This window comes from Petromyzon marinus, chromosome 3 (genome assembly GCF_048934315.1).
Source record: "Petromyzon marinus isolate PM22_M1 ecotype Great Lakes invasive population chromosome 3, UKy_Petmar_22M1.pri1.0, whole genome shotgun sequence".
Classification (NCBI taxonomy): domain Eukaryota; kingdom Metazoa; phylum Chordata; class Hyperoartia; order Petromyzontiformes; family Petromyzontidae; genus Petromyzon; species Petromyzon marinus.
Window position 1 is genome coordinate 11576963 of NC_133669.1, and position 118038 is coordinate 11695000.

General features: G+C 42.8%; 3 protein-coding genes and 4 long non-coding RNA genes across 15 annotated transcripts in view; 2 read left to right on the forward strand and 5 right to left on the reverse strand.

Moving 5' to 3' along the window:
• Positions 1-1984: 1984 nt before the first annotated feature.
• LOC116953813 (serine/threonine-protein kinase MAK-like) lies at positions 1985-38630 on the reverse strand. Of its 4 annotated transcripts, none has more exons than XM_032974078.2 (14): positions 38474-38630; positions 21967-22313; positions 20418-20472; positions 15614-15735; positions 13205-13284; positions 11223-11355; positions 9115-9286; positions 7931-8098; positions 6995-7246; positions 6240-6430; positions 5854-5972; positions 4943-5074; positions 3904-4020; positions 1985-2820 (listed from the first exon to the last, which is right to left on the reverse strand). In XM_032974078.2, the coding sequence occupies exons 2-14, from the start codon at positions 22065-22067 to the stop codon at positions 2663-2665; spliced, it is 1800 nt and encodes a 599-aa protein (XP_032829969.1). In that variant the 5' UTR covers positions 22068-22313; positions 38474-38630; the 3' UTR covers positions 1985-2662. The 4 variants fall into 4 exon arrangements, with proteins under 4 accessions (XP_032829969.1, XP_032829976.1, XP_032829968.1 ...); XM_032974085.2 differs by lacking the exon at positions 38474-38630 and adding an exon at positions 33117-33218 and having other exon boundaries at positions 3904-4011; XM_032974077.2 differs by lacking the exon at positions 38474-38630 and adding an exon at positions 33117-33218.
• Positions 10527-11012, forward strand: LOC142930925 (uncharacterized). The gene is made up of 2 exons (XR_012946928.1): positions 10527-10817; positions 10848-11012. It is a non-coding gene; the product is annotated as an uncharacterized LOC142930925 (long non-coding RNA).
• On the forward strand, positions 33249-35690 carry LOC116953844 (uncharacterized). Its single transcript, XR_004404623.2, has 2 exons — positions 33249-33329; positions 35211-35690. It is a non-coding gene; the product is annotated as an uncharacterized LOC116953844 (long non-coding RNA).
• Positions 38631-50698: 12068 nt separating the features above from the next.
• LOC116958178 (chorion-specific transcription factor GCMb-like) lies at positions 50699-65529 on the reverse strand. Its single transcript, XM_076071949.1, has 5 exons — positions 65425-65529; positions 64669-64921; positions 57280-57392; positions 55922-56053; positions 50699-54954 (listed from the first exon to the last, which is right to left on the reverse strand). Exons 1-5 carry the CDS (start codon positions 65527-65529, stop codon positions 53977-53979), a joined length of 1581 nt encoding a protein of 526 aa, XP_075928064.1. The 3' UTR covers positions 50699-53976.
• A 1227-nt stretch (positions 65530-66756) lies between these two features.
• On the reverse strand, positions 66757-74321 carry LOC142930926 (uncharacterized). 2 transcript variants are annotated; one of them, XR_012946932.1, is made up of 4 exons: positions 74163-74321; positions 72502-72669; positions 71263-71339; positions 66757-70624 (listed from the first exon to the last, which is right to left on the reverse strand). It is a non-coding gene; the product is annotated as an uncharacterized LOC142930926 (long non-coding RNA). The 2 variants fall into 2 exon arrangements; XR_012946931.1 differs by having other exon boundaries at positions 71263-71412.
• Positions 74322-79014: 4693 nt separating this feature from the next.
• Positions 79015-85761, reverse strand: LOC142930927 (uncharacterized). Of its 2 annotated transcripts, XR_012946934.1 has the most exons (3): positions 85014-85761; positions 84522-84634; positions 79015-81215 (listed from the first exon to the last, which is right to left on the reverse strand). It is a non-coding gene; the product is annotated as an uncharacterized LOC142930927 (long non-coding RNA). The 2 variants fall into 2 exon arrangements; XR_012946933.1 differs by having other exon boundaries at positions 84522-85761.
• A 15373-nt stretch (positions 85762-101134) lies between these two features.
• The window catches only part of LOC116953856 (modulator of macroautophagy TMEM150B-like), a 17826-nt gene continuing 922 nt past the window's right edge, over positions 101135-118038 (reverse strand). For 2 of the 4 annotated variants that reach the window (XM_032974144.2, XM_032974127.2), the window contains exons 2-7: positions 109700-109799; positions 108981-109040; positions 108213-108280; positions 107935-108062; positions 106341-106518; positions 101135-103185 (exon numbers count right to left, since the gene is read on the reverse strand). In XM_032974144.2, coding sequence (XP_032830035.1) covers positions 102947-103185; positions 106341-106518; positions 107935-108062; positions 108213-108280; positions 108981-109040; positions 109700-109764 — 738 coding nt within the window. In that variant the 5' untranslated portion in view covers positions 109765-109799 and the 3' untranslated portion in view covers positions 101135-102946. Of the gene's footprint in view, positions 103186-106340; positions 106519-107934; positions 108063-108212; positions 108281-108980; positions 109041-109699; positions 109805-118038 lie in introns of all 4 variants that reach the window. The other 2 variants (XM_076074121.1, XM_032974135.2) reach the window with 1 other exon arrangement.

Below are 118038 nucleotides of genomic sequence, written 5' to 3' on the forward strand. Positions count from 1 at the left end.
TGCCTCACTTCTCCCAACCAGCTTAAAAGTCGCTACGATTCTTAACATCGTTCATTGAAGCTCTGTCGTCCTGACAGGTCTGTTCCTTTCACCTGAAGACGGCCGCTTGCGTTGTGGCCGAAACGTAGTGAGAATTTTATTGATATTTTATTATTTTATTCTCATTCTACGTGACTTTACCGAAAGAACCAAAGAAGATGAATCCTTGCAGTCACGAAAGCTTTAAATCGAAATGTACATACCTATGAAACGAAGTACATATTACGTACCTTGTTTTATTGTTATGTAATGTTTATATTTGTGTGTAAACATACCGTGCTTTCCTTTATATTTAGTATTATTCTTCCTCATTGATATGGATAATTTGTGATTTATTATTCAGACTTTACACATTGAGTATTGGAGTGCTGGAACATGTGTAATTTAGTTATGGAAAAGGAACGTCACCCCGACTTAAACTGGTCATTCCCAGATTAATGAGTCCCCAAATAACCATGCTTAAAGTTTGTGCATAAATTGTCATGAAACTAACATCCCTGGATACACAAGTACAGTATTAGCAAATGCATTTGATAAAAATATGTTCATAATTGTATAGTATTTAGAACATGTCAACCTTACCAAAATCATTCATTATTTTAGCAGTAGTTTATATACCACCATGTTAAACTTAAAAACCTGATGGAAGTAAAAATAATTTGTTCGCCCAGTATTTTAAAACGCTAAAAATGCTGTACTTAATTTTACAAAAAAAACTAGTAATTTTTAAGATTTACTTATAACACCTCAATAGCAATATCACATTATTAATAAACTTTCGGCAAAGTACATTCATAATCAGATTAATGTCTCAATATTTATTTAAGCTGACAAGTATTCACTTGCACATGTCATTATTCCCAAGTTATTCGTACAAAAAGCAGCCTGCAAACAATGAGCTGACATGTGTATTTTATCACAACTCAGGTGAGCCTTTAATATCAGCGCTCACACACACCTCGCTATAAACGTGTAGCCTTTTGCTTTTGTAATGTCGGTAAAACAGTTTGCAAATCAGCATCGACCGTTTAGGGCAGTGCTCTGTCAAGTTTATTTTGGGTGTCTTGGTGAGACTGACGAGATGGGTGGCTGGGGTGGGCACTCTCGCTATTGTGAATAATCCATCAACTGGCTTTTTTAAGAACCTTACAGTGAGGGAAAATAGTATTTGATCCCCTGCTGATTTTGTACGTTTGCCTACTGACAAAGAAATGATCAGTCTATAATTTTAATGGTAGGTTTATTTGAGCAGTGAGAGACAGAATAACAACAAAAATCAAGAAAAACGCATATAAAAATGTTATAAATTGATTTGTCTCAGACTGATCATTTCTTTGTCAGTGGGCAAACGTACAAAATCAGCAGGGGATCAAATACTTTTCCCTCACTGTATAGTGGCACATCTAAGCAATGGTAAGCACAACAGATGCCTGTATGGGGGGGGGGGGATGAGATTGGGGATGCTTGGGAGTGTTACATGGATAATATATCGATATGGCTAGTTCTCGACTTACGAACGAGTTCCGTTCCTGAGACCCATTCGTAAGTTGAACGGTTCATAAGTTGGAACACAATGTATTTAAATGCACATGCAGTGTTATTTAAATGATGTTACGGTTCACTGCCATTGCGCATTATGGGGGAGGCTGTGACTTCTTACTGTTCAAGTCGCGGACTGCGCCGAACCAAGTAAAGTTCCTCGGTTCAGTTCGCAAGTGCGAGTTCACAAGCCGGATGGTTAAAAAATAATTATCTTATGGAAGCTCGTTCGTAAGTGCGGATGTTTGGAAGTCGGTGTTCGTAAGTTGTGGACTACCTCTACTTAAGAATGCAGACACCGTGCAGCGAATTGTTTTTCTGGTTATGAGTAAATGGAGATGAAAGTGTTGGTGACCACGTAACCATTCTCATGCATATTGAAGATAATGAAATTAAGACGCGAACATTGTGTTCAATTTTTTTTAATGAACTAAATATGTTAATTCCTGCTCCAGATTAAGGAGTATTGTCAAATGTTTTTTTCAGAATTTGAAATTAAGTTATAAACATACAAACATTGTCCAGTAGATTTATATAATTGTATGGTATACACTTTATATATTTTTACATTTTGAATGTATAACCTGTCTGTATCTATTGCACAAAAAACAGCAATTTAGAAAAATCTGTATCCATTTATTATGGTAAACAAATGTTAAGTAGTTAAACATAAAAAATAGTTTCATTATTAAAAACTACCACGTAGGAAAATCTATTTTTTCTTTAAAAACTAAATTAAAATAACAAAGTTGTCATTGAATCAAAAGTTTAGTTACAGGATTATAGGCACATTCATAACATAAGCCCATTGTTGGAGTATGCACATCAGGGTTAAAGAATGGTAGATAAAAAAAAAGTAGCTTTACATTTCAATTACAGCACCACAAACATGTGGCAAAGTTGCAATGAATAAAAACAAGCGTATCATACAAAAATAAAACTCGTAATAAAAATTAACCAACAGACTGAAACGGCCCAGTCACAAGTCCACTTCTGTTGGCCACGTGTGCGGTGAGACCGAAGGGAAGCCATCATTCCAGCCCAGCCGCGGTGGCCTTCCGCTCCTATCTGTGGTCTCCCGCTCCTATCTGTGGTTTCCGTATTTGGAAGCCCAGTCCGTGCGTCCGTGGACAGGTTGCATTGGCTGCGTGCGCTGTATCAGCCCGGCGGAGGTTTTGGCTGCGGGGTTGTAACTCGGCCCCACCACTTGTTGCCGGCCCGTAGGCTTCCACGCTCCGTAGTCTGTGGGTGCGGAAAGACATAGGGAGACATTTATTTTAACTCTTGAATAAAACAACATTCAGGTGACGTACTTTTAGTCATGCTGCTTGAAGGTGGAATTACAAAATACAATTGAAGAGAGTATTGTAAAAGAACAAGGCTATGATTTAGCACATCGTTAAGAATAAATGCTCACTACTGAGTGAAATTACTACCACTTTCCATGTTGGGTTGTACATGTACAGCCGTTTTTGTCAATCTATGGCTGGATGAGGGCCTTTCCATGCCATGCAGGTCGTAGGGGTTATTTGACCATACATCACTGTACTGGCAAGTAAGTGTGGGCTGATGAAGGCATGTAGCATATTAATTAGGACAAAAGAACATACAATGGATTTTGCTACACTGTCTCACACAGTCTATGACCTGTTTTGTACACAGTGGTCATCCATCCAAGAACAATGCAGGTGTAGTGGGTTCCACGGAGACGCACACTGAATCTGGAGGCACCATGTTTATTACATAGCCCAACGGGGCTACTGCTTAACACTACTCTCGGTAAACTAGACCCCAACTGGGTCACTACGTAACTGGTTCAGGACTGTAAATCTCCTGACCCACGGAACCTAAATATAACTTAACCGAAGACCAACAACCGAAGCGCTGACACACGTCGAGTTCCCGCACAAAGACAACCACGATCGTTCCGCCCCCATCCCCAATGTCCTCTTGAGCGTGGCCTCACTCCGCCTCCGGCTACGCCCCCTGCTCGGTCTCTCCCGACGGAACCGGGGCCAGTGTCACGTGTCCCTCAAGCCCCCCCCCCCTTTTCAGGCCCCCTTCACGACCCCGTGTCAGTAACGTCCCCTCTCTCTGCGACGAGACCCTGCCCTCTAGGGCCCGCTTCCCTGCATGTCTCCGCCGGTGCCAGAGAGAGGTACGTAACATACACATACACGGCTCAACCGGCTTAGCCTCTGAGATATAAGATCGGGTGCATTTCGGGTGGTTTAGTCATAGGCTGGGTGCTATCCAGTTATATCCTGCTCTGAACAGCATTTTACTGTTATGCACTTTGACAAATGGCTTGGCAGGGATACGTACTGGAGGTTGGTCCTGTGATTGGTGCCAGCTGAACTCTTTGGCCTGCAGATCCCACTTCCTTTTTTTGGAATGATGGGATGTAACCGCTTACTGCATTGTAAGAAGGACCTGCAAATGCTTAAAAACAACAGGCAGTCATGTGAGTTGTGGACATTATTTTTTTCCATTTTTATAAGCTTAAAAAAAGGTCAAATGTATAATAACGGCAGTTTTTTTTACCAGAAAATCCTCAGTAGTCATGTTTACTTATCCGGAGGGTGCAGAATCGATGCTTACAACAATGAGCAGTGCCAGCCGATTAAAACACAGCAAGCTACCACAGTGGGGAGCAAGAATAGTAAATGCATCTGCCAGTCATCTCAGCCATTTAAACCAGTACACTTCGGTCTGTGCACATGACAGCATGCCTTTGAGATCATAATTCCATAGCCTAACATAACTGCAATGGTGACATCAATGTTACATAAGTGTCAATAACACCAGTTGTATATGCTCACCTGTCTATATATGTGTAATTATGCTGCTTCCGATAATGATTTTAAAGATAATGATGCTGCCACTGATGACGGCAGGCTATATGTGCATTTAAGAGTATTATTCCTTATACGATTGGGTTGTCTACAGGTATTCTGGTTTCTTCCCACTCACAAAATATTCAATAAGGAATTGGCCAAACATACCAAAAAAATATCTTCAAACCAAGTGAGGCTTCCTGATTAAAAAACAATATGATTTAGCAATACATTGATTAAAACTGGTTAAGCTCACATTCCATGTATCAAATTGTGTGGGAATTGATAATATAACCATCCATATTGTATTCTAATATATCACATTTCAATTAATAAATTAATAAACCAACTATGTAAAGACTGTGAATATTCAAACAAGTTGCAGCCTTACTCAAGAGTTAAATTGTCTCCATACTCGAATGGGTACTGTTTTGGGCAATTCTCATTTCCATGGGTGGGTGTGAGCCACTTTTTAAAGTTACACATTTCTACGGCAAGGGCGAGTCTAAACAGTCCATACGCATCACCTGCATTTGTCCTGTTTAAGTTCATTCCAGCGACAACTCCCATAGGCTTGCTCGAGTAACCCCTGTCTTTACTCCACGGGCTTTCCACATCTCTATTCAGATTTCCATTTGCTCCAGTTTTTGTGTTTATACCTGCAGGAATAGTAAATGTAAATTAGAAAACCAACCTCTGTCATATGTATTGACAATCAATTAAACAGTTCTCTTAGTTAATGTGTAAATATGGGAAAAGTATCACATCAATCATAAGCACACAAAGAAAAAAATCACTTCCCGTTTGATTACTTTACTGAATTATTTGGAAAAAGTTCACAGTAGAATGTATCTTTCTGATATGTAACATGAATTTTTTTTTTTAGAAAAATAAAGCTACGATACAACGGGTAATAAAGCTGAAATTTGGCACAAATGGGAGTTAAATATGTTTATATTGAGAAACTTCCAAAAAACGAATTATTTCAATTGGGTCTTCCAAATTTCATTTTTTGTAAAGTTGACCTAAAAAAGTGAGTTATGAGAAGGTTATCAAGGGTGCTGAATATAAAGATGAAAATATTATATATTGTAGAGAATTGACATTTGATGGTACTCTTTGAAAGTGTGCAAGTAGTAGCCCATTAGATATATGTCTAATTGTTTTATTCAGGCATCTTATATTAGCACAAATATATCTAAATATAAGCTGAAAACGATAAAAGTCAGAAAACTAATAGTTTTTATATCAGGCCCCTTGCTAAATTAGTTTTTTTACCTTTTCCACGTTTGATCCCAGGCTTACGACAGTTTGTATGCAATTGTAATCAAAGGCAGTGATTCAAATGTGTCATATTTAAAAAAAAAAGATAAACTAAATTCTGTAAATTTGTATTTTAAACAATAAAGTAATCAGCATGTATACGTGTGTTTGGCACCTGGAAGGTAGCGTGACTGGCGCAGGTAATGCTGTCTGGCGGAAGATGCAGAGTCCAGTTGCTTCGCGGTGTTCTTGCTGCCAACTGGGAAAGCGTTTGGGGGCTTCTGTTCTACAGATCTGTAAAAGGCATTTTCACATGCTTTATGGAATTGAAAACATTAAATTTGATAGTCAATGTAAAGTCAGTATTTCCATGCTCAAATTAGCAACTATCACTTTTCAGGAAAGTGCCGCACCAAGTAGTATATAGACAGGCCATCACCTTCGAAATCTGTAATTTATACTACCCCGTGCTCAGAAAACGGTGCTGCTTAACTTTCCACCCCAGATAATAAACAATAAATAGCAAAAATCCTATTTTGATGACAAAGTATATCACATTACCCAAACAGCGTGTCCTCGCCAAGGCTCTTCTTGTTGCATGGGAGAGACGGCTTCCTGCCGAAGTTGGTGGAGAAGTCCAGGTCCTCCAAGTCATCCCACTGCTCAGCATTCTTGAGGTTGGCCTGGCCCCAGCGCCTCCGGCCACCCTTTAGCCCCACTGCTCCCATGTTCTCGTTCCCCGGAACTGGGTTCTGGTAGGAGCAAGTATTCAACACTTATAAACTTCCAAGCTAACCTTAGAGTTCACTTTAAACAAGTTCTGTGGCATCAATCGACTGGTACGGTACAGCCCTTTGTTAATCCACACAGGATGAAAGCCTCCCTACACAGTGCGAGTTACGTGGGTTGTTTGACTATACTTCACCACACCTGTCAGTGATTTGGTGAAAGTAAAAGGGAGCCAGGATCACTCATTACTGACATTATTTGTGGCTAGGAATCAAACTCAGATCGCTGGGTTCTTAGTGCTGTGTGCTAACCAATCAGTCACGACTCCACCCGTAATATAACAAATGGTAAAAATGTAATTGCTGATTAACTAATAATTCGATTAATTACCTTGTAGGGTGTATGTTGTCGAACTTTTTTGGCACCGTACATTTGCAACAGTGCTAATCGGAGGTGTCGGCTTGACCGAAACCTCAAGAGTCTTCAGACAAAACCCTTTGCTGTGTGCAACTGCCTTATGACCTCTCTCGGGCAACTAAGAGGCAGGGACTGTGTGACAAGCAAACAGCCAATCGAATTCCACTAACCGGATTAGGATTATTGTTGACGGTGGGTATGAGGCCCAGGCCAAGGTTCGGAGGGTCCGCCGTGTAGGTGGGCAGTGGTGGGTATGCGGGAGCGTGTGGAGCGACAGCTGGGAGCTGGGATGGCTGGATGGGCTGGAGTGGCTGGGTTGGAGCAGGCGGCTTTAACGGCTGCTCTGAGGGTTGCGCCTGGTGCTGTAGGGGCTGTGGAGGTCCCAGAGCTTGTCCCACTTGGAAGTACGGGTACCGTAATGACTAGGGGAAAAAAAAACAAAAGCACAAAGCCTGAGTTTGAGTGCACAGCAAACGGTGGCAGGTTTTTTTGGAATTAATCAAATTGTAGGTGAATTATGCAAGCAACATATAATTAACTTTGCAAATTATTAGATAAAACATGCATGACTATCAATTGCAATTGATATTTACACTCATGATGCATGTATCAAATTGTTTATGGAGGAATACATTATTTTAGATTCTTATACTTTTTACACAAATCGGTTCATGTGATCCCAGTTGTTAGTGAAGGCCGCTATATCCAGTGTCGTAGAATATAAAATATTTCTAAATCGAAACACTATCTCAAAGAGCAACTATTCATTGCATGTTGAGGAGGATACGTAGATACTGGCCAAACAGGCAGTCCTACCTTTGCCTACTACAAAGTGCAAATTCCAAAAACATTTGATAATATTATGTATAAGAAATGTTAACGATGCTTTTATACCAATATTTAATTAAGAGAGTACACAGTGCAAAAGGACAAAATGCTGAGTTGACAAATATGCTAAAATTTGAAACGTAATATACGAATTTTACAGTAGAGGGCATGAAAGCGTTGTTATGAGCCACATTACTTAACCACAACATTAGGGACAATTTTTATGCAGTCAAAAACACTATACATCATCGCAATCTAGGTTAACATGAATAACAAACCTGCACAGCATTTGGCCTCTTCTTAGGTTCCCAATGGAGCATGTCACGCATGAGATGAATGGCCTCGTTGCTGGCATTGGGTATAAGTGTTTTCAAGTTGGTTGGGACACACTGAGGCCAGCGGAAGTTCATGGCTGCCGCCAACTGATGTCCTTCCGGCCAGTCATTCTGTGAAGCGAACAAAACAGAAAGACTTTGTGATATACATGTATAATAAAAACAAATATTATTGTACAAACAAACAAAAGTTTGTGCAATAAGCTTTGAACTCGACTCCATTCGAGTCATGGCTAACATCGGTGGCAGGAGAAATCTGTTACTGGTCATGGGCCCCCAATTGTTCACAAACCCCACACTGTGAAGTATGAGAAAACAATCCGCATAGCAGTCATGGCACGGGGAGGGATTCATCCAGTCACTGATTTACAATAGGGCTGCATACTATTATTTTATTATATCAATGTATAACTCTCCAGTGAACCTGTGGCAGTGCTCATCTCTGTTGGCGTTCCTGAGCTGTTGGTGTAAATTCCATATTCCTTTCTTGGGAGCAGTCTACATTTGATAATCGGACAACCATAATAATTTAGCTATTTGTAATATACAAATATGAATTCACAAGAACTCTCGCACTGTATAAAAAGATAGCGGTATAACCATGATATCTCCTCGATAAGTCACTGGTGGTGCATGGGCCTCCATTAGAGCGAGTTCTAGAAAGCCCCTCTAGAAGGTATTTGGCTTTGCCTTCCATGCTGCCCAGACTTACTGGAGTTTTTGGAAGACGTGGGCAAACCCACACTTTACCCACCATACCCAGCCTGCTGTGGTGTACCCTTATATGCTTGTTGGGTGAACAGAGGTGGTACGGAGGGCTGAATAAACTTGCCCCAGTTTTCACCGCTGCGCCGGGAGATCCAATCAATCAATCTGGTGACCTCTGGAATGCAAGTCTAGTGCACTACATTTTACATCACGGCAACATCCTCTCAGGCTGTAAGCAAATGTAAAAGAGTTACATCTAAAAAAGTATCACATCCCAAAATTAAGTATTTACAGAAACATTTCCTAAAATAGATTTCAGTTTAAAGTATCAAAATAAGTAATGGTGCAAAGAAATATGAAAAGCTTATACAGCAAACTCAACAGCCCCAAGCACTGCATGACATTAACACACATCTCACCTTTTTAGGAGTGCCAAGCACCTGGCATATCTTGAAGATCTGGTCAACCTCGCTTGATCCGGGAAAAAGTGGGCGTAACGTGTAGAGTTCAGCCATGATGCAGCCCAGGGCCCAAATGTCGATAGGCGAGCTGTAGCTGGTCGAACGGAGCAGGACCTCTGGGCCCCGATACCTGCAGATAGAACGCAGCGTTATGACATAAGACACATCACATCTTAGGCCGGTGGAACAACAAGCAGACAGAGTAAGGGCAGACCTCTCACACATACCCCACAAACAAGACCACATCCAACGAATACTCAAACAAATACTTGATTGCTGCACTGGCTCCAATCCCAGACTAATTTAAAGATCACACTTATGTCTTCAAGATTCTCCGTGGACTAACCCTTGCCTGCATCTCCCTTATAATTTCACTCGCACTCCTCCACACACTCTCCTACCTCTCCCCTCTCATCTTACGACTTCTACCCATGCTGTCTCCTTTGTCTCCCCTCAGATTTCACTATTATCCTCCGCACACTTTCCTACCTCTCCCTTTCTATCTCACTCTTCTCCCTTCCACGCATTACTCTGCTCCAGAAGGCCAAGACTTTAACAGGTCACTACCGTAATTATCTTATTCTTCCCCAAAGTCAGGAACTATTATTTCCCCTGCCTATCACTTTCTCTCAATAGAAAATAAATACACCAAATATTTCCGTAAAAAAAATTGAAAATGCGGTTGCATGTAGATGCTGTATAATCGTAGCTGTATTTTAGTATTGCAATGTATGAAATGTATCACAGGCACAAGGAATTTTTAAACACATGACTATGTGCTGTGACCTGCACATATAATGTGCATCTCAGAGAAAATAAGGTCTTGAATTATATTGAATACATGTGGGGGAGGACTTAAAAATTCTCATTCACCTTTATGCTCCGAGTGGTGATGCATGGGCGTAATGTAGCACTTTGTATGTGATTTTGGTGAATTACACATTTTAATTGCAAGTCTATGAAGTGGTCAATAGAAACAGTGCATCAAGTGAGATGCTGACCGACTTGTATGGATTTATGAGTGTTTCATATTCATGTTTTTTCATTCAATGTACTCGATTTCCTCCTGCTTACATCATATTCAACAGGAATTGGCTAAAAATATATTTTTTTATAAAATAATATTGAGTGTATGTAGCTAATGTATGTTATTATTACAATATCATGAAGTTAATGTGGGCCTTCACAAATTAATACGTAATTAAAGCAACACAAATGGGAAAAAAGTGCCAGATTTCAAGGCTGCTATGACATTTCGTAATTTATTCTTAACGTTGGACACTTTGTACCCTCCCAATCGTTCCCACGATCGGGCACGCATTTCACACTGCATTAACTTAATGAATTTTTATACTATGTATCCAAGATCCAATAGACGGTACATTACACACTTAGTAAGCCTTACACTCTGATTACACAGAGGAATAATTGGCTACAGTTGAACCGAAAATAAACCATCTGTCAAGGGAAAATGTATACTTTAAGGCAGCAAGACTATCAGGAAAAATGGGATCGGGAGGGGCAGGACGCATTGCCAAAAGTCATGATATAGCAAGCAGACCATAATAACAAGTGGCAGCCAAGAGAGAAAAGGCGCCCGCGAGAGAATGGCCACCACAGAGATTGAGCAGCAATGACATCAGCTCCTGCAGAAGTATTAGGTGGATTGTTACATCGCAGAACCAGGATAGATGGTGACAGCTTAAGGAGGCCTTTATCCAGCAGTGGAATGATATTTAACATAATGTAAAAGAAACAGAAACAGCAAAATGAAAACCCATGAAGAATGACGTCTTGAGTTTATGACGTCGTCTTTACAAAGTTACCCAGTATCATATGACAAGAAAAAATGTAAAGGTATATTTTTTTAAAAACAATTAACAATTAAACAATGACAATGCTTTCCTGGATGTAATTATTGGACAATTTTTTTCTTACATAAAAAAATGCCAAAATTAAACACACTACGTGCACTACAACAACCTTTAAGAGTACCAAAAAGCAAACAATTAGTATTCAGGCTTGGCACAGCGGGCTCACTTAGCATGGAAATGGTTAGAGCTCACCATCTAGTGGAGACGTAGTCCGTGTAGGGAGGTCGGGAACGTATTTCTCTTGCCAGTCCAAAATCAGCAATCTTCACAAGCTCCGGCCCCATGCACAACAGATTCTCAGGTTTCATGTCACGGTGAAAGAAGCCTTAAAAAAATAATTACATTATTGATAATGTACATAAATCCTTCACGAGATTAGTTTTTCGCATCCACGGTATGTATCCACGGTTTTCCTTTGGCATTACAATTTCCACACCGCGGTATGGAGTTTTGTGTATCTGCAGTTTAGCACGGCTACCGGCACTTGTAATTTCACATCACCCGCATCTGTGTTCCCTCCGTGCATCATCCCTCCTCCCAGCTTCCACCACTGCTCTCTTCCCACCACCAGGTGGAGGTAGAGGGTGGGTAAAGCCCCTCTTCCTTCTTACATTACCTCATCACCAATGTAATCGTCATCACCATGGACTTCAACCCTCAGTATTAAAGGAAAATTACATTATTGTATTGTTTACAATTCTGTTAATTTAACATTTATTGTTTTTTTATGTCATCGTCTATTTTGTGTTTAGTGAAGGAACAGGCAACTTAGGCGGCTTTGACGCGTGTGACTGCAGACACGGTTGCCATAACCTCAAATTTTCCCATAAGGCCTTAGTATTGCCAACCACGGTTTTGCCAACTGCGGCGGTTTTCAGGAACATAACCCGCGCAGTTGGCAAGGGATTGTTGTATACATAATGCAGTGTTTAAGCTCTATCTGTGCACTTACGCACACCTGTACATTTATTCTACATACAGTATTTCATAATCTGCATTGCTGTTCCTGGTCATGTGCAGCTGAAATCCATTTGCACATGCCAATCAAATAATCAGTTTATCTATGGATTAGGAACGTGGAATTTTCACCATTGGCTCAGGGCTGTAAACAGGAGATGAGCATAGAAGTGAATACATCACTTTGCATTGGCTCGAATGTAAAAATACTAACGTTTAGGTCATTACTTTCGTCATGCAGGTCTCCCGAGGATGTTTTGACATCTCCAGTTTTGTCTGTTAATTTAAAGCATTACTCTTAAACGGTCAGGCCATATATGAGCAAGCTTTCATCATTTGTAGCAATACGATCCTGATGGATTGGATAAAATGTTATGTCTACTCTATAAGTTATAACATTCTTTTTTTTTGTTATAAATTCCAAGTCTTCACACAAAAAAACACGAAACAAAAATCCCCCTTTTCAACTCTTGGCCGATTACAATTGGTACTTGGTGATATAATGCAATACGTGCAAGTGCAGGTGCAAATTAAATGTGGATTTTAAAACAATCCATCCCCTTTAAAGCTCTGGGGACCTTTTGCTAATTGTTGTTGTGGAGGGTCTATTATTGGCTTTATTCCTAAAAGAGAAGCTGGAGATTCATCATGACACCGTTGCCTCCTGGTTACTTTTGTTGACAACAAATTGACCAACATTTCTTTTTTTTTGTGTAAGCATAGTTAATTGAGTGGGGGCCACACCAGGGCAAGGTATTAATTGCCACTGATGTCTAAAGCTATAAATCGAGTCAATTGAAGCTCACTAAAACACAACTTCTTCTTCCATTGACATTTCTGCTGCACTCCACCCAATGCGTGGCTTTCGTTTTCGATGTTAATGTAGTTGCGCAAGATGGGCAGTTTATGTGAATCACCGTGTTATGTAGCTGTGACAGCACAAGCATAAAACACATTACAGTCGACATTTTATGATTCACCATCCTTGTCAAAGGATGCTATTTGCGCACATCGCCTCCAATGCACACATCCCCAGTGATTATTGGTGGTGGAGCAGTGGAAATGTTGACAGAACATTAATACAGGGGCATAGGAGTCATCGAGGCTGTAAAAATACATCAGGCACCTGTCTGTTCAGGTTTTACTAATGTACGAGTTTATACTTGTTTTTATTGTGCAACTACACACTTTACTATGTTGTATTGGTAATTGCATACCATGCTTGTGGATGAAAGCCAGTCCTTGTAAAATCTGGTACATGATATTTCTGATCATGGACTCGGGAAACAACTTGTTTCTGCAAAACATACATAAAAACACCGCATCACCCAACATCAGCCAGCCTGCAATGATCTCAATAACCCAATAAGTAGGTCTATGCACCACTCCAAAAGCCTGCATGGAGTGATGTTAACATATATATTATACAATATCGATGAATGTTTCAAATTCAAACTTGCAATCTAATACAAAATGGCACAAACTCTACACAATGGTTGTGTTCAACATTAATCGTCACAATATATTTTTTTAAACATCCTTTTGCTCTGCGAATACAGTGTATAATAAAGTTAAACCTATTGGGTAAACTCTTAATTTTTGTTTCATTGGCATGGCTTGTGCCGCTGCCCCACCCTTGGTCAGGGTTGTCACATCCCTCCCCTACTCCAAGTCCCACAAAGTTACGTACTGCACATTCACACTGAAGAGTCATTCACTCCCAGGAATGTTGCACGCCACTCATGTTCGGAACGCCACAGGCAACAGCCTCAGTCGTCAAACACAAGCCACAACGGGCACAGTTTTGACAGCTCCCCTCTAAATATGATGATGCGGTTTCACTAAAAGGACAGCTAAATAAAACATGAAATTCAGACAACAGCGATGTCTTTTTTTTACGACGGAATGAGCGTTAAAGTAAGTTTAGACTTGAAAAATAGCAAGAAGCTGTGTGCATATTTTATTAATGTACACACAAGCTTCATCAAACAAAATTGATAATTATATTGATTTCAAACAAGGTGAGTGTGTGCCGAGACAAAAACATTTTACAGCACAAATTTCACTGTGTACACAATAGAATGTAAACCAAAATGGGCAGTGTAAAAGTTACCAGAGCATGTTTGACACCACGGTATATAATGAGCCTTTTTTACCTATTCAATAAAGTTGGGCAACTTATTACTATCTATAGTACAGTACTAATTAGATCACACTGTGCTCAAGAAAAAAGTCACGTGAAAATGTTACAAATGACCCATCATCTTCAATGTCTCTATATCTGAAATGTAGAACTACCTCACTACAGAACATACATTTGTACCGTGTTTAAAATATAATTGTAATGAGTGTGCTCATTATGTTTTTAAATAAAAAAAATTTGCTCTCCCTCACTCTCCACCTCTCCCTATTTATCACACCTCTTTGGACTTCCCACCCCCCTCCTCTGCATGCAACTGCCACCACTGCCTGGAGACTTCTTGACTCATTCCACTCTGGTCATCTGCCTAAATTGTGTGATTGTGCAATTAGCTGTTGCAATTACTCCTATCCCACTGTCGTCAAAATACAGCTCTTTAATCATACACCAGTGTTTCCCTGCACAACTGTTATATATAGGAACAATGTATATGTATGCAGTATTATTATAATTGCAAACTCCAACAATAATACTATTGCATATAAAGCCACACACTGTATAGGAATAGGTTTTACCCTTTTAACTGGCACAAAAACTGACACCTTTATTCAAGGCATCATGTTTGCAATAACCACAACACAAGCAGTCAAAATGCAAACAAAAAAGACAACTCTGATAATAATATGCACTGTCCTTGAATTTGATTGGTCCACACACACTGTTCAAGAGGTTTATCCATTGACCCCCTTATGGTTAAACTGTTCAGATTCAAGGTCACTATTCAATAATTGTCATTAACATGGTGGTGAATATAGATAGTTCGAGTGGCTACAGGGGTTTGCAAGAACCCACGAAATACACCACACAAATAAAAATAACGAATTATTAAACACACAAAATTTGATGCATGTAAAGGGTATTCAAAAAGCTAATGTACCAAGATACGGTGTAACTTTTTTTTACAATTATCTTGATAACAGTTTAAACAAGAAAAATGGGCCCTGATATTTGATCTTCTTGGTTCTTTTGGTAAAGTCACATAGAATGAGAATAAAACAATAAAACAAAATAAGACAATAAAATTCTCACGACGTTTCGGCCACAACACAAGTAGCCTTCTTGTGTTGTAGCCTTCTTGTGTTGTGGCCGAAACGTCGTGAGAATTGTATTGTCTTATTTTGTTTTATTGTTTTATTCTCATTCTACGTGACTTTACCGAAAGAACCAAGAAGATGAATCCTTGCAGTCACAAAAGCTTTAAATAAAAAAAAAATGATATTTGATGCCGATTCTAATAATTTTGACATAAATACCTGTGATACATATAAAGGTCAAACTAAAATAATATTGTTTAACTATTTTGGAACACAAAATGTAGGCAACCCCCATATTATCAACTTTAAAAATTACATGAAAATATGCATCGCTGCTCCGCCTTGTGGCATTGCAGTGGTCAGTGGTCAGGTGAGAGTGTTTAATCACAAACCTGTCTTTCATCAGCTGGTAGAGGTTTTCCTTCATGTATTCAAACACAAAGTAGAGGCAGTCGTTTTCACGAATCACTTCCTTGAGCTTGATGACGTTGGCATGATTGAGCTTCTTTAGTGACTGCCCATTGTGAAAGAGCAACATGAGCCATTAGACATTAAACACTATACGCTTAACGTGCTAATTAAAGTAGAGATTCGGTCGCTCATTCACCGCCCAACTGCTGCTATTCAATCCCACTGGCTGTCCGCCAAGGGCACAGATGGACACACTTTTGTGTCCAGCAAAACGTGGATTATATTTTGAAGCTTACGTAAGGAGGCAACCACAGCGATTACTGTGCACAGAACCCAACGACGTGTGCATTGGTTTACAGTTTAAACATTTGATTGATGGTTACTATTAGACATGCATAACAATATATATTTTTTTTATTTTCCAACAAGAATTCACTCCAGGCATTCTCGAAGGCCCCAAGCTTATAGGGAATGCTACAAAAAATTGGCCTCAAAGAATGTGTCACACGCATCAGTGAAAAAAAAAATGCAAAAACAAATGTGTGCGTACCATTCTCTGCTTTTCAAATAAATCATTGTCATCCTTAGTATGTGTTGTAGCACATCACACTGGTTTTAGCCCCAAGGGATTGGTGGCGGCTCATTAATTCTGTATAATTATCTCGGAGTCGAACACATGCATTGCATAACAACAGAACATACATTATCACATAATAAAAAAAAAAAGCATATACTTAACAGAGCACATATATTGTATGTCACATACTGATAACCATAATTTTAAAATTTCAGAAAATCCTATTCATAATCAAATGACTTAAAAAAATATTCTTTGGGTATTTTGGTAAAGTCACGTAGATGGTTCAAATAAAATTACAAAAAACTACGTTTCAATCACAACACAAGTGATCGTCATCAGGACGAAAGACCCAAAGAATATAAATTCCTGCAGTCACGAAAGCTTTAAGTAAAGATTTTACTTGAAAAAATGACACAAAAACATTTAATTTACATTGCAATTAAATATTTTTCGTTTGTAAAAACAAACATTGCTTCTCCTGGTTATAAACAACAGGTACAAAAACCTATATATCCAAGTTAGTATCCTTTCAGCAGACATGTTAATATTGACTGTACAAGTATTCCTAAAATTGTATCTGCCAGCTTCTTAAATTCAACAAACAAAAAAACCCATAACCACAAATGTATTTGCAGGTTATTTTGACATTTGCTCTGGGCCCTCTATCTAAAGCTTTACCCAATTATATAGTCTGGATGCACTTGGTGTCTTGGCTCAGAAAGGAGACATTCTGTTATCATGCCCAGACAGCTTTATTCCACATCCATCAACTTTAGGATAAACTCTCAATTCAAAGGATGATAATGCTGGCTTCATAATGGAACAATGGAATTGGAGCATAGCTTCAAAGTCACTATATTATATGCCTTTGAGTACTTTATACATGCAAAAATTTGCATAAATTATATAAGCCTCTACTTTCCATGTATGTTGTAGGTGGCCTGACACTGTCCTCATAATGAAAGCTCTGTAAATTCAGTTGATGGAAAGTAGAAGGCATGACCAATTGATGTTCCACTCCATGTAGTAAGGAGCGACTGGATTAAAGCCAACAGAGTAAGCGTTGCTTGAACCATCTGCTCTTTGCTAGTACCCTTGAAAATGAATGAAGCGAGCACTGCTGCCATTTGCTTTTAGGTACTAAACAAATATCTACAGCAAAAACAAGATAAATGTGAAATGTTCAAACACAGCTTGGCTAGTTCGTACGTCATTAACTGTAGGTCAGCCATGCCACTTATCATTCCCCCAGTTTTAGCTGCGTTGGATGCACAAATGATTCCCTCCATTGCACTACGATAGTTTTATTCGCAAACCAGCCAGAAACCCATTCCAGAATAGGGAAATCCAACGATTGTAGAAACAAAGTAGTGAATGGAAAATTAGAGGCTGCAGGGAAGAATTAAAACTGCTATTTTAAGGGTGGCACAAAGGGTTTCCTTGTAATCTCTGGAATTGAATAAATGTATTCTCATCACTTTATTCCACAAAACAAAAAAAATCAAGATATTTTAAGGCACGCATTTATCAATAAATTAATTAATAACGTCTTCCTTACATGTGCAACGTTTTGAACATTATATGAAACTGTATTAGTGTGCTTGTTTACTCAAAAAAGCCTCACTGAGACTTATGACTCTTATTCAGGAGGGTCCTGCCAAGTTTTTGCAGTCGGGGGCGATGACTGCTATGTATATTCCAAATGAGTAATTACATATACTATACAGGCAGTCTTTCACTAAACGAAGACCCGACTTATGAACACCCATACTTACGAACCAGCTTCCAGGATATATATTTTTTTAAGATCGACTTGCAAACTCGCACTTGCGAACTAAACCGCGCAACTATTTTGTTCAGCGGAGAAATCCTTCGCGAGATGTAATGAGTGTTTGTGTGTGCCCGCACGCACATGTATGTGTGTGGAAGTGAGTGTGCATGTGAGTGTGTGTGTGCCCCCGTGTGTGGTTATAGCATGCTGCGCTACCAACCCGGCGACCCAAGTTCGATTCCCACTCATGATCAACACCAGTGACGATTATCTGAATGGGTCCTGGGCCTCCCCTTGGTTGACTCAGCCTCAAATGAATACCTGGTGCAGTGTGTAAACATCGCCACTGGGGAGTCAAAGGTCGTGGTACTGGCCACTCACCCCCTTCATAGGTGCTGCTCGCTAACAGCACTTGCCCCAACAGTCTGTTGAGGCTATCGGGGCGGGTCATTGGCGTTGTGTGCGTGTGTGCACGTGCACACATGTGTGTTTGAAATTGTGGGGACTCATGGCATCCCTTCCAACAAGCAAGCTGGCATCAGGGCTCAAGGTAAGTGAAAATAAAACATGATTTTTTTTCTATTTATGCTTACTTTATTTGTTTTATTTATGATACGGTATGTATTACAGTATTACATGCAAATGTACTATATTTATTTATGAGTTTAACAATGCTTCTCTTTTTTGTTGAACCGTAACACTTTTTTTTTAACACTGATCATATGTGCATTTATATACGGTATATTATTGTTCCGACTTACAAACCGTTCGACTTACGAACAGGTCTCGGGAACGGAACCCGTTTGTAAGTCGAGGACTACCCATATAGGTTCTCATATAGCACAAACAGGTAAATACATTCAAACAACAAATCGCCTTGTCAAACAACAAATCGCCTAAGATGTCTATGGGTTTCAAAATGTGTACCATTCCTCCCAGTGACTCTTCTTGATACAATACGTGTATACCGGGGTTTCAAAACAAACCCTACAATGTTTTATTGTCTGTTTGAATGAAGGCTTCCCTGAGCTAATGTGACCCACACTGGTATTGACTACAACACGTAAAATGGCCTTTTACGCAGTACAGTAGAGACAGGCTGCACCAGTGAAATTGGGGAGGAATGCACTACCCCCCCTGGCTGCAATAAAACATATATCGCCAGCAGCTATATCAGACATTTACAAGCCTGGGCTTGCATGGCTGGAAAAGAAATATTGCAAGCTTCACTTCCTCGATTTGCCGAATGCAGAAGGGCTTGCTTGGAAAACAAAATGGCCACCTTTTAGACATTGTTACAAAACTTTAGAAACATTCACATGGCTGACATAAGTTATTTGGAACAAATCACATTAATTTATAATAACGTTACCTTCACTACCTATTGCAGCCAAATATTAAAAGTTCCACTTAATTAATTGCACTAATGAACTGTTTAACAACGCAATATTGCGAATGTTCAGCTTATGCATGCTGTAGAAAGGTTTGCTGTAAAAGATACACTTTAATTAGTTTATAAATGTCTGTCTTCTTTAAATATATTAATTAAAATATGTATACATACTTTTGGAGTCTTTTGGTAAAGTCACACAGATAGAAAAATAATAGATCACGACGTTTCGATCATAACACAGCATACCCAAAGAGTATGAATTCCTGCAGTCACGAAAGCTTTAAATCAAGATATGTATGCATATGACATATCGTGTAACGTACGGTTTTAACGTTGTTATAACATTATTGTTTAAAATCAGTGGTAAATTGCTTTAAAAGTGCAACTGCTCAAAATAAATTTTACCATAATCACAGTAGAATGGTTATCTATGCCAGTTACAAGAAGTCATAAGGCAGAATGATTGTTGTTTTGTACATTTGTGAACAATACAAAATACTATGCAAATATTGTATCAAGAATTCAAGTAATTTAGTTCATGATATTGCAGCAACTCAAACACCCTGATCCACAGAAGGCGTACAATGCCTTGCTTGACTTATTAGCTTTCAGAGCGGATTAATTGGTGCTCACATGACTTTGCTTCAAAAGGATGTTTTGAGTAACAATCACCTCAAAAGACTTAGTTTCAACAATGCACCAGAGCTCACTTTTAAAACGTCAAGAGGAATGCATAATTGTGTATCTTTGTTGGACGGCACAGCTCCACAGATAAGCCATAATCAATTGCAAACTATACCATTTGGTTGACATTTGTTCAGTAGGCTGCGCGAAATGCTACATAATCAGTAATCTGATTGAGTATAAAAGATAAGTACAGCCCTATATAATCCAAGGGCATGGGAAAGTTAATGACGATTAAGGTCATCTGGCAAAGAGTGCACAGTTGAATACACAAAACAAAGGTAACATACGGTAATGTCATTTAAATTGATACAAATTAGTACAACATTCAAAGGTTTCATAAAAATGCCATCATACCTTGACTTCCCGCAGATTCATGCACTCATCCCAGGAATAAAACTTCCTCTTCATTCTGGAAGGTAAATATGCCCAGTGCAGACACAACAATTACCTTATTATGTGAAACATTAATATGCCAAAGGGATATTGCATTTCCTCCCCATCTCAACCACCCTAATATGAAGATGAATAGTAAAAAACATCGAGTAGTTATTTAAACGCTGTTCCTTTGCAACAATACATTCTTGACGATATAAAATTATTGCAATGAGCATTACATTAATATAACATTACCTGAAACAAAACAGGGATTGCAATTTGTAAAGATGTTTAATGGAATAATGTAAAGAGAAATAATGTATTAAACATATATATAAATTAAATTAAAATTACATGTAAGATAAACATTAGGGAGTTCCGAGATCCAGTGACACTCATTTAAATGAGTAACACACTATTTACTTTGAGGGTGGTGGGGGCGGAGCTGTAGCGCAGTGGTTAGTTCACTGCTATATGAGCAAGCGACTTGAATTTGATTCCCAGCCATAGTTAAATAAAACAATGAAATCTGAATTGGCCTTTTTCTATCGCACACCTTGGCCAACCGACAGTGTGATGAAGTCAACCCCCATTACCAATCGGGTGTGGGGGAGGCCTTCATTCAGCAGCCGATTTACAAAGGGCCGTCATTGATTGCTATTATGGTTTCAAAACAAATGCCTCGTATTTTCTTTACTCGAAGAATTAAAGGTATTGAGGGAACACTTAAAATTCCATGCAAAATGCTCGATCTCCAAGACTCCAACTTAGCAGTCAAAACGAACGGTGTGCTTTAGACACGTGCCTTACAGGCTGCATACTGTGAACTGGGATTAATGCAATAATGGGCGCACCCTTCAGCACTACTGCCAATGTCACAGCCAAAGTCAACATGGCCATTTTCCCCTTATATTTTCCAACGCTCAATACATCCAGCCTCAAACCGTGTTTTATTCACAATGTCGTGAGTATATGGACATACGTTACATCCGATGTTATAATGTCAAATGTGATATTTTACCATTACTGAAAATATCCTATTAGCTACATTCTTCTTAGCATCTGTTCCTCGTTTAAAATAGAAAATTGTCAACCAAATATGTATTATGTTGTAAGTCTCCACAGTGTATCAAAACTGTCAAAATCTAAATTCAATGGAAATGTAAATGAACAATGAAAAGGTGTAACAAACACTTGTATTGTATTTTTATTTTTAAACCACATTAACAAACATCAAAAGCAGTGTGGTGAACACAAAAATAATAACTTGTCCTCATAACAAAAGAGTCGCATGTACAGTGCTAAACTGCCTGTGGCAACTGCCTTTTTGAAATTCAAGCTGACGCTTTATCCGAATGTCATTTTTCACACGAAGCTTGAACAGCTGCTTTGAAAGATAAATAAAAAAATATATATTTTAAACCAACAATCGTTTGTTTTCAGTTTTTTATTGCAATTCCATTAAGTTTTAATGTACAAACGTGCAAGATGTATTCATAAGCATTACGATTTCCAACAACACACTCACTTTTTGATGGCGACCAACTCCCCAGTCTCATTGCTTCTTCCCATGAGGACAGAGCCGTAAGTTCCATCTCCGAGCTGCTTTATTGTCGTGTACCGATTCATTGCAGCGCTTTTGAACGCAATCCAATATGGCAATATTTATTCAACTGAAGTTTTTCTTCTACTCCGTGCAAGGGTAAAATATAACTAAACACCAACTGCTGAAGGTGAAGTACAACCTTTAAGTCTTCTATTTGTGAGAATAAAACGATCTATGCCAAGCAGATCCGCTTCCATTTCAGCAAACGCAATCCCACTGTCGTCATAAGCGCCTTATCCCTCTACATCATCCGTGGATCAGCCAAGAACCTAAAAAAAACACGAAAATTATTATTGTTAAGAACACTCTATTTAATTGTTTTTTTTTAAATTACTTTGCACAGTATTATTGAAATTCTACATTTCTATGTTTCTACATCTACAACATTTAAATATGTGTAACCACTCTATACAATTAAAAATACAGCATATGCCATTGCATGTTATTGACTATGGGTCTTGTGTAATTATGAGATAGTGAGGGAAAAAAGTATCTGATCCCCTGATGATTTTGTACGTTTGCCCACTGACAAATAAATGATCAGTCTATAATTTTTATGGTAGGTTTATTTGAACAGTGAGAGACAGAATGACACCAAAAAAAATCCAGAAAAACACATGTCAAAAATGTTATAAATTGATTTGCATTTTAATGAGGGAAATAAGTACTTGACCCCTCTGCAAAACATGACTAAGTACCTGGTGGCAAAACCCTTGTTGGCAATCACAGAGGTCAGACGTTTCTTGTAGTTGGCCACCAGGTTTGCACACATCTCAGGAGGGATTTTGTCCCACTCCTCTTTGCAGATCTTCTCCAAGTCATTAAGGTTTCGAGGCTGACGTTTGGCAACTCGAACCTTCAGCTTCCTCCACAGATTTTCTATGGGATTAAGGTCTGGAGACTGGCTAGGCCACTCCAGGACCTTAATGTGCTTCTTCTTGAGCCACTGCTTTGTTGCCTTGGCCGTGTGTTTTGGGTCATTGTCATGCTGGAATACCCATCCACGACCCATTTTCAATGTCCTGGCTGAGGGAAGGAGGTTCTCACCCAAGATTTGACGGTACATGGCCCCGTCCATCGTCCATTTGATGCGGTGAAGTTGTCCTGTCCCCTTAGCAGAAAAACACCCCAAAGCATAATGTTTCCACCTCCATGTTTGACGGTGGGGATGGTGTTCTTGGGGTCATAGGCAGCATTCCTCCTCCTCCAAACACGGCGAGTTGATGCCAAAGAGCTCCATTTTGATCTCATCTGACCACAACACTTTCACCCAGTTGTCCTCCGAATCATTCAGATGTTCATTGACAAACTTCAGGCGGGCATGTATGTGCTTTCTTGAGCAGGGGGACCTTGCGGGCGCTGCAGGATTTCAGTCCTTCAATTGTTTTCTTGGTGACTATGGTCCCAGCTGCGTTGAGATCATTGACAAGATCTTCCTGTGTAGTTCTGGGCTGATTCCTCACCGTTCTCATGATCATTGCAACTCCACGAGGTGAGATCTTGCATGGAGCCCAAGGCCGAGGGAGATTGACAGTTCTTTTGTGTTTCTTCCATTTGCGAATAATCGCACCAACTGTTGTCACCTTCTCACCAAGCTGCTTGGCAATGGTCTTGTAGCCCATTCCAGCCTTGTGTAGGTCTACAATCTTGTCCCTGACATCCTTGCAGAGCTCTTTGGTCTTGGCCATGGTGGATAGTTTGGAATCTGATTTATTGATTGCTTCTGTGGACAGGTGTCTTTTATACTGGTAACAAGCTGAGATTAGGAGCACTCCCTTTAAGAGTGTGCTCCTAATCGCAGCGTGTTACCTGTATAAAAGACACCTAGGAGCGAGAAATCTCTGATTGAAAGGGGGTTAAATACTTATTTCCCTCATTAAAATGCAAATCAATTTATAACATTTTTGACATGCGTTTTTCTGGATTTTTTTGTTGTTATTCTGTCTCTCACTGTTCAAATAAACCTACCATTAAAATTATAGACTGATCATTTATTTGTCAGTGGGCAAACGTACAAAATCAGCAGGGAATCAAATACTTTTTTCCCTCACTGTATGGAGTGACCTGGATCCAGAGACTATGGCAACCGTCTTATTCTTATGCTAAGTTATTTACCACAAAATGCCTATTTACTTAAATTACAGAATAATTTTCATTGAATCATGTACATTGCAATGACCAAACATACACAAATAACTGGCAGAATAATACATATACAATTTACCATACATGCCTAGACAGTACATAATCAAAATAAATTACTGGACACATGAATATATCTTTGAGAACACACACACACACACTCCAATTCTAGCTTAGGTGTGATGGATTTGGGTTTATAACGTTTTGCAAGTAACTAAGTACTGAACTTTAATAAAAAAGACATACCTATAAAGTTAATCAATTCCACGTGCAAAATTTTTGTATTGGCACCTCCGATTAGGATGGTTGGCTACATACGATGCAAAATAAGTTCAACATACATACATACTTTACATGTTACCTGTGGTTTCTTACATGTATGTATGTATGTTAAACGTCTTTCGCACCATATATAGCCAACCGTGATAAGCGGAGGTGGGGACTTAGCTAGCTTCACTACATTATCATTCCTTCTGGTCCAAGAGTTTCAAATATTTTCATACATCAACGGGCGGTAGTTACTTCTTCAAGTATGACATCTGGAACCCCTTCCTTCCCTGGAACAATGATTTGTGTTCTGGGCTATGATTTGTTTGCTGTACAGATCTGTATACAATTTCTCTATTTTATGATTGTCTCATGCATTATGGTTAAATCTTGCTCTTTACGAGCTACTATTTACGATTCACCAACCATCAACTTATTTTTTGCTTTCATGATACTGTTGATGGTTATGACATATTCAATCACAGTTGTGTAGTTCTCTGATTTAGATATGCATTGTTTTCCGAACAGATTTGGACAGTTCTGTGTATAATATCTTTCGTTTGGCATTATCAACAAGTTTCATACAACTCATGTTCTTCAACATTATTTGTTGTGCTTTCATATAGGTTTGTTCTACTTTAGCTTTACTTTCCCTCTGACTTCCAGTGCAATTTACATTACAATGCCATTATTTAAAGCAATTACATTAATATAATTTGGTTTTATAAAGAATATTTTTCTTATATATATTTTTTTATAATCGGCTCGCTGTGAATTTGTTGAGGACATAGATATCTCTTACCATTTAAAATTTGCACATAAGTCTATTTATTTTCCGATTTCTTCATTTGAACTCCTCCACGTCCAATTGCTGGACTAATTTTAGAAAAGAGTGTTTGTTATCTTCTTGCCTCTGCTTACATATGCGGTTTCACGTATACACGGTTTATTATTTGTATACCAATTTACCGACCATGGGCTGGAAATCTGAGTATCCGCGGGTAAGCACGGTGTTAAAGAAGCCACATGATGTAGGTATTCCGTTATTGCATTACAGCATGACATCACTGTGTTGCGTGACATCATTGTTACAAATTTCGCGGAGCCGTGGTTCTCCTCCGCGCGTAGCTGCCCGTCTATTTTGTTGTACATACTGTACCGTAATTCCCGCAAAGCATACACCGCGTCGCATCGAAACCACATTCAGGTAAATGTTGCCCTTAATCATGGACTCGAAACATGCAGCGACTAGTGAAGGTAGAGTGTTGCGTCTGTGGCCCGGAGGAAGAGGGGGAGGGTGGACTGAGCCTTCCTTCCTTCTAAGCACTCCTTCTCCCATCATCTCATTGTCCTCGTCATCATCGTTTATATTAAAGTTAATGTCATGTGTATTTGTTTTATTTTGGTTATTGTGTAATGTACTGTATTATATTCAGTGTTTAGTTCATAAACAGGCAACTCATTTAAGTTATGACGAGTCTGACCATGGCTGTGGTTCCCCTAACCCCCTATTTCCCATAGGGCCTAGACTTTACCAACCGCGGATTTGCCTACTGTGGCATTTACCAGGAACCTAACCCCCGCCGGTTGGTGAGGGATTGCTGAATACTATACATTCTCCTCTCTTAATCCTCACTCTCATGCCATCTTTACCAATTAATTACTCATCTCGGTCATCAATGTATTATGTCCTCAGTTGGTTAATTTATTCATGCATGCATTGTCTCATTCTACAGATTCATAGCTTGTTGTTGGAGCAAATAATTGAATTACCTTTAACTTGTAGTTTCCCAGCCTCAATGTGTCACCCAAAAGGAGGCTTCATAATGTATTAGAATAGAAAATGTTAATTTAAAGTGCAAACATTATTACTTGTTTGGAAAGTAAATTGACATGTGAAATGACTCAAAAACATCGCGCAATATCATGCAGTTTTTCCTGTATTGTCTTCTCGCTTACTCGTAAATATCAGAGGTTATCATTGGTTAAATGAATAAACACTTTGAGATTGACATATGTCAAAACTACTTGTGTAGATGGAAAGTTTGCTGTTTGCAGTTGTTTCAGGCACTGAAGTGTCAGAGGTAGGGTCACTGCAAAGACCCAGGAAAAGCAAGATTGTCTTGGAGAACAGTACGTCCCAACACTAGTTATCCATATTTTATGTGTTTACGTAAAGACACAGATACGTAACCGGTAAGCAGGGAGCTTTTACTGTTTAAAATGTGGTTTTCAAATTACATCCTTTTATCCCCACGACAATCCAGGCCAATCATCACTATGTATCTCACAACGTACCACACACAATAGATGAATGGAAGATATGGGAATCTGGTAATAGGTTGTGTCTGTAAAAGGCATTTGTGAATCAACGGCACAAATACGGACAGAAGAATCGAAAACCTGTGCTGCATGCAGCACCTGGGGGATCACAACTGTTTACCCAGCTTAAGGGATGTCTGTCACTCGGTAAATAGTCACACCATACCATGTTTGCACAACTTACAACAATACAGAAAGCTGTTCCATAATTATCCGAGGTAGTTGCCAACCAGGATGACCCACTATCATTTAGCGTTCCATGTCTACCAATTCGAAAATAAATTAAACACACAGGAGAGATTAACTGTAAATGGATTGGCGACTATTGTTGATATTTTCCCCAATTTTAACCCAATTGTGCTATCGATCTACTGTAATCAGTCGAAACATACATCTGGGAATCTCTCTGAACAGTGTCCCTTTATGTAAGTGGATATAACAGAGCAACCCCTGAGATCCCTTCATGTGACCTCTGGTCTTATAAAGTGCGAGACAACACTTTCTCCCCACCATAGAGCGTAGTGTTCATCCCAAGACAGTCAAATTAATATTTTTAATTCCCAGGGCTGGAATTTAACCAAACAAAGGGCAGAACCAAATAATGTGTTTTTTCCAGTCATTAGTGTCCAGGCTGAGACTATTAAATCACTATACTTGAGCACCCAGTTTCATTACATTAGGGGGTGCACTTTCCTTCACCTCTCTGATATGGTAATGGTTTTGGGCGCATGACAGTAGAACAAATAGCATAACTCTCAGAACTGAAATGTATCCAGAAAAGTGAAAACAAAATTGTCATGTGATAGTTTTTTTTCGTGGAGTCAACTGGTGACTTGAGTTGAGACAATCATGTTGCTGCTATACAGGGAACATAATCGATCACGAGTGGCTGCCTGCATTCGAACCCAGGAGCTCATTCTTAGGTTGACAACTACAGGTAATCCCCGACTTACGATATTTCCATCTTACGATGGCGATACGACAAAATTGCCATCAACAACCTAACATCGTTCAGGTATGCATGAGGACGGACAGAATCTTGGCGAGTACAGTACAATATACATTACGATACGTTCAATGCATGTATGATACGTAGCTTTAGCAATTTCATTTTAGGGTTACCACAATACGTTCAATGCATGTTAAAAGTTTTTTTTTTATAGCAGATCGGACTGTTTCCTGAAAAAAAGCTTTCTATTAAATTGGAGTTCATATAGGTAGGCTAAGAATTTACCTTGGTTTTTTTTTACTTTACATTTTACTGTGGAATACAGTATTGTAATTAATAAATACATACAGTATATAGTTTATACAGTACGGTACTGTAAATTGCTCTGTTTTGCTAAATTATCACCATTCTTTAATACTCCTGGGTAGGCTAGGGCCATCTTCGACTTACGATATTTGACTTACGATGGGGTCATCGTATCGCATCTCCATCGTAAGTAGAGGACTACCTGTATAAAGCGAGACAGACGCCTCATCAGGGCACTGGCTTTAAACTCAGATTTGAACCAATGACTCGTAACAACCAATACATTTTGAGAGACGTTCACATTATTGGAAGTATGTTTTTACTATTAGTTAATTTTTAACAAATGACTTATATCAATGTGTCAGATGTAATATGTGTTAGATAAGTAGCTCTATGTGCCTCACGTCTTTAACTCCTTATTAGGTTTGCTAAACAAACTAGGGTCCAGACTCTTGTAAACTGAGATCACATTCTCTCTCTCTCAAGGCGCAGTACTAAAACGAATGCCCCTCATGAAGCATATTTAATGATTTATCTTTTTCGATGTAATTCTTCATGCACTATTAGCACTAGCCACGAGAATGGCTGTGCAAGAGATTTTCACATTACCTTTCTCTGAAGAATATTCGTATCCTGTCATCTTCACACAATAGGGGGTGCACTTTCCCTCACCTCTGCTATGATAATGGCGTTAGTCGTATAACAGCAGTCAAATTACTCATTGTTTTTTTTCGGTAAAGTCACGTATGTAGAAATACAATAAAATTATGTTAAAACAAAAAACAATCACGACGTTTCGATCGCAACGCAAGCTATCTTCATCAGGTGACGATCGCTTGCGTTGTGATCGAAACGTCGTGATTGTTTTAACATAATTTTATTGTATTTCTACATACGTGACTTTACCGAAAAAAACAATGAATAATTTTATGCAGTCACGAAAGCTTTAACACTTTATTAGTAGTCAAATTTTTTTTGATTGAAATGTGGTGACTTTCTGGCACATACCTGCCACCCAAAGCGCCACCACATCATTAAAACATAAAACATTTCTGTGCAGTTTAAAAAAAATAAAAGCAAGCTGTGGCTGTCAGCTCGTTGTTGTGTGGCTTGAATGCAGTACAACCAACAATTTAACTCTCAGAGCTGCAAATTGGATTTGCCTCACTCCACACAGAGAACTCGGTTTAATTACGTTTGGGTGCCTGGACTCAAACTCAGGGTCTCAGGGTTACTGGTTCAACACTCTGTCCCGAGTCACTCCTGTGTGTACATTTGACCACATCTTCATGAAATACACACTGGAAATTCTGAGAGTGGACTTTCATTAAATTTGACAGAACCGATTGCACTGTATACTCGAGGTCAAGTAGTTCCAGCAGCGCAAACTCTTTTTTTTCTTAAAGTGTGGGGAAAAAAAAAGCATTAATTCTGATCTGTAACCTTTACCGACATGAAAATACAGTGGAACTTGTCTCCGTCTGGTATACGATGAATCTTGACTTAAAAAGTACGGTAACCTTGTCCTACTAGTAATTTATCAGTTGTCACACACTAACACAATAGAGCACTGTATACAGTATTTAAGAGTTCATATACTATACTGAATATGGTACATCCATTGCATGTACTGTACACTGTCGTACAGGACTGTACAAACATATATGCGTATAGACAGTACACTATAGCCTTGTAGAATGACTAAAACACAACTTTACACTTCATTTATCTGAAAAAAACATGGGCTCTTACAATCCACTGATGTCACACAGCTCTTGATTGTAAAAGTTAACCCAATATCTCACAACAGTTAACAGACAACTGTGCAAAACCAAACAGCAGAGACAGAATCAGAATATTTATATATACTGGAGGAATCCGATGAGCTATAAAGCTCTTTTTCAAAGATGTCCAGTCGGGGCGGGTAAGAACGTTACAACAACAATACAACAACACGATAGTGGTGCAGAGTACAAGAAAAGGAAACAAATCACCCCAAAACATAAAACTAAAACGAAACTATCCCCATCCTACCAGGCAAAGCCCATTGATGTATCAATTTACTTTTCAGAAGCGACCTGGCCACAAATGATAGCTCAGCAAAGTGGCTTATTGTGTGGAAATGCCTCGCAGAAAAAAATGTATGGAATAGTATCAGTCCCTTCGCGACTTGGCAGCTATTACCCATGAAATGTGATGACCAGTGAAGATTTTGATAGGACCTGCAAGACGTGTTATCAAGGTAAAAACAGCGCAGTGTGCTACCACGACTACCGGCCAAAACATAGCAACAGACACACCGCCGCACGTGCAGTGAGACAATGCATTATGTAAAGGAACACGGTCAAGAGCAACTGTACACAAAGTAACCCAAGCCACTCCGACAATTGCCGATAAAGCAGCCCATTAAGCACCAAGTTAGTTCATGCGATGTCTATTCAAACACTTATTGAAGCATGCCGGCGGGTGCTATTTTGTTAAGTCTTAAGATGTGCGGAATTTAGCATAACCTAGACACATGTACGTGCTGAATGACCACGTTTTCGAAGTACTGTTCACTTTAACATTCAGAAATGGCAAAACACCAGTTCCGTACGGCTAAAATACCAATGTATTGAAATATGTAAGAGGAATGTTGAAGCATTTTTTTTTCAAAAAGTAACCAGCCACATTGAATTATACATGTTTACACTGAGTTGTTTGCTGTATATACTAAACATTCTAAAATTGTCTTACAACATTTGTTAAAATTGTCAGCCGAAAATTCAGTAGCTTTTGAACAGTAATTAATTTCCTAAAACACATGGCACTTCCATAAATTATTCCATTTCACCTCCATCAAGAGAGACAAAAATCACTTTACAACCCCCTCGCGAAGCAAGTAGCTTAAAGATCTGAATTTGTACAAACAAAATCAACTCCAGTATCGTGCTGTAATCGCGTTGCTACCATGCGTCAGTTTAAAGTTACACGCAGCGCTCAGGATTATCAGCACCGATGTCATGGACAAGGCGTGACAGACGAAGGCAATCCAAACACAACCAAGGCGCACTCGATGATAATCATTGCAATCCAACAATATAAACGACACGATACAACTAACCAAAAATCGTTACAAGCGAACTTAGAAACTACCAACAACGTAAACTAGAGAATTGCAGAAAAAAAACAATTGTATGTTACCTGTAGAGCAGTGGAAAAAAATGTATAAAAAGTAGCACTTACTCTCAAAATCTTGTATGTTGTGAAATTTCCAGTTTACATTTATTTCATGGCGTTGTTTATACATGTTACATTACATTTGCCTTGCCCGTTTTCATTAAATATAGCGTGCATTTCCATTTGGAACATGTGATTTGGTGCAGAGTAGATATATTTCTGGAGCGGTGGTGCATTAGCGCATTGAACTTTAAATCCAGAGACCTCCAGTCGTATGGTGACATGGCGTGTTTCGCCATTCATCCAGCAGTAAGATTGACAAAATACTTTACTCGTAAACATAAAAACAGCACGACGTATCGTCTTTTTGTTTCCATTTTCAGTTCCCGACTCTCATTCCAAAAAAATTTGCATCACGAACCCATTTTTCACTCACGTCTCCCCATTTAAACTCGACTTCTGGTACTACAAAATAATCAATCCACTGCTGGATGAAAGCCCACCACTTCAGCCGTCTCTCACGATGCTTGAAACCACTTAGCACCTGAGCCGGTTTCATTCATCGCTCCATCTCCACGGTATGCGGTCCTCTTGCACGCATTCCATTCCGTGGCTGCGGTCATCCTGTCATCACGTTTGACAACTGGCCACCACGCCTGCGACGCGACGCGTCCTGCCCATGAATGTACTCGAATAATTAAACACAATTAAAACTACGGGAACATTCGTTGTTATTTTACCGGGGGTAAGGTCTCACCGAGCTGCTAGATCGATCTTTTTTTCGGAAGCGACCCGGCCACGGATGGTAGCTCAACGAATTGAGTTTATAACGTGGAAATCTACGTCGGTCAAACACTCTAGAACACGCATGCTTTTGTAAATGTCGAGGGGGGGGGGGGGTGGGGGTGGTGAAACGTGGAGGACTCAGAGAAAAATCCACGCGATCAAGGGGAGAGAGACCTCGCAAACTCCAAATATACAGCAGCAGCAGCAGGCGTCAGGGGTCGGTATGGAACCCACGACCTCCTGTATACCAGGCGAGGTAGTTAACATCTCTTAGCCACCGTGGTGATGATGATGAGAGAGAGACACGCAAACTCCAAGTATACAGCAGCAGGCATCAGGGGTCGGTATGGAACCCACGACCTCCTGTAGACGAGGCGAGGTAGTTAACATCTCTTAGCCACCGTGGTGATGATGATGAGAGAGACACGCAAACTCCAAATATACAGCAGCAGCAGCAGGCGTCAGGAGTCGGTATAGAACCCACGACGTGCCGTATGTGGGCCACGCAAAGTATATAGTGAACGTCCTCTTTAACCACTTTGAATTACGTATTCAACCTCGGCAAGTTACTTTGAACCATACCTTCAAGTTTCCTCTCGGTTGCCATTCCAATCGAGCACCTTTCCGTGCCTCTTTGACGCCGTTTTAAAGTTTTGTTTTCCGATCCATAAACACAAATTCTAAATCACAGCGTGCCCCTAAATGCAGCCACGCAAACTCCTTACTCACCACCACCACCACGTTATCCACGAAGACGCTCGATAGCGCGTAGCGACGACCGACAGCTGGCCCCTTTATTTAAACACCCAGCACCAACCTCCCATAACGCGTTCAACTTTAGATCCGCTCAAAGAACTCCACCGCAGAAAGAAAGAAATTAAAAAAAAACACCCGGTAAACAAAAGCCGCGGCCTCGCACACGGCCGAGCCTACGGTCTCGCCTGCTCCGGCTACCCGGCCAACCGAAGCAGCGACGGGCTCCGGACCGCCGAGGTACGACGGCGGCAGGACGGTGGTGGGGACGATGGTGGCGGTGTAAAGAAGAGCGGAGCTGCCAAAGGTGCAGAGAGACGAGACGAGAGACAGGGGAGGGCGGGGGTAGCGAGAGAGAAGAGAGACGGAATCGAGGAAGCGGATTTACCTGCGCGGGACGCGGCGCCGTCGCCTTAGCGCTCGCTCGGCGCAAGTCCCGTATCTCGGTAACCCGCGGTGACGTCACTTTAATAGACGCGCTCATTTGCATACGCGGTGTGACGTCACGCGGCGACGTCAGGCGCGCCGCGTGCCAACTGGCGTCGCTTTTCGCGATGCTGTCCGTCGTCGTCGTCGACTGCTGCGGTCGACCGGCAACAAGGTAGTACGCAACGGTCTTGTTGCATGCAACATAATTGGCAGGCACGCAATAATGTTGCATGCCTGTCAACACGCCTGGCTGTCCGTCTGACGGTGCCAGTTGTAATTGGTGGCGAAACGTCGTACTCAGAGAGTAAACTTCGTGGATTTTTGTCTCCAACACACCGGTGTGCTGTATTAGTAACGAATTGGTTTGTTCTGTTAACGTGACAAACCTTACTAATTGGCTGTGGCGGGTTTAACGGCACATTTATATTTACGCGATCTAACAAAAAAAACCCTATTATTACATTTTGGTACTGGCAAAGGAGGTCTAATGATGTAGATGCTCACCCCGAGCCCTAATTACTTTGATAGTGCATTGTCTTTGAGCTGTACGCCTTCTGGCGTCATCTGGTCGAGCACCAATTGGGTCGAGGCTCAAAAGAAAGCCGTCCCTTGGTGTGGACCAATCAGTTTCAAGGACAATGCATATATTATCATAGTATGTTTTTTGTTTGCATTTTGACTGCAGGTATTGTGGTTAATGCAGACATGAATCCTTGTAGAAAGGTTTCAGTTTTGTTGCCATAAAAAGGGGAAAAACCCTATTAAAACGTATATTATGGACCATACGGTGTACCCGTATTCTTGTACAGGGAAATTGCGTTTTCGGGTCCATACGGCGTACAGCCGTTTCAATAGGGGCACATTTTTTGTCTATTTGTTTGTGTTTCTCCCTTGTGATGCGACTTTCTAGGATGAACGTTGAGATTCATAAGGGTACGGGGTGACCAATGAGGTCTGAATTGGTCTGTAATAAGCAGGCACTGATAAGGGGTTGACAGGTATGATATTGGCCCGATCGACGAATACGAAAGAGACATCACAGCCGATAATCTGGCTTTGACCACCTCAATGTGAAATTGTAGTTGTTGCTCTGCATCGACATCAGCCGTCGTACAAAATAAGAAAATGCTGCTGCGTTTGGAGTTGTGCAAAAGCACAAATTAAAATAATACAACTCAACGCGTTCATCAATAAGACTTTTCTGGCCTGAAAAGGAAAAGTATATATGATAGGCAACTTTTTTATGGCAATTGCCCCTCTTCTTGATGTGCTCTGACTTAAGGCTACTACTTAAACGTCGCCCTCGTATGTTCCATTTTATGGCCATAGTGTTATTGACAAACGTGTTGAGTTCCATGTACGGTATAGGTATACAGGTAAAGGTGTGGCCTGAGATTTCAAGCTCACCCCACTAGCTGCTGGTGGAAGGGCTTCTCATCGGGTATTTGTGTCTACCTTCTACCCTGGACACACGTCTTGCAAGATATGGGATTAATATTCTTGGCTCTTTCGGTAAAGTCACGTAGGTAGAAAAATAATTTAAAAATATATATGTGTGGGATATGGGATTACCAACACTTTACAGCACCACATTCGATCGACGAACTGGTGCACCTATTTATACTGCTGGGTGGACAGAGATCCTGTAATACGCGGTTTCGCCATACACTCTGCGATAGGTTTCGCGCGAACGCAGTGTGCCGCGAATTATGGGAGGAAAGAGCCAAAGCAAATCCTAATTTGTGACACATTGGAAACATCCACGGATTACAGGGGAAGCATGACACGTGACTCGCGGCTAAACGGATCCGCGATGGATACACATTATACACACATTACGAGGCACGAGTTGTCGATAGACCAAAGTGTGCCAAGTCTGCTATACGGGTCTATGATAAAGAATGTTTGCATTTTCAAAGGCTTGTTATCCAAGTTTTAAAATAAAAAAAGTGATTTCCTACTGAACAAACCTCAGCACAGTCAGCTGTTTTCAAATACAAAAAAATAATGTTTGCAAAATAAAAGAAAACATGACGTCTGCGTTTCCCTGCAGCCGTGCTCCTGCAGCTCCGCACCCACCTCGATGGACGGACAGCGGCCCGTGAAGCGATTCGACTGCCATGGTGTGCCGCGGATTACGGGAGTGGTCGTCAACCTCCAATAATCCGCGCTTTACAAGGATTCGCGGTTTATTAAATAATGTACATCGGCATTGCGGGGTTAAGTTCACAACTGACTCATGCAGCCAGCTATGGCTGCAATGTTTGGTCGTACATGTAATGTATATCGTCTATTGTTAAACTAGAATCACAGTTCCTATGATCACTGTTACATTGTTTTTATAGCTTTATTTAGGTGATTTTTAAAATGTTTTTGTTTAGCCATGTTTGTTTGTTGTAGTACAGTTTTAGCCTGATAACTTTAATCTAAATTGTCTTATGTTTGTTATTGTTTGACGTGCATCCCATTTGGATTTAATGCACACAGCGTTGAAATACGGTGTTTTTTTCTGGAAGACTTTGCTGTTTTTTCCTGGATTTTTCTGTCGCGTGTAGTCACTTTAAGATGTTTCTTGTTCATGTTTTTGTTTGTTGCGGTTGCACATGAGTCAAAAGCCGCATGGCTCACATGGTTATATCTAATAAATAAAAACTGAAAAACTGAAAAAGTTTTGGTGGGCAGTAAATCCGCAAAATCCATGATTGTACCGTATGGCTATGCTCCCAATAACCAACCTGCACTGACCAGCGTGAAGAATGGCCAAATAGCCTCCACGACTTGCACATTACGTGGGGAGGCCATCATCCAGCAGTGGTTGAACACAAAGGCTCTCTACATACACAAGCCGATGGCTCTTCTGCACGGACATCATTTATTTAAGCGGGGAAACAATTAACTGGCTTCAGATATTGAGATTCATCAACAGTCAGGCTTGTTAAGCAGCTGCTGCTGGTGTTGCCGGGGGTTATAGGCAAGGTTACTCTACGAATTTGGTGAGGCCCGTTTATGTCAGTACAGCAACAATGTGCGTAGTGCACTCTATGATATATTGGTGGATTGTGAATCATCAGTATACACTTCGCAACTGGATGGGAGCCTCGTCGGAGTTATTGGATGATACTTCCCGAGTAAGCTGATATATTTTAACTGCTGAATTGTTGGTTTTCACTTGTGATTATATGAGGTAACTCCTTTCTATGCGATGTTCATTTGATGAACTACTTTAAAATTACTTTCGTTGTTTGTTTCGTCAATGAGAGATGAGCTACATGGTATATGAACATGGAACAAAAATGTGCAACTGCAATTTTCCAATTAACCATTTTTAATGAACCATTGCCCTTTTTTATTGCTATAGTTTCAAAGCACTGTACTGTTATGACTCATAGCATCCAGATAAAACATGGGTCTAATTAAAACAATTATATAAGCAGGTGAAATGTATATGCATTCATGTTAACATACTGTATGCTGCACCTGGATTGCATTAGCTATTGTTATTGTATTTGGTACTGCATTGGGCTCCTATAATTTTCTAATTCTATGCAACATTCAACGTTTCCCAAACAATGATTCAAAACACTCCATTCTTATACAGTATGTTCCTAAAGTGTATTTACATTGATGCATTGAAAGTATAACAAAATTACAGCCCTTTGTCAATCAACTGCTGAATGAAGGCCTTCCCACGCCGTGTCGATCGTTGGGGATGTTTGATCACGCTTTACCATACCGGCCAGTGTGGGTTGGTGGCTCGTATATCACTCGCCACCGATGTTGGGCGTTACTTGGAATCAAATTCAGGTCGCTGGGTGAATGGCACCGTCCGTTAACCACCGTGACACAGCTCCACTACACGTAATTGATTTTGCCTTATAAAATTGAAGAACGTAATTTCATCGTTGCCATCCCGCATTTTTTTTTACGATCGGTAATCAAACAAGTATGAGGGCATCTAGCAATCACGTAAAAAAATGATGTTACATAAGGTCTGCTTGCTTGGTTGGCAAGCACACACTTAATCACTGCTAAATCTAACCATATCCAAAACCCTGATCCCTAACACTAAACTCTATCTCCTAATCCCAACCACTAACCTTCACCCTAGTGATGTCATCTCATTGTTTTTTCATGAGTGTTGATGCTCCAGGCAATTTGAGTGTTAATGCCACCTGCACTGTGAAAATGCCCTTAGCGAGCAGAACATCGAGCCATCGAGTGTGCAGGCGGTGCAATTGCGCTGGGGTCCAAAGACGGAAGGGGCCCAGGCGCGTGTCTACAAAGACGTGGGAGGGCGGGGGGGGCATTTTATAACTTGCACCAGGGCATATACCAACCATGCTACACCCTTAATAACATACTACACCCTGCACAAGAATAGTCAATTACGATGGAAACCAAGTATAGCGGAACTCCCGATTATTCAATTTGCTTGGGGAGAAACATGTCATCCGTGTTTGTCTGTATTTCACTCCATCTGTGCAAGTGGTAGAGTGTTGACATACATGACGAATATAACAACTGTGCCACCACTTCCAGGTCACTGCTCTTATCCGCACTAAGATGAGCATAAGGAGATTAATGTAATCCTTCACGGAGACTATTCTCAGTGACTCTTTTAGAGTACGATATAAAAAAATAATTCACGAATGTAACAGTACTCTATTGATTCTAATTTAATGTCTCTATTTCAGGCCGAGTGTCTCTATGCCCCTATGAGCACTGGGCGGTGCTCATCTTTATTGATGAATCTGAGCCAATTGTGGAAATTCCACGTTCCTATGACAGGGAGGCCCTCGGCAGTGGGTTGGCGAACAGCTATACTATATATCAGAATCAGAAACTTTATTTAGATTGGAAGAATCCTATGAGCTGTGAAGCTCTTTTTCACTGCTGTCCAGTCGAGGTGGATCAGAAAGTTACAACAACAAACAACACAACAAACCGATCGGAGTGCAAAAGTATAGAAAAGCTAGGCAAGTGACTGAATGAAAATAAACAAGTACAATATATAAATACAAATTGAATAAGTACATGCAGTCCGACTTACAAACGAGTTCCGTTCCTGAGACCCGTTCATAAGTTGAGCAGCTCGTAAGTCGGAACAGAACAATGTACTGCATTTAAATGCACATACGGTCAGTGTTATAAAATTGTGTTGCGGTTCAACAAAAAATGAAGCATTGTTAGACTCATAGATAAGAAGAAATATTGTACATTTGCATGTAATAATGTAATAAATACTGGATCGCAAATAAACATAAAGTAACAGCAATATTTTTAAAAAATATATATATACGTTTTATTTTCACTTACCATGAGTCCTGATGCTGGCTTGCTCGTCGAAAGGGACCCAATGAGTCACCACAATTGCGTACAGACGCCGCGCGTGGGTACGTGCGCACGCACACACAAGGACACACAACAGTGACAACGATCACCCATGTAGCCTTTACAGCCGGTGGGGGCAAGTGCTGTGAGCGAGCGGCGCCTATTGAAGGGTCCCACGGCACACGAGGGAGTGGCTGTTGGCCAGAACCACGCCCAAGCCACCTTTGACTCCCCCAGTGGCGATGTTTACACACCCGACCAGGCACTCATTTGAGGCTGAGTCGACCTAGGGGAGGTCTAGGACCCATTCAGATAACGTCACTGGTGCTGGTCGTGAGCGGAAATCAAACTCAGGTCGCCGGGTTGGTAGCGCAGCGTGCTAGCCATTGCATTACATCTCCCTCCCCCCCCCAACAGTGTACACGAGGGTACGCACGCGCACAGACACACGCACACTCACTCACTTTCACACACCACACACACATCCGTGCGCGTACACACACACAGTAAAACGTACTCCCAGCGGGTTGTTGTGAATCATTACATCTCACAGAGGATCGCTCCGCTGAACAAAATAGTCCCACGGTTCTGTTCGCAAGTGCAAGTTAAAGTTTGCAAGTCGATTTAAAAAAATCGAAGCTGGTTCTTAAGTGTAGATGTTCGTAAGTCGAGGACCATCTACACATCAATTCCTAGAGATTTTTCAACACCAAATGCAACGCAGCAAAACAAAAACAGTCCCAGACCATACCAAGACAACACACAGTCCCCTCAAAAAAATTGAACATACATTTTTGTTTTACTATCGATACATGGGTAAGGATCAACGTTACAAATCACATTGGCACATTGGCAAATGTGATTTGTAAGCAGAAGATTAGTGCTGGATATACAAATCACATGGGCAAATGTAGTTGTATACCCAGCACTATACTTCTGCTTCAGAAGGGAGGGAACAAGATTGTTCCACAACATTGGTGCTGCAACAGCGTAGCCTTTGTCACCTATTCCAATTCTTGTTCTTGAGATGGTTAAAAGGCAATTAGATGGACGTCTTAGGTTTCTTGGATTTGACAATGTATAGGGCCGTCCATAAATGACGTCACGCGATTTTGGACGATTTTTGACCACCCCCCCCCATCGTCACACGGAGTCACAAAAAGTCAGACCCCCCCCCTCAAATATGACGTCACAAAGCTCTCCTCCCCCCCAAAATAAAACATGCTTCAAAGCGCTTTAAACTATTGTCATTGTAGTGCGTATTTATTGTGGCGCTGCACTCTGATGTTGTAGGAGAAAACCTTTATTTAAAAGTCTATTTAATTAAGTAGAACGTGTTGTCTATATTAATTTAAAGATGCGCATTTTTATGTGACGTCACATTTCTCACCCCCCCTACCCCCCTCATCACGCATCGTCACAAATGTCTGACCCCCCACCCGCCCCCTAGTTGCGTGACGTCATTTATGGACGGCCCCTATGAGCTAAGTATAGCAGAGATTTTCCAATACGGATTTTGTGAATGACTAGGGCCCAGTGTAGATGTTTTCTTTCATCGAGTGATTTGAGATTGGATTTTAAGTAGAGGTCTCAACAATGGGTGCTGTATGGTACATCGACTGTAAATAGAAGAGCAGAATGATAAAGCGTGTTTAGTGTATTTAGTGATTCATCAATAGCTGATCTTTAAGCAGCGCCACAGTAGTCAAAACAGTTATAGAATGATAGCTTCAGCAATTTGTACGAGCCATCAAATGGGAACATCATGTTTGTTTCGGTACAAAAACCCTATTTTTATTTGATTTTCTTTAAGATGGGATCAATATTTGTGGTTGGAATGTAAGTTTTTAATCAATCAGTAAATCGAAGTATTTGAAGCACTCTCTTTTTCCAATGATGTTGTTTCTGGTATATGTAATATGTGAAGAGAATTAAACTGTAACTTTGCTTGAAGAAAATAGCATGATCTTTATATTTTTTGGGGGGGGGGGGATTTTAATATATTTTATTGATGACAATTGAGATTGAATTAAGTGGAAATACGCGTGCGCTCTTGGAGCAATCGATTCCTTTGCCTTTATGAAGTGAACTCCATGCAATTATCGAACGCGCACAGCAGGTGGCGATGTTGGACAAAGTGACGCGGGTGTTGGATCGCAGTAACTGGATCGACCTCGGCGAGCAAGAAAAAAAAACCCTTTACCATATTCTCCGCATTATAAGACGCTCTGGAAAGTAAGACGTACCACAAACGTGTGCTCGGTGTGAATAAAGTTGTCGATAATCTAGACACACACACACTTACCGCATTATAAAACACAGACTCTTTTCTGAAAAAAGGATACAAACCTTTTGTTTGGGTCTTTCGGTAAAGTCACGGAGATAGAAAAAAATATATATAATAACAATAAAATAATAAAAATGAAAATAAAGTGAATACAAAATAAATAAAAATATCACGACGTTTCAATCGCAACACAAGCAATCGTCCTGATGACAAAACAAACAATCGTCCTGATCCATACTCTTTGGTTCTATTCGGTAAAGTCACGTACGTGATTCTACCTACGTGACTTTACCGAATAGAACCAAAGAGTATGGATCCTTGCAGTCACGAAAGCTTCAAATCTAGAATCGCCCTGATATCACGACGTTTCGATCGCAACACAACCAATCGTCCTGATGACGATTGCTTGTGTTGCGATCGATAGCTCAACGAAGTGGCTTATCATGTAGAAATTCATTGCCGCCAAATACTCTCAACGCATGTTTCTAAATGTCGAGTGAAAAACCGGAGGATTTAAATGCTTCTTAAATGCAGAATGAACGTTAATTTAACGTATTTTCAAGTTTGAAACTTGAGAATCATATAAATATTCATAATATAAACTATTGTACATTTGCTAAATTAAAATAAAAAAATGCCTTTTCAAACCCAACAAAGTTAGGAGGCGACTGTGAACGAACTGGCACTTCATCATAGCACATCAATGAAGGGTCCAAAGAGAGTGGATAAGGGTTGGAAACTGCATTTCACAACATTGGGCCTGATGAGAATTGCATAAAAAGTTTTTAAATTAACACTTTTAAATTGGCATACGAATAGTTAAATATTAGTAGCTGTTGAGTAACATGGCCTTTTAGTCATAAAAAATATAAGATTACACAATCAACTCATTTATATAAGACGCTTAAACTACAGTAGTTCATGTCACCCGAGGAGTTAGAAAGCGTTAACAATTAAACGTTTGGTAGACTAATAACGAACAGCGAGGTGTTCATGCGTATCACTCTGCTTCGAGGTCTAATAATCAACAACACATAATCCACCCCGGCAGTGTGATCCTGGGCTCACCTTGAGCAGGTATAGCCACGGCGTGTGAATACTATTACTACGCTATTAACAACGTCAGAACACCAAGAGGCCAATGCGCGCACATCCATCTCCTCCGTAAACTGAAAATAAAAGACAAGCCACCATGCGACTGCGCCCATGCAACTCAGGCTATGAGCGGAGGGATATCGTAACGACACCAACTCTCGATTTAAAGCTTTCGTGACTGCAATGATTAATCTTCTTTGGTTCTTTCGGTAAAGTCACGTAGAATGAGAATAAAATAATAATATTTCTGTGACCAGTTGCAAGGTAATCATTCAGCTATTTCAATTCTATGCTAATTCCTTTGTCAAGGGGTACCTCTGCGGATGTGTATACTTTAACTTAGCTATTTCAATGAGCCATTTCAATGCTAAATTATATGCTAATTCCTTTGTCAAGGCGCTTTGTTTTCTTCTCACACAGCTTAAAGGTCGCGATCTAAGCGTGGCTTCTCTCACTCCAGCACTGTCCTCCAGACAGTCTCGTCCCTTCACCTGATGAAGGCCGCTTGTGTTGTGGCCGAAACGTCGTGAGAATATTATTGTGTTATTTTATTTTATCAATTTATTATTTTATTCCCATTCTACGTGACTTTACCGAAAGAACCAAAGAAGACACCAACTCTCTCCCGAAAGCCCTCTCGTTGCGAGCAGACCTCACTCAACGATGACATTTAACTCATGGGAATGTTGGCATACGCGAGAACAGATTACTGTAATCTGCCATGTCTCAGAAGCTAGGCGGGATTGAACCTGGATGTTGCATGGATGGATGAACAGGTGCCGTAGGCAGAAAGACAGCTATAATAGGCATTGTGGGCAATAGAGGGCAATGCAGCAAAGTTCATCTGTACTCTCCCCCCAACCCACACACCGTAAACAACGCGCACTGATTCAGCGTGGTGAAGTATGGTCAAAATATTCGTCACCGCCCACAATATGTGGGGGACGCCTTCGACATCCAGCAGTGGAATAACAAAACCTGGCTGTACTTTTACATTATTATTTTTATTAACACAATCCTGCAGGCGAACTGGGGCGGTGGGGGGGTTGGAAAAGAAAACCCACCGTTGTATATTCAACTACAAAGAACCACAAGGCTGTGTGATTTTTTTGTTTTTAATCTTCTTGAAATCAGGCAGACGCGATGCATGGCTGCTGTTCTATTCGCTTAAATGTCAAGGGTGAGACAGGGCCCTGCGTGCCACTTAAACCGCGCAATGCCACTCATTGTGCGGACACACTAACCACTTAGAACTACGCGAGCAGGCGCGGCGAAGTCTCACGCATGGCCGATGCCGAGACGCGAATTGCACGGCGGCTACAGTGGTAATGCGTAAATGAGAAAAGGTGTAGCCCCTGCAGAATCGCCTACTCGCGCCACTTCTGGCGGAATGGCCTATTCACAGTTCCGGAGAGTTGCTGTAGAGTGTCCCCCCCCCCCCCCCCCAGAGAGAGGGTATTTTCGCCTACTCTTCCACGCTGCCCGGGCATTGGGAGTGATGGCAGTGACCCACAGTTCACCCTCTCCGCCCCCACCGCACGACCCCGACCTCACGATTGATGAACTGTCATGATGCGCTCATTTAGATTGCCGGGTGGCGCAGGGATGTGGGTGGATTTCAGAAATGTGTCAATCGTTTCAACGATCCGCGTCGGGCGATCGAGCGAGCCAACTGTTGATAATAAATCCGGCGCGCTAACCGTGACACCATCGCAGCATCACCTTGGATGTACTAACAGACCATTCAATCTGTGCAGTGTTCTTTTCTATTTCTGTTCGGGCTCTCTATTATTATTATTATTCTTTTACCCGGTAGTAGCCCAATGAGCTATATCGGGAATTTTTTCAGGAGCGACCTGGCTGGAGATGACAGCCCAACGAAGTGGCTCATCACGTGGAAATGTATAACAGCCAAATACTCTAAGCGAATGTTTCTAAATGTGGGGAGAACATGCAAACTCCAAATGTAGGGGTGTCAGGGTCGGGATCGAACCCACGACTTGCAGTGTACCAGCTTAGAGAGTGAACATATCGCTCCCGTGGTTCTTCCCGATCCAGCCCCACTAATTTAAGATTTATATGACTGCTAAGAAAACATATCAACACATTTTGGAGGTTCCTTCGGCTCCTGAAGTCATCTTTAAACAATGTTTCCCTTTCTATTAAATGATTTATATGTGAGTTAAATATTCTTACCTTTTGTAACTTCTACTAAGCTCCGTTAAATTCGCGGTATAGTTATACGTGTACAAGTGCAGCCCTTTGTTAACCCACTGTTGGATGAGGGCCTCCCCATGCTGGGGAGTGTGGGTTAGTGAAGGCGAGGAGCATAATTGGAGCATAGTACAGCACAACAGTGGATATTTCTGTACTGCTCTATAGCACCGTAGCAGCCTGCAACACCCGTGTAATGCACAGCAATCACCAATCCAACACACTATCAACGATCAAACTTCCTTAGCTTCTGAAATCTCCCTCGACCCGGTGCTTTCCAGGTGAGTTGATCATAGGCACTGTTTAATTTAGTAAACAAAAAAACAATAACCATGTATCGATGCGTATAGAATTTTATTGAAATTGTCACTTTGTTAAGGTTGTATCATTTTATCGACCCTCCCCCCTGGTTGAGATTCCATTTGTGTGCCGAACTCTCTGCCACAGCACTACCTGTCTGGATGAGTAGCACTTAATGGGAAGTCACTCGTGATTTTCCAAATAATAGACTGGTCCTTGGCACAGGAGTGTAGAATTGTCACACCAGTAGAGATGAACACCGCACAGGAGTCATTCAGGAAGGGAGACCTCGCTTTTTAAAGGCACTACACTTCGGTGTTGTCTGGAGTTCACGTCTCAAAAGAAAAACCAGTTCTTACCACACGACTGTGGAATTTCCACCACTTGCTCGGGACCACCAATGGAGTTGGGCATCGCCCAGTGCTTACTCGCATATCGTGACACATTTGTCATATTCACAGAGTGTAGAATACATGCACTGGATATCGCAGAACAATAGCTCATTCTTACAAGAATTATTTGAACTTCTGACCCTCTCCTACCAAATGTATGCATTCCAGCCTAGCCACAAAGCCAAGCATCGGGCTCTCAGCGGATAGCTATTTGGCACATCAGAATGCCATGGCTCATTTGTACATCGAGGCCCCTGTCTGAGCAATGAAAGCACTGGTTGCTGGTGGCATTTGAGCCGCAAGGCTAACAGGCATCGCAAGATAGTCCCCATTATGGTGATTTATGGTAATAAATGCATTCACGTTTCAAAATAAATTCCAGTCATTCTAAATCCACCAATGGACTGTCGTTGTTTTGTCCCATATTTCACCACGCCGGTCAGAGCAGCTTGGTGAACAGGGGAGAGCAGGGCCAGTTTTGATATCACTCACCACTGATGTTAGCCTTGGATGAGAATCAAACTCGGGTCCCCAGGTTCATAGTGGAGGACCTTAACGACTGAACCGCAGCTCTACCCTTCTCTGAATAGCGTTGATTTTAATCACAAATTGTGCTCCAATAGGAGTCGATTCCAGCGTCATGCAAATGACGAAGTTATCTGGATTTGTATTTCAGCAGAAGTTTCATTGAACGTACATCCACGGACGAAGTAACACCTTATTTTTGGTGTTATTTTTGTTCAAATCTGTAAAAGGACAGAAAAACCCCATCATAACAGAACTTTAAGTTTCAAACAACACACAAACTTAGAAAAAAAATCACACAGCCTCTGTGTATTGTGCAAAAAAACCCATCAGCATTTCCCGAAAAAGTGCATTGTGGTCCTTTTGTTTTAGGTCTCTATGAAAACGTGAGAAAATGTGACCGGCTGACAGCAGCAGTGATGCAGTGATGATTAACAACCGTGGACCGTTTTTTTTCTATTATGGTGATTTTTTTCTCTCGTCATTTACAGATTTGATTGAGCATTTATCAACGCACATAGTGGGAGTAGTTGATAAGGAGACACGGTATACAATAAGGCCTGAAAACACACTCCTCGTGTCATATGCGGTGCCAAAATGCACACACTGTTTACAAAAATAATGTACAGCCCAGAATCAATCGACTGCTGCATGAAAGCCTCCACATGCCACGTCGGTCATGGGGGATTGTTTGACCGTACTTCACTCCGCTGGTCAGTGCGGGTTTGCGCGATAGGGGTGCCCAGCACTGGTTGATGTTGGGTGTAGCTAGACATCAAACCCAGGACACTGGGCTTAGATTGCAGTGCTTACAGTATATATGACCACTGTGCTCCTGCACTACCCCGCTGTTTACAATACACATCAGAGTGATTAATATATATTTTCATTCACTTGCCCATCTTATTCAATGGATCTACGTTTCTAGAGAAGATTCCTACGACTACATAACGTCCTCAAATGTGACCGTGACCCCCATGCTCTCACTCTCTTTTTAGTTTTATTTTTGGCTAAGATGTAGACCCCCCCCCCTCCCACAGCGTTGAGGTGTAACATCATCTGCCACTCTAAAAGCATTCACTTTTTTTGTTTCAGCTCCGGAAGCTGTGTGGGATATGCATATGTTTAAGATGACGATTTTGACAGCTTCCGCGATGCTGCTGGTAGGCTGCATAGGAAGCACATTAGCGGGGGGGGGGGGGGGGGTGCTCATGCTCACAACATAAACCGTGACTTGGTGTCATCTACCCCACAAATCATGGACACTCGCTTGCAGCAGATCACATTTACAATGCGACCAAACAAATGGGGGAAATTCAGATTTAGTTTTTTTTTAAGTAGGTGAATGTGAAATGAGACCCATGAGCTATTATTCAATTGAGACCTGTTCCCAGTGTTGGAGCTGTCCGGTGTGCAGGCGGTACAACTGCACCGAGGCATATGGCCTGGAAAGGCCCAGGTTCCGGGCTACGAATGGATGGGGAAATGGACAGGAAGTGGTCCCGATTTTATTCCACCTGTGCCAAATGCCGACCATGCTATCACACTTCCTATAAAATAATGTTGCTAATTTACCCAGGAAAGCCTCTCGGAGTCTCAGGAGTCTACTATCAGGAGGGTCCTGCACCTGTGAAGCATGGTTATTTAAAACAAAAATTTGTTCAGAAGTTAAGTGATGGGCAATTGTTATGGTTGAAATTTGGGCTGTGGTTGCCACACGATAAGTTAAATTTGCGAATGCTATCCCAGAGGCTTTATTTTTCTATGATACCACAGCAAGAATTCACTATCAATTCCCAGTAGTTATTGGGAGGTAATTGCAGGAAAATAAGCATTTGTTGCATTTGGTAATGCTGCGTTGAAAGTGGTGAGCAAGCGCCGATATCAACAAATCTGAACACACTGATCAATAGCACTGCCTTAAAGAGGAAACGTATATGATAGGCAACGTTTTGGGAAATGTCCCTTCTTCATTACACATTAATAGCGAGGATAGAGAGCGCGTGGATAAGGGTTGGATACTGCACTGTACACTATGGCGCCTGATGAGATTTCAATTAAAAAAAGGTTTCCTGACGACCAGTTTTATTGTATTGACTTTTGAATAGTTACCTCTGAGTAGCTACAGAGTAAAACACCCTTCAATAATCAAAAAAATATTCCTAAATATACTCATTGCCATTGAACGTTAATTTGTTGACCTTCCTCCGCACCTCCGCTTAGCACGCGTTCCTACGTGCGGTGCGAAAGAAGTTCAACATTCGCACAAAGTCAAATTATAAAGTGTTACTGGCACATTGCATTCTGGGCAGAGAACTGTTGTGGATCGAGTGGATAAGAGTCGGAGTCTGCACTTTACACCGTTGGGCCTATCTTGGGCACTTCCCGTAGCGGTTGGCAAGTGCCAACGGGGCAGGTGCCAGCGTTGGAGTACGTGCGGTGAATGGCACACACTCTAGGGGCTCGATGACAGACGGGATTCAGTGATGCCCTCGGGCGAGATGCTATCATGATTCTGGGGAGGTAGCTGCTTGCCTGCCTGCAGAGCCTGTGATCTTCCACTTGTTTGCGTTTTGGCTCGACCAGAATTAAAGCTTGCGTTCAACGTGGAATTAGAGATGCCTAGGGGCAGCCAGACAGCTCCCAGTTTTGTGGGAAGTGAAAAAAAATGCTCCTGTCGTTGATGGTGAATCAGTAACACCTCTATTATTATGTATGTTGTGCATATATTAGTCACATCTAGGAAGCCATGCAGGGTTGAGTCTGGAAAGAGCTTGGATTAATACCCATCGTGCACAGCAGGTTGATGATATAGGCTGCTGTGGTTGGCAGTCTAGGAAAACGCAATGGAATCCATTCTGGTATTGTGATACCTACCTTCATCAACTCGAACTGACTAGCGTTGTGAAGTATAGTAAAATAACCCCCATGCACTGCCTGATATGAAGATACTCATTCAGGAGTGGATTACTAAAGTGATGCATATGTGCAGTACTTTCCTATTTTTCACAAGTGCATAAAGGTTTCACAAAAAAACATTGGAAGATTCTCTCTTAGGTACTAATTTGTGAAATACTGAAAAAAATTCCGTCAATGCCATACTCTCGTTATCGTTATGGAAAACATCCCCACGAATAAACTCTTGAATGCAGTCTTGAGAATGAGTTGAAGCTTTATTTAGCGATTAACGTCTTCATATTATAACTAAAGTATTTGCTTTGTGGCCAAGAGGCAATGATTGTGATGGCCTCATCCTCCGTAGTTAGTAACACGTTGATTACACTAATTCAGATCTCACTTTTCAATGCTACACGTGCCTTGTCAGGATGCTATCCCGACTAACAACATCAATTAGGCCACCTCTCCAGTCTGCTGTAAAAAAAACCCCATCCTTTTAATCTAAAATAATGTACGTCTTTAGTAGCCAAAAAGTAGTGTGAGAGAGAAAGGGAATCTCCAAAGCGTGGATCATAGCTGTGATCTATGCAACCAGCATTTAATATCAGTTTAGCAGATTGCTTATCACCAAATAACGCTAAGAAGACACGGGACACAGGGGTTACCCAGACGTTACCTCTTACAGCCTATCAATCAAACAGCTCTTGCCAGGACACAAAGAGCTGCTGTCAAAGAGACGATATCGGCCCCTTTTGTTTTGAGATTACACTGTGTCTGCGGCGAAGATTCTCTGATGAATGTTACAAGCAGCGAAAGATTAAAGAAGCCCCATCTTTTTTTATCACAGAAAGATGGGGTGGCTGCAGCAACAACAACAAAAAATCAATGCACGATCGCCCTTAACTTTTTTTCTCGTTTCTTACACCATCGCTATCAGCCTGAGGGGTTGTCGCGATCGCGCCTCATGGCTCTCCGGTGCGTTTTCGGGTTGTGCCGCGTGTTGCTTTGGCACAGACGTCCGACGTTTTCTCCGTGCGCTTTGGCAGCGATACACGCTGGACATCCCCGAAACATACACCACACACACACATATATGTCAAAGAGAGACACGTGTGTGTGTGTGTGGTGTACGCACGCCACGCGCGGACCGTTGTGACAATCGGGCACAATACAAGAAGCCCACGATTCATGTTGCCGCAACATAGCTGATTGTGATTAGTAAACGCTGCAGCCGTGGTCGTTCTGTGCGTCGCGTTGTGAAGTTGAATAACGTGTGACGTCTGCGAGTGTGTTCACGGCTTGGCTTTGCAGTGAGACGAGCGAGCAAGCGAGGGGTCGGTCGGTCGGTCGGTGGATGTGAGGTCCGTTTGAAGTGCACGAAAGTATTTATCGCCAGTGTGGGCGATGCCTGGCCATGTCATGTGTGCATACGGGTGCTGGGGGAAACTGTTGTTGAAAAATGATGTTTTGGTTTCGGCAAGAATTCCCGGCGAAGGTAGCACAGGAACATCCAAAAGAAAATCCTTAGCTTCCTCTAACAGACTATCAATAAAACGTTAATGGCAGAAAAGAAAATATGCATGAAAACATAGTTCATAAATTATTTTAAAAAAACACTGGTGGTATAAAATACAGATGAATACTATTGTTTCAAACAAAACAAAATATAAAGAGTGAAATAAAAAAAATTACAGCCCCTTATCAATCCACTGCTGGATGAAGGCCAGGTCGGTCATAGGGGTTTGTCTGACCATACATCACCATGCCGCTGATCGCGATTCAGTGAACGGGGTGCGGACCCAGTACTGCTTCGGATGTCATTCACCACTGATGCTAGCTGCGGTCGGGAATCAAACTCAGGTCACCAGGTTCATAGTGTAGCGCATCACTGCCTCCCCTCTGTTCACATTATTGTGAATAACTGGGGTGCATGGGCTCGCAGCGTGAATTGAATACCAGGCAAAGGTGCGTAAAGGTGCAAGCGCCTGGCCGGGGCAAAGGTTCATGACCAGCGCTTGCACCCATGCATGTATGACAGCACACACTGGGCACCGGAGATAGTTTACAATGATAACTGCCACAGGAATTGCACACGGTCTTGCAAACTGCACTGAAGTAGGATACTTACACCATACAGGCGCTGACAGGTCAGCCGCGGAACAAAAAAAAATGCGCTTTTGGCAGAGGCTGAGCTTCACCAAAAGGCCGGAGCAAATTGCATTGAGGTTGCTAACGCTGGACTGTTTGTATTCTGTGCTCTTGGTGTCAGTCAGCGGGAGGTGTGACCAGCCACCTGTGTTCGTTGCAAGTCGCCAGCCTTAATTGGGTTTTGTACAACAACAGCACGCCATCCCGTTTGCTCACGAGCAAGCCAACGCGACCCTGCGTTAGCTCCTTATTTACGAGCTCCGCTAGAGACCAATGCTTCGGTCGCAAGCGTTGGCGAAGTGCAATTCTGCACCAAAAAAAATGTGTAACATCAAAGACGGGGGGGGGGGAACCCGATATACTTAGATATAAGGTTGGGGTTCAGCGGAGTGTACAGGAGAATATGTGTTGTTTAGACTAGCCGGTTCCTCGTCGCGGCGTCCGTTCCGCGTGCGTCTCAGACAGCGTGCTCTGGGCTGTGGCGGCAGACGTGTGTCAAACCGCATGTCCGTTATCTCACTGCCAGGTCGTCCAAATAATAATAATAATCATAATAATAATGAAAAGAGGTCACACACACACACAAAAAAGTGTCCTACGCTTGTTTGTTTGACACGTTTTTAATAGCAAAACAGCAATGCGCGGAGAGAAATGCCACTTCTACAAAAGAAACCCCACATCTTAGTGTTAAGAGGAAGCCCGATTACGTTCGCCTAAGTCGGCAGCCATGTCCGTGTAAAAAATAATGAACTGCTCTCCGATGCTAACGCTACATGGGTTGATATAATATTTATAGACAACATACGGATACGTATGAACGTTGAGCATGATTATTGCTTGTTTTCCCACCTTCAAAGTATATAGCATACATTTTAAAGCATATTTTGTTTTACAAGCTGGAAAATTGTCGATAATGTCAAGCAAGCACGTTTTAAGACACATCTCATGAAGAACAAAAGTCACAGTTTTGGGGTTTTCTGGGTCACATAATACCAGTGCAAAACACGATGACACTGTTAACATCTCAAGTAATAATTTTAATACAACAATAACTCTACTTAATTGTTTCTTCCCATTTTTGTTTACATTTTTTTTATATATAAAATACTCATGCCCAATGACTTATTAACAAGCAAAGTGAGCCCCATCGAACACAATGAGCCCCGTGTAAAAGCTAAAGGCACAGCCCTGGAATTGCTTGCTCACACGCCTGCTGGCAGACGAGGCCTCCACTGGAGGGAGCTCTAGACAGCCCCTTTAGATGGTATTTGGCCTACTCTTCCATGCTGGTCAGGCTTCCTGGAAGAGATTGAAATGCCCACGACGCGTGATCTGTAAAATGTCGGAAATCCATTGTGACTTAAGATTTATTCTGAATATCAAAGCTACCAGTAAATAGTACACGATCCGCAAATAAACGATTGAAGATTACAAGAATACGGGTTTAATAATAGGAAGAAATTGTCACGTTTTAATTTGGAATTTCTGCGAGACATTTCCACACTTGGGTCAGGGCATGATTTAGCGATCGTGTCAAAGAAAGACGAAGCTAAACTCGCCCGCGACAACGAACGGCATCAGTGGATGTTGGCACATCGTGCCCCTTGTTCCGTGACCTAACTTGCGATGCGAGTGTATGACTGAGACAACGTACAGTATTAAGCGTTGTTGGGTTTTTTTTGGGGTTGCACAGATTATATTTTCAAGCATGCTTGTGGACGACGTTTTGAAGGATGAAGTGCGCACATCCCTGCCTGAGGGCGCAACATTCTGTACCATTTCAACATTTCCGTTATTACGTAATAACTTATCGATTTAACGTGAATACATCGGACTTGTGAAGCAGTGGAATATATCTGCGAAACCTGTTTTTTTCTTTCAGACAATCTAATGTGCATGTCACGCGGTACATCTGGTATAAATTGGTTGTGACAACATTTTAGAAAAGTAAACTTCCGGTCGATAAGCTGGTTGATGAGAGTCTCCCCATGCCGCGTGCGTTATGGAATCTTTGACCGTACTTCATTATGGCATGATATTTGTTTGATTTGTAATGTATGTTAAATCGACAAGATACTCAAGAAAACATTTAATGTAACCTCAATTATCGGCGACGTATTAAATCACTTAACTTAATGAATATGCCCTTAAGTTTTTATACATCCTGAACATGTTGAGTAGTTTTAAAGATTTCCAAATATTACGTTTGTTGCACATATTAAAACAACCAATACATTATATGTTTAATAATGATCGAGGAAACATTAAATGGAAACATATCATTTATTAGTTATTTTAATGTGCAACAAATAATAGATCAAAATTCTTGAAAGTTACGTAATATGTTGACGATAATTATGGCTGCATTCGTGAAGTCATTCAATACGTTTTTGACAATTGAGGATATATTCAATACGTTTATTCCATGATGTTGGCGATGTTTGAACGTATAAAAAAAACATAGCAACGGATATCATGCCACACTTCACCATGGTCGTCAGTGTGGGTTGGTGATGAGAGGGCCCCAGAACCGGGTTTGGAAATCAGGCCCCACTTTGTTTAGCCGTGGCTGGGAATCAAACTCATGTTCGCTAGGTTCATAGTGGAGTGCGCTAAACACTGCGCCATTGCGCTACCCACATCCGGTGTTAGGAAATGTACTTTTAATATTCCATCGCCGTCAATGATAATTTAACATATTTAGTAAAAACTGCATGCTACGTTTAAAGTATCCCAACATTTTCCAATTGCAGGCAGTGTTAAGACTTCAGGTGCATCCCCTTTTGTTGGCAACTACAACATTCCTTGTGTATATACCACATGCATATGCATATCGACACAAGTGTCTGTTGACATTGGGAGTACATGACCTCAACCGCTTTGTATAGGTCCACACTTTCCGCAGCACTTTGAATACAAGAGCTCTAAACACGAAACCCTGACTTTTGGCTATCGGTGCAATTGGAGGTTTCACAGCAAGCCTATTACAGTAAATGTCACGACTGTACTTTACTGTGTTTAGAGTATTAGAAGTACTTTAATGTGTTGACCATCCATGGTTCATATTAATTTCATGCAGTCTTGCAAATATTAATCCACTATATATTATTCAATGAAGAAAATACGTGTTATCGTCATGGATTTCGTTACACATTTTGTTCAACAGTCACGATCTTTCATCTTTGTTGTGAAAAAAATATATATATTATGTACACATTAAATTAATGGAAGCAAAAAACAACAAAAAGACAGTTTGAAAATATCCCCCCCAAAAGAAAATGACCATTTCTATATTTTCTCCACATTTTCTATCGAATAATAAAACGTGGCAGTGGAACACAAACTCAACTTTCACTTTTCCGAATTGTTAATATTTTTATTCTCATCTCGCCGCCGGGTTCGTAGCCCGACAGCCCGTTAACAACCGCGCCACACACAAGCCCCTAGTGTGACCTTTGTCTAAAGGGGGACACGGCACGATCTTTGCTAAACAAAGTTCAAGCACATTTTAATGTTAAACGGAATCACGGGAGGCTGAACCTTCAACGGGGGGAAGCTCAATCCCCTTCAGCACCCCTTCCCCCCCACCACCCACAATGCTCTGGGGATGGTACATCTCACGATTAACCCTAGCAGCCCAGATTGTCGTATCTGCAGGAATGCAAGTTGAGGCACAGCCGGTCATTGTACGCGCCACTCAGCGGGCCGTACTCCTCCCCGGCTTCAGCGGAGACCACCTTGCGGGGCGACGAGTACACCTGCTGGTAGGGACTCGCGTACTTATTGGCGAGCAGGTACGGGTTGTCCGTGGGGAGAATGCGATCAGAGTAGCCCGAGGAGTGAGCGCCAGCCGCGGGGTACGAGCCGCTTTCCACGGCTCTCTGCTCGAACGGCGCTTCGGCGCACTTCACGGCGTTGGCTTTGAAGGCCGCCTGGTAGGACACTTTGGTGGTCGTGGTGATGATGGTCTGGAGGGCGGGCGTGTCGCCACTGCTCGCCGCCACACAGCCGACGTCCCTGTGCCTCGACGCGTCCCTGTAGGAGAGCGCCCTGCCGCCGCCACCGCTATTGACGGCGGCGACGACGGCGGCGGCGGCGGCGTCTCCCCCCTCGTACTTCTCCCCGTACTCGGACTTCCCGTTGCTCTTCGGCTGCTTGTAGCTCTGGTGCCGCGTCTCCTTGGGCGGCTGGGCCACGTGCTCGTGCACGCCGTCCTGGCCGAAGTGGCCCATGGCGAAGCGGGCTCCGTCGTACGCGTGCGCGTAAGCGTCGCCGGCCTTGACGAGGCTCTGCTCGGGCTTGTAGTCCCTGTGGTCGCCCAGGAGGGCCGCCGGGTACGGGGAGGAGTGCGACAGATAGTTGGGGATGGCAAGCTCGTAGCTGCATGCCGGCGCCGGGAAGTAGAAGCGTTCATTGGGCATCCTGGGGACGTGGAAGCCGCTGCCGCCGCCAACGGAGGGCTCGCAACGCGGTTGCGGGATAAGGGGCGGCTGCTTGGAGCTCCACACGGAGCTGATTCTGGGGTCGAGCGCCTGCCGGGCCTCCATGCCCACGGACGACATGGAGGGCATCGGGTTGTAGCCGTTGATGTTGGAGTACCAAACGACCTGCGAGGGGTAAAGCGGAGGCAATTTGCGTGTCAATGAGTCAATGTGTGCTCCAATTACAGTTTGCGTTCGCAGCGCCTGAGTGTGACCGCATTTCAAGATGCCGCACGGATGTCATTTTAAATGACGGTAGAAGTTCCACATTCCTCTGGCAGAAATGAGTCTGTACGTAGGATAACCACTGGTGGCCTCTTAACAAATCGACACGTAGTATAAAAAAAAACAGCTGCACAATATTCAGTGCTCTGCTCTTTTCAACAATGACAACGGACAAAGTGGTGCTCACACTGTGCAAGTCAATGCCAACTCTCATTTCTGCGAACACAAATACCTGTCAATCAAAGTTGATCATACAGAGACATTTATTTGACCCCAACTCGGATACTGTTCAGATGCAGGAGTGGCCTTTGTGGTAAATTCCTTCAGCATGCCATAATACACTTATGATGCAACCCTCTGTCTCGCTGTCTGCCAACTCCCCAAGAGTGTGGGTGAAATCTGCCCACCGTATATGTATTTCATGGCTACAGAATCGCGAATGCAATAACAATACAACATGTATTTACAGGGCTTCTACATGTGACTGCATCTCAAGACGCTGTACATGACCAACGAGGGGATATTTATGTTATACAGAGAAAGAGGCAGCAAAGTCCTCGAGATACTTATAGAGCAACACAGACTTACACAGAGATCCATACATATACACAGAAGACCCATACACACACGTACAATTACAACTTGGATTTACGTACTGTCAAAATACAACTGCAGCTCAAGATTCTGTACAGGCACAATCGGCACGTGCATTCCACATGCAGAGAACGAGACAGCCATTCATACGCATCGGATACAAATGCACGTCTTGAGCCTGTACTTGAGTATTGGCAGGGAGTCGACAGCATGGACGGCTGGGGCAAGGGGAGTTCCAGCGCGAGGCGACCAATCTCCAGGAGCCAGGGCTCACCTCTGGCGCTGCGCCCCGTTTGGATCTCTGCACGCAGCCACCCGCCAGCCCCAGGCGCCGCTTGCTGGAGCTTCTGCGGGCCTCCGCCTCTGTCTTGCTCTCAGGCCGCGGGTGGTCATGCGAGCCCTTGGCCTGCAACGTCCAAAAATGTTTTTTTTTTTACTGTGACCGCGGGACGCGTCCTTACGCCAGACGGACGTACGCGCGGCAATTCTGACGCAGAACTAGAGAAGGATGCTGAGTGAATTCACCGGGGATGATGATCGTGGTGGTGGTGGTGATGGTGATCGTGAAAATTGTGGCGATCGTGTACGTAAGAACCGTGGTTGCTACCGAATTTGACAAGCCTGACGATGGTGTCTACAAGGGCAAAGTTAACTTAGAATCACGATAATGATGTTGATTATGATTGTGGCAATAGTATTTTAGTGAATTTATCATACGTGATGATTATTGGCATCTTGAATATAACAGGCATGAAGATGATAGTGATAATGTGTAAAAGAACAGTCTTTTATGCGAATTCACTGAGGATAATAATGATGACTAAAGAATTGCATTTGGTGTATGCACGAGGAATTAATTTGATGACAATGAAGGAGTGTAAATGCAGGGTTCTTAAAACACCAAGGATGATGAATCTTACAAAATTCACCAGAGATGATTGGATAACATGTAATTATTTGTAACACTTTATTTTATGATCCGCCGCTACTGGACATTTGTGAAAAGGAGCTTTATAGCTCATTGGATCCCTAAAAAAAAAAACAATTATTCTGATTCTGATTTTAATACAACTAAATTTTGGGCCCCACAATTTTCATGGAGGCACTTTGAAATAACATTCCCCACGTGGCTGGGAATTGAACCAAGATCTTCGGGTTGAGAGCTGCTAATGATCATTAGAATTGTGGCACTACATATGAACCACACTACCCTGCTGATCTCGTCAAGGAGCTTAAACCATCAGGCAAACTCTGGTCATCCTCACAGTGGTTTTTAGCTAACCAATGAACAGAGATGGTCACTGCATCGCGCACTTTCAGATGCGCTTCTGCGGCCGTCTGGAACGTTCTTCCTTTTAATATTAGGGAGCCACTGGAGCAATGCACTTTCAAATCTAAATTGAAAACTGATTTCTTTGGAACTGATTTTTATGTTGAGTTTTTCTTATTCTCCCGCACTTCCGATTAGCATGGTTGGATACGTGCAGCGTGAAAGAAGTTATACATACATACATTCGGGCATAATATATCTCTTACAGCATTGTAATTTCGCGTTTTGACTGCCGATTGTCTATCGGCCGTCAGATGTCAATGCTATAACGATCATCATTACGACGCCGCCCCGTGCCGCACCTGGAAGAATATGAATCGTCCCTCGTGCCTCCAGAAGTTGGTCACGGGATAGCCGCTGTGGCCCCGGCACGGCAACAGGTCCAGCGGCGAGCCGCAGTTGGGGCACAGCTTCTCTGAACGAAACAAAAGCACGCACAACGCAATGCGATGCCCATAGACTCACGCAGAGACCCCCCGCGGGCTTACATAGAGACCTATGTGTTTAGATGAGAGATCATTAGACTAGCCTACAATATACCATGTGAATTTATATATTGTCTAAATGCAGACCGCATCTCAAGGTGTTATACAGAAACAGTGGTCGTATGTATTTTTTTAATACAAACCAGCTTCAACGGAAAGGTTAATTGCCACCAAAATAACTGGTTTAAAATATAATGATATGGATTTTAATATACAGCCCTTTGTCAATCCATTATTGGCTGAAGGCCTCCACATTGTGTCAGTCACAGGGACTGGTTAACCATACTTCACCAACGCTGGTCAGTGTGGGTTAGCGAAGGGCGTCGGAGGAGCATGAAAATGATCAGTTCAGACATCCCTCGCCACTTATGTCAGCTGTGACTGGCAACCAAATTCAGGATTCCTGGTTCACAGGGCAGTGCGCTACCCACTTGCACCACCGTTCCCCCACCATGAATAGGATAGGTCTGATATTATTGCTTGATAAAAAAAACAATAAAATAACACTTACATGTTTAAACATCATATCTTTCATAGAACCCACCACTACATATACTGTATGTTTTGATTTTGTAAAAACAAAAAAATCACAATTACACAGAAGAGTGCATTTAGATCACTGGTGCCATTTTGACAAGGAAAGGCATGGCACGTTCCAACCCCTATGGATGTCTTTTTTCATAAGAGGCGACCGATTCACATGTACGGACAACATACGTGTGTGTCAGCAAGAGTATGTCGATCACAGTTCGTCAAGCTGGGTGACAAACAGTCATCGCCTATGCCATGCCAAGTTGGCATACCACTGGGATCAGTCCTCGGGCCCTTCCTATTTTCAACATACGCCTCTCCTCCGATCGCCGATGTCATCTCATCGCATGGCATAAAGTTCCATCAACATGCTGATGATGCGCAATTGTACACGGTAGTGAAGTCAAGGTTAGATACGGAGAGCCTCGGTAACCTCGAAGGTTTGCAAGCGAGCGGTGCTTGTGCGGTTTGCACGAAACGAAATGCTGCTTCATCCAGGAACATCGGAGGTTCTGCTGGTTGACACTCTTGTCTCAGGCGAAAACAATTGTAGTAGGACCGGGGTGTGGCGGTCGCAGACTCCAGGATTCTGTTGTCTACTCATCTAAAGCGCCTCGGCACCACACTCGACCAGAATATGTCGTTTTCATCACCACGTGAATAATATAGTCAGGTCATGCAATTTTCATATCAGGGCTCTACGACACATTCGGCCGCTATCGAGTCGTGACATAGCCATCATGGTGGCGTGCAGCATAGCATGGACAAGACTCGATCGCTGCAACTCATTTCTCGATGGCACGTCTGGCAAAAAAACACGAGCAAGCTGCAGTTGTGTACGACATTCTTTGGCACGTGTCGTGACGGGTACGTCAAGATCCAACCATGCCTGTCCGGTGCTCACTGAGCTGCATTTGGCTTCTGGTTGCTGAGTGAATACATGATGAGGTTGCGCTCATTACACACAAAGTCACACAAATAAACAAAACATCTTGCTCATCTCGTCAAGGAGCATAAACCATCATGCGAACTCCGGTCATCTTCGCAGTCGTTTTTTGGCTAACCATTGAACAAAGATGATCACTGCATTGCACGCTTTCAGATGCGCTTCTGCTGGCAATACCATCTCCGAGTGCGTAGTTTATTTTTTTTAATGAATTAATAGGTGCTCCCTAATAGCACTTGCGACCAACAGTATCTTGTTAGCGCCTATACGAGAGATCTTTATTTGTATGTCTGTGTGCAAATGAATTTCCATTTCAAAGGCAAAGCAGTAAAATTTTCATGTGAGTCTCAGTGGAGGTGAGTTTTACACGGAGATTATAGAAACGTTTTTTGTAATATATGCACGGGTTTACTTTACGTCTAAATCAATGAACCTGAGATAGAGATGAATATAAAATGTGGGCTAACTAAACACGTGTACATATTTATGCACCACAGTATGTGTTAATATCCCACAGAAAATGTGTTTTGAATAAAAAACCGGTTAAAATATGAGCAACTCTGCGTTCAGTGGTTATGTTATAACTTAACGTGTCAAATCTTTTTTATTCTAACAGGCATACATGTATATGTAGTATATATACACAAACACTTTAAATAATCATAGCTTATTAGGGTATCCTTTTTAATGCATACTATTTAGGAATAATAATACGTTGTCAAAATTGATATTGGATCTACTTTTTTTAAAGTTACAGATAAATATTATTCATGAACTTGTACAATGCAATACAATATAAGCTAATGTAAGCGATACAATAATGTTGTATATAGTAACTTCGCTCAGACAGTAGATATAAACCTAGGTTGGAGCAGTGGTTAGCACACAACAGCATAAACCTGGCCACCTGAGTTTGATTCCCACTCACGATGAACATCAGTGGCGAGTAATATCTGAACTGATGCTGGGCACCGCTTCATCAACCTGCACTGACTGACCAGTGTGGTGAAGTATGGTAAAAAAAACAATCACCCAAGACTGACACAGCGTGGGGAGGACCTTTATCCAGGAGTGCATTGACAAAGGACTGGAAGTGAAATGACTGTACGTTTGTGTTTTCCCTCTGCAGTCACCGATATCTGTTCTAGATTCAAGGAATAACTATCCTCCAGTGCCGAATTTTATCCCTTGGCAGTCTGGAGCCCTGTTTCGGGAATTATTTTTGGCACCCAGCCACAGCCATCCCATGAACAGGTTTTTAATAAATCTGTTCATAAGAATAGAGAACTATAGAGTACAATAATGTAGTATTATTATTAATAGGCGAACCTTGTCTTTTAGTGGTAGCGCCTGATGCTGATAATCCCTTCTGCAAGCCCAGCCCTAGTAGCGTCCCAGGATATGTGGAGTGGCAAATAAAGTCCTGCCAAGCTACATCGATAGACACGTCTCAACACAAACGCTGCGAAAATGTCTTCTCACCCGCAATTTGACAACACGGTGGCCAAAAAGAGCAGCATTACAGAGTGTCTGCGCTCTCACCAAACGCTTACGTAAAGTCTGCATCAAGAACACATTACTGCTCTCCTGTTTTGTTTTACCCAACCGGTTTTGTAATCTAAATTGAACGCGCGTTTCGTCTCCAACAACAGCCCACGCGTCAGTCCCACGCAGCGTTAGGACAATGCGTTATCCGTGTCAAGTTCACGAGTTCACATTGCGTGTGTGCAAGGGACCTTGATTAAAACACAATTCACAGCCCTACGTCAATCCACTGCTGGACGAAGGCCTCTCAACCCCGCGTCGGTCGTGAGAGTTGCTTGGCCATACGTCACCACGCTGCCCAGTTGCGGGGTGGCGAAAGGGAGGGAGGGGGGTGTCAATAATTGTATTCGGATATTTACTTTGTCACGGACGTTATAGATGTGACCGGTGGATCGACCCCAGGTATTATAGCGCAGTGTGTTCATCACTGTTCCACCCCAAGGATCGTCATCATTGTTACTAAAGGCAATGCAAACAATGGTTTTGAAGGTGAAAGCATTGCCATGTGCATTAGAACAATGAATAGGCAGACAGCACGTCGCCATTCATGAAACGTAAAACAAATTGTTACGCAACCCATCAGCCGCACACGGCCGTCTGGAAGTGCATGATGTGAGCAGCATCTACAATGGCTTAAATGACCACACATGACCACAACTTACACTGTTCTTTGCATGATACTAAATAAAACAAATACAATATGTGCATTGTGATTGCATATCGCACTATGATATTCAAGCGTGTGGCGATATGTTCTGGAGCTAAACGCCAATGTGGAGGTCTGCAAGCGACGACGATCGGTCATCACCAGAAAGAGTTCGTGTCGTCTTGCTATTCCTCCGTTGAAGGAGCAAAGGCGACATTGGTTTACAACATGCACATCTCACTTGCAGTGACTCACGCCGACTCAATAGCTCCTGATTTGCAAATTTGAATACAGAAATATTCAATGGTGCTTGAGAGCACCTTCTGTAAGTTTATCAAACAATAGCATGCAGCGACTGTGAAGTGGGATGTTGGATTAATACAACAAATTGTACAATGTTCCCATTTTGAATGATAACATTCGCCGTTGGGATAATTGATTGTTTTTTGTAAAAATATATTTGTATATGTATATAGTACGTTGTACCCACTTAAATGTTGTGAGATTACTCTCCAACACATTGGTAATGCGCTGACTATATAATAAATTAGGCACTTTGATTCACGTGACATTTTTATTAATTGGCTGTGTCGAGGTGGAGGACAAAGATCCCCCGCGTATAGCCTTAACAGACGTTTGGAGGAGCAGGGTGTACGACACAGTTTTACACAGTCTAACCCGAAATAAACCAATTTAAACTCAGGTATACGATAGTGATGTTACACTTTGCAAAAACAAAACACACAAAATGAATAACATCTCAAAGTGAGCTTACACATACATAAATTATAAAGAATAATAATCCATTGAACACAAAGAAAAAGCGGCCAAGGGCGCTGCGCTGTAATGCAAAAAAACAACCACAGCAATAACGCATTTCTTCTCAAAGTGCCAAATATATAAAGTCGGTATATGTATGGACCAATGAGGGATTAATTACATTAAGTGCCTAAAGTGTCACGTGTCAAACCCACAAATATGAACTAATGTTGGTCAACGTAAAAGTCGTAAATGTTTTCGCACCCTGCTGACGAGCCTCAAAGTCAAGAACAGTTCAGGGTTTGCTATTCTGGCCAGCTGGCTCACCACTTAATACATGACTTAAAGGAGATTGTTAAACGTGTAGAGGCGCATATAGGAGGCTACACACTGATATGTGTATAGATCGAAAGACAGAAAGAGGAACACATGGATAGAGACATCTTATTGACTGTTACGGAGAGTAAGTGGTGTTTGCCATGACACGTCACTTGAGCAACGGTGGCGAGATGTTAACTACCTCGCCTGGTATGCAGGAGGTCGTCGGTTCGATCTCGTGGTCGCATGGATTTTTCTCCAGGTCCTCCGGTTTTTTCCCCTCCACATTTAGAAACATGCATTTAGAGTATTTGGCTGCTATGAATGTCCATACACTAAGCCACTTAATTCAGCAATCATTTGTGGCCAGGTCGTTTCTGAAAAAGTGCTGTAAGGTATCGCTTAAGCGGGCCTTACCTGGTCAAATAAAAAACATAGTTTAGTTTCTCGTTTAGTATGGATGATGGCCAGTGGTCGAGATTAACAACGGAGTGGCAGCCAAATAAGGGAGCACTGCTCAAGACGACGTCTATCGTGGAGATGGAGCGATACAATCAGCTCGTGTTCAGGTGCTAGATGCAGTGTTGTAAATTCCATCGTTAAATAGTTTGGTGGATTTGCGGGGGGGCGGCCTTCATCTAGTAAAATAATAAAAGGTGAATTACGACTGTTTGGTTCTATTATTGCGTATGGAAATGTATTCATAGTGGAGGGTGGGAGATGATAACCTTTTCACGGGCCACCTGTTACGTGTTTTCATGCAATACCCCGGCGTCTACAAACTAAGCTCTGTCTGCAGCAGTAGTTACATTGAGGAAAATAAGCGACATGTCTCGGACCGTGTTCATGAACACAAGGCAGATCTGAATCACGGTAGGACCAATATCTGGGTCGTGGCTGATCATTGTTTTAATGCGGTGGGCTCACACGAAATTGATTTCTCTAAGATGAAGGTACTTTGCAAGCCCACTGGCTATCAACAAAGATTTGTTCATGAAGCCATCCATATATATAGACATAGACACAGACACAATTTCAACCGAGAAGATGGGTACAGACTGAGCAATCATTGGAAGGACGTTAATAACCAGTTTAAGTCATAGCTGGCTGTGATGTTTCCATCCTACCTTCCGATGTCAGTAGTTATTTTCGACTCTCTGGTTTTACATTAACAGGTTAAATGTCTCACTAAAATAGTCACCGTTGTTCGTTTTGCTCGATGTGCTAATCTCTCACAATACAATGGCCACCGCCGTATCCTCATCATCGTGGAGGTGGCTCTCCGACCTTACATTGACATGCAAATTTCTCACTTTAACATCACTAGCCCCGCCCACTTCGCTTATGACCCTTGGGCTGCAACCATTTCAAACCTTTAAAACATCCTGCTTCAGCAGCTTTTCTGCTATTTTTTGTCCTGATGAAGATTGGCTTGTGTTGCGATCGGAACGTCGTAGTTTTTGGTTTGTTAATTTCTTTGAACCTATCTACGTGCCTTTACCGAAAGACCCAATAATAGAACTAATACCGTCATCTGGGCGAATTAAACTGTGAAAAACTAGCTACTACTGGCCAAAACTAATTAGATAATCTATCGAAATTGAAAGAAATCAAAAGAGCTTTAACCGTTCGGATAGCGACCATCTTAGTGCTGCCTGGAAGCGAATCAACAAATAATACATTGTTTAAATGCATGCCTACAAAGGGCAGCGTACTTCAATAGGAATTACCGTTGGTAGGGCTATTTTAATCATCAGAATAGATAGGAAGGACAAGTTCAAAGGGCTCGCGTAATGCACATGCGTAATGTACGTTGACTCAGTAACCCCCCCCCCCCACTACACATTGTGCAAGAGCACAGTAGGGTGGTCACCACATCTACGCCTCTATATAAGGAACGAAACAGTTAGACTTCTCCACAAATCTGGCTGTCGCCTGATGAAGCTAGTTGTAATTACTGGCGAAACGTCGTACTCAGGTTGTAAATGTTGTGGCTTGGCTCTCCAACACACCGGTGTGCTGTACTAGTGACGAATTGCCACGTTCTGTTTACGTGGCAACCCTTACTAGTTGGCTGTGTCGGGTGGTGGGCGGGTTTCAACGACACATTTATATATTTACGCGATCTAACTAAAAAAACATCTATTATGGATGATATTTGTCGCGAAAGCCTCCGTTTTAAACCGAATTAAACGTCATTAGATTCAAACCAGATGTGATCAGTAGAGTTAAATACCGACAAAAAGGGCCCTTATAAGGGCCAGAATGTGATCGGACGAGGTCTTCGAGTGTACCAAATACATATAATGAAGGATTCTCAAGACCTAAATGTGACTTTGCCAGAAACTAAGGGAGTGGGGGGGGCGGGGTGAGTGATGGGGGGGGGGTAATGCTGTAATCACTGCATAGATCACGATCACGGCAACCACCGAGAGGGAACGAATCCTTTGCGCGCACGTACTCTGCTGCTTCTGGCGAGCCTTGTCGCAGATGGCCGGCCTCAGGTGCACCTTGCGGCCGTCCGGCATGGTGCAGGCCCGGCCGCACGCCACCACGCCCAGGCACGACTTCTTGAGGATGGCGCAGTTGTGGTTGTTGGTGTTGCGCATGGCCCAGCCGCTCAGGTGGCGCTGCGCGTTTTTATCCTCGGCGCTGAACACGAAGCGCGCGTATCCGTCGTTCCACTCCTGGAAAGGGTCCACCTGCTTCAGGTCCTGGGTTCATCGAGTCAAGAGTCCGAGAGACACGGAGAGAGGAGGAGGAGGAGGAGAGAGGGGACGAGAGACACAAACAAACACAGATTCCCTCCTGTGTAGACTGCACAGATTGTTGGGGTTAAGCGATTTCAGTGAGCAATGTATAACGTTACATACGTAGGCAAATATCCCCATGCAGCCAACACAGACTGTTGGGGCAAGTGCTTTTAGTAAGCACTGCATATATATAGAAAATGCAAAGACATATAGATCTTCACGTGTAGCCGACAAGTGCTGATGTGAGTCGTGCCAATTGCTGATGAGGCATCGCCCGGGATTCGAAATTGTCCCGCCGCGTTCACAGCGGAGTGCGCCACTTTTCCCATGTTCTACATGCGTACATTCCTCGCACGTATCCACATTGCATTCCTATATTTTAATGATTGAATAGATGTGAACGTCCGAACGCGTGCGTCCGCGTGGCTGTGGCGCGTGTCCGCCAATAGCGTGAAATAACAAACCTGTGGCAACTTGGGGTCGTTAATGTCCCAGGGCAGCTTCATCCCGTAGGAGAACGCTCCCTGCGCGTCTTCCACGTGCACCGCGCCGTCCGTGAGTTTCATCATTTTGACCCCCTGCCTTGCGGATGCCAGACACGCCGTGTTCGCGTCAAGGATCGTTACGAACTGATGTCAGGTTTGATCCCTTTACAGTCACCCCGCTAAAAAAATAACGGGGGGGTGGGAATTAAAGAGCAGTTGTTGCTTAACGTTTACTGCGCAACCTTGCACCTCTTTGATTTTCGATCGTAATTTGTGTTATATAATAAATACATCAGGCTTGATGAAACAAAGTCGTTGTACTTAAGTGCCCGTGCTTCATTTTTGCTTCGATGATTTACCTGCTGAAACAAATCTGTCCACGTCTCCCACCCCCATAAAGGGCGTCTCGCACCCCCAGGGATTGCGTGCACCCTCAGATTAAGAACCCCTGGTGTAGAGTAACCACCATTCATGTTGTTGTTTGACTTGCATCCCACTGGGATTTTTGCACACAGCGTTGAAGTGCGGTGTTTTTTTTTTCTAGAAGACTTTGCTGTTTTTTTCCTGGATTTTTCTGTCGTGTGTCGTCACTTTAAGATGTTTTCTTGTTCACGTTTTTGTTTGTTGCGGTTGCACCCGAGTCAAGAGCCGCATGGCTCACAGGGTTATACCAAATAAATGAAACCGAAATCAATGAAAACTGAAATGTCAAAGCCGTCGCTACATGCCTCTCCACCGATCCCAACACACTTATTATATCCTTTAGAACTCTCCTGATACACTTTGTCCGACGAAGCCGGTGAGATTTGATGCGTACGCCGAGGTCATTAGAAACAAGAGAGCGATGATAGATCAGTGGGGGGTATTTATGAATGGATCACCCTTTTTGTTTTTGCTGTTTTCGCTGGGTAGGTGACTGCAGATATTGGCCTCTGATCCAAGTCGGGTTCCCTAGAAGCCAAATCGGCCGCGCTAGGATCCAGGTCAGCTGCCATCGGATCCAGGTCGGCTGCCCTAGGATCCAGGTCGGCTTGCCTAGGACCTAGATCGGCTGCCATAGGATCCAAGTCGGCTGCCCTAGGACCTAGATCGGCTGCCCTAGGATCCAAGTCGGCTGCCCTAGGACCTAGATCGGCTGCCCTAGGATCCAGGTCGGCTGCCCTAGGACCTAGATCGGCTGCCCTAGGATCCAGGTCGGCTGCCCTAGGACCTAGATCGGCTGCCCTATGATCCAAGTCGGCTGCCCTAGGACCTAGATCGGCTGCCCTAGGGCGCTCTCGCTGGCTCTGAGCTCGGTGCGGCGCTCGTCGCCGTGATCACGAGGACACGGCGCTTGGCGGCACGGTCACGATAGCGTTGACCTATGTCGATTGCCCTGCGCTGCTTCGTAATGTTTTTGCCTATTCAGTAAGGTGCTCACTTAAGTAGCCTGTTTCAATACTGTCCGCTGTATTTTCTGAGGGTGTATTTTAACGTGTGCTATATTTGAAATTGTTTCTACGTTTCGAATACTTTTATGAATAACTGTATGTGTGTTACGCTCTACTACGATACTTGTCCGCTATTTTCCAAAACCGCCGTTTGTTTATCGTTGTCCACTCGCTCCGTATGATTTTTGGCTTTCGCCTAATTTATTAATTCGCCCCTTCATCCTCACGAAGACTCCCTCTGTGTCGTTGCCTTGTTTCGTCGCTCGACTCGTTGCTCCGTATTCGCGAGCATCACGATGAAGCCACGCCACTGCGATTTTTGGTTTTGGTATCGAATAACATCGGTGTCATAGGTATACTATCCTCCTCGTTCTGTTAACACTTTATATCTGTCCATCGTGGGCTCTGTTTCTTTTTACCGTCCACGTTACCAAACTATCAACAGTTTCTCCAAGTGTTTGGCATAGCCGTATGTCCAAAATACGGTGGGTTCTCTCTTTCTATTATTTACTAAACAATTTCTTTTTTTTATTTTACCAGGTAAGGCCCACTGAGCTAAATATAACTCTTTTCAGAAGTAACCTGGCCATAAATAATAGGTCAACGAAGTGACTTATGTGGAAATTTATAGTAGCCAAATACTAAAAACACATGTTTATAAATGTGGAATGAAAAACCGGAGGACCCAGAGAAAAATTACGCGACCACGTGGAGAACATGCAAACTCCAAATATACAGGTGTCAGGGTCGGAATCGAACACCACGACCTCCTGTATACCAGGCGAGGTAATTAACATCTCATTACTGCGGCATCCATGGCATTATGGTGTACAACCTAGCTTTAACAGAAATAACGCAGACTCCAGCACAACCCAAATCGGCCGGTGATGCAAAGTCAAATATCACTAATTGCAAGTGAAATAATAATGGTGATGATCCTTAGTGAGTCTTGAGACTCTTTTTAATGAGGGTCATACATTGACAGGATTTGCCACTTCTTCATTGAATCATGGGATAATAAAGTTACAAAATCTAAATAGATACATATATAGATAGGTCAGCAAGCTATTTGCATGACTGCCATATACAGGCCCTTGGTTTATCATTCACATTCGAAATTATATAATACTTATATAAAACGATTTAGTCAGAAGTGGGCTTTGATCTAATTCCATCAACTTCATCGTTTCATTCCACGAGAAGCAACTGCTTGGTAAACTTGTAATGGAAATTACTTGGGAAACGTTTGTTTCAAGATTTAAGCAATGTAGAACTTTTGGCTGAGTCTGCCCTATGAGTGAGACAAATTAAGCACTGCGCCGTAAATTGTTGGTACCCAAAATAAAAAAATGTGGTTTTATCAATATTTTTAAAATTATAAGCATAGGCTCAGTAATATGCCTAAGTGTGGCACATTCAATCCTTCTGGACCCTTCGAGAACATCGTTAGATTTATGCCCTATAGTTTTAACATCTACTACGCGACAATACACAGCTTAATGTGTCGGCCGACATGCATAAAAATAGTCCGCAGCATGCGAAACGGTCAGATTTTGCCCTTGTAATGGTTCATCAGTTAGCCATATCCAGCCACGGACTGACAAAAGAATATCTGATATGGATAACAGAATACATATACAGCCCTTTTGTCAATACACTGCTAGATGAGGGCCTCCCCACGCCAGAATATATATCAAGTAGATACATATATACATGGCATAGGGCGAAGAGTGAACACAAATATACGTAAAGTACATACACCATGGAGCCATTTGAAAGTTACAGATATTTACTGAAAGAGACATTCATGACTTAATTCTACTTCAGACATGGTTACAAACTCAACTTTTTGTATCGCATTTTCATCATCATCAGCCACGATCAATTCACTGCTGGATGAAAGCCTCCTCAAACCGTCGCCCATCTCTCACCGTGGGCGATGCGAATAATTCTCACGATCTTACAATCCACCTGGCACACGAGATAATTAAAGTGCTCTGTCTCCTCTGTGGACACTCTGAGACGTGCACAGTACCATGTTTTATTTACTGTAAAGAAAGAGTGTTAATTTATGGCACGTTCGATATTTATTTCGAGACAAACTTTGAGAGTGAAAATATATGCATCTTTTGCAAGACAAATCTGGGATTGAACTAGATACCATGCAATGCCACATTTATAAGCATATTTGTATTTACACATTTAATCATGGCAAACATTATAACTAACGTGAACGTTTCACTGAATTCCTCTTGTTAAATAGCACATTTAGAACATTCACAAGAAGTATAGCAGTGCCAAAAACAATTATATTACTTTACAACACTGGTGCCTTGCTCTTTTTTGGTACTATGTGTTTAAAAAGAAGTAAGATAAATCATGCGTACATATGGATTTGGTAACGCTTTCCAACATTCATTTATCCACAGAATTATTTAATAATCAAAACAAAAACGGCTGATTACTTTAGGCAGTTTTTGTTCTGGCTAAGTCACTAATATCAATGAACACAACTTTACGCTAAAGTTTTATTTACGTCGGATTATCTTGCGAGCGTGACCGGCACCACGCTTTCAACCGTAGGTGCAAATTATTATTATTATTACATAGGAACCAGAATTATATTACAGTGCGGTGTATTTAAGAATGTAAAATTCTGCGTCATCAGCCCACATTGTCAACCATGAAATCGCGGTTATTTTCACGGGGTTTAGGCAGAATAATGTAAACGACTTCCACTTACCGCGAAATTAAATGCATGTATGTATGTTTAACTTCTTTCGCATCGTACGTACGTGGTGCTTCATTGACATCCACCGAAAGAGGTCCCAGCCGCATCCTCAATCAAGAACATTTAACAACACGGATTGCTTGAAATCTCGCACACAGATTGTCCCCCATTGACACCAATGTCTCGCAGGTTCAAGTCATGCACAGTACAGGTTTATATGCGCTCACGATAACAATAACAATAGGAAGAATAAGAAGAAGAATAGGAGTCTACGACCCTTCGTCAATCAACTGCTGGCCGAAGGCCTCGCCATGCCGTATCGATCGTGAAGGTTGCTTGAAGGAGGGTGGCCCAGGACCCAGGACCGATTCAGATGTCACTCGCCACTGCGGTGAACCGTGACCGGCAATCGACCTCAGATCGGCGGGTTCATGGCAAACGAACACCGCCGCCACTCCGCTTCCATATAGCCCCAGCTGCGCGTTATATGCGCGGACACGACAGCGACGTACGTGTATGTCGACAACGGGAAGGGCGACTGCGTGGTGGTGGTACCGATGACAGGGGGTCGCAGACTCACAAAGTTAGCGCCGCGCTGCTTGAGGCTTCGACGCGGTCACCTAAATCCAAACTCGCGCGCGCAGGTGAGCGGAGACGCATGCGGCGAGGCTCTCGGGTGGACTAACACGAGCTGGAGCGGACGCAGGTAAAGGTGTCTAGGAGTTGTCGAGGGGTCCCGCCCTACTCCCCTCCTGCCACCCGGCGACGTCACCGTTCGGAGTGTACATCTTGTGTGCCGTGTCACGGAGATATCTTATCGAGGTCCCATCACCCCCCGCCCACCACACACACAAACACGCACGCACGCAAATGAATCGACTCGCACAGAAATATGGGACGTCCAGATCTTTTTTTAGAAACGGTGCCCGATTTTTGTTGTTTGTTGTTGTTGTTGTCTTCGAAAATCCAGTCAGAGAGCCAGCAGCCGGAGCGTTTATTGCAACCAGAGGCACTTGGGCTGCAAGGGCACAAGAAAAGTTAAGAAGAGAAACGTGAAAGCATTCGCGACTACACTTAGCGATGCAGTGGCATTTCTTGCAGTCGTAATTCATTGAAAATGTTACATTTCACGTGGGAAGTTAAGTATGTTCATGCGGTTTCAGTGAGGTCACGAGAAACCCTCGCTATTACATTGAGACAGAAAGAGGAAGACATGAATTCGAGAACATATACGCGTGCCAATGACATCATTCAAACTGTTAAAAAAAGAGAGACGATGGTTTGGGGAGGCCTTCACCTGACAATGAAGTGCTCCCCAAGCCACTGCTGGATGAAGGCCTGCCCAATCCATCATCCAACACAGCCATGATTGATCATGATTGATCATGGCCGATGGTGATTATGACGGAAGGCAGTGTTAAATACGAGCGTGATGAGTTTCGTGACGTATGCCTGTGCACCACTGCCAATGTATGTATTATTCTTTTCTTTGGTAAAATGAAATATTATTTTCAATGTTGTATTCACATTGATGGGCGTCTGTCGTGATAAACCAGTATTACTATGATTGTGGACCTCTTTCTCGAGGAGAAACTAAAATGTAGAAAATTAATACATCCACTGACGGATGAATCAAGGAATGTTTTTTTTTCTTACCATACTTCTCCACGCCATTGCGGGTTTGTGAAGGAGGGCCTGGGACTGGTCCAGATATCACTCGCCGCTCATGTTAGCTGTCGCCAGAAAGAAAACCCTGTCAGTGCGCAAACCGTTCCACCACCGCTCCACGTGTATCCACACAGATCCCTAAAAAGAACACATTCCGAAATGTGTATGGTATGTGTGTCATCAGAGGATATCATTTCATTGATCAGTTTGTTCTTACAACAAATTGCAATTTCGTCGGTGATAATAAAAAAAACAGGCAAGTAATATAAAATAAACAAATACCAAAATATAAATGTACAGCCCTGCAATTTCTTGTTCATGCTGACCAAAGAGCCTCCACCAGAGGAAGCTTTTAGAGGCTTAGATTATATTTTGGCCTACCCTTCCACGCTGATCAGACATCTTCACACAGGTATGGAGTACCCACACTCTACCCCACCACACGATACAATATTCCACACTGATCAGCGTTTTGTTTTTGGTTAGTTTCTCTTCCCCGCACCTCCGATTAGCATGGTTGGCCACGTACGGTGCAAAAGAAGTTCAACATACATACGTACACTAATAGTACGGTTCATTTACTTCGACATCACCAATTACAAAGTTATATTTTTTACTTAATCCACGCGTGAGGATCAAAGACGCAGGCGTTACATTTATCATGCAGATCTCCTGGTTTTTATATGAACCTATCGACAACGTCTCCAGAATCCATAGTCACACAATACATCGGGTGCATTTGTGACAGTAGCAGGTCCACCAGCGACAATGCATTCGAGAGACGGCAAGTCTGGAAAGCACCGCAGGCAATCCGCGAAATGTAAACCGTGCTTCAAGATTTGATGTGCCGCGTCCCAAAAGTTCGTGTCATAATCCTCTACCATGTACGATGCCTCTACTCACACGTGGGCTATCATCACGTCTGCATTACAGCCAACGACGGCTCAGGCAGGTTTAATATATATACAGTATCAGCTATTAGATTCCTTCCCTGAAATAGTCCACACATTCCAAAGCAGAGGCCCTCCTGAACAATAAACACTCTTGAGACACAGCAGAGGCTTTCCCGGGTGAAACAATTGGCGTTACTCCTACGATAACACGTGTCATCAACTTAGCCAAAAAGATTCATGGCGGACTGAAACTCGAGAAATCGCTATAGCCGTGCTGCATGCAGAGATGTGGATTTCCGCCCGCCCGCCCACACACACACACACAAATCACAACCTGGTTTTCGAATGCCATCAGTTGACGTGTAACCATCATCCGCTGGTCGTGATGTCCCCCGCATGCTCTCGCGGTGACCCGCTCACCCCGGCAGGTGGGAAGAGCGCCCTATTAGAAGTGGATGGTGGCCGCTTGTAAGCGGCACGCCGTGTGCCCGTGCAGAGGGTGCTGCGCGCGCGCGTGCGCGTACACACAGAGAGAGAGAGGTTGTCTACGAAGAAATAGGCTTGCCGCGGATGTCACTTTTAATGGCACGATGCAAAATGTTGACGATCATCGTGGCATCAGTTTCCCGCAGCTTCGTGTTTGTATTTAAACGAAACGATATTAATTTTGACGATATGGCGATTATCGCGATATCAGTTTCCCACGGCTTTGTGATTTTATTTCACGAAGTTGGGAGAGAACTGTATATCGTGTTGCGTACTTTGCCCTGCTTCCCGCAGTACACATGAAGAGGAACTCAAACATTCTCGAGTTGCAGATCACGGAACTTAATGGGCCGGCCATTGGCATGTTAATAGTTGCAACTCTACATTCTTGAACGCTTTTAATGCACACGTTGTTAGCTGCACTAGTACACGGTAAAATAAACACACGGACTACACGCATGGTAAAGTCGTATAATCACCATTGCCTTAAATTACTCCGACATTATATTGGTAAATGACGAATTTCATGGGAATAGAAATATGTGTTTAGAACTCCAATTAGTGCGCCGTTATTATTTCGTAAATATTTCGTCAGGAAATAAAACGTGAAAAATTAATGAGCAACGGCAATCAAGGTTTAACAATATTCTGAAACGCAATACGATCCGATTATTGTGGACGTTATATTCTGCGAAATATCCCAGTGTTTCCTTAACCGTGGCAACCCTCGTAAATGAAGACGCCACGTGTACGTATAAACCGATAACCGTATCGAAAACCGTTAACCGTATCGATGACCGCTTTTGAAAGGTCACGAGACGCCGTGTAAATGTTCGGATGGAATTTGCGCGAACATGCAAACGGCATTGGCGCGTGCGTCTCCAGCTTTGGCCGGCGGTATGAATGCGCCGTATGTTGAACTTCTTTCGCACCGTACGTAGCCTAACCGTGCTCATCGGATGTGCCCACAGGGGCTTCGAGACCCATCAGTGGTGTGAGCGAGGAAAACGCAGGGGCTGCGCCCTTTGCTTTGAAGATGGGGCGAGCGAGACTGAAGCAGTGTTCGCGTGGAACATTTATTCAATCGTCACCTCCGTTTGCTTTACAATACAGCACCGTTCGCCCCACACACACTCTGAAAGACAAAAGGAACCCTGCTCGACCTCGTACCAATATTGTAATTTAACGACGTAAGGGGCTTTCAGGTGTATGCGGGAGAAGGGGGAGCGACACGCACGCACGATGGTCACGATGATGACTCGATGAGTGTGCCGACTCGATCCTGCCCGTGCGCTGCATGACGCATTTACAACTCCAGCCGGGCCCTTTTCACGGCGGTAATGTCTCTTTAAATGCGCCCACAGGCGCCGCGCACAACACGAGTATCGACTTTCTGCAACAACCTTTCGCTTTTACGAGCGCGAAAGGTAAACGAGACGATGGGGTGGTGGGGGGGGAGGGGGGTCACGGTACAAGAAAGCCCCCTCGCCCCCCCCCATCTCCACTCACCTCCTCCCCTCTCCCTCCACGGTGGACTGTCAGGGCGGGCAGGGGGCAATCACGGGTCGCCCGCTGCGTGTGGCCAGGTGTGACCCCAGCGTGCCGGTGTCCTGCCTCCTCTCTCTCTCTCTCTCTGCCCCCCACCCCGCACTCTCTCCATCTCCCCTCTCATCCGAAGCTTGCCCCCCCCCCCATGGCGGAATCCTCGGCGCACGTGGAGGCCTGAGCAACTCGGCCACTTTTCTTTTTAACGAATTCGTCTCGCGGGCCTTCTGTTGACGTGGAGCGCCGCTCTGATTAGGGAGAGTTGCCCGAAACGTCATACACTACAAAAAATGTACGCCTGTATCTTTGTATGTGTGTCGAAACTTCTTTCGCACCGTATGTAGCCAACCGTGCTAATACAGGGTGAGCCATTTCTAGATACACAACAAACGGAATTGGGATGAAGTCTCTGCGCGTCTCCCGACTGTGTATGCACTTTACTCGACATTTGAGCACTCTCCCTTGTAAGATAATGGAGCCATTGCTCTCGCAATACAGCCACCGTATACAATCACAACTTTGAGGCATGAGAGGGTTATTCGAAATCAGTGGGTATTTGCAAATGAATCACCCTTTATTTGTCTCTGAGAGAGGAGGTGAGTGGTGTACTCTATTTGACTGACATGCATGAAGACGTTTATGCTGCGTATAAATGTGTGTCTGGGGTGGAGTGGTGGTGCTGTGGTTAGCCCACTGCATTATGAAGCTGGAGGCTGCAGTTCAGCTCCAGGTGATGGCTAACACGAGTGGTGAGTGATATCCGAACCGATCCTGGCCTCATCCCCCACCTTTGCCGATCTGTATTGAGCAGGATGGTGAAGTATGGTCAAAACAAAGGATTGTAAAATATATGTCTGTGATAACGGAGGCAAGGGGTTTCCATTTCTAGTTTGTGCGTGATCAAAAGTTGTGTATGCAAGTAAACAGGATTTAGATATTCTAGATTTGAAGCTTTCGTGACTGCAAGGATCCATACTCTTTGGTTCTATTCGGTAAAGTCACGTATGTAAAAAATAACATAGGATTTAGATATTCTAAATCCTATGTCTGCAAGCCATCTGGCTACCATGAGAGATTCGTTCATGAGGCTATCCACATATACAAACACAGCGACAATTTCAACCGAGAATATGGATTCTGGCTTAGCAATCCTCTTTTCCGAACATAGATTTTCACTCCAGCGCTGTCCTCCAGACAGTCTCGTCCCTTCACCTGATGAAGGCCGCTTGTGTTGTGGCCGAAACGTCGTGATTTTTGTTATTTTATTTTTTTATCTACGTGACTTTACCCAATAGAACCAAAGAGTATAGATGGACTCGTCCATCTGAATAACTGCCAAATCGCTCTCCGTGGTGCTAACGTTAAAAAACCGCTACTTTTTTCAAAATTTCTTGCTGTGGTTTTCACACCTGATGATGATTGCTTGTGTTGCAGTCGAAACGTCATGAGAATTTAATTGTTTTATATTTTTATTATTTTATTGTTTCCCTTCTACGTGACTTCACCGAAAGAACCAAGAATATGAATCCCTGCAGTCACGAAAGCTTTAAATAAAAAGGATTTAGATCATTAGTATACAAAGAAGAAATGCCTCTTCATAACATTCATCCAACTAAAGATCCGGAAAAAATGTTTTACTTGTATGTATTATATTTTTTCAAAAATATATTCATGACAACAGTTAATGAGAGTAGAATTCCGATAGAGTAACAGCCAAAGGAGGGAACACAACATCTCCGGCACAGATGGGGTAATGGCATTGGCTCTTTTTGCAGACACTGGATGGATTGTTGACTCATGACACCCTGAGAGGTGTTGACGGTTTGGGGATGCCAAGATCCAACAGTGGATAGATCATGGCAGACGATGAATGGGGTTATTTTTTAGACTTCTAATTGTAAAAAAACTGATTGCAATGGCGGAGTCAGGATTTTTAGGTAGGGGGGGCAACCCCTCCAGCAATGAAAAATGATAGAGAAGTTGTTAGTAAGTAAGGACTTGTCCCTTGCTTTTTATTCGACGCGTGTGCGGCGATGGTGCAGCCATCGATCGAGGGTCGAATTCGAACCGTGTTGTGTGATCGACATCGTGCTCGCTGAAGGTGTTGATGCCTTCAGGGAAGTCGTGTACTGTGTACGCAACTGCGCACAATTCTGAGTCACTTATAACTGCTTTGCCGTTACTTATTGCCAATTATGGACTCAGACGATTGTCCTATCATCCTATAGAGTCCCTGGCACGTAATAATATGCTAAACAGTGGCAGTGGGGTCGCAAAATGCCGATTTATTACGAATAAACCCCAATGATCCGATCGTAATTAGGGATTTCGATCGGATCATGGGGGGGGGGGGGGCACGTGCCCCTCATCCCCCTGAGTGTAATTATGTTTGTATGTTGAACTTCTTTCGCACTGTATGTAGGACAAGCTCAACACAAAAAGCAGCTCTAAACAAATTCGTTTTCAGAATAGATTTAAAAGTGCGTAGCTCAAGTGGCTTCTTAATATCGGATGGAAGAGCGTTCCAGACGGCCGCAGAAGCGCATCTGAAAGCGCGGTGCGGTGAGCGTCTGCGTTCGATGGCTGAGCCAAAAGCCGCTCCGAGGATGAGTTCGCGTCGTGCTTTATGTTCCTTGACGAGATCGGCAAGGTGTTGTGGCTAATTTGTGGCAAGCACTTTGTGTGTAATGAGTGCGAACTTAGAATGTATTCTTTTTGCAACCAGAAGCCAATGCAGCTCGGTGAGCACTTGGACGGACGTGGCCAAATCTTTCAGGACCTGTCACGTCACGTGCCAAAGAATTTTGTTCAAGCTGCAGCTTCGTAATGTTTTTGTTTTTACCAGACGTCCCATAGAGGAGTGAGTTGCAATAATTGAGCTTGGTCGATACTCTGCTACACGCCACCGTGTTGGCTATGCCATGACTCAACAGTGGTGGCGATGAGTATACTTTATTTCGTGCCTGTGACGCTCCTGTCAACGTGGTCCCTGATTTTCACATCAAGTTTGTTCAATTTAAACACTGCGTCATTGTGCATAATATACACGGAATGAAATATTGCACTATCTTAGGGCTAAAATATTGAAACTTTCAAATTCCCCATTAAATTGTGGGTCTCAGCTTCTTTGTGACGGATTGATAGTGGTGCTCATGTGATCGTGGTGATTGATGAAGGGGGTCTTGTGAGGATCTCTTAGCAACCACTGGGAATGCTTAGGGTTCAGAGAGCGTCACCCTCACAAAACATAAACATGACATATGTCATGACTCACGTGGAACGCTCCAAAGCAATACCAAGAGGGACAAAGATAACTTTTTTTTTTCTCTTGCCGGGGCATGTGGGGCGGAGTGGTGGCGGGTGGTGGAAGAAGAGGTGGAGAGGGCAGCACGTCTACGTGTTTTGAACCATGCAGATGCATCCGGAGCTTTCACGGAACACTACCGTTGATGAAGAGCTCCAGACACAGGTCTAGAGCAGTGTCTCTCAAACTTTTATGGCCCGTGGATCGCCCGGCCAATGCAAACATGCCCACGGAGCACACGGCTTCCCCATCGCCGGTGACAAAACGCATTCACCTCTCTCGAAATACCGGACATATAAATTGATTCATATTACCGGAACGCCTTTTTTATGTAGCTATAAGGTGTTTTTTTTTTTGGGGGGGGGGGGGAGGGATTTAGATCTTAGGTTTGGGGCAGTTTAGTCAGAGTAGTTTACCTAATTTCATTTTAGACTTAAATATTACTAGCAAAAATATTAACTAATGTCCAAAACAAAATGTTAAAACATTGTCATTATTTCCGGATAAACCTACATTTGCATCGCAGCCCCGCGAACCACCTGGAGGACCGTCGCAGACCACTGGGAGGTCCAGGGACCACACTTTGAGAACCGCTGCTCAAGAGAGAGAGAGCGGGGGTGGGGGGGGAACACCTTGACCCAGGTGTATCTTCGGCTATATATTTAATGCTGAATGATGCCTCAATTGACGCAGTTACTGAGAATGCTCCCAACAACTGGAGCGAAACATTGGAAATCGTGCCAAATAACGCGTGGTAAAATTTTTAAACGCATCAGAGAGCCGTACAGCAGAACCGCGTAAAATCTATGCAGTTGCGTTCAAATGTACCTGCGCTTATGGGCTGTCCACGTTGCACGAAGTAGTTGTTTTAGAATTCGGGTTGGAAGGCAAATGGGGAATGTAAGGAACAAGTCTGTAGGGGTTCAAGTTTCTCATGACAAATTGACTTTGACTCGTGCGAATATTTACTTGTTGGTGGGATTTATCTAACCGTGGGAATTTTGACTGCACGTCTGAAACATTGTTGGTTCTATGGAGAGACTGGTCACTGGATGGGAACATGAACATATCACCACCGACTCGAGGCCACCGATAAAAATAATCACAGCCACACATTCACTTTGAAGTGGGGCAACACGTAATATTTGAATTTGATAAATTAGCAAAAATTCCCAATCCGCTCCTCTGACTGACATTTAGGCCACCTCAGTGTCAATGGTTTTGTCAGTAGGCCCTGGGCAAGACATTTGCTAGAAGGGATCATGGCTGGTGGTTGAGGATAATGGAGTTGCAACGATTCTTGAATGAAATGTATTCAATGGAACGTCCACCGCTGAAATGGAGTGAGGAAATCAGCTCGCGTGCAGGTGCTAGGTGGATTGTTACATCGTAGGCCCATGATAGATGGCGATTACTTGGGGAGGCCTCTATCCATCAGTGATTGATAATGATAAATAAGATGATGTAGGCTGTAAAGGGATTGCAGAAATAAAAAAAAACATGCAGGCATAATAAGCTTGGCAATGGTTTGCGGTGTGTTTATGTACATTAGTACATACATCTGCTGTGTAAGAACATTTAGAAACAAATACAAGCTGAAATGAGGCCCATGTTTAATTCTGTGATCATCAGGCTTTGTGTACCGCACTGTAATTTGTTATCGTAGAAATGGTCACGTGCTTTTTTCTGCAATTGCTTTTTTCCCCCAGAATCTCCTTCTGAGAAGAGAAAAAAAACCTCCCATTATTTCCATGGGGTCAGCCACTCAGAAATTCTTTCTCCATGTACTTCTCGTCTGCGCCTCTTCTCTCGTGACATCCACTGTCATCATTTCTCAGAATACAAATATTTAATACCACGCGCTCGTGTCATTGGAGCCCCATTTGAGCATGACACTATTGTGCAAGTATACATAATGTTCCAGGCTTGGCACCCTGCCCACCACCACCACCTCAACCTATTTGTATATTTTCCTCTGCTGAACATTAGGCGGAATAAAAACATTGCTGAAAGTAGTGCATTATATAAAGTAGTTCATTATATAAAGTAGTGCATTATATAAAGTAGTGCATTATATAAAGTAGTGCATTATATAAAGTAGTGCATTATATAAAGTAGTGCATTATATAAAGTAGTGCATTATATAAAGTAGTGCATTATATAAAGAAGCATTTGCACACGGAGATGATGGTGCTTGAAAATTATTTTTTCAAAATAGGTGCGCAGTCCTTTGACAATTCACTGGGAGATACAAAAAAAGCCTTTCCACAGTATACTGCATGTGCATGCTCCTTCTAAATTGTGTTTCTTCAGTGAATGTCTCATTGTACCTCCGATTAGCACGGTTGGCTACATACGGTGTGAAAGTTCAACATACATGTATGAAATACGGGGCTATGTTTGCCAGAAAATCCATTGTTGTACTGTCCTATGCTCTGGCATCTATGCTCCCCACCTTCACCAGCCTGCGCTAACCAGGATGGCGCAGTATGGTCCGTACTCCCCATGGGGAAGGATTAATCAAGCAGTGGATAGACAAAATGGCTTTATTGTGTACAGCGCTGATCGGGATTGGGGGGGGCAATTGCCCTGGGCCTCACAGAAAAGAGGGCACCACAAAGGGGTCTGGGTTTTTGTTGTTCTCACGTATTAATAAACAGGCCCCACGCGGTACTCTGGCCCAGGTCTCCAAGAACATATCGTGTGAATTACCGAGGTCACCGTGTACTTTCTGGGTCACCGTTTACCGTGCACTCTGCATTTGAAACCTGCCTCTGCACCGAGGTTTTGTCGATACACATGGTGACACCGCCGAAGGAAAACTGGTTGGATTTGTTTTTTTTAATCAACCAATGTTGCAACGGTTATTTCCTTCTCCCCCCCCTCCATGCAATTGTAGAGGTCACCTTCAAAGTTTATCAAACGAAACTTCAGTGAATAACATTGAGGGCAAGCTGCCGCATGCACATCTGTGGATTATTATGAACGCTGCGTTTTAAATCGCAGCTGCACAAATGCATAAAATGCACACGCATCTGACGTCAGCTTCAGTTGTGCATAATACACTACACGTACGGTCGTATTGTTAATCCACTGCTGGATGAGGGCCTCCCCATGCTGTGCGAGGCTGACTGTACTCTGGGGCTTGGCTATATTTCACCACGTTGGGCATCGTGAGTTGAAGGCGGGGAGCATAATCGTGCGAGCAAGGAAGTAAAGTCGCATACAGCGATGACATCTTGCTGGACTGCAGGCCTTTTACAACCGTTGGTGTATACTTGTCACACATCCAAACACTATCCATGCTCAATTCAGGATCCGGTAAAAAAGAGCAAATGGTGAGTAATGTGGTGATATTCCTCTGAATAAAAAGCACGGTACATTTTACAGCACATTAACAAAATGAAAACCAATTGTAAATGCAATGCGTCTGTTGCAAGTGAAATATCGTAAGAGACCATCGTATAACCTCAAAACAAACGCAGATAACGCAGAAGAAATCACCCGTTATGAGCAACTCTCTCGTAGGGATGCACACCGATTGCTTTGAATCACTGGGTGTAAGTCATACTTGACCACGGGCATTGTTCGTACAACTGTCATTTTCAAGTGGCGTAGCGTAGTTGGCATGGGCCCCCTCTTTGTAGTCCGACTCCTGGGTTCCTCTGGTCCACGGGGGCCCAGTGCAGTTGCACCTCCTGCACACTCGATAGCTACGCCAACGAGTTTCAAACAAGCATAACACAAATCCGTTTAAGTTACGGAGGATGTTAGTGCACTGAATGCGTTAATCTGTTCAGTCGCAATAAAAGTACAACAGTAACAGATAAGTGATGAGCAATCTGAGTAAAAAAAAGTTGTATTCCAGAAACTTCGCAAAAATAAATCTGTGCAAACTGAGTATAGTATTTGTTAAAAGTTCCTTATTTATACATCATTAGACCTCCTATGCCAGTACCAAAATATAATAATAGGGTTTTTCCCCTTTTTTCTGGCAACAAAACTGAAACCTTTTTACAAGAAATCATGTGTGCATTAACCACAATACTTGTGGTCAAATGCAAAGATTTTTAGAAAGGCTAAGCGCATACCTAAAATTCAAATGTCAAACCACCTCACCAGCCATTATTCACACCGCCTTAAAACAGGAGCATATATACAAGAGACTCGCAATCAGGCAATGGTTATTCTTCAGAAACACAGGGTGGCAGAGACTGTCGAATGTGAGGTGGATGTGGTGTGCCCAATTAATTTTAGGAATGGATGTTTCAGAAATGTTATGCTATGCTGAAATTTAGCATTGCATACAGTACGCTCCATACAGTAAAGTACATTTTGAGTTTTTTTTTTAAATGTTTACATGCAGCTGCACAGTCTATATCTGCAAATAACAATATTTCAATATTTATGTGCGGAGAGACAGTGCTTACATGTTACATCAAGGAGCATAAACCATGGCACGAACTCCGGTCATCCTTTCAGCGGCTTTTGGATAGCCATCAGACAAAGACGGTCACCTCATCGTGTGCTTTCAAACGCGCTTCTTCGGCCCTCTTGAACGCTCTTCCTTCCGATATTAGGAAGCCACTGGAGCTATGCACTTTTAAATTTAGATTGAAAATTAATTTCTTTAGAACATTTTTGTGTTTAGCTTGTTGTCCTTCCCCCGCACCTCCGATTAGCACGATTGGCTACGTACGGTGAGAAAGAGGTGCGACATATACAGTATCATCGTTCCCAGTATATACGCAGTACAATACGTGCACATTATTCATAGCCCTTTGTCAATCTACTGCTGGATGAGGTGATTACGACATGCACACTCTGTGGTGGTGGTGGTATTGGAGCATTGCACAACAAACACGCGATAGTGTATGGAGGTCCATTGCTCAACATGCTTGTTAGCTTGTAAATATAGTTTTTCCCCAATACATAATAATTCTTGAAACGAATAAATGACAACCCTTTGGCAATCCGCTGCTGGATAAAAGCCTCCCCATGCTCTGCCAGTCATGGGGGGTTCTTTTGACCATACTTCCCCATGCTGGTCAGTACGGATTTCTTGAAAGGGGGTGGCCTGGGACCGGTTCAGTTGTCACTCGCCACTGAGGTTAACCGTGGCCAAGATTCGACCTGAGGTCGCCAGGTTCACAGCAAAGTGCGATAACCACGAACTGTTTTTTTCTTAGTGTGCTATCCTTCCCCCGCACCTCCGATCAGCGCGGTTGGCTACGTATGGTGCGAAAGAAGTCCAACACGCATACATATATTAGGACTCCAAAGAACACCCCCGTTGCTATATGTTCTCGTACATGCTATGCGAAATGCTTTTCATAACCAAATGTGCCACCAGATTGCAAATGACACTATTAGCATCCAACACAGATCTAAATTTGCATGACGTTACCTGAAGGCATAAACAGAGGTATATAGTTTAAATACGATATACGTGGAGCAAAGCCTTGCGACAACACTCACACCGACAGAAATGTAAAATCATACGCAGCCCTGATGCAGTTGCAAACCAACCCCCAAAACGAAGCATCTTGGCACTACGATAGGGTACATCAAACATCATCTGCAGCAACAGCATAGTGGACACACGTAGTACAATTTACGGCAACATTCCCTTTCAATTAAAGATGCTTTGTGTCCCCTCAGATATCAAAGTTTCTACATCGTAATATCTGCCACTTCTGCAGATTCGGTGACAATTTTAGCCCCCAGGGGGATATTGTTTTCATCTGCTGCAGCTCTCATCTATCCACTGATAATAATCACCCTTGGTATAAGGTTTCCACTCAAACTATTTTGCTGATATCGGTTCTTGTTTTGCATTTTCTTGAACGTCCCGTGCCTTTCTTCTTCTTCTTCAAAGCCCAGCAACTCGGGATCTTTTCCACGTCTCGCCAGAGACCTAAGTGCCCCGATGCTCTGCAAAATGTGCATTTTGCAGCGGCAGTGTTTACGCAAATTTCCATGGACCACGAATTGAACCCTCAAGCAATGTCGTTTTGCACAATTGATTAAGATGTTTTAGCGGGCATTTCAAAACCATCAATGCAATGGTGTAACACGGTCGAGTGCAACACGGGATTACAGACAATAGCTTGTTATATGGTACTGGCATTTCACATGCCAGATCACAGCATTAATCAGAAGTCAATCACCACTATATGGAATGTAGTTGCTTTCGAACATGTATTTACCATTGCGATATTTAGCAAGCAGAGAATTCAGCCAAGCAAAAACAACAACATAATGATTAAAATTGCATTTGATATAATTGCGACATGTTTAAAAACAGAATACTACTTAAACACAAACCTGTTTGATGCAATACGAATTACATTTCAATCAGCTACCAAAGTCACAGCACAATTTTGAATCATATTATAGCAAGTAGAACTAATGGGCACAAATGCTCTTCGCCAATAATTCGCTTTAGTGCATATTGACAAGTGCAGATGTGCAAATGGTTTTTCATGCGTTCACCACATAAAAAGCATTCCTAGCAAAAAACCGAAAGCATATTTTGGCAGGACATCAAAATCCAAAACACACACATTTTTTTTGAATGCCTGCCATCATAAATTAGATGGAGGCTAGATGCAAATCGTTTTTTTTTGTTTAATGGGTACACATGATGGGAGCTGGTGGGTGAGTGGGGGTAAAATCCAGTACATAACAATATTCTGGACACCAATTAAAAACAAATTCTGCAGCTGCAAGGCATCAGATAAGAGAAGCTGTTGAACATGGGGGAACATCAGACGGTCGACACAAAGCGGCCCACATAAACACCCCTCGCTACGTGCTCCGAAGCGCCACCCGCCCTGGGGGATTCGATTTCACCCAGTGGCCTGCCTCTCTGCCCTTTTCATTGTGCGCCATCTGTGTGGAATTACACAGCCGCTTTGGGTGAACGAGCGAAGCACGGCGTGCACGATGGAGGGGCCCATGGAAATGTGGCAGTCTTTATCTCTGCCATCGCGCCAAACGGGCCCCGGGAGCAGCACCTGGAACACGTGGGCGCGATCGCCGCTTTTACACGTCGGCTGCTCTGCCGGTCGTTGCCTCGGGTTCAAAGGTGCAGAACAGTGATGGAGCTCGGCCCAATCAATGGGTGCCCCTGTAAAGGACAAAAATAATAATTATTTTGGAGACCCTCCATTTAATTCATGAATTCCCAGCGAATTTTTGACAGAAAATATATAGACAAGCAGATGCCGATTTATGTTAGTTGCGATAAGATGTGAACAAATATACATGTAGTGAGACGAGAGAAGAGAGATGCAGACAGGATCTAAATGCGAGTAATCAATTCACGTGTTATGTTAATTGACGTTTGTTATGATTTAAAATGTGAGCTCATATTTAATGCATCCGTTATTAGCGCGAATGCCTTGGCGTACCCTTAGCTGTCTATTGGTTTGCCTTTTCACCAGCGCCACCACTGGTGCAGTGTACAGTACACACGTGTAGTGGATTCAACCGAGTCGCAGACTTACTCTTTGCAGGCAACACATATTTATTAACACCAACACGTAACACAAAGGGGGTTACTGCACCTTTACCAGATAACCTATGGTGGTGGACCACCAGGCTAACTACGCTAGTTACTGGGAGTAGCGATAACGGACAGGACCCAGGCTTGGGTCCTCGCCCACGAGTTGGTGACTTCTTCTTGGACGACGTAGATCGTAGATCTTCAGATGACAGTAGCAACGCTGAACCTCGGTCCCTGGTGGGGACCCGGTTTATATGCTTCCGGGTAGTGGCTGGCCCCGCCCTTGGCCACGACCACCTTCGAGAAATCTCCTGGGGTTTCTCGACCCTTTCCGAAGGATCTCACCCTAGCACGTGACCACTCCCTGGCTCCCACCAGGGGCCCCTGTGTAGATCTTACTTGTCATGTGCCTTCCAGGGTCAACCAGAGTGCCATGGCCTAGGGTAACCTCATCCCATGGCTGACACTCTCACACTCCCTCTGGTAGGATTCAGCACTGCACGCCACGCGTGGTGCCACTAAGCGCTATCCCAGCGCTCACCGAGCCCCCTCTAGGGCTGGTACTGCACCCACCTACGGGGTGTCCACTCTGACAATGCATCGCACACCGTGCCTCGCTAGAGCCGGCATTATTCAGCAACATTCACGATGTCGCTACATAGGTGATGTCCGTGATGTGAGTACATCGCACGTCGTGCCCCTGTAGGGCCGGTTCCACACAGTGATATCTGAGATCTGAGATGTCACTACATCACCCCCCCCCCCCCCCCTCTGTAGCACTCAGCCGAACTAAGCGAGTAAGGTAATAAGAAGTGAGTAAAAAGGTTAATAACGTTATGTGTGCCTCAACAAACAACAATAACAATGACCAATTAAATACCCAAACCCGCCTATACAATATTTACACTACCTACAAATGTACATTAACAACAGGGAGAAGGGTGTGAGTACAGAGCAACACGAGAGAGAAAAGAAACAGTGCTCGGAATCCCCTTCATCGCCAACATCTCCCACCCTCACTGTGTAACAATACGCGCAAGCACAATGAAGGCTAGGTTCAGCCAATAATCGATACGGTTCGCCGAGTGCGACAACCAACAGAGGGTGTGGGAGTGTGTGTGCTTGGGGATCACGAAACCCGAAGAGTTTTTGAATGAGTCCTCGTGGCCAGGCCTCCAGGGGAGGTGGACTCGCTCTCCCTGGAGGTCCCGGGGGGAATATGCAAATGTCTCGTCGATCCCGGCTCCACACGAAGAGCAGTAGGCCGGGTCGACGGGTTCTCCCCTCCCGAATCCAGTGGAGACGGCGCAAGCGGCGGCTTGGAGGACGTCAGGCACGCGCCAATTGAGGACGAGATCAGATCACTTCGCTGAGGACCACCTTCAGCGGGCACACACCCTGGCTCTCCGGACACATCTGACACTCGGCCCCTGCACCGCAGGGGCCGAGTGTCAACTTGCACGGCGTGATGAAAGGTTTGAGGCGCGAGGGATGTACAAACCAACACCGCCGCCCTAAACGGATCTGGACACACTGTGGTCGAACGACCCGAACCACATCAACCGGCCCTCTCCAAGGTTTGAACAATTTGGGCGACGTACCCACCGGTACCTGCGGACAGTGCAACCAGGCTCTGTCCCCAGGCGTCCACTCATCTTTAGAGACACGGGATCCCCTCAGCCGCTCATTATCCAATTGGCGCAAATCGGAATTTACCCTAGAGGCTTCGCGGGCTTCCGAAAACTTTTGAAGGGTGAAACGCACAGAGTCAGAAATTTTAGAGTTAGCTTTGTTGGGCATGGCTTGCAACTGAATATACATGAAAAAAAACGGCGAGTAGTCGGTGGATGCGTGAGGGGCCATCCTATATGCAGATAGGACTCCGGGAATGTGTAAATCCCAGTCGAGTTGGAACTCACTGACCTGGTGGCTCAATATGGACATCAGAGTCCTGTGTAGGCGCTCAACCATGCCATTCGTCTGTGGGTGGTATGGTGATGTGCGCACTTTCTTTGTTGCCAACAAATTGCATACCTCCCGCAACATCTTCGAAGAAAAATTTCTGCCCTGGTCAGTCAGAAGATGCTCGGGAGCACCCTTGTCCATGACAAAGCCATTGAGGAATGCCTCAGTGATCGTCGCCGCTGACTGGTTGAGGAGCGGCCAGGCCACAGGCCATCGTGAAAAATACTCGACTCCCACTAGCAATTACTTATTCCCACGTGGGGTAGTAGTGGGAAATGGACCAAGGATGTCCAGTGCCACTAATTCATTCACACGGGAAACCTGAATCGATTGTAATGGTGGACAACAGGGTTTCGCCGGCGGCTTCCGCCGCACACACTGCACACACCCTTTCAATAAATTAGCGACATCCTCAGCCATGCCAGGCCAGAAGATGTCCAACTTGAGTGTGACCAGCATCTTATGCACACCTAGGTGTAACAAGCGCTCGTGTACCGCCCAAATGATCTTGCCCCGTAGGGCAGTGGGCACAATGATGTTGTATCAGCGCAACCCTCCATCCCAATGCATGAGCAATTCGCCTCTAAGAATGACGGAGGTGATACCCCGTCATTCCTTGCCACCCTCAGTCTCTCTGACATGGCATCGCAGTTCAAGCAGAGAAGCGTCCTCCACCTGGAGGCGCCTCCATTTCGTGTGGTCTAACGCAATGACAGCGTCACAGGCCCGCCGGACCCTCGGCCAACTCCGATGTCGGTACTTCGGCCGACACCGCGAGGGGAGAGGACGAGGCCTTGGCGGCCGGCTTACAGCGCCCGGAGCCCGAGAAGCATGCGCACCCGCCGCTCGTTGGTAATCGGGACAGGCCATCAGCGTTCGTGTGACGGGAGCCCTTGCGATAGGTAACCTTAAAGGAGTAATCCTGGATGAACTCCAACCAGTATGAGAGTTGGCCAGATGGCTCATCAACACGCAGCGCGTACAGTAGCGCTGTGTGGTCAGAGTGTACTTCAAAGTGTCTACCGTACAAATAAGGGCCTTACTGTTGTACAAAAACCACAATGATCAACAGTGCCCAATGTGTGACACAATATCGTTGTTCGGTCAGAGACAGCACCCTGCTGCCGTATGCGACAACACTCTCGACGCCATTGACAACTTGGGACAGAACAGCTCCAATTCCGGTGTTACTTGCGTCCGTATCAAGGACAAACGGCAATAAAAAATCGGGGTAGCGGAGGGAGGGACATTCACCAGGCCATCCTGGAGCCCAACAAATGCGGCCTCCTCCTCCCCCCAGTGAAATGTATTACCCTTAGCTGTGGAGAGGCTTAGCGATGATAGCAAACCCGGGAAAAAAAACGGCCAAGTTCGGACATACGCGGTTTTGTCCGGGTCAGTCGCAATATCCGATTCACTTACTATGTGGCCCAGATACCAAACTGATTTCTGGAGGAAGTGACATTTCTGCGGCTTCAATTTCAGGTTGGCCGCGCGCATTTTGAGAAAGACAGCGCGTAGCCGTTGCAGGTGTTCGGCAAATGTACGGCTGAAAACGATGACATCGTCAAGGTATACCAAGCACGAGTCTCACTTGAGAGCAGTCAGGACCAGTTCCATTAATCACTGGAACGTGGCCAGCGCGGAATGAAGACCCATCGAAAGCCTTGTGGTGTACGAAAGGCTGTCTTAGGCTTAGAGGCTTTGTCTAGTGGCAACTGCCAGAATCCGGATAGGAGATCGAGAGTGGAAAAGAACCGCGCTCCGGCCAAAGCATCAAGTGAGTCATCCATTTGAGGTAAAGGGTACGCATCAGCGACAGAGACCTAATTAAGCTTACGGAAGTCAACACAAAAGTCCAAGCTACCATCGTGCTTTTTAACGAGCACGATTGGTGCTCCCCATGGGCTGGTGGATGGTGAAATAATGTTCGCGGCTAACATTTCGTCAAGCGCCAGCCGAACGTGTTCTTTTTCCACAGGGCTCAGCTGGTAGGGATTCTGCCGGATAGGAGCGGCGTCGCCCATATCAATGTGTTCTTTGGTTCTTTTGGTAAAGTCACGTAGAATGATAATAAAATAATAAATTATTATTTTATTTCAATTATTTTATTTCAATTATTTTATTTCAATGCTGGATTCGCCTAGTTATTTCAATGCTAAATTCTCCTGTTTGATTTGTACTAAGGGCCTCGGTGAATGTGTATGCTCTGACTTTAACGTAGCTATTTCTGCAGCAGGTACAAGCTCTATTTCTGCAGCAGGTACAAGCTAATCACTCAGCTTTCTCAATGCTAAATTCTATGCTAATTCCATTGTCAAGATGTGTATGCCTTAACTTAGCTATTTCAATGCTAAATTCTATGCTAATCCCTTTAACAATGGGTGCCTCTGCGGGTGTGTATGCTTTAACTTTTAACATAGCTATTTCTGTGACCAGTCACAAGCTAATCATTCAGCCATTTCAATGCTAAATTATATGCTAATTCCTTTGTCAAGGCGCTTTGTTCCTCTCACACAGCTTAAAGGCCGTATCTGAACGTGGCTCTTTCACTCCAGCGCTGTCCTACCAGACAGTCTCGCCCCCCTTCACCTGATGAAGGCCGCTTGTGTTGTGGCCGAAACGTCGTGAGAATATTATTGTGTTATTTTATTTTATCAATTTATTATTTTATTATCATTCTACGTGACTTTACCAAAAGAACCAAAGAAGATGAATCATTGCAGTCACGAAAGCTTTAAATCGAAATTTCATATCAATGTGATGACTCAAAAGTGTGGTGGGTACAATATAAAATTTCCCTTTACTAAAAACATTAGAAAAATCGCGCAAAAGCACCCGCAGCTTTCCCCTCTGGACCTCGAACAATTCCGCATTCTCAGAACAAAGCTTCTCTATCCACCCCTCATCAGGTTTCTGGCGCGGCAGTGTATTCGACGCGGCACCCACATTGCCAACAATGCTTCGCTCAGGAACCACTGGCAACGCATGAGCTAGCACGGTACCTTCCTGGCTTACCGACGTGTCTAACCCAGTGTTGAGGACCTGAATGAAAGGTCTTTGGATACCAACATCTGCGCCCCCACCAATGCTGACTTTATTAGCAGAACCCAAGAGAATTCCTCCCGCCGTCGCCCCTCGGTCTAGCTGCTTCCGCAATCGCAGGGGAACCAGCATTTGCACGCCCGGGGGAATCCTCACTGTTCAACACGCAAATGCTTGAATGGTATCATTAGCCTATATAAGCGGGTAGGAGAAGGCAAAATTTCCATTTGACAGCCAGATGGTAATTCCATGTACCCCTGGTCAATAAAAAAGTTAGGGGCATTCTTCCCAAAAGATCAGTCCCGAGCAAGCAAGGAGTAGCAAGGGAAGTCACAACAAGAACCTGTCCTGTAAATTTAACATCCGCAATGCATACCTCCGCTGTTATTTTCCCAATAATGCCCAATGAGCTGCCGTTCGTGGCGAAGCACGGAGCTTCGGCAGGGCATGAGGAACGACATCTAGGGGGCAAGATATTGTAAATCAATTCTGAAATGATTGTCGCTGATGCACCGGTGTCAATGAGCATCCTAAATTCTACCCTCTCTATCAGCCCGATAACAGCGGATGAACCCGCGGTCGCGGCTACCACTCGATGGGCCAGCTCCGACCACTGACCAGGTCGGAGCATCCAGCCGACCCGATCAACATCAAATCCTCCCACCCCGACGCACGACCGGAATGAAACCCGAATGCACGAGATGGGTGAGGTGGATTCAGGGGCCGGGTGTGGAACGTGTCGCAACTCGCCTTGGGGTGCAGTGGATCGAAGGACGGTCGGGCGGATGATGGCGGTGGTCCGGGGAGGCATCATCGTGGTACGCGCCAGCCCAACAAGACGTGTCCTGGCAGGCTGCAGCTGAAGCACACAATGGGGCTGCTCCCGGGACGAGGAGATGTCTTCTGCCGTCGCTGGTCGCCCGCCCGCCGCACCATGCCGTCCCCTCGCCCCCACCTCCACTATGGGTGGATGCACAGGCTGCGACGGGCTCCACATCTGCAGGTGTATCCGGCCCCTCGTGAGACGCGGACCATGCCCCAACCCCCTTATGCCATGAGCCTGGATGCATTTCGCAACCCTGATGGACGAAAGATTGTCGTCGTCAACGGCCGGTAAAACGATGTTGAGGTCCTTAGCCAAAGCCAGCAGACTCTCAAGGACCAACGAGTTGACTCCGTCGTGGTCCATTCTTGGACAGGAAGCCTTCGCAAGTGCCAGAAGTGCGCTACGGAAGGCAAGGGGCATCTCGGTTTCCCCTATCTTTCGCGTAGCGAACTTGTGGTGCACGTTGGACGGCGGCTCGTAAATGGCTGCCATTTGCTCGAAGGCTTGAGTCAACGTGGCCCTCTCCGATGGCGGGATGATAAGGAACGCTGCCAGGGCATCATCATCATCAAGGGCAGCAGGCAGCGCTCTCAGCACCTCCGTCCACCCGGCCAAGTCAGCGTTCGTCAGAAACCGCCACTTAAAGGACACCTAGTCGCCTACGGCGGCTGTAAATTCTTTGACAAAACGAAGTCGTTGCCGGAGAGTCGCAGACTTACTCTTTGGAGGCAATACATATTTACTAACACCAACACGTAACAAAAAGGGGTTACTGCCCCTTTACCAGATAACCTATGGTGGTGGACCACCAGGCTAACTACGCTAGTTACTGGGAGTAGCGACAACAGACAGGACCCAGGCTTGGGTCCTCGCCCACGTGTTGGTGACTTCTTCTTGGACGACGTAGATCGTAGATCTTCAGATGACAGTAGCAAAGCTGAACTCCGGTCCCTGGTTGGGACCCGGTTTATATGCTCCCGGGTCGTGGCTGGCCTCGACCACCTTTGAGAAATCTCCTGGGGTTTCTCGACCCTTCCCGTAGGATCTCACCCCAGCACGTGACCACTCCCTAGCCCCTTGTGTAGATCTTACTGGTCACGTGCCTTCCGGAGTCAACCAGAGTGCCATGGCCCAGGGTAACCTCATCCCATGGCTAACACTCTCACACTCCCTCTGGTAGGATTTAGCACTGCACGCCACGCATGGTGCCACTGCGCTATACCAGCGCTCACCGAGCCCCCTTTAGGGCTGGTACTGCACCCACCTACGGGGTGTCCGCAATGACAATGCATCGCACGCCATGCCTCGCTAGAGCCGGCATTAATTAGCGACATTCACGATGTGGCTACATAGGTGATGTCCGCGATGTGAGTACATCGCACGCCGTGCCCCTGTAGGGCCGGTACCACACAGTGACATCTGAGGTGTCACTACACATGTACTTAAGTCCATTTGTCAATCCATTGCTGGATGAGAGCCTCCCCCACGTCTCCTGTGTCGTGGTTATTTGACCATACTTCATCACGCTGGTCAGTGCAGGTTGGTGAAGGCAGGGAGCATAGATGTGGAAGCAGATGCTGTAAGTACAGTACAACAGTGGATTCTGCTGCACTGTTCCCTGCTGTCCACCACGTAGCACCATAACCTTTGACACCTGTTACGCATGGTTGTCACCCATCCAAGTACCATTCAGGCTCAATCTAGCTTAGCTTCTGAGATCGGAGGTGATTGGATGCCTTCTGGGTGATTTGGACAGAGGGAAGTTCACAGGCACACACATGTTCTTTTTGGTTCACCAGGCAGAGTGGATGTAAAGGGAGAGGGGGTGTTATGGCGAAATTTAGTGGAAGGTACAAACATTTCCCACGGTATTCAACACAAATGCACATGCCGCTGTAATCTGCTGTTATTATGTCTAGCGAACCATGCGCTGTTATTGACAGGACACTTAATTGTGTTCGTGATGTATTCCCGGTATGTATCGGAACCTTGAGAGAAGTAAAACGATTGTAGCAAAAAGTATTTCGTGGAATAACTCGGATCCAAATGTACGTAATGCAAAGACCGTTCAGCATTTCTGAAGGTACATTTTAAAAAATATATATAAAAAGAGCAAATTAGGGCATTGGGTATTTTGGAGAGGCACATGCTTGGAATTACACTAATACAAGGAGAGAAGGAACACAGATCGGAAAACATAGCACAATCATGCTGACTGATAAGAGAAGTCAGTGGGCTTGGACAGGGCGGGTTGCTAGAAGAGAAGGTGGCCGCTGGGCGAGTGACATCTAAGTGTCACAACTCACCCAAGCGGACCTCCACTGCGGAGATGGAGTTAGTAGTACCGGGGTCGGCAACCTGCGGCTCCGTAGTCGCATGCGGCTCTTTAAAGACTGCTTCGTGACGTTCTTTATCAAGGACCCACCGTCTCGTATTCACCACAGTGCATTGCGGCTCTTGAAATATTGAGGGGGGGGGGGGTTTCATACCGAATTTGAGTTAGTAGAACTGCTGCTCACATGCAGGTTCTGGGTGAAATTTGCATCACACGACTGTGATGGATGGTAACAACTTGGGGAGGCCTTCGCTCAGCAGTTGATTGATCATGACTGATGGCGATGATCATTTAGGGGGAAATGTTTGTGCTCCTCATTTAAGTGAATACTGTACTGTTTGGCACCGATTGTATCATGCAGGCTCACAGGTATCCAGTGGGGAGCAGCACAAGCCATCACATTCAAGTGCACGCATTGGGTGACGCTGAACGAACTCGACAGCAGAAACCCAGACACGGTGCGGACTAATGCAACCCAAATGGCGATCCGATGCTTCGTTGCAATCAAGTGCAGCGATTCGATTGAAAATGTGATTTTATGATTATTTCTTCTCACACAGCTTAAAGGTCGTGATCTGAGCGTGGCTTCTTCCACTCCAGCGCTGTCCTCCAGACAGTCTCGTCCCTTCACCTGATGAAGGCCGCTTGTGTTGTGGCCGAAACGTCGTGATTTTTTGTTAATTTTTTTGTTATTTTATTTTCACCTACGTGACTTTACCCAATAGAACCAAAGAGTAATTATTATTTTTGTTCAATATTCTCAATATTCAATATTCTCAATATATTCTCAATATTCTCATTTGTGTCCGCCAGTCAGTTTATTTTAGGCGAGGCCCTTTGGTCTAAGAAGTTATTTTCAATAGTGACCCGGCTAAAGCGGCTGAGCAAGTTTCATGGAAAGTCGCGGTGGGGGGGGGGGGGGGCTGCTGAGAACAAAAGCAGGGACATTTATAAACATGGCCATTACGTAATAATAATAAATAACCAGAGCTGTATACAATGGAAACGTAGAAAGCGATTCAAAATAACATTACGCGTGACCCTAGTGAGAGGAACTCACATGTGGCATTTAAAATGGAATGCATCTCGTTCGTACACTTTTGAAATCTCCTTGCTAAATTTTAGATCAGCATCTAATTTGCACACGATTTGCATCAACGGAATAAAAACGTTAATTCGTGCACGTGCAATGCGATGCACATTATACATCCTGGATAAATCATACCCCGAGCTGGTACTGCTGAGCACTAAAATTTTTTTATCGGTATGCGACGGACATTACTGTTAGTGGCTTAGCGGGTAGTGAAGTACTGCTCCCTACTGTGTGTGCCAGTAGTCACTTGATAGTGTCTCAGAGGTAGCTCTGTGGTGTCTGCTTTCGTGAGCCCTTCTGTCAGGAGGGTGGTACAGGACTTCTCTGCGATGAATCCGAATGGATTAATTCGTCTCATGACATGACACTGATCAGGTTAACGGTGGTGAAAACGATAAAAAATATAATCCCGGTTGGGGTGATCGATTCAACCCATCGCTGCTCCAGGGTTGAGTACTGCTGTTGAAGGTGGTTATATCTTGTGGAAAGACTGCCCCCCCCCCCCTCGCAAATAATAATGTGACATTTTCACCACAGCTTAGGACCACCGATAGAGATTTTAACAGCTTAGGACTTGTTTCGCTCATGAGATACTGTGAGTTCTGATTTTGTTACAGTGACTCAACCACAATCTATAATTAGTTTTCTTTACAGACCTTTGTCGTTCCATAATAAAGGTTTTTGGGTCAGATCGCGTTATTTATAAATGTGTTGCAACCCCTCCACCACCCGACACGGCCAATCAGTAAAAAAAAAGTGTCACGTTAACAAAAAGGCAATTAGTTCACTACTTCAGCCCGCCGGTGTGTTGAAGAGTGAATCCACAATATTTACAATTTGTGTAGTGCGACGTTTGTCGTTCCACCGCTGAATGAAGACTGCTCCATGTCAGGACGATCATGCTTTACCGCCTTCGCCATGCTGGTCAGTGCGGATTGGTGAAGGAGGAGACCAGGACCGGTTCAGATATCACGAGTTACTGATGTTACCCGTGACCGGTAATCTAACTTGGGAAACTGGGTTCAAGCACCGTGCGTCAACCACTGCCACCCTTGCGGGTTTTTTTTTTCCACGGGACCTTAAATGCTTTTGTGACAGGTGACCGCCCCCCACTGGGAAGTGCTGGTCTTGCAAAAAAGATAAATATATATAATACTCAATTCTGTATCCAGATAAATAATACGTTTAGTCCATTGGCCTATGAGCTTTCAAGGCCAATATTGTCAACCAGTATTTATTTATCTAAGCAAGGAAACTCTGAACCGGTTTCGACATTCTGGGTCTCATTAGTCTAGTTCGGTTTGTTAAACAAATTCTGCTAGGTTACCAGATGTTATTGGCAAGATCATTCCATCTGAACGATGTAAAAGAATAACAGCGTACCACGCTGCAGAAGAGGGCATCAACATTGACCTAATTCTATAACAAAAGCTCAGGCTACGGGGCTCATGATTAAAAATGTCCCGCAACTCATGGATATTATATAATCTGCACATTAACTTGGTATGAGCATCGGCAGAACTTAATCATTACTTTTTAACATTGCTGTAAATTTTAAATATGCATCTATGAACTGTGCAAAAAATAATAGTCGTTTAATTTGCTTTCATTAAAGAATGCAGGGAAGGCGAAAAAAGTGGCGTTATTTCCCAGCAGCTGATTAAAAGTACCCTGTTAAGACGGCCTGGCACCTTTCAATCCACTTTTTCTTAGAAAGTTTAATACAGCAGTAATGCAGAGAACTCTAGATTTAAAAGGGGGTCACATTTTTATTAACGTAAAGTTATTCGCATTAAGTCATATTTCCTGGAATGCGAATTAACAATAAAACATAATAAAAGAGCATTTTAAGAATGGAGCATTAATAAAACGTCCCATGTACTTTAACTCACAAAAGCCGATGTTAAACCTGTACATTTAATTTTATTTCTGCCGAAGCCCGTGACCAAATCACCGGAATGTGCCCGATCTCTTCATATCTCGGAAGCCAAGTAAATCTTGAGCCTGGATTGAACATGGATGGGCGACCACCATGCAAGCCAGGTTGTCACGTGCAACCTATGTATGTTGAACTTCTTTCGCAGCATATGCAACCGAAGAAATTAGTTTTCAATTTATATGTAAAAGTGCACAGCTCCAGCGGTTTCCCAATATCGGAAGAGCGTTCCAGACGGCCGCAGAAGCGCATCTGAAAGCCCGCGATGCGGTGACCACCGTCTTTGTTCGATGGTTCACCAAAGTTTCTGCGAGGATGGCCGGAGTATGCGTTATGGTTTACACTCCTTGGTCATCCGAAGCTAGTTGTAGAGAAGCCGATTTTGTGCCGTAATTCTGTGCAACCACATCTATGGTCTCCAGCGTCATTAACCCGCACTCACCGGCGTGGTGAAGCATGGTCGAATAACCTTCGACACTGTTGGATAACGGAGGCCGTTATCCAACAGTGGATTGACAAAGGGGGGCTGTACGTACACATGTTTATCAATGTTTGGCATTAACAAATGCATTACATTACATGAAGATTAATGGGCACGGTCACCCATTCCAAATGTAATGAATGTGAAGTGGTTTATGGAGCGCTGTTAAGATTTAAAGTAACAATAGATCCCTTTTACAGCATCTCAGTGTGCAAACCACATGGTACCATCCATTGGGCCAGTGACAAAGTGCATCGATGTAAACCACATGTTGGGACAGAGCGCCTAAAACGTAGGTAATGGATGGGTCAGGAAGCCACGACACTCTAGTACCGAGTCAGCCCCTCTCCAGGATGATATGCGATCCAATCCCCCACAAAACAGCGATCAAATGCATTACATTCTTCCTTTTTGTTGCTCATAATGGGGGGTTTACTCATTGGCCCAAGCTAACAAAGCCAAAAGCTTTAGGGTTCTAAGAAACTCAAGGTGTTCCAGATTCACGAAAGGAGATAAATGTATCAAATATCAGCTCAAAATCACTTCGAAATAAGCATAAACAAGCAAATAATCATATAAGAACCAACCATTACACTGTCCTGTAGTCTCTCTAATCTCTATCTTGCATCTCCCTTCTCTCATTTTACTGCACAGATACTAAATACAGTGCTGTTGTTTAATGTATTGGGGAGAGTCTAGAGTCTCAGGGGTATTTTTCAAGAAGGCCATGCATTGGGGTGGTTGGCCTGTTTCACAACATAAAAACAAGTTGCATTATGGTGCATCAGCATGTGGACTTGCTAAACCAATGTATTTCAAACTCATTTGGTTCAGCACGGGAACCCTGGGACAGGATATACTTTTTATGAGTCTCATCAGCAGAGCCACCAAAACATTGATTCATAAGGCTCAACGGCTGAAGGGACTCATTTTTGTTTATTTAATGAGGGGATGGGGCACCAGGATTGGTCCAGATACTACTCACCTTTGATGTTAGCCCATGGAGAGAATAGAACTCAGGTTTCATCATACAATGCATTAAGCATGTGCCACCACTCAACCCTCAGCACCGTACTGTATTTCAAAGTGCGTGTTTATATAAAAAAAATGTACTCGACAGCAAAAAATACATTTTATGTGGTTTACATCGTCGGTGCAAGATTGCACTACAACCGCACACCACACGTGAAAATGGTGGTAAAGTATCAAGATTGTGTTCTTGCACAACCAGGGAAACAGCACATTTCCTCATAATACAGACATTTTGACCATGAGGCTTTTGCGTTAAAGGGTACGTACGCCCTTTGACTGGAATTGAACATATATTCCCTACCTATACCTGCCCACTGGTGAATGGACTCAGCCAGGTTCAAAACTGTTACAACAGAACAACAAAACACGACCATTTCCTGCTATTAATGGGCATTGATTCAGTGCACAATCTCCTGTTTACAGCCCTGATCCAGTGTAGGAAATTCCACATTCTTATGTAGGGAGCTAGTTTATTGCAAGAACAGCCACTATTAACTTCCCCTGGAAATTGGTACTTATTGCATCGACCTTAAAAGAATGATGGGCTGTCATCTTTCCAACCAGGATCTGAATTCACAAGCGATTGAGGCTCGCTCGCAGTTCCAATTGTTACACACATTTTTAACGTAAGCCCCTTTTATGAAAAAGAAAAAAATTACGCCGATATGTAATGCACCTGTTCAGTGGCGATTACTTTCGGCACAGAAACATGCAGGGCGGAAAGTATAAGTGGAACAAATACAGTAACGTACAAGGTCTTTATTCATTTACCATTAATTTAAGATTTTGCAATTGTGCAGCCGTTTGAGCTCGGTCCAATATTATTGTACACACACACACACAGCTGATAATGTGAAGAACTAATCATACGGAGTCTTCATTCATGTAAACCTCCACGTGTCCGCAGTGCCATTGGCGACAATGAGTTTTGAGAGCCCCGGGTTTTTATGAGCACCTCGCCTCTCAACAGTTTCAAATGCTTCTGTTATGTGGTGTTGAAGATCACTCAAGCTATCTTCGGTTTCAGGAAAAACCGGAGTATGTAAGGAATTTGTTGCAAATATTTAAACGACGCGGTTCAAACGGTGGTCTTGATTTGAAATAATCAATAATGGTCGATACTTTTTCGATTTAAAGCTTTCGTGACTGCAGGGATTCGTCTTCTTGGTTCTTTCGGTAAAGTCACCACGTAGAAGGGACATCATAAATAAAAATGTTTATTTTATTTTATTATTTCCCTTCTACGTGACTTTACCGAAAGAACCAAGACTATGGTCGAAACCTGCATGGACACCGTGTATATCAACGTGTTATGAGAATGTTCATGGAACTTTGGCTGAGAATGTTCCAAAATGTGCAATGCATTGTATCATGCAATAATTACGTATATATTCCACATCTCAATATGCCCAATGCAGAGAAAGTGGGCATAGTTTATCGAGGCAGTCATAGACATGAACAAATTGTAGGTATTTCAGAATCAGATTTTTTTTTTAATTTAATCTGGAGGAATCCAATGAGCCATGAAGCTCTTTTTGGCAATGTCCAGTGTAGGGGCTGGTCAGCAAGTTACAACATCCACTCGATACCGTACATGGACAGGGAGTCACAGGAACGAATTGCTCGAGGAAGGTTAAAAAAACTATAGAATAAGTGACCTGCTACTGAGTGCAGGTTAACCGGGAGCATCGAGAGAAGGCGGCATTGCTTGCAGCAGAGTGTGCGCCGAATTGAGTGTGCGGTCCTACTTCGCTTTACGTCGGGGATGCGATCTTGAAAGTTGGCGGGGAATATCGAAACGACGTCGATCAAAGGAATCGTGTAGCCTGTACGCAGCGAGAGCTAAACAAAAGACAACGTGGTGGTTCGGTGTAGCTGTGTATTAATGCGCCTCATATTAATACTTAGTCGTACCCACAAAGTTACATTTAAGTTAAAACAAAAAATATACAAACAACACTGTACTCAACACGAGCGTACAGAAGTACACTGTTTAGCACAAATTATACAGGGTACAATAAGGTACGACACACTATAAAAAACGATCACCGAAATGCTGTACGTGAATAAGATATTGTACTCTACAGTACGGTACATTTCTTTATGCGCGACGCTAAGTAGTTGGTGTACAGGGTATATATGTGGGGGCGAAGGCTGAGTGACAGTCGACGGATACGAGAAATGACGGACGATGCTGTCAGCGACGTAAGTGTGGGTTGAGGCGACGCAAATCCGGTCGTGGTGTTTATAAAGGAACGACGTATTTGCGAAACGACGTCAACGGGGGAGGAGACGTAAACCGGGATTTCACTGTAGAATTGTAAGGGGAGATGTGGAAAAAGGCATGGGGAGGCGTGCGACGTGAGATGCGAGAGTTTGTGGATTTTGAAACGCATCCAAATGGAATGTGGAGCCAGTGGGAGGGGCATTAGCCTATTGGGGTCATGGGGTCTCGTTCATCGGTGGGAGATGCTGCACAAATGGAGGTGCGAATCCATGAAACTGGTCTGCTTGCCGAGATGGGACTTTTTGGTAACTGGTATTTAGGGGAAGTTAAAACCAATCCGTGATTAGAGAATTTCAAGGCCCGAAATGCGTGGCCATTGAGTTTGGCTTCATTAAGTGAATGGCAATGTATACAGCTGGGCGACAATAGCAAAGTGATGATCTGTAATATATCTCGAGATGCATTTGCCATGAGGGAGGAGACATTAAACAACAGAGGGCTTATAATAGAGCCTTGCAGGACACCAGAGCGCAGGGTTTTTTGAAAGGAAGTCTTTCCCCGTATGGAAACGGAGTGGTTTCGAATGTAAGGAAGGGACCAGGAGAGGACAGTGCTGGAGATAACCGCTTAGTTATGGAAACACTAAAATGGAGTAGCCCATGGTGTAAAAAGCTGCAAATCTAGGAGAGCTAGGAGTGATTCACATTTTAAGGTAAAAAGGTGGTCACGTCACATGAAGGAGAGCAGTTTCTGTAGAATGGCCTTGGCGGAAACCAGAGTGTACTGGTTCGTGTAACAGCAGTTCTACTTAAGTGTTAATACATTTTAATGCATATTCACCGTGTTACATTTTTTTACAAAATTAATACTACTGTACTGTGCTTGTTTTTAATAAAGTTCTTAAGAGGATCACGTATGCTTGTGCAAATCCGATAAAGACGTAATAATGAACACAAGGAAAGCTTTTGTAAATTGAGTCCAGGATTTTGGTGAGAGTACCATTGCCCAGACACAAAACAAATAATAATAATATACATCAATGTCTAAAAATACCAAAAAATGAATGAATGCAAAAATATTTATTAACATTTTTCATAATTTTCCTTTGAACCTTTTTTTCTTCGTTAAAACGTAACAATTGCATAACAATAATGGATTAAACAAAGTATGCCGGCAATCATCTTCAGAGCATACATTCCACATTTATTTTTTGGAGTACCATAAAAACATAAGCACTTTCAAAAAAATAACACTGCATACATGTGAAATATTGCAGATTTTAGGAGCTATACATATGGATTGCATTTAATGGTTAGTGCAGGGCATTAGAGTAATCAATTGTTACTGTTTTACAGCAATGAGCAGAAACTTAAATGTTAGCATTTGTGTGTTATATGCTTTGAATGCAAAGCACTATCAAAGTAGGAATAAAATAAAAAAAAAACTTCAAGCAATGCTGCAATATTTAAAAGTTAGACAGCTTATACATTGGTGGACCTTTGACAATATCAAAACATTGTAAAATAAAAAAGGCACTTAAAAATACAGGCATAATCTCCGACTCACCAGTCTGCCTTTCGAGGGGAGGCTATGTCGAACATTCACTTGATATAAAACAAAAATACCATTCTCATAACATTGTCACATAAATGATTTACCATAAAGCAGTTTGTAAGTTGTTCTTTAAAATACAGTAAGCAAGTATGTTGCATAGACTTTGTAAAATTTGGTTAACTTGTTTAAATTAAATACAGTACTGCACTTTAATGTGCATATACAGCACATGCTTTAAAAAGATACAGTTGAACGAATACAAATCACATACTTTTAGAGTGTTGTTAATCTACCAACAGTCCAAAGATATAAAATATTTTTGCAGCATGATGGCATTTGCATTTTACATTCTTGACTAATGCACTTGTGACTTTAATATGGTCAGTTAATAGACCAAAGTCCATCATTACAGGCCACATACAATGCCCACCTTTCAGATAATGTAATACAAAAATTGATGCAATATAGTTGTGTAGTATAAGGTGCAACGGATTGTCTCAAATACTGGATAAAACAAATACCTTTTATGAATTGCGAGTTTTCTAAAGCACCTAAGAAACAAATCTCACCCAGCTATTGATCTTTACGAGTACCCCATTTCCAAACAAGTGTCAACTCTCTTGCACAACCGGAGCAGGTTCAAGATAAGTTGATTGTCGGCAGCTGAACAACTGCATTTAAACAAGTATTAAGTGCGGGGACTTAATACACATTTCTTTAACTCAAAATACTTCGTCTTATTTTTTGCCACTCAAATGCTGAGCAGAAGGACTGCAATACATTTGGCTGTTTTTGTACATACTGTTCTTAACATTATAAACAGGTGGTCCACGTGTCCAGGACCGTTACAGACACACACACACACATGTGCAGGTACCAGGACATGATACAAACACACGTTAGGATTGGTAATCCTTGCATTAACAGCAACAAGCCATTGCAATTGCTTTTTTTGTAAAATTGTATCCCAGTAACCATATTCATTGAATATATTTAATGTTAATCTTTACCATAATGTGTTAATATTTCACTTAAAGTATTATTCTTTAAATACAAGGCAATTGTTGCTTTTTTTTGGAAGGCATCTTAGGAAACATTTAGCTGTGTAAATGAGGGACGTTAATTGCAAAGGACAATTATGGTACATGCAACTAGTGCATGACCAATATAATGAATGGAATATTAATGATAATTTCAAGTCGTAGCAGATTCATTCATTTTAACAGTTCTTACCATCCTTTTAACCGGCCACATTTAACAACTTTAAAACACTTGACTACATTGCGGTTCTGTAAATTCACCAACAATCAATCGCAATTGTATATTTTACATGAATAAAATCTAAATTGTACAAGAGTGAAAAAAAACAATGGGTAATGGTAAAGTGTCTGAGTGATCAAGTGAGATCACTTTTGTAAACAGTTTTTATGGAACAAAACCTCATTCGGGTAATGAGTGGGCATTTGGCAACGGTATTGTTAGCGGTGAAGAAGCAGAAGACATTAGTCCATTGCAAGAATTCATTCGGCACGTATGGTCAACCTCCAGCTTGAGCCCCAAGTGGGTAATATGTTTGAATTCCACCGCAAATGTCCCAAAGTACAGCAAAACGTCCATTGCTAAGATCCACTCGCAGATGGCTGAGGCGTTCCGCATGTCCTCATAATAAAACACAGGCGCTGTGAAAAATAGGAGGGAGAGAGAGGGGAAAACCACGGTTTACTTGAGACATTAATACATCTTTGTTTACAATCATCAACATCAGGCATGATCAATGCAATCTGGATGAAGGCCTACCCTAGCCCATGCCATCAAACAACCAAAAGGAAATACAGATTTTGGCCAACATTTTTTTTACTTCAGTGCCTCCGATTGATAAATTGTGTTTAAGCTTCGTTAAAAATCGATAATGTAGATTAAAATCTTTTATTGGGGAATTTGAAACGTCTTTTGAGCATCTGATGTTAAATATAGGGGGTCTCTCCATTTGTAATGTTTAATTATAATAATACCACTGTCATTACATTTACACTGGTTGTTTTCAAATGTTTGTGTTTTGTTGTTTTTTTATATATAGCAGGACTCCAAGAATTGTAATCCATGCCAGCAGACAGCCAGAAATCTGCGTATTTTTCACGGATTCCTGGTTCTCTCCTGAAATCAGCCCCCCCTCCCGTAATCCGTAGGGTCATGCTGTATTTGACAATACGTACGTATGGACATTCAACTTTTACGGATTAAAATTTGTACAAATATCTCAATAGTTTAAAACAGTGATAAACAAAGTACTGGGTAAAATGGGATGCTACACTAGCATAATGGATAGCTCAATGAACTTGCAATGTTGAAGTTGGCAGTTCCATCTCTGGACAAGACATTGAAGAAAATGGGCACGTTTTTTTAATCCCCGCCCCTCTCTCTAGTTCGTCATTCGGTAGGTCCGATACGGAAAGGCAAAATGTGGGTACTCCCATCCCTTCCAAGACATCTGGCTAGTGAAGAAGAGCAAGCCAAAATATTCTCCCAGAGGGCCTCTCTGTATCTCCTTCTAGTATTGGTTCTTCTACTAGCAGTGGCATGAATAAGTAATTGCAAGACTGCACCTATATATTTACTTTTAACTGAAATGAGTATATCAAGATGTGGTACAGAGGAAACAGCAAAGGTGGCTGGGAGGTTGGTAGAAAATTCCCCTCTCCCCAGCTAAAGGAATGCTTTTTCGTTTCTCCAACTGGAAATTTCAGGTGCAGTGTTTACTATTAAAGAAACATTGACTCGATGAAAATTAGGTCTGGGAGCCAGCCAAAGGCAGAATTCTCTGGTAATAGCACTGATGGATATTTTACACACAAATGAAGCTGTGCGTGAAACACCCTTGCAAAAAAACTGCTTCCTAAATGAAAATTACTTAATGTTTGTGATATTTTATAAGCCAGGCACTGATACACTAAATCAGGATAATACCAACAAATAATATTTCTAATATCTATTTAAGAAGTTTTATTTTAAGAATTTTAGTTTTACTTTGTTAGTACACACACGCTCATTCCCATCCGACCTTGCTACCCTTCCACCACAACTCTCAATTGCTTTTTTGACCTCTTTTATTACTTACCCTGGCCTCGACTACGCTGTTCATGTCCTATGTTGTGGTTTCATTTTTATGTGTGTACATGTACAGCACTTTGGTCAATCCACTACTGGAAGAGGGCCTCTTCAAGCCATGTGGCTCGTGGGCATTATTTAACCAAACTTTCCCAAGCTGGTCAGTGTGACTTTGGCAAGGCAGGGAGCATTTATACCTGGGAGTGGAATACAATACAATGGATTTGAGTTAACTTGACATCTGCTGAAAACATAGCCCTACAGCAGCCTATAATTCTTGTTTTGTGCATGGTGGGTCACCCATCCCAGTGCTATACAGGCTAAATGCAGCTGGGTTCTGAGAGCTGAGGAGATACATGGCACTTTGGATGATATGGTCAAAGGTAATTTTTATTTGTGTATTTCTCAACGTCATCAGTAAACTATTTACCAATTGTGTTACTAGTTACGTGATAGGGTGAAAAAGGTACTTATATTAAAGTACACTGGGTTAAAGCTTGACGAGCTATAAATGAGTTTTGGGCAGTGAAAATATTTGGTGATGACCCTCACCTCGTGATAGAACTTAAAGAATTGTGGCAAGAAAATTTTGACCCAGGATGTTTGATGAGCTGAGTCAACCATTAGTCATTAATTGAACTAAAGACTTTACAAATTATGAGACAGGAAAGCCGGCATAGCACTATTCAACCAGATAATACACTTATAAACAAAAAAACTGATAAATATTGCCCCAAATTCTGTGAGCAAAATGTGGCTAAAATATTTATGTAAAGTTTGACTTCATAAATGAATGCCAATAATTTATCAAGGAGAGTCTGAAGACTATTTTTCAGGAGGGTCTTGCATTGTAATGTTTGTCCAATTCTATTACTGAGTTTTTAGCATGTGAGAAGAAACTGTAGAGTACACCAGGTGAATGCCTCTTGGCGAGATCTCGCAGCCGAACGCCTGCAACACTCGGCAAGCCGGGGCGGTCACCCATTCATGGACTAACAACGCTGCTCTGCTTTGGAGATCTGATAAGATCAAGTAGAATTTTTGGTAAATTTTAGGGCGAAATCATAAACAACTGACTTTGCCTATCATTCCCCTTGACATTAGAGAATCACGAGCGATGGCATTGGTGTAGGGATGTCTTCATCCATCATTGTCATCAGCACTGTCTCCATTGCTGCACGAAGACCTCCCCACACTACTGCAATTCCTCATAGTCCAGAGCTGCTACCATCTATCTCATTCCCTCCCACGAATTGATCTAGTTGCTCCATCTCCTTGGAGGAATTTTCTCCTTCAGCTACCATTCCATCACTTGTCTTGTCCATAATGGTCAATATAACATCTCTTATTTTTCAGTACCGTATTGTCAATATGTTGTCTTATCATTAGTGATCATGATGATTTGGTTGATACAATTCCTGATCAATAAAAACATGTAACTGAAGTCCAACTATGGAGAGCATGGTCACTGCCACAGAATTGTTATTTATACCGCTTGCTCAGGGCCACCAATGAAGAGGAACACGATCCAATGTTGCGTGCTTGGAGACACCGACGACTATTGTAGTCACTGGTGATGAAACACCTTGGGAACCCGCTTGTAATCTTGAACACTCACCCGAGATTCTAACCCAGGCCTAGCGCAGTAACATCCGAGCGAGCCACCGTAGTCAGCGCCACCGTGTCACTCTATGTTCCCATGCATGCGGTCAGCGTGCAGCATACGTACCGAGAATGTAGGTAGAGGTGGCAAGGATGCAAGCGATGATACGAATGCCGGCGAGCGCGAGGCCCCCGTGGCGTGGTCGTACGCGCAGAATCAACACTGACTGCAGCCAGAAGTATAACACGGCTGCCCCGAAGGTGAGCACAGCGCCCACCATGTGGGTTGGCAGGTGGTTCGTCTCCTGCATGGCGGAGAGACAGTCACCAAACACAGAATGTCACTTGATGCCGCACATGATGTCTGACGCTGTCCACCACGTGCTGTCAAGTGTTTTCAGGAATTGAATTCGCATGGCTTCCTGACATTTGAGTGAAATTAGCTTTATGTGGACGTACGTGCGAGTGTAAAAAAGTTTCTTCGGGAACCGAATGCAGCAGAATTTTTTTTTCCCAGCTTGTGGACCAAAACGTCAGCTATAGTTTAATAATGATTAAATAATTTACCTTTTTTTCTCTCCAGGAAGGCCAGATCGAGTCGTAGGCCTCTTTTCCTGCTGCACTGGGGTTCTTATTTTAAGCAGTTTTCAGCCAATTAGTTTTCATAAAAGTGGGAGGAAACCCGAGCATGCGAGGGGCAACACTATCCCATACAGATGGAAAGATATTATGATTAAAGCCAGGGTAAAGCACCTCGACACCCACTGGAAGGGCGTTTCACAACATTTGTGATATTCACCAACTCTCACCTCGAGTTGCTGGATTACAGGCATGCACCACCACCGTGCCAAACCACATGCGGTACACCGCAAAAACACAAAAGGCTCCCTTTCGCTTCAACCTTGAATCGCTAACTGCAGGATAGGGGAATATATTACGATTTGAAAGTACCTTAATTGTAGGCTTTAAAGGTCAAGAGGTCGTTTGTCACTGCCCATGTTGCTGACGCAACTCTACTTCACCATCACTTATTTCCTTCTGCCAGATCCCACAACTGTTGCAATCAAGACTCTTTGTGGTTTGGAATATCCCAAATGACGATACCAAGGATTGTACTTTTGACCAATATAAGAGAACGTTGGTGAAAGGGAAGAATGTTTCAAGGAATGATATTTAAATGTTTATATAATTTTCACTCCATGTGTAAATTGTAGTATTGGATAGTGGATGGCATTAAATTCAGAGGAATAGGTGCTGACAGTAGGCATGTTAATTATTGCTTGCTATACATTCATACAAAGCTTATTTAATCTTATAAAAAAAATCAGAGATGTACATATCGTGGACGTTTTAATTGCACATTTGCTTCCTTAGTAGCACGAATCATAGTAAAGCACACATTATGTCATGTCAATGTCCTTTCACCATCAATGTCAAGGAAAAAAAATATGAATAATATAAATTCTAACTTTTAAATTACTTTTGTAGTTATTAATTCCACGAAGTAATTTTACCTGGGTAAAAAACAATAATACATGCAAACGAATTCCAAGAAACAAGGTTAACTCCGTTACCAAATATAACACACAAAACGTTTCTGAGGACTGTCCAGTAATGGTACTGTATAACCATAGTTTTCAAAACACGGAGATGAGTTCTTACAAAGAATTCACACACTATACATATGAAAGATCATAACACATACTTGCACATCCGCCTACCTGAAAATTTCCCACCAGTGTTGCCCCAAATGCACACAGCACACCCATCAGCAGACTCAGCGTGTTGATCCACGAATGATAACCATAGCCCTCCACTTGCCGGTACCGGATTAAACAAATAACTAGCACTGCACACAGACACGAAATCGTACTGTAAAAAAACACGTTCACAGTATGTACACATTGGTGTAAACAGAAACAGATGTGCATGTTGAATGCGCAAGTTATACTGCTATGTGACCAAATATGTTGGTGGCTAAAGGCGTGCCAGTCTCTACCTGTGAAACCACCAACGTTCAACAGTTGTCCAAAGAGACAGCTCTGTGGGGGATATGTCCCACAGTCACTGAAAAAAAAGAACACACAATGACAAGACACAAAGAACTGTAAGTGAATCAGTATAACCAACATAGGTGAGTGTATAATATGGACAGCATCCATAAAATATAATCTATTATTAAAGAATTATAATTAGACAGCAGTTGGAAATAAGTCGATAAAACAAGCCATACACACACTCGGTAGTGTGAAGATTCCCTCGTGCAAGAGTCTCGTCCCTCTAAACCTTTGCCATGGCATTGACAACAAGTGTCGCATCGAGATTTGAGAGCCCGAGGTCGTTTGGCAACATCTTGTTTCCAATTGCTTCCCTTGCGTGCTGTTGAATATCACTCAACATTTTTTGGTTTAACAAAAACTTTAGTATATAATGTTGCCGATATTTCAACTGCCCAGTTCACACTGCTGCTGAACCATATAATGCTTTAAGAATGGATGATACCCTTTATGGACACCATGTATGTTAATGTAACAGTTTATAACAAGAGCTTTCAAATATACATCAGCATCTGAAATGTGTATATACATGTAAAATGTATTAATGCAGAATACATGTACAATTTATGAATGTAGAATAGTATATTCAATCAATACAGATTGGTGTAATTACAGTGAAAGACTCATGAAGAATTCCAAATTCTTTGATAAGGAAAACAAAATCATGAGGTGTATAAATCACTAAGACGTGCAGTGTTCTGAAGCTGTACCTTATATAAGGAAAACTCACTAATGGGCTCACTGGGGTGTTATTGCCAGCCACGATGTATCTAAAGAAAACACAGATGTTCAGTATTTTTACATGAAAACAATAGACATCCCATTTTTGTCAATCCACTGCTGAATGCAGGCCTCCCCACACCACACCATTTAGAAACAAGTTTAGAGTATTTGGATACATTACATTTCTGCATGATAAGCCACTTCGTTGAGCTATCATTTGTAGCCAGGTCGCTTCTGAAAAAGAGCTAAATAGCTTAGTGGGCCTTACCTGGTAAAAAAATAGTTCAGTTTATCCGAGGTGTGGGATTTTTTTTTTACCATGCTTTACCACGTTAGCCAATGTGGGTTGGTGAAGGCAGGAAGCAAACAGATGTAGAAATACAGACGTATAGCAGCACAATAATGGATGTTGCTGCATTACCCTCTCCTACCCACAGCATAGCCCCACAGCACCCTGACACTTGTTTTCTGAATGGTGGTTACCCATCCAAGCACTATCCAGGCTTCAAATCTGGTTAGCATCTGACATCTGATGCTTCCTTGTTCAGAGGCAATAATTGCACACGGTACAATTCATGTTATTGGTTAAAACAACAGTGCTCACAGAATTCGTTTAGATATCAACAGCAGTGTCTTGTTTTTTAAAGGTTCATATTCACATGTGCTTTTAAAAGCAAAAAACAAAATTAGATGATTGTCAGCTTACACAGTCCAAAATCCAGCCACGCCCAAAGAAGAGAAGCCAAGAGGCAGAAGTGCCCAGGTCCACATTCTTTCTCCAAGTAACTTGTCAACAGCACCGCCAACTGCTCTGAATGGAAACATTGGGTCATAGGTCAACGCAAAGGCTCAACGTCGTTTTTAAGATGAATATTTTAAGATAATTTAAACACAACTTTCCATCTTCTGGCCAACAGGGCTGCTCGGATAATGGTGTTTCTGGTGAAAAGTATTCAGCACGTGCAAAAATCAATCGGGGTAGGCCAACAAACCGATATGGGGCTGCCCTTTATACCAACAGCAGCAACTGCTCAACCATGCAAACCTTTATAAAATGAGCAGCCCAAAGCATTGTTTTATTATTTAACCAAAGAAGTGTGACATTTAAGAACCGAAATGACAAACTTCCCATAAATGTTGTCAGGCGAGTTTAAGATTCACATTAGTAATCTGCATTCCGTGATTCAAAAACCAACATTCAAGGTGGTGCATCATATCTAGTCAATTATACTCTACGTAGGGTGTGGGCATGCTTTCTCAATTGTCCATTAGGTCCGGATGGTGCTCAAGTGAAAAGATTACCAATAACAGATTAAACTGACATTCCACCTTGTGATTTATTTTCTAGGTAGTAATGTTTCCCTAAGCCCAGTGCCTCCATTTTGGGCGAACAGAACACAGCACATTCACCAGTGGCTTGTGTGGTTGGGTAGCTATTCCTCATGCAAAATGTCTAGCCAAAGAGCAAATTTCACGGACCTATGCTACACACGGAATCTAAAATAAAACAATTGTACAATTTCAACAAAGTCGTGGGTAAAAATTAGGCCGGCTCTCATATTTGTTGTCCATTTTGCTCCCTATGAAATACGGTACAGTATGAATTCCTGATCATGGTGATGAGCGAGTATCAGAATACCCACCGCGTGTCATACACAAGCCCTGTGTAGATACACACATAGGCTATGCTATATTTCAAGTTCTAAGACTCAGAAGAAGCATAAACTTCAAGCATGGGTCTGAAACCTCAACAGGTTTTAAATTAGGGGTGTGCCTCCAGGCCAAACTCAGACAAATTATGTCAGTGAAGCTAGGACAATCAAAATTGTGCAATGTATTTTAATTTTTAACACAATACCAGTACCAGCACTCGGTACAAATTAATTCTCACCAACCAAACAGAGATGCTAATTCCTGGATTGTCCGGGTCAAACCCATACAATCATATTTTACACACAGAAAACAAGACAATGGTTTATACTTTCACAAGTATTTCTCAGCATAAATGAACCTGTCATTCCTGACTTAAAGCTTTCGTGACTGCAGGAATTAATATTCTTTGGCTCTTTCGGTAACGTCACGTAAAACAGTCTGCCTCAGCAGTTTCCCCCCTCTTTTTTCCTCCTGATGACGATTGTTTGTGTTGTGATCGAAACCTAGTAGTTTTTTTGTTATTTTTTGTTCTTTTCTTTGAACCTATCTACATGACTTTACCGAAAGACCCAAAGAATATGGGAACCTGTCATTCTCTAGTGGATAACTGAATTAATGAGCTACAGTGAGGGAAAAAAGTATTTGATCCCTGCTGATTTTGTACGTTTGCCCACTGACAATTAAATGATCAGTCTATAATTTTAATGGTAGGTTTATTTGAACAGTGAGAGACAGAATAACAACAACAAAAATCCAGAAAAACGCATGTCAAAAATGTTATAAATTGATTTGCATTTTGATGAGGGAAATAAGTATTTGACCCCCTCTCAAACAGAAAGATTTCTGGCTTCCAGGTGTCTTTTATACAGGTAACGAGCTGAGATTAGGAGCACACTCTAAAAGGGAGTGCTCCTAATCTCAGCTTGTTACCTGTATAAAAGACACCTGTCCACAGAAGCAATCAATCAGATTCCAAACTCTCCACCATGGCCAAGACCAAAGAGCTCTCCAAGGATGTCAGGGACAAGATTGTAGACCTACACAAGGCTGTAATGGGCTACAAGACCATTGCCAAGCAGCTTGGCAATGGTCTTGATTATTTGCAAATGGAAGAAACACAATAATTGTCAATCTCCCTCGGCCTGGAGCTCCATGCAAGATCTCACCTCGTGGAGTTGCAATGATCATGAGAACGGTGAGGACTCAGCCCAGAACTACACGGGAGGATCTTGTCAATGATCTTAAGGCAGCTGGGGCCATAGTCACCAAGAAAACAATTGGTAACACACTATGCCGTGAAGGACGAAATCCTGCAGCGCCCGCAAGGTCCCCCTGCTCAAGAAAGCACATATACATGCCCATCTGAAGTTTGCCAATGAACATCTGAATGATTCAGAGGACAACTGGGTGAAAGTGTTGTGGTCAGATGAGACCAAAATGGAGCTCTTGGCATCAACTCAACTCGCCGTGTTTGGAGGAGGAGGAATGCTGCCTATGACCCCAAGAACACCATCCCCACCGTCAAACATGGAGGTGGAAACATTATGCTTGGGGGGTGTTTTTCTGCTAAGGGGACAGGACAACTTCACCGCATCAAAGGGACGATGGACGGGGCCATGTACCATCGAATCTTGGGTGAGAACCTCCTTCCCTCAGCCAGGGCATTGAAAATGGGTCGTGGATGGGTATTCCAGCATGACAATGACCTAAAACACACGGCCAAGCCAACAAAGGAGTGGCTCAAGAAGAAGCACATTAAGGTCCTGGAGTGGCCTAGCCAGTCTCCAGACCTTAATCCCATTAAAAAAAAATCTGTGGAGGGAGCTGAAGGTTCGAGTTGCCAAACGTCAGCCTCGAAACCTTAATGACTTGGAGAAGATCTGCAAAGAGGAGTGGGACAAAATCCCTCCTGAGATGTGTGCAAACCTGGTGGCCAACTACAAGAAACGTCTGACCTCTGTAATTGCCAACAAGGGTTTTGCCACCAAGTACTAAGTCATGTTTTGCAGAGGGGTCAAATACTTATTTCCCTCATTAAAATGCAAATCAATTTAAAACATTTTTGACATTCGTTTTTCTGGATTTTGTTGTTGTTATTCTGTCTCTCACTGTTCAAATAAACCTACCATTAAAATTATAGACTGATCATTTCTTTGTCAGTGGGCAAACGTACAAAATCAGCAGGGGATCAAATACTTTTTTCCCTCACTGTACATGACTAATATGAACATCTGTGAATGGGTGCTCTGGAGAACTTTTGCTCCCGAGAGCTATGTAGACATGAGGTGCCTCAGGGACACACGCATTCTATTTCTCAATATCAGTATTGCTCAACAACAGAGTTTTGCCCACAGACCGTAGATTTAAATGTACGTACGTATTTGCAATTTCACGACTGCTTTAAGGATGAATATTTTATTCCTAGTCTAATAGTCGACTGTGGTGTCAAGTCACACTTGCTCTCAAAATGCACAACAGTACTTTAAGGTTACCTAAAAATGTTTTGTTATTTTGCTTCACATTCTCCACGCTTTTTAGCAAATACACATTATTTTTTTTCCCTAGTTGCTTTGATCTGGTTCACGCTGCAGCAAATGGGTTTTCACTTAAGCATTTTTTTGACTTGCGGTAATGCAGCTATCCCAATATGAAGCATCTTGGGAGTTTGGATGGCTGCAGTTCTGCAAAGTGATGCGTTGACACCGCCAGTTGATCCCTTTTTGCAAATGGAGAATAACATCGAGCTAAACTAAGGGTTTACTATGAGATGTGACTGATGTGAATAGCGAAATACACATGCCCCATATGCTTTTAGAACTAAGGCTCACTATGCACTATCTAGGTGCACGTATACAACTTGCAAGGGCCCCCACAATCCTGTCATCGGCAAGATGACCTGGCACATGTTATGCTGCCCTTAAAAGTTATGTTTAGAACTGCAAATGTCCAGTGCAGGAGGGCTTACAATAGAGTTGTACTCTATTCGCATGCAATACAGTTGCTTTATTTAGTCAAATGTAGATAGCGCTTCAATGGTTGAGTGTGTACAAATTAAAGCAGTGATGCATTGAAATCCGTATTGCTTGCATATTGACGTGTTGTTCCATGCTTTGTTGTGCTATTATATACAATTTGAAGAGAGGTGATTTACGAACGTTACCTTTAATGGTGTACATTATGTTGGATCGGCATAGTAAAGTTTCAATCTATCAGCAAGCTATGTGCGGAGTGCACCACAGTATAATACTCCAGAGCGAATGCTCTGCATGTGTGAACACAAGCGCAGTTTCGCAAAGGCCTGGCATACGAGTGGGTAACATAACCACATTTGCCATTGATGGCAGGAAGAGCTTGAGGAAATGACCATACGTAAATTAATTAATAATAAATAACAACATTACTAAAGTACTTAATGAAACAAGTTGGGGAATGTTATTGTACCGCAGGTCCTAATCAAATAAGTCGGTTATAAACACAGCAATTGTACCGCGTATGTAGGAAAACATAAATACTGGAGGAAAAAAACATTAAACCGATATGTCTTGCATGCGAGTTCTCCTTAAAGCAGTTTGAATGACATTCTAATTTGGTATTGCTGTATTGTTGTACAGTACTATGATCCAAGGCCGTAATTATAATATATTGGGGGGGGGGAACACACCCCCCCCCCCCAATATTCAAATATGCTCAAAATGCCCCCCCCCCCAATATATTGCTATAAAATAGATTTCTGTTTATATGATTGTGGTTATGGTTGTACTTTATTAATCCCTAATCTCTGCCATTACATACAATGCAACAAGAAAAGGTAAAACATTTAAAACAGAGCAATGTAATACAATACACTATTAGACCCCCTGGAAGATTTGGTCCCCCCCAATCTGACTCCATGGCTACGGCCTTGCCATGATCCGTCTATTCTCCCTGCCTTCACCAACCCGCTCATCGCCCAGCGTGAAGTGAAGTATGGTCAAATAACCTGGACAACACACAGGGGTGACGAGGCCCTCGTCATCCAACAGTGGATTGACAAAGGTGCTGCACATGTACAATGTGAAAAGGTAACATCTCTCGCTCGTCAGCGCGGACAGAATGACCCGTCGTTTTAACAATTTACAAAGACTCTGCTGCTGACTCGTCCTTGTGTACAGTACCCTCCTTGTGAAACTTGTGTGCTGTTTGTCAACAAATGCCCCCCCCCCACCACGCTCCTTTAGCCATAACAACAATTAGGATTTACAGCAATGTTTTGTACGGAACTCCGCATTCTTAAGAGCCCTTTAACGGATTCTCCAGCATCGTGCTGCAGAGCCGAGCTATTGTGAAAAGTTCATAGTTGTGCAGTCAATACGACCTAACGGGTCACAGCAAGTTTTGGCAGGATCACCAAAAAGACCCCACGACATAAACGGGGTGGGGGGGGGGGTCACTCCAGGGCAAGAACCAGGAATGTTTAGGATTTAAACAATGTTAAAATACCGAGATAACGACTTGTGCGAGTCGAGTCTAAGAGATATTTCCGACAATACGTTGACAAATGGCATGTTTTTTGCACAGAAGTGACTAATTGTAGTAACTTAAGAGATTCTCATTCCTTACAGTGCAAATCCACTGCTGCCAACGACTACTTGTATACTGGGCCCTTTGTAGGAATGTGCAATTTTCACGAGTTCAGGGATTAAAACGTCCCCCCCCCTTCCACATCTTAGCACTCAAGAAACTATGCCTTTGAAATTTCTTATTTTGCTGAAATTTCATGACTCAAATCCGCTGTTGGATGAAGGAATTCCAAAGCCCTAATCTGTTTATGGTCCTGCTATGCAACATCCTGTTAGCACATTCGGTGACTGTCACTCCCATCTCAAGGTCAGATGTCCTCTCAACCGTGTTCTCTCCCAAGACTGCCAATCCGTCGTTAGTCTCGACCACTGGCCATTCTTGATACGTGTCTTCATCATCATCATCACCAGTGATATATCCACTCATTTATGAAGTCCAATATTATATACCAAATATATTGCCTAGTCAACGATTTCATCATTCTCCAACTCGGTGCAATTCCAAGCATGCATCATCTCCCGAATGCTCATTTGGTCACTTTTCAGATTTTGTCCCATTTTCTTTGTCCATGTCCACGTTTCCTTTTAACAGATGGACAATTACACCAACAAGAACGTTCTGGCTGAAGATGTTGATGGGGCATGTGAACTGTGCGTGAAAGGCCTGGCGGTTTAGACAAAGGTTGCAGTGAGTTATGTTCAGGTGCGGATTTTGTTTTGAGATAAACTTTGTTTTGGTATTGACTCCGTATTGACTTCAGTCAAAAAGCGACGGGAAATATGCACTTTGCAACAAACCTGGAGCACATACACCAGTACAGTGCAAGGATAATACTTACTCTGCTCGCTATTGGAGCAGCAAGTATTTTGGTTCTTACAAGGGCATGATAAGCAATGTGTTCACAACATTGGTGTACCTACATTAAGTGGAGCACACGTGTGCGTCGACATTAACAGTACTCTGCATTGTATGTAAGCAGCAAGGGGTAGTACAGCATCTACAATACATACAGTATTTGTTTGGTCTATCAACAAACTTTCGGAACATGCCCCTAATAACGAGTCAGCGTTTGCAAAAAGCCACGCATTTCGTTGAACTCTAACAATAATAACATTCCGTTAACAGCAAGCACATTGTGTGATGAATGAAGACGAACTAAGAGTTTTAGTCTCGGGGTATACCGTATCTACAAGAAGTACAGCTCTGAAAACCTACCACACGCAAGGTGCAGCAATAATCAGCATCAAGAGAGTTACACTGACAATGTGCAGTGCCTTATCAACGACATTAAGCAAAATACCCACAAGCCGCAGGTGTCGAGCAACTTAATGAGCATCAATGGACTTCCAATGATAATTGCCATCATGGCAAGGGGTGTAAACTGAACTCGACAACACCTTACCACCTGTCAACCCCTGTAAGTGCCCTCTACCTTATTACACACCAATTCAGACCTTATTGGTCACCCCGTGCCCCCCCCCCCCTTATAAATATCAACGTTCATGCCACAAAGTCCCATCGCTAGGGAGAAACGCAAACAAATAGACAACTTTTTTTTGTGCCCCTACTGAAACGGCTGTCAGCCAGCCGTATGGAACTGAAAACTCAAATTTCCATCTACAATAATACGGCGTTAGACCGTGCGGGTTCACAGCTATGCAACACACACACACAATAATCTAACACACAATAATCTAACACACACACAATAATCAATCTAACACACACAATAATCATCTAACACACACGCAATAATCTAACACACACAATTATCTAACACACACAATAATCTAACACACACAATAATCAATCTAACACACACACAATAATCATCTAACACACACACAATAATCTAACACACACAATAATCTAACACGCACAATAATCAATCTAACACACACAATCTAACACACACAATAATAATCTAACACACACACAATCTAACACGCACACAATCTAACACACACACAATCTAACACACACACAATAATAATCTAACACACACAATAATAATCTAACACACACAATAATAATCTAACACACACAATAATAATCTAACACACACAATAATAATCTAACACACACAATAATAATCTAACACACACAATAACAATCTAACACACACAATAACAATCTAACACACACAATAATAATCTAACACACACAATAACAATCTAACACACACAATAACAATCTAACACACACACAATAATAATCTAACACACACACCATAATAATCTAACACACAATAATAATCTAACACACACAATAATCTAACACACACACAATAATCAATCTAACACACACAATAATCATCTAACACACACGCAATAATCTAACACACACAATTATCTAACACACACAATAATAATATACCAATAATAATCTAACACACACAATAATAATCTAACACACAATAATAATCTAACACACACACACACAATCTAACACATACACAATAATAATCTAACACACACAATAATAATCTAACACACACAATAATAATCTAACACACACAATAACAATCTAACACACACAATAATAATCTAACACACACAATAACAATCTAACACACACACCATAATAATCTAACACACAATAATAATCTAACACACACACACACAATAATAATAATCTAACACACAATCTAACACACACAATAATAATCTAACACACACAATATAACAATAATAATCTAACACACACAATAATAATCTAACACACACAATAACAATCTAACACAATAATAATCTAACACACACAATAATAATCTAACACACCATAATAATCTAACACACCATAATAATCTAACACACAATAATATAACACACA

Coding starts and splice junctions, on each gene's coding strand:
- LOC116958178 (XM_076071949.1), bottom strand. CDS start 65,529: ATGATGAAACTCACGGACGGCGCGGTGCACGTGGAAGACGCGCAGGGA. Junction 64,922..65,424: donor ACGACCCCAAGTTGCCACAG/GTTTGTTATTTC, acceptor CGATGAACCCAG/GACCTGAAGCAGGTGGACCC. Junction 57,393..64,668: donor GGCTCGCCAGAAGCAGCAGA/GTACGTGCGCGC, acceptor TGTTTCGTTCAG/AGAAGCTGTGCCCCAACTGC.
- LOC116953813 (XM_032974078.2), bottom strand. CDS start 22,067: ATGAATCGGTACACGACAATAAAGCAGCTCGGAGATGGAACTTACGGC. Junction 9,287..11,222: donor GACTACGTCTCCACTAGATG/GTGAGCTCTAAC, acceptor TTCTATCTGCAG/GTATCGGGGCCCAGAGGTCC. Junction 8,099..9,114: donor TGCTTGGCACTCCTAAAAAG/GTGAGATGTGTG, acceptor TTCGCTTCACAG/AATGACTGGCCGGAAGGACA.